At 37.7% G+C, this 115,458-nt stretch overlaps 1 protein-coding gene across 1 annotated transcript; it reads left to right on the top strand.

The window, feature by feature from the left end:
• The first annotated feature begins 41,004 nt into the window (after positions 1 to 41,004).
• Positions 41,005 to 114,616, top strand: LOC128124282 (vomeronasal type-2 receptor 116-like). The gene is made up of 11 exons (XM_052760445.1): positions 41,005 to 41,050; positions 53,193 to 53,320; positions 53,663 to 54,469; positions 55,151 to 55,282; positions 56,554 to 56,677; positions 83,024 to 83,222; positions 106,530 to 106,821; positions 107,176 to 107,982; positions 108,921 to 109,136; positions 109,903 to 110,026; positions 113,691 to 114,616. The coding sequence occupies exons 1-11, from the start codon at positions 41,005 to 41,007 to the stop codon at positions 114,614 to 114,616; spliced, it is 3,801 nt and encodes a 1,266-aa protein (XP_052616405.1).
• The last annotated feature ends 842 nt before the right edge of the window (positions 114,617 to 115,458 follow it).

Raw genomic sequence — 115,458 nt, 5'->3', positions numbered from 1 at the left:
TGCTGTCTTCACAGGTGAGATGATAATTGGAGGGAAACACATGGAATCACACAGCCATATCTCAGGCCTTGGCTGCCTCCCTATAGTATATGTCCAAGATAAAGAGACTTTGGAAGTGGAATCAGTAACTCAGAAAAGATCTAGTGTTGTGTACTTCATAGTGCATTGTGCAAGTAGAGTTTGTAGCTGGAAGTTTCTCTCTTCCTGCCTGGCCCTGCATTTGAGATGAATTTCTCCCACCCATGGTCCTGCAGCTACTTATAAAATAATCACTCAGGCTTATTTTAATCACAATCTTATGGCCTATGGCTTTAGCTTATATTAGCTAGCTCTTTCAACTTAACTCAACCCATTCCTATTAATCCATATGTTGCTGCATGGCTTTGTGGAATTACTTATTCTCTCACATCTTGCTTCTCCTGGCAGGAGCTCACAGCATCTGTCCTGACCCGACTTTTCTTCTCTATCTCACTTGGATTTCCCACCTGTCTCCATTCTGCCCTACCATAGGCCAATGCAGATTTATTTATTAACAAATGGGAGCAACAAATATTCACAGCATACATAAAGACATCCCACAGCACTTCCCCTTTTCTGTCTAATCAAGAAGGAGAATTTTAATTTTAACAGTAAAATTTTATATAACAGAAGTTATTAAGCAAGAGTTACAGTTACAGTATCTAATCTATATTTGGTAAAATAAAAGAAAATATTCTATCATCAATCCTATATTTGTGAATCTAAAGTTTTATATATAATTTATCTTTTATCATAACTAAGGAAAAACTATAATTATAACTATCTAGTCCAACTCCATCAAAGACCTGAGAAAGATATAATAAGTAAACAGGCAGTGCATTGTAAGCAACTTTCAAACTTCTAGAAATGACAGATACATCTGACTGCCTTGTTTTTGCAAAATATAGTGTTTATTTTCCTATGGGTCCTGAATGTCCAGTTTATACAACATACTATCAAGCAATCCAGGCAAGAGCAGTTTTTTTCCCTAATGGCTAACTTTTGCCATAAAGAAAGCAAGCTCCATGTGGAGTTTCTTCAATGCCCATCATCTTCTCCAAAGTAGATTGGTGCTGCCAGGAGCAGACATGTCTCAATGTCCAGAAAATTCTAAGTTCTTAAAACACTTCAAATGCCATATTTTGTAGGTTACCTACCCACTTGAAATATATCTTTGTATATCTAAAAAACTTAACTAACATGACTATAAATTTGAGTATTAGCTGGGTGGTGGTAGAGCATGCTTTAATCCCAGCACTCTGGAGGCAGAGCCAGGTGGATCTCTGTGAGTTTGAGGCTAGCCTGGTCTATAGAGTGAGATCCAGGTCAGGCACCAAAACTATGCATAGAAACCCATCTCAGAAAACCAAAAAACAAATGACTGCTAGTTTGTATTTCTTAACTATATATTCCATTTTTAAATGAGGTGCATAAACATAATACCTTCCACATGAATAAAAATGTATATAAAGTGTTACAAAATTAACTTTAAATTTGTATCAATAAAACATAATCCATAGCAATGTAAAATATTTCAAACAAATTGTTGCTCTTTAAAAGTAGGTTCAATAATCTACCCTTTTATCCTGTCATATCTATATCCCCTTTTCTTTTTAGAAAGAGACGACATTTATAATCAAACACTTTTAAATAAAAATAAACATTTATAAACAAAATTTGGAAATTTGGGCATAGCTTCTAATACTACTTCCTGTTGGTTGGGGCTTCTGGCAATCTTATGGGGATCCTGAGAAAATTAAGAGTTATAGTTAAAATATGGCTGTAGTAGTGTTTAAGGCTTTGTCAACCTTTAAGGGGGTCTTGGTTGATCAAACCATATTAGCCTAGAAGCAATCCACAGGTTCTAATCTTCTGTGGAAACGAAAGCAGAATCTCATTTCCAAAGCAACATATTCCTAGACACAAATTTCAAAGTCAAGATACCTTTAAAATATACATATTGGTTTAACTGAGGAGCCTTTATAATCAAATGTCTCTCTCTCCAGTTAAAAATCCCAAAGACAACACATTCCAGAATGTCTGTGTAATTTCCAACTTTGTGTGGCTTAATTTTTTTATATTACTTTATTCTCCTTTTTAGGGAATTAATTTTATTATTTAAATATATATATATAATATATATATATATTATATATATATATCATACATATTATGATCACCTATACATTTGGACCATTGTTGTAAACTGCAGTTTGACTAGGACCAAAGCAGCAGACTTGGGTGCTGACTCCACTCCTCTTGGCTTCTTAACATGGCAGAGCTTTGTTTACCATCAACTCTAGGAAGCAGTGGGTCTATGCCTCCATCAAGCAGTGTGCAGCCCAGAAACCCCTTTTCTTTGTCTGTACTAGCAAAAGCTAAATCCACCATGCAGTGCACTGCATGGCTTGGAGACATCTCTGTGTACTGTGGTGGGAATCTGCCATGCTGTAGGTCAAGTCTACATGCCCTGAACACACCATACTGTAGCTCAAGCCTCCATGCTGAGGCATCTTTGTATTATGGCTTGCCTGAGAGACACAACTAGGAAGCTGCCCTTTGCTCCATTTTAGAAACCTTCTTTAAACCTTTCTCAGGTTTTCGGTGGAAATTCTTGCTAAAATGTTGGGGATCAAAGGTAGCCAGAAGTTTCTCTGGTCTTGCCAAGCCCTAATGTGGGGATGAATCTATCCTACCCATGGTCCCACAGTCACTTATAAAATAATCATTCAGAGGCTTTTATTAAATACAAACTGTATGGCTTATGGCTTTAGTTCGTATTAGCTAGCTCCTTCAACTTAAATCAACCCATTCCTATTCATCTATGTGTTGCCACATGGCTTTGGGACACTACCTGTTCTCTCACGTGTTGATTCTCTTGGCAGTGGCTCACAGCACCTGCCCTCCCCCTGCTTTTCTTCTCTATCTCTCTTAGATTTCACACCTGGCTCCATTCTGCCCTGCCATAGGCCAATGCAGCTTAATTTGTTAACCAATGGGAGAAACACTTATTCACAGCATACAGAAAGACAACCCACAATGAAAGTTCATAAAGGACATAATGTGTCAAGAGTGTGAGTAAGTGGCGCTATCAATTCGGGAGTGTGGATTGACCCTGTGTGTATGTCAGAATTGTAAAAGAAGGAGAGACACCACTGAGGAATAGGGTTAGTCAGCAAAGATACATGTGGTTCTGGACATTTAACACTGCTGAATTCTGCAAATATTTAATATATTCTATAGTGACAGGACTTATGGAGAAAAGAAAACAGTGGTATAAGGTGATCTCCAAATCTCCTAAATGGATTTAATCTTTCAATTATGAAAAGTATGAATGAGCAGAAAAAAGGAGGATGAATGCAATTAATAATCAATATTTTTTACTGAACCATGATAAAGTATATATTTTGTTGAACTTAGGGCTCATTTGCAAAGTGGTCACTGTGGTTGGTGATAGATATATTACTGAATGTGATTGTAGTGATTAGAATACCAAATTCACATATCCCAAATCTTCCCATTTTACCCTTGTTATATGTAATATTTGCTAATTAAATGTTCTAAATTATACAAAAGAAAAGTGAAACAAAACAAAGTACACTTGGAAACACAATATTATGTTAACAATCTGCTATTTAACTAGCATTTTAAGAATCATGAAATATATTAATATTGATGTTGGTAGTGTGTGGGGGGCGTTTACCCAACCACCCCTACAGTTCCCCAGAGTTTTCTTGAGTGCGAGCAGTTGGAAATATTAGATAGAAGGATTTATTGCAGAGAATATCGCGGAGATAAACAGATAGAAAATAAAGGATAGCCTCGAGAGGGCCTGAAACCTATTCCAATGGGCCCTCACTGTCTCTGCCCCAGGGTTTTTATAGAGAAACCAGGGGGTGGAGCAAAAGACCTCCTCCCCCAGCACAGCCAAGTGCAGACCATCTCAGACACCTGCACTCAGGCCCGAGGTCTAATCATCCTCTATGCGGACCTGATGGGTAAAGCCACGAGGAACCCGAGAACGGGCTCCCACAGGTCCCCCTTTCTTAATATATAAAAAACTATTAATGGCTTACAGCAATCTCCATAGCTGTTACACCTCCCAATATGGGAGTAGAGGATGATATAGATGGCATTTCTCTTTTGAATTAGGTCCAAGGTGACTACAGCAGTCTTAGCTGCCTCAAGCCCTTTCTAAACCAAAAACTCTTAAGGCAACTACAAACTTAAAGAATCCCTTAGCTTCATCATTACCATTAACAGGTTAACATAAATGTTGCTATACATAGTCACAATTCTCTCAATCTTACAACTCAAAGCAAACTCTTAACAGAACCATTTGAATTAGCATATATGGTGCTATATATAGTTAACAATTTTCTCCGTCTTACAACTTTAACTCGATCATTTGAATTTTCTTGCTAACAGAACATAGGAAAAACTTCAATGTATTCACATCAAACTTAAATATTTACTTACTCCACAAAACCAGGGTGCATTAATATCAATAGGTTTCTGCAAACATATTCAATCTCATAACTCCTCCTTTTCTTTATAATTTTTTAAACAAAATCTCAAACTTAGTTAGAGGAACCCAAACTTATACAATTCCTACAAACCCATATTGAAAAGCAATATTTTCAATCTAACCATGAACACTTGGAAAACTTTTAGCAAAACATCCAAAAGCAGTTTCTTAATAAAACTCTTTACACACTTTAAAAGTAGTCTCCTAGTATACCCCATTTGATTTTCTTACTAACAAAAACATGACATTAATCCACTCAAACAACTTTTGAAATTAAACTAAGGAATATTAACTCTCCCCCTTTTCTTTATAATTTAAGCAAAATATCAAGCCTAGTTAGAAAACCAAACTTTTCCATTTAAACAGTTCCATTTGTAACACAAAACCAGTTCTGTAAGTAATTTCATTTTTACATAAACAGTTCCACAAAACAATTCATGAATCACCAATTAATAAAGCATATATGCATACACAAAACTGCATCTTGATTCTAGGTAGAAATAATAAATTTCTTCATTTAAACAGTTCCATTTTTAACCCAATTCCAGAAAACAGTTCCTAGGTCATTGCTATAAGTAAACTCAAAATTGTCCCATTGCAATGAAATCTATTGTTCATTTCATTTCTTAAGTCTTAAAATTCAAATGATAAATTCTGGTACTAGCCTTCCAAATATGAGAAATCCATAACCAAAATCTTTTTGTAGTTTTATCTCATTTTAAGTTCAAAAAGTTCAAACAGGAAATAAATTCTGATATCAGACTTTCACTTCAAAATATGAAAAGACGTTTCTCAACCAAAACTTTTTGCAGTTAACAATTTTTGTTCAAACAAGCATCTCTGAACTTATTCTCAAGCCAGAGACCTTTTTAGGTACAGTAGTATTCTAAACCGCACCGTTTTTGATGTTAGCTCAGGTTTTTCTGTGTTGCATCGATTTTCCACAGATCTCAGCTGCGGATGCCTTGTTGTGCTGGTTCTGGCGTCCGCCATTCTTAGCTTCTTAGCGGCTTTTGGAACTTTTGAAAACCACTCAGACTGCCTGCTTTGCAGTCTGCTGGGACACTAACCTTCTGTGTCTCAGGTTCTTTCACCATATACATTAGGAATAGATTCATATTTAACATTTACACTTTTTAAACTCACATATAACTTTTTTTTGGAAAGCATTTAGACTCACATTCAACATTTACACTTTACAAACTCATAACATTAACATCTACTTATTTATACTCCTTAAAGAAACTGGAGAACTACTTTAGCAAATATATTTCTTATTACTTCTTATGTACTTCTTATCTTATTTCTTATTTAAACTTATATTTAACTAGTATCTTTACTTCTTACAAGCTTATTACTACATGTCTTAAGACTACCTTAGATACTTCTTGCAAGCTTATTTTCTTAAAGGAACTCTATAGATCTATTTTACAAACTTATACAGGGCTACCATTAGCATATATTTAACTTAGCAAACACCTAAAGATTTCTTAACACAGAGATCTAACAAGAGAATTTTTACAAACTCACATATCTTATTTTCATCTTCTTCTACTTCTTACTCTTAATTATTATCACTATCTCTATTAGAAAGATTCTTAACTAGACAGGAAGTATGTACATCATTTCAAAAGTTTAGCGTTTATAGTCAGCTTTGTTATAAAGCACTGGGATTTAATGAGTGTTGTTATAGAATTGTGATAGTTGTTGCTAGGGGATTGTAACCTTCCCAGGATGACGCCACACTCCAAAGTTGCCAGTTCTCTCAGCCGTTCCGGACTGGCAGAGATGCACGGTCAGTGGTAGACAGTTTTTAACTAGAGGCTGTCCCTTCACCCAAATTCATAATAGTTCCTCTAAGTGCTTCAATTCAGACAAATGCTTCAATTTAGACAAATGTTTCTATTACAGCAGTACTTTTGGTTTGTTCTACTGAAAAACCTCACTTCACACTGAGGGTGAAATTACCGTATTTAGCTGCTGTAAAGCTCTTCACCAAATACTGCACAGCTATTAGGTGATATAAAGTATTTTTCTAAAGGAGCTAGTAAAGCCACAAGTGGCACAGCTCCGAACTGTATTTAGTATTTTCACTTCATTGGCTTTAACTCCTGATGTTATTAGCAGCTGTAATATTTAGCATTGATTTCTTATAAGGAACTTTCAGGTGAAGCTTTTTTTTTAAGACAGATTTTTCTGAAGTTTGTTTCCCATCTATAAAGCAGTCATTTCTTTTTGAATGCCTGTTTCTTATCCCCTTAATTAGATTTACAAAGGAATCACTCATTACAGGCTGTTTGTTCAAGACATAAATAATTTTTAATTTCACATAAGTTTCCTTCATATCTAAGACAACATTCAGTGTATAAACTGCTCTCTTGCTTTCTTAAGGATTTTAAAGTGACTTATTTGCTCTTAAAGGTAGCTTTTTGTCATCCAACTACCATAAAAATTTTGCACAGCTATTAGGGTAAATAAGGCATTTTACCAACGGAGCCCCAAACCGTGAAGCACCTAGTTCCATAACCTTTCAATTTTTCCAATGGAACTGACACTTAAACTCTTAGACGATTTTCCTCGTTATTCTTTTAAAAGCTGTGTTTTAAATTTACCATGAACGTATTTTCGAGCTGACAAAAGTTTCAGGGCAATGTCGCCATCTTTAGCGGAAAAACTACCTTTCCCAGAATGCATTTCCCTTATATCAGTCCATAATATTATCAGTCCCTTAAATCAGTCCTTTATATCATTTCCCTTGTATCAGTCATTTCCCATAGTTCTTTTTGGGTCTGAGAGTCAACTTCTAAGTTCTTCTTTACCAGACTTGCTTACAAATTCTTGCCCGGGAAGTTTGAACAAAGTTTTTTGCTTTTTTTTTTTTTTTGGTTTTTCGAGACAGGGTTTCTCTGTGTAGCTTTGTGCCTCTTCCGGAACTCACTTGGTAGCCCAGGCTGGCCTCGAACTCACAGAGATCCGCCTGGCTCTGCCTCCCGAGTGCTGGGATTAAAGGCGTGCGCCACCACCGCCCGGCAAGTTTTTTGCTTTTGCAACGGGAGATTTGAACAAGAATTTTATATTTTCAACTATGGCACATTGAGAGATTCCTATTCTCTCTTCAGCTGGCTTCAACAGGTGTCTCTCCTTCATTTGACACGGGCCCCCAAATCAGAACTGCACCTGCCTCATTATCGGGCATTGAGGCTGGCATTTCTGATAGCAACTTTCCTCGGGGCTTGTGTTTGTCCTAGCCAGTCAGTGAAAAACATTCATTTACGACAGCTTTTCCATAGCTCCTTCAGAAGAGATTTTCTCCCACGGATCTATTCTCATTTTGCTTGTTCCTTCCCCCCCAGATGCAAAGCTTCAGCTATCTGTTTGTGGCTCTGTACCTCTGCTAGCTGCCTTTGGAGGTAGGGGATTTTTTTTTCTCCCCCCGAATCTGCCTCAAATCCTAGCAGCTTTCACAGGTCATGCATTTTCTGGGGAGGAATATGTCCCTTCTCTTTCTTCACAGTCTTTCTCCCTGACAGTGTCCAGTTTGGTCTCAGTTTATCCCCTTTACCCCAGAAACAGTTTCTGACACTACATTGGCGGCTTTCCCTGCTACTGAAGGTAGGGGTTTTTTTGTCCGTTTCTGTTTTCAGGGTCTGTGTGGTTTGCGAACAGACTGAAAATCTAACAAGGGAGGTTTTTGCCATTTCTAAACTCCCATTAGGACAGGTGCTTTGCCTCATCAGGCCTTCACCTGGCCCAGTCCCCCAGTGGGTTGTGTTTGCTTGTCTGGGTGATCAAGGACAGAGCTTATGCCAGAGGCAATCACCCCTTAGGGCTATACTCCCCCTCATCTCATGGGAGTCAGTTGAAACAAAGCTTTTCTCAAAGAGATGCTTTCTCTGACAGAAAAGAAAGCTTTACTCCTGGATAGTTCTGTTCTGCCCTGGCTTGGCTCTTTCCCCAGACAGTGTTCTGACTCAGCAGCACAACTGCTTCAGACACAGTTCAGCTTTACTGTTTTCCCAGAAAGGTCCTTACTTTGATAGAAAAGCTTTTTTCTCAGATCTTTTTTTCAGCTGTAGACCTATCAACTGGGACTTGTAGGAAAGTGGGCAACTGTGCTGTTCCCACTGGCTTTAGCTTTGTTTGTTCATTAGCAATCTTCCCCTGGGTCCTGCACTTTCCTGCCTCAGCTCTGTGCTCCAGGAAGTTTGCAACTGCAGGAGCCCTAGTATCCCCGAAATGCACTCCAACTCAGAGATGCTGGCCAGTAGCCTCTGGGTTTTTGCTCAGAAGCGAGGATACAATGCTAGCAGTTTGCATTGCTTCAGGGGATCTTTGCATTAGGATGATTAGGAGCACATTTTCAAAGACGCTCACTCAAACGAAACCCTTGATGACTCAGCTCTGCTGTAACTGAAAAGCTTGGCTTTTTTGCTTTTCTTAGGTAAAGTTTCCCGCCCTTTTGGGCTCTCTGTTGCTCTTTACCCACACTCTCCCAAGCGTTTCCCTCAGGGTACTCTGACCCACTGTCTTTTACTAGCTTGAAGAGACAGAGCTTAGAAGAGGTTTTTAGGAACTTGTCCCTGCCTCCTGCATTTCAGGGAGGATTTTTAAGGCTTGAAAGAGAACTTAGAGAGGTTTTGCTGTCTTAAGAGGTTTGTTGTTTTCCCTTAGAGCTAATCACAGGTGGTCCCCACACTAATATCTTCAGGTGATTCTAATTTGTCCTTCTGAGAGAGAAAGTTAAAGGCTTTAGTTTTTAAGTTTAAGAGAGCTTTTGAGAAAGATTAAGGCTTTTTAGAGAGATTTTCCCCCAAGTTTTCCAAGAAAAGCTTTATATTTTAAGAGAAAGATTCCCCCCCCCCCAGGAGAAAGACCAACTTTTCCCAAAACTTCCCAACTTTAAACTTTGGCTTTTTACACCCCCATTTTTGCCTCAGGGAGAAATCACTTTCTCCTGCCGCTTGGACTTAGCATTTCAGCTGTCCCCAGGTCAAAAGTTTCCATAGGAAACTTTTTCTTCCCCATAAGCTCAAAGAGCTTTTTTACTACCCGTAAAGCCCAAAGATTTTTTCCCCCAGTTTGCATTCATAGCCCCCAAAGTTAGAAAATTGAAGAGTTTTTCTGTCTAGTTGCCTTACTTATTTTTTCCTACACAATCTTACACTTCTAAGTTTTTCCTACGCTATTTTACTACCCTATGCCTTATACTTATTTTTCACAGATAGAAATTGAGAAAGGGATAGAAGATAGAATATTTTGACAGAAGAGAATTTCGCTGCAGCATCGGACATCCTTCCAGTCCGCTTTCCTTTTCTCTCAAGGATAAAACCCCTGCCTCTCAATATATATAAAAAATATATTTTTTCCATAACACCGGCATGCCTTATCCACTGGCAGGGCTTACTTAGCACTTTCGCCAAAAACTCTGTAATAAAACTATTATTTTCCTTTATCTTTAGTCCCTATTACTTTGTCTTTAGTCCCTGTTCATTTGTCTTTAGTCCCCTCTTTTTTTAGTTCCCCCTTTTTTTTCTTTAGTCCCTTTTTTTTCTTTTTTCTTTAGTCCCTGTTCATGGCGCCATTCTGTGGGGCGTTTACCCAACCACCCCCACAGTTCCCCAGAGTTTTCTTGAGTACGAGCAGCAGGAAATATTAGATAGAAGAATTTATTGCAGAGAATATCGCGGAGATAAGCAGATAGAAAATAAAGGATAGCCTCGAGAGGGCCTGTAACCTATTCCAATGGGTCCTGACTGTCTCTGCCCCAGGGTTTTAAAAGAGACACCAGGGGGTGGAGCAAAAGACCTCCTCCCCCAGCACAGCCAAGTGCAGACCATCTCAGACACCTGCACTCAGGCCCGAAGTCTAATCATCCTCTATGCGGACCTGCTGGGTAAAGCCACGAGGAACCCTAGAACGGGCTCCCACAAGTGTGCATGATGGTTTTGTACTTGTAATAAAAACTAACATTTATTTCTAAGATTAATGTAATTGTTCCCAGAATGACTGTCCATATGCTAATGATAAGATGTCTTCACATAAATTTAAGTAAAACAAAATAAATTGATAAAATGTTTGAATCTCTTTGACAAATGTGCACAGTGTGGGGTCCCTTGGATCATTTTCTCTATAAACATAGGTAAGGAGAGTTAAGAAAATGCTGTTTATCTGATGCCAGCTGTTAACAGTGTGTCCTGCAGTCAATTTTCAAAACTTGAAATCACGTGGAAATTAAAGCACTGTGGTGTAAGAATTTGTAAGTGATGAGTTTGGATATGTATAAGATGGATGTGGAAAACTTTTTGACATCCTAAAATTCATCTCTGAACTGAAAGTGATCCTAAGCAATAGTCTAATAAAGTCTACATTTGAACTCTTCCCAGTTTAGACAATTAACTTTCATTTTTCACACAACAGTTTTGCATATACATCTTGTATATTAAAATTTTCTCCACTCTTGTATTAATAGCCAATTATTTTATACTCTGTTGGTATTCATTAAGATTTTTGTATATGATCTGAAACTGAAGACAGATTATATTTCTCACACTCAATATTTTAAAATGTATTTGTGTTTATTGTCCAAAATACATGGCATGGTTTTTAACAGTTCTGTAACACATTACACCTATATTCCTCACGTTTATCTGGGAAAGGCTATTTGAAACCATGCAGGTTTACAGGTAGTCCTCAAGGTTGAACATGATTCACTATGGGGCAAGTTGCTATCACTTTATAGTATCTGTTAGTTACTGTAAATATTCACCCATGACTTACAGTGACCTGAAAATAGAAGTTTATATTCATGTGTACACATGATGTAAAAAAAGCCCAAAGCCCCAGAGTTGTAGGGTGAAGATTTATGTGTAAGCACAAAGGAAATATTGTAAACTGCATTTGAAGAAGCCATCAAAGCAGCATTCAGGGCACTGTACTGTAACTTTGCACATTTTCTCAATTGCCATTCATCCAGGTTCAAGCCTTTGTCTTAACTCTGCTTTACAAAGGATTGCTGCAGACCATGGAAGCTTTTAAGCTGAAAGTTTTTGTAACTGAATTTGGATGCAAGCTCTTTCTCTACCTTGAAAAAATGGGCAACAGTACATGTATTTGAAGTAGTAGCTTCATAAGTGTTTTCCAGGCCATTACCATCAGCCACAGGGACTCCAGGTGAGCAGAGATTAGAGACAAAACATTCTAGCACAGTAGTTTATTCCTATGCTTCTGTTGAATTCTGAACATCTTCATAAATTATAATCTCCTCCACATGGCTTGAAAATTGGAAGGTAGAAACATAAGTATACAAGACTGTGGGTACTGCTCTGTTTTTCTTGAAAAAAAAAAACTGGCAAAATTGTGCATGCTGTGCTCCTGTCTCTCTTTGATGCTGTATGGGGGGGGGGCCTCATGGTCTGGCTCAGCATATCAACTGTTCTTACCCTGTATAGCCCCAAGCAGAGAATGCAACACACGCCTTCTAACAAAACTTCCCCCAAATCTTCCTGAGTCTAGGGCTATCAAGACCATCCTTCTAAAAGTGAGTACATTTGTTTTCTTTTATATAATTGCTTGTCTCTTTCAACTGTTTCAGGGGATCTTGAATAATACTAGATATCTCCTGGTAAAAACATCCATAGTCATCTCTGGGTGTTTCCGAGCAGTGAGTCCCTATCTGCTCATGGGTCACTATTCTGTAGCATCCAGCCACTCTGTTCCCTAGATGAGAAATTTATCAGAAGCTGATATGATTAAAAACATAAACTGAAGCACCATACATGGTTCTCGATTAATCCCTCATGCCTGAGAATGGTATGTACATTGTGGACAACCATCACAGAAGAATATTGTTGTGAATATATAGACTTTTGTGTTTAACTCATGCATGTGCTTTTACACCTCTTTATATAGGCAAGTGCATAAAAACACTCACTCAGATTCAGTTTACCCTACTTCTTACAATGTGCTTGTCAAGTTTTTGGTAACACATTGTAACTACAAAGAGTAAATAAAAATACATATGTAAAATTTAGAATTCTGAAAAAAATTACTATGATCATGATAAACTAACAAGAACAATTATGTTCAGGTTTTCTTGATATGCTGGGTGACTAGCTTCTTAAATAAAACTTACTTCTTTCTCTGACTCTGTTCTTGTGTCAGTATCTGTACATCTTGAAAGCCACATCCAATTTATTGCTATGAAACATTATTTGACATTGGAAACTGGAAGTGGTCAGGTTTTCTTCCCTCCCTACCTCTGAATGTAAAAGCAAAGAGCCTTTATTTCAAGCTTGAAAGCTTGGTCCCTCTGTCTGTCCCACACAGCGGTGAGAGCAGACTGCCCTGAGCTCAGGTGGCTAAGAGTTTTTATCATGGCAGAGGTTGAGGTGAGGAGATTTCCAGGGTCTAGGCCCCTGATTGGCTGAGAATTGTCTAGGGATATCTGTAAAACAAAAAATAGGTGTGTGTACGCTAGACTTAAGGACATCTGGCCACCTTATCTAGTGGTTGGAATATTTGGGATGTCTGCTGTGGGATGTTCTGTATGGCAAATGTGTTGCTGATTAGTCAATAAATAAAACACTGATTGGCCATTGGCTAGGAAGGAAGTGTAGGTAGGACAAGGAGGAGAATAAAGCTGGGAAGTGGAAGGCTGAGTCAGAGAGACACTGCCAGCCGCCACGATGAGAAACAGCATGTGAAGATGCTGGTAAGCCACGAAGATGCTGGTGGCCTGCTAACTCCTAAGCCACATGATATAAGGAGTAGATGGAACCCCTTACACCCAAATACATTCCTCACATTTCATGATCATAGATACTGTGTGCACTCGGTTTTTATTTTATCATATTGCGAAATCAGTAAGAAAATGAGTTTTTGTGAGGACAAAAATGCCCCCCTCCATGTTTGCAATATTTGTAACATCCAAAATAATAACTGGATGCATTCACCAATTATAAGTTTTAAGTGAATGAATTAACTAAGTGTAATTAATTGTAGCCTAGTTGTGTTACTTGAAGACTCTCATCCTCAATTAACTGCGGTTTGACACTGTATCAACATGTCTTCAACACTGACTTTGCTAGGGACACTGTGCTAAGCATTTTAAGCAGTATGCCTCCTCCTGCTACACCAAACAACTGCACGAGACAAGTGTCATTGTTCTTTTTCATTCCTTAATTATTAAGCTCAGACTTACAAAAGATCAATTACTCAGGTCTTAGAATTCACAAGTGACAAAAACAGAATTATGACTCAATTAAAAACAGAAAAATTAAAACGTTGAAACATCCATTAATACAAACCACCATCATTCTAACTTTTCCTCCCATGACTACTGGTTTTAGCTAACGGTGTCAATGTTTTTAAAATGTACTATAATTTTTACTGTATGGCCGTGGCAAGGTATAGATTTATAGAAATGGATTAATTTAAGCTATAAGAACAGTTAGCAAGAAGCCTGCCACGGCCATACAGTTTGTAACCAATATAAGTCTCTGTGTTTACTTGTTTGGGTCTCAGCGGCTGTGGGACTTGGCAGGTGAGAGAGATTTGTCCTGACTGTAGGCCAGGTAGGAAAACTCTAGGTAGAAATGGCGTCCAACGTGGTGGTAAGAGTTTCCACCTAAAAACTGAGAAAAAAGATTCTAAAACGGAGCTAAAAACAGCTTCTTAATTGTCTCTCTCAAATGAGCAGAAGCTGCCGGTTTGAGCTACTGGCAGGTTCCTAGCATGTGCTTGACCTGTAGTATGGCGGGAATGAGGCCTCTGCAAGTGGCACATTAAGTTGCGTGGTGGATTTAGTCTTTGCTAGTATAAAACAAAAAAAGAAGTTTTTGGGCTACACGCTGCATGGATAAAAGCATAGACCCACGATAGCTCTCAGAGCTGGTGGTAAATGTACCACCATCATGTTGGGAAGCTGAAGTGGGCAGACCCAGCAGCCACAGCTGCTGCAGCTTAAAGCAACAGATTCACAATAAGACAGTTTCAGATGTAACAGTTTACAATGTGTGTAAAATATACGTAGGCTTAAAAGAGACAAAAAAGGTGATATATACAGTTATATAAACAAATACATAGTTTTAAAAAATAAAGACTTTAAAGAAACAGTAAAATTAATATAGAAAATAAGCCACGTAAAGATGAATATTACACAGAGAATCTGGATTGTGTTGTCTTTGGGATTCTTAACTGCAGAGAGATATTTGATTATAAAGGAAACTGAGTTAAACCAATATGCATATTTTAAAGATATCTTTACTTCAAAATTTGGATGTAAGGATATATTGCTTTGGAAAGGAGACTCTGTTTTTGTTCCCACAGAAAGCCAGAGGCTATGGATTTGTTCCAGATTAAGATACATCAGGTTTGACCAGCCAAGACCCCCTGAAAGGTTTCCGATGACACCATGGCCCAGATGATCCAACATCCAGAACGGTTTGAAGGCAACTGGCTCAGACAATACAGCCTCATGGACTATTCCATAATTCTAAAATTTTCTTTGTGTCCTCATAAGATAGAGCACCTCCCTCCAGCAGGAAGTAGTAAGAGAAGCTACGCCCAAATTCCCAAATTATATGTAATTTTACTTTGTTAAGGTTAAAAACCTTCCTTTTTGAAAAAAAAAAAAAAAAGGAAGTGCTGTGGGATGTTCTGTATGGCAAATGTGTTGCTGATTAGTCAATAAATAAAACACTGATTGGCCATTGGCTAGGCAGGAAGTGTAGGCGGGACAAGGAGGAGAATAAAGCTGGGAAGTGGAAGGCTGAGTCAGAGAGACACTGCCAGCCGCCACGATGAGAAACAGCATGTGAAGATGCCGGTAAGCCACGAGCCCCGTGGCAAGGTATAGATTTATAGAAATGGATTAATTTAAGCTATAAGAAGAGTTAGCAAGAAGCCTGCCATGGCCATACAGTTTGTAACCAATATAAGTCTCTGTGTTTACTTGTTTGGGTCTGAGCGGCTGTGGGACTTGGCAGGTGAGAGAGATTTGTCCTGACTGTCGGCCAGGTAGGAAAACTCTAGCTACAGATGTCAGGTGCTTCCTCAACCCTGGGTGGGTCCCTGAGTTGTATCAGCTTAAAGTTTTCCTGGATCTGGGTGTTGGCTGCCAGTGAGCTTTTCACAGAAGCTGTGTCTAGTCCCCTAAGCCTGTCATGACTGCTGTATGGTCAAGCTGTTTTGGGCTCTCCACATTCCCCCATTCACAAGTATCAATGATAGGACTCAGTCACGAGTCCTACCTATCCTAAGAACCATTAGCTTTTTCTAGGTCAGTGACATCTATATCTATTGCCATTTTTAAGGCCCTATAGTTCTTTGAGTACAACCAGATTATGATCTTATATAATACCTCTTTGGTTCTGCGCAAAGAATGTCAAGTGTCTTATCTTATTGCAGGACCATTTCAGTTAATAAATTTACCTATAGACAACTCTGAGCCTATTTTCCTGGTATGTCAAAGGGCATAATAGATGGCAATTTTGCCTCTATGCCAGGTAGTTTCCTTTTAACCCAGCATTTCAGCCTTTTCTGAACAGAAAACATGGGATGACATATTCTCTTCTGGAACTTCTTTGAGCTGGCATTGGGGCACTGTTGTCAGGGCCCCAAAAGGCTAAAAGGCTGTCCAATAGGTCGTTTGTCAGAAACATGTGGCTATCTGACCCAGCTGTAGAGACAGGGAGCAATCACATTGGCTGGGCTGGTCCTTGTCAGCTTTTAGTAAGTCTGGAGCAGTGTAGTTAGCAACTGAAGTTTGGAGCTGTTTGCCAGCCAAGTCAAAATCTATTGAGACAAATTATACTAGGAACAGAGGTTAAAATTTATGAACTTATTTGGAACCCTTAGGCTCACATTTTTAGTAATGGGGAAGAGCAGGAGTCCCAAGGCCAGGAGAGAGAAAAACATCATCCTTAGGTATAGACAAGTGGGAAAAATTTAAGCTGTACCTATCTGGAGTCCTTGTAACCTCTATGAAGTGGATCCAGGTTTTATGACTCTTTTAATCTTCTGAGGCCTACAGGGACTGTCTTACAAAATGACATAATATTTTAGATACATTGGTATTACTAATCTGTACTGACATCCATATCATAGACAAAGCAGGTGATGGTTATCTGCAAAATAACAGAAGTGGACTCACACCTTTGAGTCCCAACAAGAACTACAGATTTGGAGTAAAAGCATGTGTATTTTCCTTCGGTCCAGAGAGCCAGGTATAAATTGGACAGAGAATTTTGGCCTGATGAGAAGCACTTCTAGGTTTATAGATGACAACTGAAATAAATTTAAATGTTGAGCTTGTGACTGAACAATAAGTTGTCCTTGCTCTACCAGCTTATCAGAACTCTATTAAATGTTAAGATCTAAAATGTTATATCATAGAATGGGAGAGCAATCTGAAACATAATTTATAATCTAAATCATTATTTTGAGATCATCAAAGCTTAGAAGATTGTATATCCTCACATCTTTCTTAGGTTCATATTTGAATCTTTATGACTTATTTAAAAATGAGATAATAAACTGGCTATATAGATCTGGTGTCTGATGCTGTCAAGCTGACAAAGTTTTTTATTTTATTTTATTTTATTTTATTTTACAATATAATTTAATTCTACATATCAACCACAGATTCCCTTGTTCTCCCCCTCCCGCTCCCCTCACCTCTCCCCCAGCCCATCCCCCATTCCCATATCCTCCAGGGCAAAAACTCCCCAGAGGATTGAGATCAACCTGGTAGACTCAGTCCAGGCAGATCCAGTCCCCTCCTCCCAGGCTGAGCCAAGCATCCCTGCATAAGCCCTAGGTTTCAAACAGTCAACTCATGCACTGAGCACAGGACCCAATCCCACTGCCTGGATGCCTCCCAAACAGATCAAGCCAAAAAACTGTCTCAACAATTCAGAGGGCCTGATCCAGTTGGGGGGCCCTCAGCCATTGGTTCATAGTTCATGTGTTTCCACTCGTTTGGCTATTTGTCCCTGTGCTTTATCCAACCTTTTTCTCAACAATTCTCCCTCATATAAACCCTCCTCTTTCTCGCTAATTGGACTCCCAGAGCCCTACCCGGGGCCTGGCCGTGGATCTCTGCATTTAGTTCCCTCAGTCATTGGATGGGGTTTCTAGCACGACAATTAGGGTGTTTGGCCATCCCATCACCAGAGTGGGTCAGTTCGGGCTGTCTCTAGACCATTGCCAGCAGTCTATTGTGATGGCATCTTTGTGGATTTCTGTGGGCCTCTGTAGCACTTTGCTTCTTCTTATTCTCATGTGGTCTTCACTTACCATGGTCTCCCATTCCTTATTCTCCCTCTCTGTTTTTGAGCCAGCTGGGATCTCTCGCTCCCCTAAGCTCTCTTTCCCTCAACCCTTGCCCTTCATTACCCCCACTCAAGTCCAGGCTGTTCATGTAGATCTCATCCATTTCTCCGTCACTGGGTGATCCCCGTGTCTTTCTTGGGGTCCTGTTTTCTAGGTAGCCTCCCTGGTGTTGTGAGTAGCAGTCCAGTCATCCTTGTTGCACATCTAGTATCCTCCTATGAGTGAGTACATACCATGTTTGTCTTTCTGAGTCTGGGTTACCTCACTCAGGATGATTTTTTCTAGATCCATCCATTTGCCTCCAAACCCCATGATGTCATTGTTTTTCTCTGCTGAGTAGTACTCCATTGTGTATATGTACCACATTTTATTTATACATTCTTCAGTTGAAGGGCTTCTAGGTTGTTTCCAGGTTCTGGCTATTACAAACAATGCTGATATGAACATAGCTGAACAAGTGTCCTTGTGGTGTGATTGAGCATTCCTTGGGTATATGCCCAAGAGTGGTATAGCTGGATCTTGGGGGAGATTGATTCGCAATTTTCTAAGAAAGCGCCATATTGATTTCCAAAGTGGTTATACAAGCTTGCATTCCCACCAGCAGTGGAGGAGAGTTCCCCTAGCTCCACATCCTCTCCAGCATAAGGTGTCTTTGGTGTTTTTGATCTTAGCCATTCTGACAGGTATAAGGTGGTATCTCAGAGTTGTTTTGATTTGCATTTCCCTGGTGATTAGGGATGTTGAGCAATTCCTTAAATGTCTTTCAGCCATTTGAGTTTCCTCTGTTGAGAATTCTCTGTTTAGTTCTATAGCCCATTTCTTAATTGGACTGTTGGGCATTTTGATGTCTAATTTCTTGAGTTCCTTATATATTCTGGATATCAGTCCTCTGTCAGATGTGAGGTTGTTGAAGATCTTTTCCCATTCTGTAGGCTGTCGCTTTGCCTTGTTGACCATATCCTTTGCTCTACAAAAGCTTCTCAGTTTCAAGAGGCCCCATTGATTGATTGTTTCTCTCAGTGTCTGAGCTACTGGTGTTATATTTAGGAAGTGATCTCCTATGCCAATTCGTTCAAAACTACTTCCTACTTTCTCTTCTAGTAGATTAAGAGTGGCTGGATTTATGTTGAGGTCTTTGATCCACTTGGACTTAAGTTTTGTGCACGGTGACAGATATGGATCTATTTGCAGCCTTCTACACATTGATATCCAGTTATGCCAGCACCATTTGTTGAAGATGCTTTCTTTTTTCCATTGTATACTTTTGGCTTCTTTATTAAAAATCGTATGTTCATAGGTGTATCAGGGTCTTCAATTCAATTCCATTGGTCCACATTTTATGCAGGTACCAAGCTCTTTTTATTACTGTAGCTCTATAGTAGAGCTTGAGGTCAGGGATTGTGATGCCTCCAGAGATTGTTTTATTGTACAGGATTCTTTTGGCTATCCTGGGTTTTTTGTTTTTCCATATGAAATTGAGTATTGTTCTTTCCAGGTCTGTGAAGAATTGTGTTGGTATTTTGATGGGGATTGCATTGAATCTGAAGATTGCTTTTGGTAAGATTGTCATTTTTACTATGTTAATCTTACATATCCATGAACATGGGAGATCTTTCCATTTTCTGACATCTTCTTCAATTTCTTTCTTTGGGGATTAAAGTTCTTTTCATACAGCTCCTTTGCTTGCTTAGTTAAAGTTACCTCAAGGTATTTTATATCATTGTAAAGGGTGATGATTCTCTGAGTTCTTTCTCAGCCTGTTTGTCATTTGTATAAAGGAGGAGTACTGAATTTTTTGAGTTAATCTTGTATCCTGCCACATTACTGAAGGTGTTTATCAGCTGTATGAGTTCCTTGGTCAAATTTTTGGGGTCACTTATGTATACTATCATGTCATCTGCAAATAGTGAAAGCTTGACTTTTTCCTTTCCCATTTTTATGCCCTTGATCTCTTTATAATGTCTTATTGCTCTAGCTAGAACTTCCAGTACTATATTGAATAGGTATGAGGAGAGAGGACAGCCTTGTCTTGTTCCTGTTTTTAGTGGAATCACTTTGAGTTTCTCTCCATTTAATTTGATGTTGGCTGTTGGCTTGCTGTAAATTGCCTTTATTATGTTTAAGTATGTTCCCTGTATTCCTTATCTCTCCAAGGTCTTTATCATGAAGGGGTGTTGGATTTTGTCAAAGGCCTTTTCAGCATCTATTGAGATGAAAATATGTTTTTTTTTCTTTCAGTTTGTTTATATGGTGTATTACATTGACAGACTTTAGTATGTTGTCCCACCCTTGCATCTCTGGGATGAAGCCTACTTGATCATGGTGGATAATTTTTTGGTGTGTTTTTGGAGTCTGTTTGCCAATATTTTATTGAGTATTTTTGAGAGGAGAGTTCATAGCACTAAATGTCTACATGAAAAAAAAGAAGAGATATGTCATACTTCTAACATAACACCACACATGAAATCTGGGGAAAAAAAGAAATCACACCCAAAGTTAGACAGCAAGAAATAACTGAACTCAAGACTTAAATCCAGATATAGAAAGAAAAACAAATATAAATCCCAAAATCAATGAAACAAAAGATGTTTCCTTGACAAAATCAATAAGTTTGAAATACCCTTGTCCAAACTAATTAAATTTGGTGAGAAAAATATCCCAAATTAGCAAAATTAAAAATGAAAAATATGACATAAAAACAGATACCAAGGACATCCAGAGAATCATAAGGACACATTTTAAATACCTCGACTCCACTTAACTTGGAAATTAAAAGACATGGATAATTTTCTCAATGCATACCACTTACCAAAGTTAAATCAAGATCATATAAACAATTTAAACAGATCTGTGACTCCTTGTGTAGTAGAAGTAGTCATTTGAGCTCTTCCAACCAAAAAATAAAAATAAAAAAACAAAAAAAAACCTCAAAACCAAACGGTTTTAGTACAGAATTTCACAGAAGACCTAACACAAATACTCCTCAAATTATTTCACAAAATATAGAGAGGAACATTGTCCAATTCATTGTCCCAACCAAATAAGCACTCAACAAATAATGAGAATTACAGACCATTTCCCTTGTGAACATAAATACAAATTTTATCAATATATCAAAAGAAAAGGATCCAAGTACACATCAAAATGATCATTTACCATGATCAACTATGTTTCATCTTAGAGGTGTAGGGATGCTTCATCAGATGACAATCTGCAAATATAATCCATCATCTAAAGAAATTGAAAGAAAAAAACAACACAAGATCATTTCATTGAAGGCAGAAAAGGCCTTTAACAAAATTCATCACCCCTTTATGATAGAAGTACTGGAGAAATTAGAGATACAAGAGATGCACTGCAGGATACTAAAGGGAGTTTACATCAAGCCCATGTCAATATGAACTTAAATGAAGAGAAAATAATAGTCACTCCATGAAAATCAGGAACAAACAAAGCAACTTTATGTCAAATCAGATATGATATTTTTGCTTCATCTTACTATATTTTAGGTTGTCATGTTTAGTTGTTTTCTCTTAGAAGCCTGTTCATTTCTAATGAGATACAGAAAGGAAGTGAATCCAGTGAGGAGGAGAGTGTAAGGATTCGGCACATTTTTGTTCCTGACGAGAAAGTAAATGCTGTCTCGGGTCTACTGGGTGGACCAACTGCAGTTCGGCCGCAGCCCTTCACATCCCTTGATAAAGAGGATGGTGAACTTGAGCTGATTCATGGATCTCTCTCCATTCTTTGGAGACGCCCAAGATTGTAGTCTGATCCCGGTTTGTTATTTTAATTTTTTATTTCTTTTTTTCCAGCTACAGCCATGGGACAAAGAGGCGGATACATTGGCGGATAAGGGCAGGCACCAGTAAACCTGGCCACATAACAGAGTTGCAGGAACTTCTGCCAGTGAATGGGCAAATAAGAGTTACTTCATCTCCAAGCTTTCTGCTAAAGTTCTAAACCCTTCTCCTTCCCCACTTCTGCGTCTCCATGTGGAACCTTTTCTGTCTGACTTCCGAGGGCAGTGGGCGGGCTCAAATGGGCAGGCTTGAGTGGTTTCTACAACTTGCCCTAACTCACCTTAACTCCACCCAATCATTCTCAAACTGCCTTGAGAAGCAAAGAAGGGTCTGCAAGTGGCTAAGATCCATACAAATAAGTTTACAGTAGTCAGGATGGCTCTTAAGCCAAAAAATCAGCTTATAACCTCAGACAAGTCTTCCAAAAGTTGTCCTTAAGCCATCAATCATCAGGAAAAAAAATTCAGGACATGGAGTAAAATCCGTCTCTTGTTTCCAGACCTCCCCGACTAAAACTTAAGCATCTGGAGTACATGGCTCCTGACCCCATAGACAAAAGAGTCATCTGTGGCATTTAAGGTATTCCAGGGAAGAGATAAAAGCCTGAAAACAAAATTGCCAAGTGCTGGCACTCGCTGACTCCCAAAATCTGTTGGGTCCCTGTTTTAAGTGAGGAAAAGGCCATGGGCTAGAGAATGCCCTGCCAGGCCATCAACAGCCTTGTTAAACGTGCCGCCTAGAAAGACAAAGAGTCAGCTGACTGCCCCCAGGCACCAAGATGCATGGGTACACCAAGCTAAGACCTCCAGCAGACCTAGGCTTGGCTACAGACATGGCAGGGAACCCAGAACACAGCAGGGAAGTGATCTGTTTCTTTCCTTCTGGACACCAGAGCCACTGACTCAGTCCTGGGAGTTTTGGGATGCCACCTCTCCTTTATTGTCAGGTACAGAGGACAGCCTTTACCACCTCACCAGATTTAATTGCACTTTCAGAGTTACTTAATAAAAAAAAAAAATCCACCTAAAATAAGAGCTCATTTGCTTCACTCTAGATCCACTGCCTGTGTTTCTCACATGCATACAGACAGAGCCCTGATTTTTTCCTTGTCCCTAATTCCAAAAAATAAATTCTCATGCACCACAAGCTTTTCTCTTCCCAGTTCCCTGTTCTAACTCACTGTTCAGCTAATGGTACAGGACCACCACAGAACTGGAGTCCAGAGATCATCAAATAAGAAACTGTAAAGGCTAAAAGGTATTTACACCCCCAGACCCAAAAGCATCTGGGCACTACAAAAAGACTTTAATGTAAACATCCATTACTATGAGATGCGTTTGACAATTGATCATCTGTCTCCTAGATGCAGAACTAGTAAAGGAAATAGGTGCTTTAAAATAATCTGTCTCTGATAAAGCTTAACATGTTTCAAATTCCATAGGGACAGGCTGGATCTACCTCAGATAAATGTCAACATAAAATAATAATGATTCTTTTATCTCTCTAAGTTTTTTTCTGTGTCACCAGCATCTTGTCAAACAAAAAGTTCCCAGCCACAGCCAAGAGGGATATATGTCTCCAGAACAAATGGATGACAGACAGCATTCCACAACGCCTGTCTACCTCTACCTTAGGAAACTCTCCTTCTCCATTCCCCCAGAGCCAACCAACATCCAAATTCAGCTGGAAGCAGTTTTTGTGAGGAACGATGCTCTTAGTCCCATCTACCTGCTTTTTTATAATAAGGGAAAGTCTGGGATGTAAGAATTTGGACCTTAATTACATCATCAGCCTTCGATGGCATCCCAGCCTAAAAAGCAGATGGGCCCTCTGTGCATCTCTCTGTCTCTCTCCTTTCTGCTCCTTCCTCCCGTCACCCACCCAAGCCCCCTCTCTTCCTCTCCCCCATCCCCCCTCTCTCTTTCTCTCTTTCCCCCCTTCTCTCCCAGGAAAGCTCTGAAAGGTAACCATAGCTGTGATTCTTTTAATCAGCACGGTCCTCCGTCAGCATGGCCGCCACGGGTGGCAACCAGCCATGAGGAGCAGCACCATGGCATAAACAACAGAGAGGTTGGAAGGAACTGGGAGGATTAGAGTGAGGGGAAATTGTAATATGGATATATTGTATGAGAAACAAATCTAGTTTCCATAAGAGAAAATAATAAAAGAAATTTTGGACTTTGTGTCTATCTCCCAGTGTCATGCTAGAATTTTTTTTCTCTTAAGCAATCACAAGTCTTGTGAATATGTCACAATCACTGTAATGTCATATATACACCTCCCCTGTGGTGTTCAGGAAAAAAATGTTTCTCTCAGTCTGTCCACACACTCTGGATTTTACAATCTTTACAGACCTTCACCAAAGAAGGGGATAAATAGTGGGGATAAATATGTTGTTTTCCTCATCTATGGCTGTGAGCTTCACAGTCTCTTATTGGTCTGCAGCTTGGTCAGTTGTAGGTTTTTGTTTGAATTTCCATCTACTTCAAATGGGAACTTTTCTGGTGAAGACTGAGAGATGCAATAATCCATAGTATAGCAATAATTTACTAGGCCTTGTTTTAATACTGTGTCCATTTGGCAGAATAATAGCATTTTTTTCTAATGTAGAGTCTATGAACTAGCTAGTCATAGAAATTTAGTCATGTTTATATTTCCAGTCATGTGTTCCATACTATGGTAGGAACCTTAGATCCAAACAAAAAATGATTGATTACAAACATAACTTTTGGTCCATTTTCCCCACAGGGCAGTTGTTACTATAGCTATCATGGTTCACAGCTGGGTGAAGGTGATGATTGTGTTTCTTCTATTAGATGTTTCATAGAGTTTCCCAGCACTATGAAATCAAAGCAGAAGAGATGCAGCTTTCAGATGAGTAACATCTTGGTTCTTCTATATTATGTGATTCAGCATGTGGTGTCTTCAACAATGGGGTCTTATCAATAATTACAGAGGATCTAATCATGTAACTTCCTGGTATATATGCTAGATAATGCATGTGAAAAATATATGGTGTTTTATGTTTAGATTATAATGCATTTCTCTAATGCACTATAATTCGGTCCCCAATTCTATCCCGTTTTTCTACAGTTATTTTGGTCTTCTACTTCCTTACAGGTGAATCAGTCTTCATCATATTAGTCTGTGCATCCAAATACATGTGCATAAGGTGCATTTTTAGTAATATCTCAACAGGCATCTAAGACGTTCTTTCTGTTTAAACAGTGCAAAAACCAAAAATGGATGTGTATATAGGTGGCGTGATATGCTGATTGAGATACACAGAATTCCAAGAGGTTGTTCAGGTGGCTTGTGTATTTTTCAGTGGTACTGCATGTTTGTTTGGTGCACATGTTTCGCCTTGTGCATTTACAAATGTATGTACCTACTCATGTCTCTCTCTGTCTCATTCTCTTCCCCCAACTCCCTTTCTCTCCAATTGCTTTTGTTAAATTTTTTACACCTATAAGAATATTCATCATTATCATGACAAAAATATGCCCTAAGTTGTGTATTAAAGTCATGTGCTGCTTTGTCAACTTTTGTATGGTGTAAGTTTCTAATTGGAATTATTTTCATGATGTTACAATTCTTTTGATGGTACATATAAGTACTTGTTAGATATGGGATATGAATAAACATAGGGTTCTTAATTAAGGTAATTAATTTTTAGGCACACAATGGCTTGGATTATGGTCATATACATTGTATTTTTCAAACATTTTATTACATTCATTTTATTTGTTTATTTTTTCCCATACATTCATGTACTGTCTGTCAAGTGTAGGTCAGTGTATCACAATAACAGCAGGTTCTCTTCTACCATGATTTGCATTTTGTGATCAAACTCATCTCTTCAAAATCATCAGAAGTATCTTCACCTGGCTAAGAAAGCTTGGTGACCCATATGGTAAATTTATGTATAGCTGGTGGCTAATATTCTTACCAAAAATGTCAAAGCGTCACTTCTAATAGATATGTAGCAAAGTAGTTTTTCTTATAGTTACTGAAACTGTGATTGACTTGGTATGTCAATGTGGATTACAGAAAAGAATACATTCATTTCTTATGTTAATAGCATCATAAAAACCTCATGGATCACAAGAATATATACTTGAAAATTTGAATTTTAATAGTTTGTCTACTATATCATTGTAGATACAACCTTTTAGTAAGTACTTTTATGTATTAATATAATAAATATTTGCTTTTGGTGGTTATAAAACAATTTACAGCTTGATGTTTCTTCTTTTGATTTTTGACATATTTATATTAAATTTGGAAATGCACACCAACTTTCAGATTTACCAACATTCGTAAGTCTTTTCTTAGTAATATGAATGAAAACTTAAGTATCATTTGATAAATTGTTAATTACTGACCTACATAATCTTTAAGAATGTACATATACTTTTCTGGCATGGATAAAAAGACATAATATTGATCATTCTTTTTCTCTACAGTATATACTTTTTGGTAGAGGAGCTGGAATGGAGGACAAAGTAAGTGGTGGAAAGGAAAAGGGAGTTGAGAGAGAGAATAAATGGAGAGACAACTAAAACTAAGGGGTATTTGGGGGTTATTATGAGTACAGAAACAATACAGTAAAACATATATGTTGGTGATCTAAAGGAAGTTGTCATGTAAAGGGGGGAGTCCTAACTGTACATCTCTTGTCACCAAATGAAGGTTCTAGAACAGGATTGGGTTATATATAATTGAATTCTTGGTCCAAGAGACTCCATGGGAATCCCTAAAACAACCCAGGCTGTTGCCAAAACAAGTTTCCTCTGCTATCCATGATAAAAATGTCTCACTGCTGAGGAAAACACTTATGCAAATTATTGAACATGGACATGTCTAATTGGTGCCTACATAGAACATTCACCCTTACCTTCTAGCATCTTTTGTACAGAAACTTACTCTACATTTTTCCAAAGGAGAAATGTGCTGTGGGATGGTCTGTATGTCAAGTGTGTTGCTGATTGGTCAATAAATAAATTACTGACTGGTCAGTGGCCAGACAGGAAGTATAGGCAGGACAAGGAGGAGAATAATGCTGGGAAGTGGAAGGCTGAGTCAGAGAGACACTGCCAGCTACCACGATGACAAACAGCATGTGAAGATGCCGGTAAGCCACGAGCCATGTGGCAAGTTATAGATTTATAGAAATGGATTAATTTAAGCTATAAGAATAGTTAGCAAGAAGCCTGCCATGGCCATACAGTTTGTAACCAATATAAGTCTCTGTGTTTACTTGGTCGGGCCTGAGCGGCTGTGGGACTGGCAGGTGAGAGAGATTTGTCCTGACTGTGGGCCAGGCAGGAAAATTCTAGCTCCAAATGGTGCCCAACGTGTTGGCAAGAGTTTCCACCTAAAACCTGAGAAAAGATTCTAAAACGGAGCTGAAAACAGCTTCCTAATTGTCTCTCTCAAATGAGCAGCAGCTGCTGGTTTGAGCTACTGGCGGGTTCCTAGCGTGTGCGCTTGACCTCTTGTATGGCGGGAATGAGGCCTCTGCAAGTGGCACATTAAGCTGCATAATGGATTTAGCCTTTGCTAGTATAAAACAAAAAAAGAGGTTTCTGGGCTACACGCTGCTTGGATAAAAGCATAGACCCATGATAGCTCCCACACGTACCACCACCATGTTGGGAAGCTGAGATGGGTGGAGCCAGCAGCCATAGCGCTGTTTCAGTCTTACAAATGCTGCAGTTTAAAGCAATAGATTCACAATAAGACAGATTCAGATGTAATTTTTTACAATGTGTGTAAAATGTACATAGGCTTGAAAGAGACAAAAAAGGTGATATATACAGTTATGTAAACAAATACATAGTTTTAAAAAATAAAGACTTTAAAGAGACAGTAAAATTAATATAAAAAATAAGCCACATGAAGATGAATATTACACAGAGAATCTGGATTGTGTTGTCTTTGGGATTTTTAACTGCAGAAAAACATTTGATTGTAAAAGCTGTTGAGTTAAACCAATATGTATATTTTAAAGATACCTTGACTTCAAAATTTGGATGTAAGGATGTGTTGCTTTGGAAAGGAGACTCTGCTTTTGTTCCCACAGAAAGCCAGAGGCTATGGATTTGTTCCAGATTAAGATACATCAGGTTTGACCAGCCAAGACCCCCTGAAAGGTCTCTGATGACACCATGGTCCAGATGATCCAACATCCAGAATGGTTTGAAGGCAACTGGCTCAGACAATACAGCCTCATGGACTATTCCATAATCCTAAAATTTCTTTGTGTCCCCATAAGATACAGCGCCCCCCTCCAGCAGGAAGTAGTAAGAGAAGCTATGCCCAAATTCCCAAATTATATGTAATTTTACTTTGTTAAGGTTAAAACCTTCCTTTTTGAAAAAAAAAAGAAAGAAAAGGGGAAGTGCTGTGGGATGATCTGTATGTCAAGTGTGTTGTTGATTGGTCAATAAATAAATCACTGATTGGCCAGTGGCTAGGCAGGAAGTATAGGCAGGACAAGGAGGAGAATAAAGCTGGGAAGTGGAAGGCTGAGTCAGAGAGACACTGCCAGCTACCACGATGACAAACAGCATGTGAAGATGCCGGTAAGCCACGAGCCACGTGGCAAGTTATAGAAATGGATTAATTTAAGCTGTAAGAACAGTTAGCAAGAAGCCTGCCATGGCCATACAGTTTGTAACCAATATAAGTCTCTGTGTTTACTTGGTCGGGTCTGAGCGGCTGTGGGACTGGCAGGTGAGAGATTTGTCCTGACTGTGGGTCAGGCAGGAAAACTCTAGATACAGAAATGTATTGAGCAAGTTAGTCACATACCTTTTATTTACAATGGCATATTTCCCAAAAGATATGCTAGGGAAGTGAAGGTACAATGCTTGTGGGAATCACCACCTTTTCAGAGATTTCACTTAAGGCCCACTCCACAATATAAAACCCATACCCAACACTGACTGGGTGACCAAGAGCCTAAGATTATATTGCCCAGGGTCTACAGTAAAAGCAAATAATACTGGCTTAAATAAGGAAAATGTGTTTTGTCATTTATTATATAATATATAATGTTAATTAGATAATACAAAATTAATCATAATATTATATTTTTCTTATACAGTATATAGTATGTCTACATATAATATATCATATTGTATATGATATATTACATATTATGTATCTATATATTAATAGATATGAAGAATATATATATATATATATATATATATATATAGTGATAAAATAGCTCTTAATGATATTCTATTATACTCATAGATCAGGATCTTATCCAACTATCATTAGAGAAGCTTCCTCCTGGAGCAGACTAGAAAAAAATCAAGATGATAATTCTACATTATGCAAAGTGTTAGAGGCATTGTAGTACTCAGTTTTAAATGGAATGTCTCCATCAACTCCCTCCCATCAGAGCTCAGGTAATCACATGAAAGAAGGAGGAAAGAGTGTACGAGCCAGTGCATATTGAGGAGAAAAAATCAGTCTCTAAATATACGTGAACAAAGCTCTTATTATCTCACAATTACTAACCCAGAATACATAGTGCTTGCACAGGTCTGCCCTTTCCTTACATTGTAGCTTCCAGTTTAGTGATTTTATTGGATTTCTGAGTTTGAAAACTAGTGGGTCTCTGATTTATGTACCACCTCTTGGGCAATATTCCTTCTTTTGGTTTGTCTTCTCCAATATTGACGTGACAGTTTTCTTTGATCTCATTTTATTTCATATCATTATGTGTAAATGGATGAATGAGGAGCTGAATGAATGAATGAATGAAACCTTTCCACTAACATAAACCGTTACTGTAACATGAGTCTTAAAAGGTTTTATTAATAAAAACAAACCTGGAGCCAGGTATAGGGGTAAACGCTGAAAGATCAGAGAAACAGAACAAGCCACATCCAACCTCACCTTCCCAATTCCTCAGCTAATCTTGTTTCCTCAGACTGAAAGCCTCTGAGTCCTCAACTGAATGGATCTCAGCTTAACTGCTGCTAAAAACTAAAAGCTTAAAAATGCTCTAGTTCCTGGTCCTCACACCTTGTATACCTTTCTGCTTCCTGCCATCACTTCTTTGAATTAAAGGTGAGTGCCACCATGCCTGACAGTTTCTCTGCCTCCGGAATGCTAGGATTAAATGCATGTACTACCACTGCCTATGTTTAACATAGTGGCTGTTCTGTTATCTGACCCTCAAATAAGTTTATTGGGGTGCACAATATATCAAGGGACAAAATATCAACACACTTAACCACTGAATTCTTTTTATAACCTGTTGGGATGGGGAAGTTCTCTTTTCTCCTATGGAGTGACAGTGTGTAAATCAACCACTGTAGGGTAGCCCTTATGTTCAGGAGATGTTATTAACATGTAATGGAATCCACAGTGTTTGGTATCTGTAATTTTATTTGGTTACAGTTCAGTCGGGTTTTTTTCTTTGTTAGTGTTATATTATTGTGTTATCTTGGTTTGGGGGTATTTTCTTTTACTGAGATTCTCTTTGTTTCTGAGAATGAATTTAATTTGTTGGATAGGGAAGAGAGCATCTGGAAGGACTTGTGGGAGGGGAAGAATATGGACAAAATATATTTGAACTTAAAATTGTTTTACATTATAAAAATATGAAAAAGAATTAAAATAACATGCAGAAATTCATTCCATATCTATCTTCTTTCATCTGTCTATATGTCTCTTTCTCTCTGTCTCTGTTTCTCTGTCTCTCTGTCTCTGTCTCTCTGTCTCTCTGTCTGTCTCTCTCTCTCTCTCTCCATTCATTTGTATCACATCTACCAAAAGATATCAATGACAAGTCCTTCTTTGGCATTACAATGCTGTTTGAATTATCAGGCTAAGTAAACTCACATCTTTCAAGAATATATCTGCAGTTCAAACATTTCATTGCTGCAATGGAATTTTGAAAATCCATTAGTGTGTGGATACAAAGAGCGAGAGAATTGTCTTTCAGGAAAACAATTGCTTGGTATTTGCTTAATCTACTTCTCTCTTATTTATGAGAATTTAAAGGATATGAAGTTTAAGAAAACAAAGAGTACTATTTATTTCTTTGTTTTAGAGAGATTTCAGAGCATCGTGTCAAAGAGCAAATAGTAGTAGGTCTGTTGAGTAGGCAAATGAGAATTTATAACATCCACTACAACACATTTAAAGATGAGGGTATAGAAAATGCAATGTATTAGTCTGAATTCTTTAAAGAAAGAGAACATAGAGAATGAGTACATATATTTGTAGATTTATGGGATTTATGGGATAGGTTTCCATGGTATGTTCCAGGCAGTTCAGCAATGGATATTTCACACTGGAGTGACTGAAAATCCAATAGCTCAGTTCAGGAGACTGGATGTCTCAGCAGTCCAAAGCTGGTGTTGGCATCTTTGAAGGTTCCTGGAGAGATACTTCTTGCCATTCTGTGTTGAAATCATAAAAAATCTGAAACAAATATCTGTTAACTAATTCTAGAGAAGCATTAGAGATTGATGTGGTACATGAATGAGAACATGTCTCTGAAAATTGAAGGGTTTTTTTGTCCTGTGCCCTTTGTCTGGTCTGTTACAAGAAGTTGATGCCCATCTTTACGGCAGGTCTTCCTACTTCCAGTAATCTTATGAAGGACATATGTTACAGGCATTCCTAATAGTTTTTTTATATTATTCAATATGTAATCTAGTAGTAAACAGAGCCTAACCATCAAAAGTCCGTTCTTTATCAGCATGACACACAATCCAATCTCTTTCTGTCATGCTTAATTCTTTATGAAAACAATAACCAGGTCACATGTTCGAACTAATGATACAACAATCTCACAAACAACGTCAAATGCATCATTTTACATTTTAAAATAGATGGTGAGGTCCTTTGAGGAATACTTAGTCTTTTTTCTCATAGCATTACTGACTATGAATATATATATATATATGTATATATATATATAAATTTTATGACCTATGAGAAATAATGAATTTAATCACAAATACTGACATATATGCATGATTTTAAACAAAAGGTGTTCATAACAAAATATATCTTCTGCAACTCTTTGTGTGGTTTTAGCTGGTATTCATAAACTTATTCTTCTCCCATTCATTATCTATTTCCCCCTACAATAACCAAGCACCTAAGAAGGTCTTATTTGTTTTCATGTAGATGTGATGTCCAACATCATTCTGAATGTCATGTGCTCTGTATCATCTTACATGCATTGGTTTTACATTCTCTTTCCCACTGGCATTAATCACAGGACATGGTAACACAGACCAAAGTACTAAAAGATCTGCTGTAATCCAGACATAATCTTCCAGACCTTCATTATAGAAAAACAACTCAAAATTTTCTCAGTAGTGTAGACCAATCACATCTCCTAGCACTGTTAATCCTATAGCAGTCTGCTCACCTAAGGACATTGAAAGTTCAAACTGACCAGGGTGAGATTCAAGGTCCTAGTTTGAAGAAATAATTGTGGTGTCTCCAGGCAGTAGTACTCTAGCACCAAAAAACACATTTCAAGGACAGCAAATTATAAATTCATGGCAGTGATAAGCATTATTTCCTGGATCACTAGAGGTGATATGGAGTGGAAACATTCCAATTTCTAAACCGTAATTCCTTGACCCATAAATGATGGCTAAAAAGGAAAGCATACAATAGACTGGATGCTGATTAAAATCACACACCACCTCCTGGAGAGCACTGTAACAGCCCCTCTATGCAATCACCACATGAATGCTAATCTACTTTGGAGAGGCCATTTCACTAATACCAGCTGGCTTATAAAATAAGGTGGAGACCATATTAAGCCTAGTGGATTCCTTGAATATGGGCCTAAAGTTACAATTCTCTGCCTATGAAGAAAGTTTGTTGGTAAGAAATAATGCTCTGTTGGTGTCCCAGTTCCTCCCCTGAAAAGTCTTGTCTGGTTACAGGAGATGGCTGATTTAGGCTCCATACTCCCTATTGCTAAGAGTATTATATGTGGACACTGTGATTCCTGAGAGTTTCCATTGCTCAAGGTTTCTAGATTATCACAGAAATGCACCAGACTCCAGTTGTCTCTCCCAGTATTCTCCTGCCTGGGACTGATCTAATCCATCTGCATACATGTTACAGTTGTGGGACTACTAACGGTGGGATGAGGGTCTGTCTCTGATTCTGAGATTTTGAGACCCATTATTCCTACTGGTTTGCTTCCTCTATCCTTAAGAGAGGAGGAAATGCCCAGTATTATTGCAACTTTATATACCATGACTGGCTGATACCTATAGGAGGCCCATATGTATCTGAAGAGAAACAGGGGAGGAGTACTGGAAGGGTGTGTTGGAGAAGTGGGAGGATCAGAGGATCTGGAGGAGAAGAGGGAGGGGAAATGATTGGGATTTAAAAACAAAAAGAAATTCACACACACACACACACACACATACATACAAATAAGTAATGTTGTGTAGAATACCATGATGGTGTATAAGGTATTCATTAAGGTACTAGATGTTAGATTTGACATGTGCATTATGTCCAGATAGGCAAATCCATAAAAAGAATAAGTATCTGGTCCATTAAGGTGAAAGTATTTTGCTTTCTTCTCTTTCATTATCCAACTTTTATTAACAACATATTATTTTATCATACAATATGTCCTGATCATAAGTTTCCATCCCTCCACTCATTCCAATTCCACCCAATCTTCCCTCATATTAAGATCCACTTGATATCTTTCTCGCATTAGAAAACAATGAGCTTCTAAGATGTAACAACATAACATAAAGGAAAATACTATAAGCTAACCCAAAAGCCAGCACATCATAGGATCGAAGTGATAAGTCCAAAGAGTGTTGTGCCTAAGTAGCACATCCCTTACAGGACAATACACAGCATCCACATAGCCTGTTTAGTTATCTCAGTTCATCTTTCTGTCTATGTTCTTGATGCACAAATTATATTTTTCTATGGATAAGTGATGGAGGGATTTCCTGTTTTCACTGCCAACTGAAATATTTCAGATGTTTCAGTCTGCCTTCTACTTCACATGACTCAGAAAGAAATGATGGTTATCAATCTTCAGACTAGTGTCTGTGGGTTTTATTCACTCCATTTTTTTTATCTTTTCCACAAGGAGCTTATATACGGGTTGCAGCATCCATTCATTAATGCAACATAATACAAAGTACTTTCACTGAGTTACCTTATGCTGTGAACTAGGAAATAGAGCCCTCCTCATCACAGCTTCATTTGGTTTATTAGATGAAGGATACATTTAGAGGCTTTTAAATTATTATGCTTTATATGGAAAAGAGAAGGATTTCCCATCACCCTCATATTCTCATAACAGGATAAGTAGCTGGTAAACCCACCAGGTATGGATTAGTAAAACTTATTTACCCAATGGTTTACTAAGGATTAACTAGGACAGCAGTTAAGCAGTATCTCAAATCCCAGAATCTGAACAAGAAATTTCATTTCTGAATTAATTAGTTCATTTGGAATGGAATAATTTAGTAGGACATTAATTCTCTCAAAGTGAAAATAAATGGATTGTATTAGGTGTGGACATTACATTGATCTTCATGTTTGGATGTATTATAGAAGGAAAGGAACTCTGATACACAGACCCTAAGCAAGGGAGAATCCACTTGTTTCCTTTGGTTTTGTAAATCATGATGTCTCAATCATTCTGGTGGGTTTCATCCAGCATGGGATTTTGATCCTTTCTCTTCCCCACTACACTTGGAATGTCGTCATCATCTAATATAGCCTGTTTACAACAACCTCAGTTGTTTTCATATGAAAAGTTTCTTGCTTCATTCTTGTGGCCAAATTATCCAAAGAGGAGTTCATCCCTGAGCTCTTACTGCTTGTTGTTTTAGCTGAAATCATGGTGCCTGTGGGTACAGAAGAAAAATCTATAATCATATTTTCCAACTTGTTTTTCATGTGAATATAGGGCCTCAGATGCAGAGCCCAAGGGTAGAAAGAGTTCCAGAATTCTCAGTGGCAGTGGAGGAGGTATAAGAAAGTGCTCAGAGTGTGACAGCTCTCTGGGTTATTGTGACAGCCTCACCCATCAACAAAGTTAGAAGAACATATGGTCACAAACACTTAAGCTAAGTATAAACCTGCTGGACACTGTGAGATCTGGATCCATCAGACTTATGTCTGAGCAGACATGTGTGTTGGTGGGATGTTTTCTTTTGGTTATTATTATCAGGATCTTGTTTAACCACAGTCATGTATATGCCTATAGCTCCTCTGAGTGTTATTTCAGAATCAAAGAAGATTTTCACCATGAAGGAGATGTGGTCATTGGTGTATTTTTTCCTGTTCATACTATTTACACAGGTAACAAAGTTCCACACCCTAATCTGCCGTACTTTTTCACCAACCTCCAAATACAGTAAGTGCTGTAACTCATTTATCCTGTTTCAGATTTCATGTTACATATGACCCATGTAATATATGTATTCAAACCTCTCAACTTCCTATTTTTATGAGGAAAAACCCTTTTCCAATCCAAAATTCCTTATTTAATTGTATATTAGTCTTCTTTTATTTTCTTTTCTCAAAGATAATGCAATAAGGCTACTTGTTTATTAATTATTGTTTCCAAATATGATAATTGTAATCTTGTGATCTTACTTGGCCATGCCTTTACAGCCACGTTTCTCATGTTACATCTTCAGAGCGAAGACGGTTTTATCACAGTTTGACCTGCCTCTTCAGGGCAGTCCAGAATTCTAGATGTACTCCTGTGATAAGAGGTGATGCCCCAAAAGCTTTTCCTACAGTGGGAAGTGATGGTAGAGTCACTAGTTGGCATGTGTTAGATGCCACTGATTTAGGAGTAAGAGTGTCAGAAGTTGGAAATACTTCTTTGTGTTTAAACTTCTCTGCCTTTCTGCAAGGTTCTTTTAATTAAATTAATTATTTGCTAATCTTTTACTCTCAGACATGTTTGCCCATTTACATGTTTGTTCCACACATTTAATAAGTTTTTTTTATTTCATTTTGATGTGTTTGTTCATAAGACACATTGACATGAATGTGGCCATGTAGGGCTGTTTTGTATTAAGTCAGAAATAAAATCAAACTAAGTTTGTGGTAGGGAAATATTTTTGTTACTATAAAAGATTAATATGTGTGTCTCTCCTTTTCTTTTCTCCCTCAAAATCTACCATTGGACAACAACTTGCCTAAATGTTTGCATACAAGTTGGGGTATAAGAAGTGTACATATCTCAGAACTAACATCATTTTGTAGGGCTTCTGATTACATCCTTTATTACAGTTTGAGAGTGTATATATATGTTCAAAGAGGGAATTTGTTATCTTTCGCTGAGCCTCTGTCTCTGTATCTCTTTTCAATTGCATCTGAATTTTTACATGCTTAGAAATACTCATCTTAGTTATCAAGATTACGAAACTAATAAGCGGTGGGCAGGAACTTCACTCCACTACATTGGTTTCTGTGTGTTAAAAATTACTAAATGGATTTCACTTTAAGGCTATGATAACTGTTCAGACAATAAGATATATGAACATTAAAATTTTATACAGATTTTCAGATTAATGTTAGTTATCTTTTCTAGGCAAAATGACATAGTCTATTGAAATGCACATGGTACAGAATTTTCAAAGCATTTTTACCACAAATTTTGTGTGTGTCCATGCACACTCATGCCTCAGGTCTCACATGCAGGTGAGAGATCATCTGTGGAAGGACAACTTGACCTCCCACCATGTGTGTGTTGACATCAAACTCTTCCCATACTCAGTGCTAGGATTTTGCCCTGGGTGAACCATATTTTCTCCCATATGTCAAATCCTGTTATATATAGTGTCTGTTATCCTTCCAAATTAAAATTGGTATTATCTATAGGTATATATGTGATGAAGAACAAATCCCTCCCATTTACTTAAAAATGTGTTTGACTTGATATGTCAAAGTCAATTTCCCCCAAAATACAAACATTTCTTACATTAATAATGTATTATAAATTCATGTATTATATGAACATTATGTTTCACAATTTGGATGTTAAGAGATTTTCTCTTCTACTATAAATATATGCCCTTTTGTGTGACGTTTCACACATTTATCCAAAAGTGGCAGCTTATTCTAAAATATCTTGCACTGGGATGCTTGTTTTAATATTTTATTACTTCATCTATTTTTGAAATTATAATATAATTAGAGCATTTCTCTTTTCCTTCATTACCTCAAACCTTCCCACATACATCTGCTTCCTTTCTTTCAAATTCGTAGGCTGTTTAAAAAATTGTTGTTAACAGTCTGTGTTGACTACCCAACGGAGGCCTTACTGTCTATGAAGAGGGGATGGGGTGAGATGGAAGTAGGTGGGGGAGCAAGAGAAGAGGAGGGAGGTGAAACAGGGGTTGGTATGTAAAAGAAAAAATAATTTTTAATAAAAAATTATATAAAAATGATATAGAAAAGGAAAATAAAATATAAATTTCAAGAGTAATCAAAAAAGTAAAAAATAAAATGTTGTTACATGCATATATGTTTGTATATACTATTCCTAAATACAGACAGTTCAGAATATATAAAGCTACTGTACTGTATATTTTTGAGGGTGACCATTTGATATTTGATATTTGATTGGCTTGCTCTTCCCTGTAGAAGACTATTTCTCTGACTCTTCACATTCCTTATTTGCCTATAGTTCTTTGTTTAGGATTAAGGCCTTTTTATGTTTCTCCCAGACATTTTGGTATATCTGTTATTGTTTTCCTCATTCATATCATATTTAGGCAGTTGTGTCCATGAAACTTTCAGGAGAGGACATTAATTATAAAATGTCAAATATTTTAAACAAATTCCCTAACTTGGACTGACAAAGGTTTATCAACATTGGTTTTGAATAATAGGAATAAATGGTTTTACTATCTTTCAGAGGACAAATAGTTAAGGAAAACAATACAAATACATATAAATATATGTACACTGTTTTTGTCCAGAATTGAAAAAAAGCAATAAAGAGATATAGGTATCAGTTTTCTGGAGCATAACTCATACAGAGAAAGTCACCTGGCACAGTTTTCCCCATGTGTCCTCCTTCTGTGTATTAGCAATGACAATGGCTCTACACCTAACTCAATCATGATTCTGAGCTCTTCCTTCCATTGTCACTTGTTTCTGGCAACCAGGGGACCAAGACACAAGGCATGTATGGAACTGTAAACTCTGTATTCCTATCTGAAAAATAAACTCCAACATCTTTCATTTCTCCAATACAACCAAACACTTAAAGTAGGTATCAGCAAGTAATGGTTAAGATAGGATAAAGTCTGCTGGTCTGCAACAAAACTAACCAGTACCTTCTATGTAACTATCTTCCTCAATTTCAAGTCCAGTTTTGGAGGAGTGCGGTTTGGACCATGACCCACAGTTCCTACCCACAGTGAAAAACACAAGATTCAGGAAGAGGTATAAGGGCAGGAAATGGAAGAGCCTGGGGACCTATGAAACCTTATGATTAATGAGGCCATATTCCAGACATAGTCCATTTATGAGCAGCATCTGTGGCTTCCCGTTTCTTTATCTGGGTGTGGTGGCTCTAAGGTGTTAGCACCTACCCTCACCACCAGAGGAGTGGAGAGAATGACCTTGTATGGCCCTTTCCAGGTTAGTTCCAGTGTACCTTTGGCTGTCCACTTGAGACAGACGATATAATTCTTCTTAAGCTAGGTGAAATTGGTGGTGGACTCAGAGGTTGGCTGGGTATCTCAGATAATTCGGTGAATTGCTTGTGTGGAGAACTGGAGAGACCATAGTGACTTGATAGAAGAATGGTTAGAGAGTTTTGTCAAATGCTTATCTCTGAGCCTGGGAAGCAGGTGGGGAATTCTTCCAAATATAATCTCAAAGCTGGTTAATCCCTCCCTCTATTGGGTGCAGAAAACTGATGCAAAGCAAAGAAAGAAGGCATATCCTTCTTTCTCTGAACTCTAATGAGCATTTTGTTAGTTTCCTTTTATGTTTTGTTCATTCTTTCTACCAGCTCAGAATTCTGAGTTCTAGATGCACAGTGAAGTTTTTACTCTACTGTAGCTGGAGTTTTCTCCAGTCCTTCCTGACCCACAGTCAGGACAAATCTCTCTTACCCACCAGTCCCACAGCCACTCAGACCCAACCAAGTAAACACACAGAGACTTATATTGCTTACAAACTGTATGGCTGCAGCAGGCTTCTTGTTATCTAGTTCTTATATCTTAAATTAACCCATTTCTATAAATCTATACCTTGCCACATGGCTTGTGGCTTACCAATATCTTACATGTTGGTACTCATGGTGGCGGCTGGCAGTGTCTCCTCAGTTAGCCTTCCTGTTCCCAGAATTCTCTTCTCTGTTTGTCCCACCTATATTTCCTGCCTGGCTTCTGGCCAATCAGCATTTTATTTATACAGAGCGATATCTACAGCACTTCCCCTTTTCTTTTTTTTCTTTTCAAAAAGAATGGTTTTAACTTTCACATAGTAAAATTACATATAACAAAACAATTATCAAGCAAGGATCACAGCTACAACATCTAGTCTATTTGTATTTGACAAAATTAAAGAAGATATCCTATCTATCCTATATTTGTGAGTCTAAGGTTTTATATCTAACTTACCTTTTATCATAACTAGGAAAATTATATCTAGTCTTCAACTACATCAAAGACCTCAGAAGGATATAATATTACCTGAGAAATGGGAGGAGAATGTAAGCAACTTTTGAGAGTCTTGCGAGAGTAAACAGAGACAGCTGGCAGACTGGACAGTCATCCAAAGTTCTTTTGTAAAGTTGGGGCATCTGTCTTCAGCCCACAGGACTAGAGTCTCTCAGTCACTTTTCTCTGTGTCCTGTAGAATGTCTGGCAGTTTCCTCTGTGAAGCAGGAACCTGAAGGACCATTTTGCCAAGCAAAGTTCAGTGGTCACCTTCCTATGGGTCCTGCATGTCCAGTTGATCAAGCAGTCCAGGCAAGAACAGTTTCTTGCCCAAATGGTTATATTTGTCAAGGTAAAGATAAACTCCATATGGAGTGTCTTTGATATCCATCCTCCTCTCTAAAGTAAATCAGTGCTGCCAGGAGAAGACATGTCTCATTGTCCAGAAAGTCTAAATTTTTAAAACATTTTAAATGCCATATTCTGTAGGGCTTTGAAGTATTTGAAGACTATGTATCTATCTGAAATATATCCATGTATACCTAGAAAACTTAACATGACTATAAGTTTGACTATCATAGAAGACTAATTGTTCCATTATAATTTAAATGAGTTGTATAAACATAATACCTTAAACAAGAGTAAAAATACACATACAGTAAAATAAAATTAACTTTAAATTTGTATCAATAAACTAAAATCCATAGCAATGTAAAACATTTCAAACAAGTTGCTCTTTAAAAGTAGATTCAATAATCTACCCTTTCATCCTATCATATCTATATCATATCCCCTTTTCTTCTTTAGAAACAGATCGCATTTAATATAATCAACCTGCTTTAAATAAAAATATTTGTTTTTCTCTGTCCCACACCAGAGGGCTCTTCTGATATGGGACATAAGAATCTCTCAACCTTTTCTTTTAGGAATATGCTTGGGTTTAGAGAAGGAGTGAGCCAATTCCATCTTCAAAGCCAGCTTAGTACATTTGGGAATTTGGGCATAGCTTTTCTTACTACTTCCTGCTGGAGGGGGTCACTGTATCTTATGGGGACACAAAGAAATTTTTAGGCTTATAGGGTAGTCTGTGAGGCTGTATTGTCTGAGCCAGTTGCCTTGAAATGGTTCTGGATGCTGGATCATCTGGGCCATGGTGTCACTGGAGACCTTTCAGGGGGTCTTGGCTGGTCAAACCTGATGTATTTTAATCTGGAACAAATACATAACCTCTGGCTTTCTGTGGAAACAAAAGCAGAGCCTCTTTTCCAAAGCAACATATCCTTAGATCCAAATTTTGAAGTCAATGTACCTTTAAAATGTACATATTGATTTAGCTCAACAGTTTTTGCAATCAAATGTTTTTCTGCAGTTAAAAATCCCAAAGACAACACAATCCAGATTCTCTGTGCAATATCCATCTTTACATGGCTTATTTTTTATACTACCTTTATTGTCTCTTTAAAGACTTTATTTTTAAAAACTATCTATTTCTTTATATAACTGTGTATATTTCTTTTTCTCTCTCTAACAAGCATATGTACATTTCTACACACATTGTAAAGCATTTAAAGTCTTGTTCCATCTGAATCTGCCTTATTGTGAATCTATTGTTTTAAACTGCAGCATTTCTAAGACTGAAATGGCTGCTGTGGCTGCTGGCTCCTCAGCATACCAACATGGCGGAGGTACATTTTTACCGCCAGTTCTGGGAGCTATCAACTCTCAGAAACAGTGGGTCTATGCTTCTATCAAAGCATCATGTGGCCCAGAAAACTTTTTTTTGTACTAGCAAAGACTAAATCCACCACACAGCAGCATAATGTGCTGCTTGTAGATGCCTCATTCCCACCATACTGCTGGTCAAACACACATGCCAGGAACCCGCCATAGTAGCTCAAACCCGCAGGCTGCTGCTAACTTGAGAGAGACAACTAGGAAGCTGTTTTAGCCCCATTTTAGAATCTTTTTTTTTCTCAGGTTTTAGGTGGAAACTCTTGCCAACCCATTGGGCACCATTTGTAGCTAGAGTTTTCCTGCCTGGCCCACGGTCAGGACAAACCTCTCTCACCTGCCAGTCCCACAGCTGCTCAGACCCAACCAAGTAAACACACAGAGACTTATATTGCTTATAAACTGTATGGCCACAGCAGGCCTCTTGTTATCTAGTTCTTACATCTTAAATTAACCCATTTCTATAAATCTATACCTTGCCACATGGCTCGTGGCTTACCAGTATCTTACATGTTGGTGCTTATGGCAGCAGCTCTCTCCTCAGTCAGCCCTCCTGTTCCCAGAATTCTCCTCTCTGCTTGTCCCACCTATACTTCCTGCCTGGCTACTGGCCAGTCAGCATTTCATTTATACAGAGAGATATCCACAGAACTCTATGTCTAAAGCAATAGCTATTAATTAAGAGGGTTTGGGGTATGAATACCAGGTATGAATATTGTTGGATGGGTGCTATTGCTAGACAGAAGCCAAATCAGAGCATCTCTTTATACCTTAGCTTTTTAGCTACAATTGGAACAGTTTCAGTCTAGGTGGGGAACACTTCAACCTACTCAAAAATGGCATTTTCAAAAAAAGTTGCAAGTATTTTTATTCTCACAAGCAAGTCAGATCTTGGGGAAGGCAAAGTTTTCAAAGTTTGACAGGGTGCTCTTCTCTCATTTGGATCCTTTACTGGGTAAGTACTCTCTGATTTTGTTTCCCTTCAGCACAAACCTAGTATATGGCTGAGAGAGCCCATGTTAGTATGTCCAGTATAGGTATAGCATTCCTTGGTCTGAACAAGTCAGAAACTTGTGGTACCCAGATGAGTAGCCTGTTGAAGGTTAGTTACCAGTGTCCTGCCAGTTATTTCTGAGAGAATAACCTTTACCTTTGGTATTCTTCATCAACATATAATTCTGTACTGACCATTATTCTTTACCATGGAATCTCAGGTAGTACTGGGCTGTGGTATGTGTCATTCAGAACATCAATAGATCCCAGATATTTTAGTGTCATCAGTCAGACAGTGAGTTTGGCTATGTGCCCATGGAGGACAGCAATTTCTAGGGGAAGCCACATATTCCCTAGGAGGGCCAAGATTTTTTAATGTCCTTTTCCCAGCAGTGAGAAGCCATCTTCTCTATAAATCTCTACACAGTTGACATACGACATACCCATTTGTAAAAGCATACCAACTGATGGTCCATATATATGCTAGTGGACTTTCCTTTTCCCCATATGAGATCCTGGGTGAGAGCAATCAGTTCTTTTCTCCCTGAGATGAGGTTTCTGGTTGGGACATAAATCATTTTATGTAAAATAACTATTGCATCTTCCATGTACCTGGTTTCATCTTTTATTTAGTGACAGAATTATATGAGCATCTGCAGGTCACCATCAGACGCAAACTGGATGCAAATTGGAAACAGGATTAGGGTCTTGTGCTGCACAAAACAGTGATTAAACATTTGGTGATTTTTTTGTTCTTCATTGGAAGACCTCATCTGTGCTTGACACTACAAGTATCAGCTCTTGATGCAGCAAATTCATTAGCATTATGTTATTAAGCTAATAGTAGTCTCTACAGATCTTTCACCAGTGTGTCATCCTGTGACTACAGGTTGCAATCATTTGGACTGATGTGCCACAGAGAATTTCCATGGCCCCAACATTTGGGTAAAACCCACTCTGTTGTTGTGTCATAGAGTGAAAATGAGAAGATTTTGATGCATCTTTAAGTTCTAGGGTTGGAGCCAATTTCAGAGCTATTTTTAAAGCCTTGAACGTCTTTTGTTTAGACTCAGTCAAGATTATGGGCTTAGTTCCTGTGATTTGTGCTTGTGTGTAGAGGAATTTCTGTTTCTATGCACTCTGGTATCAGAGGCTAAAATACCTAGCTTCACCTAGGAATTCTAGAATCTGTCCCTTAGCCTTTGCAGTTGGAATCTGTAGGAGGGCAGCAATCCTGCTGAGACAGTCTCTTTTTCCATCTCTTCAGCTTGTATCCAAGAGAGGTTGCCTTCTACAAAATTTGGCCTATTTTAGACAACATTCTATAGCCCAAGGTTTGTGACTCTTGTAACAGTCTCTCAATGGCCCTTTCATAAACTATTTTCCCACTAAACCTCTGATGGAAAGTCAGAAGTTCAGCATTTAGTGTTTACACAAACATGGTTGCAGAGTTTTTGGAATCCTTTGTGTATCCTGATTGAGGTAAGTTTTTCACTGTAGACCTCTCTCAGGGTTTATGCATTTAAAAGCAAAGATGGGTTGACTCACCTCTTCCAATGTGAGGCTGAATAATACATCATTCAGGACCAAGAAAGTGCACACCTTTTTCTCTGGGGGAATCAGACTCATGAGAATCAGAGGTCCCAGGTTTCTTTACAGGCAGGAGAGGTGTATTCCAGGATGAATATCAGAGCAGCAGAATGTCTGTCTCTTAAGTCACCAGGTAATGTGGGCTTCAACTTTCCCCTTTACTTCCACAGTCATTGGGTATTGTTTAATCTGGAGAGAGGTATCTGAACATGTTAGGTGATCAATTATAGGAACTTGGTGCTGGGCCAGTGCTGTGGTGTTGTTTTCTTCTGACAGAGGGCAAAACAACAAAATTCTGCTGGATATCTGTAAGTCTGTATCTCACCATGAGAGAAAGTGGCTTTCAGTTTATGCAAAATGAGTTATCCCACTCAGTTCCTTGTTGTTAATCACACTTTGAACTACCTCTAGTATCTAGGACCTAATTATACCAAAACAATTATCCACCATGATCAAGTAGGATTCATTCCAGGGATGCAAGGGTGGTTCAACATACGAAAGTCCGTCAATGTAATACACCATATAAACAAACTCAAAGAAAAAAACCATATGATCATCTCACTGGATGCAGAAAAGGCATTTGACAAAATCCAACACCCCTTCATGATAAAGGTATTGGAGCGATCAGGAATACAGGGAACATACCTAAACATAATAAAGGCAATTTACAGCAAGCCAACAGCCAACATCAAATTAAATGGAGAGAAACTCAAAGCAATTCCACTAAAATCAGGAACGAGGCAAGGCTGTCCACTCTCCCCATACTTATTCAATATAGTACTTGAAGTTCTAGCCAGAGCAATAAGACAACATAAGGAGATTAAGGGGATACAAATTGGAAAGGAAGAAGTCAAGCTTTCCCTATTTGCAGATGACATGATAGTATACTTGAGCGACCCCAAAGATTCCACCAAGGAACTGATACAGCTTATAAACACCTTCAGCAACATAGCAGGATACAAGATCAACTCAAAAAAATCAGTAGCCCTCCTATATACAATGGACAAAGAAGCGGAGAAGGAAATCAGAGATACACCACCATTTACTATAGCCACAAATGACATAAAATACCTTGGGGTAACACTAACCAAGCAAGTGAAGGACCTATATGACAAGAACTTTAAGTCCCTGAAAAAAGAAATTGAAGAAGATGTCAGAAAATAGAAAGATCTCCCATGCTCATGGATAGGCAGGACTAACATAGTAAAAATGGCAATCTTACCAAAAGCAATCTACAGATTCAATGCAATCCCCATCAAAATACCAACACAATTCTTCACAGACCTGGAAAGAATAATACTCAACTTCATATGGAAAAACAAAAAACCCAGGATAGCCAAAGGAATCCTGTACAATAACACAACTTCTGGAGGCATCACGATCCTTGACTTCAAGCTCTACTATAGAGCTACAGTAATAAAAACAGCTTGGTACTGGCACAAAAACCGACATGTGGACCAATGGAATCGAATTGAAGACCCTGACATTAATCCGCACACCTATGAACATATGATTTTTGACAAAGAAGCCAAAAGTGCACAATGGAAAAAAGAAAGCATCTTCAACAAATGGTGCTGGCAAAACTGGATATCAACATGTAGAAGGCTGCAAATAGATCCATATCTATCACCGTGCACAAAACTTAAGTCCAAGTGGATCAAGGACCTCAACATAAATCCAGCTACTCTGAACCTGCTAGAAGAGAAAGTAGGAAGTAGTCTTGAACGCATTGGCATAGGAGACTACTTCCTAAATAGAACACCAGTAGCACAGACTCTGAGACAAACAATCAATCAATGGGACCTCTTGAAACTGAGAAGCTTTTGTAGAGCAAAGGATATGGTCAACAAGGCAAAGCGACAGCCTACAGAATGGGAAAAGATCTTCACCAACCCCACATCTGACAGAGGACTGATATCCAGAATATATAAGGAATTCAAGAAATTAGACATCAAAATGCCCAACAGTCCAATTAAGAAATGGGCTATATTGGCCGGGTGGTGGTGGCGCACGCCTTTAATCCCAGCACTCGGGAGGCAGAGCCAGGCGGATCTTTGTGAGTTCGAGGTCAGCCTGGGCTACCAAGTGAGTTCCAGGAAAGGCGCAAAGCTACACAGAGAAACCCTGTCTCGAAAAACCAAAAAAAAAAAAAAAAAAAAAAAAAAAAAAGAAATGGGCTATAGAACTAAACAGAGAATTCTCAACAGAGGAAACTCAAATGGCCGAAAGACATTTAAGGAACTGCTCAACATCCCTAATCATCAGGGAAATGCAAATCAAAACAACTCTGAATTTCCTTAACATTTTTTAATATCTGTTTCCAGCTAGGTGACAAAGGGCAACTTGTTAGGAGCTGTCTTTAATCATTGAAAAAGTACTTAGTAAAAAGTCCAAGCTCCATAGGAGAGACAGTTGCGTGTAGGAAAAGACCCTGGCTGGCCCAGGCTTAGCTGCCCTTGTAGGTGCCTGGTGACCAGTCTGTGTTAGAACATGTTATGTTTTACATACGGATGTATCTAGTAGGAGTTTTGTTAAACCAATCATGCTTGCATTTACCCCTCCTTTTATGCAATTAACCAAATCGACCAAAAATTAGTCACCATGAGATCCTGTATTTGTCTTTTTACTACACGTATGAACTCTCCCGTGAATGAGTACTGTAGTAATCCATTTCAAGGCAGCCTTACTTACAGAAACATTTCAAACTGGTGCAAAAAGAAGAGACTTCTCTCTTTTCCTTTTAAGGCTAAAGACAAGAATGTCATGCTCTACAGGTGCAACTCAATCCTCGATAATAAAACCCAATGTAGATAGAGACATTTTACTCCTTGAAGTAGCTGTGAGTCCTAGCCTATTGCCATTGGATTTTGGAAATGGCTTTAGAAGTTTCCAAGTTGTCCTTGAATTGTCTGACCACGGACATCAACAGCTTTCTCCCTTCTACCATGTAGAATACTGACTGACTTTTCTTCCAGATATAAGGGGGTACTTGCCTGTTTTTCAAAGTGTTTATTTACTGCTGTTACTATTTGATTAGAATGTATTAAATAATTTTAAAAAAAAAGTTATATAAAGTTCTTTGGTCAATGTTAGACAGAGGAAAAATCTGTTCTGACCAAGCTGTGTTGTCTGGCAGAAATCCCCCTGGCAAGAACCATGGGAAGTTTTCTAACTTTATTTCATTTTTTTTAAAGAGAGAATTCTGGTTTTGAGTTTTCAAATTATATGGATCACTGAATAATAAAAAAGACTTAAATCATGAGAGAGAAGTGAGTAGGAATTTCTCTTTTCCTTCAGGCTCAGCTCAGGGGAACTTCCACCTTTTGCAGGAATGCTGAGAGCAAGCTAAAAGTGGAGGGAATGTTCCCCTGGGGGACTACTCCACCCTCACTTTTCATATCCTCATTAGATGTTGGAGGCCATGGATCAGAGGCCTGAATCCTCAGCATGTCCACACAGGGACAAGCCTGGACTCTGAGTAGGCGTCAAATAGCAAAACAAAAAGGAGAAAGTGTTCCTGCTCCTAGTGTGGGAGGGGTGGAACTGTTTGATTGTTTGTTTCCCTGAGGTAACTATCAGAATCAAAAGGATTTTGGTCCCCAACAGTAGAAGGCACAGGTCTTAAGTCAGGGTGGAGGAGGATGTCACACCAGAGAAAGACACAGGTGAATACACGGAAACAAAACTGTTGCAATACATAGAAGGACACACACACACACACACACACACACACACACACTCACACACACACACACACCCAACACACACATACCCTATATGCACACGAGAACAATGAAAACAACATATATTGGCCAGCACACATTTATACACCTGACCAGACAGAAGGAATCCAGTGTCATCTCACAAGATTCCTGGACACTTGGCCAGCAGTCATCTCTGACCTCTCTCCTATGTGTCCAAACAGAAGGCACCTTATTCAGAATTACCTGCAGAGGTGACAGACCAAGAGACTTTCTAATTTGTTTCATTTTGGGGTGAAGGTGCAGATTCCTCAGATTCCTTAGGTAGAAATTGATCAAAGGACATTCTGGATACATGGACCTCTAGCTGAAAACCCCCTATGAGTTCTTTGATCCACGCACTCTTCCTTGCTCTGAAGAGCTCTGAGACACTTAATGTCGCAAGGTCTTGCTCTGATATCTTGGTGGACCCTCCAGAAATGTTGAGGGTACTGACCATAGAACACTGCTTGGACATGAGTTCAAGGCATGAGAAAGTCTTTATTAGCTGGCTTAGAACTATACTAGGTGCTCAGGATCACAGTTGAGCCCTGAAATGTTATCAGGGTAAGATATTAAGCACAAAAGTCATCTTCTGGGTTGATACATTTCAATTAACAAGACAAGTTAGCCAGAAGCAGAACTACTCAAGTCAAAGTAAGTTAGTACATTTAGAGACATTAGGGAAAAATGGACTTTGATAAATTATGTTTTTGTTTTCATTTTGGGCAGGTGGTGCTTTCTACGTGCTGAGTTTTATAGGCTTAACAGCACCTCCATTACTGAATCAGTTGTGCTAAGTTCTGAGGGACTACTAAATTTGGGGCTCCTGTTACAGTAGTTGAACTGTGCAAGTTATTCACTAGGGATGAATTGCAGTAAAGTAGCAGCCTGATATCTCCCTATTCTATGACTCAGTTATATATTGTCTTTAGCAACACCATCTTTCCATCAAGTTCTGAAAGAACAAATACCATACTTATGTAAAAACACTTTATTAATACTTGAAAATTGGGACCGGGTCCTGTGCTCATTGCATGAGTTGGCTGTTTGAAACCTGGGGCCTATGCAGGGTCACTTGGCTCAGCCTGGGAGGAGGGGACTGGACCTGACTGCACTGGGTCTACCAGGTTGATCTCAGTCCTCGGGAGAGGCTTTGCCCTGGAGGAGGTGGGAATACGGGGTGGGCTGAGGGGAAGATGAAGGGGAAGGAGGGGGGAGAACAAGGGAATCCATGGCTGATATATAGAACTGAACTGTATTGCAAAATAAAAATAATGGAAATAATTTAAGAAAAAAAATTTTAATTTAAAATACAAAATAGAGAAAATTCTCATGTATTTATTATATAACACATCTATAATTTTTATTTTATATTGAGTCACTTCAATGTTTAAGTGAACTAATATAATTAAATTTTTTTCAGTGGAAAAGAAAAAAAGAAAATTTTCAAATAATATATCTCGCCCACATTAATCTCTGACTCTTCCAACCAAATCCTTCAAATTCACTCTCTCAGCCCCTCTTCATGTTACTTCTCTTATAATGAAAAGAGTATCTTGCAACATTTGTCCTGACTTCTGTCTCATAACAGTTTTTTGACCTGCCTTCTACGAAGTTTCCTGGTCTTTAAGTTTAGGCATTGTATTGTAAATATATTAATTGTGGGTAGACACCCTGCAGTTGATTAAACAGTATATTATTACAAGTTATGGCATCCTGTAATGATCTGTGTATACCATATAAAAAAGCATCTTTATACAGGGGGAGAGCTAAACTTATTTGTGGATATAAGGTTAAGTTTAGATTACAGTTAAAGAGTATACTAGTTAGAAAACTGACAGTAGTAGGTTCTTCTCTAGAGTCCATGCTTTCTGCTACAGGTAGTTGTCTAAATGTACAAGTACCGTTGCAGGCAAAGCTTCCTTCCTATCCCATCATGCCTTAAGTCCAATTTGGCAACTCTGAGTGATCCAAGGCTCTAAGTGTCATGATTACACCTATCAGAATATCTTACTCTGCTTACTCTTGTTGTCATTCATTGTCCAACAGACAGATAGGATTACTGGTAGCTTTTCCACATTGTGAGGTTGTATGACTCCTTCTGTAACACTGGGAGCCAGTCCTCAGTAGGGAAGCCTCCTGGTAAATACAGATTGATCATTTCACCTACTGTTTGAAGTGTTCAGCAATAAGATCTTATCTACTTTATCAAAAAGGCATGAAAGGCCTGGGAAGCAGTGTATATTTTTGGAGGAAGTCTCTTGGACTCCCCTAAAAATTAAAATTCAAAAACAGGTTTCCATTGCCTGGCAATGTTTTTTAATTATTATTTTATGGTATTCTGATTAAAACTTTTTTTTAATTTCAGGCATTAACAACAAAATAAGGAATATCTCAGAAGGTAAAAATGCTTTAGGTGCAAGTGAGGTTATCTGAGTCCAGATCCACAAAAAAATTCTTGAGTCAACATGTGTAATCTAGGGATCATGAGGAGGAGAGGAGATTTAAACATGAGAAGCCCTGGAAGTATGCAATAAAGATACCCAGACACATGCAAGGGGAAGAGTAGAGCCTCTGTTAAAAGGAAAAGTGAAGCCAGGACTTCTTGTGGAGGTTGTCCTCTGTCTTAGACTCATAACATTAAATTCAACCATTTTCACACACAATGGCACACACACACAAGCACACACATAAATAGTACAAAAGTAATATAAACTCACACAAAGACAATATTGTCAAAGTATCACAACTATTTATAAAGACAAATCACATTAATTCAATGGTATTCTTTGATTAAGATATTATTTTGCTCATGTAGATCTCATCCATTTCTCCATCACTGGGTGATCTGTGCACCCTTCCTAGGGTCCTCCTGAACTAGCTAGCCTCCCTGGAGCTGTGAGTTGCAGTCTGGTTATCCTTTGCTTAATATCTAGTATTTACTTATGAGTGAGTACATATCATATTTGTCCTTCTGAGTCTGGGTTACCTCACTCAGGATGAAATCTTCTATTTCCATCTATTTACCTGAAAACCTCATGATGTCATTGTTTTTCTCTACTGAGTAGTACTCCATTGGGTATATGTACCACATAATGGAGGGCAAGGGACGGGGGATGAGAACTTATAAGAGAGGGAGGTTTGAGCTGGAATGGGAACAGTGTGGGAGAGCAAGGAAAGAGATACCATGATAAATGAAGACTCCATTGGAATAGGGAGAAGCAGAGTGCTAGGGAGATTTCCAGGAATCCACAAGAATGACTCCACCATAGACTACTGGCAATAGTCAAAGGGCGCCTGAGCTGGCATACTCTGGCGATTGGATGGCTGAATACCCTGTCATCATAGAATCCTCATCCAGTGACTGATAGAAGCAGATGCAGAGATCCATAGCCAGGCCCCAGGTGGAGCTCCAGGAGTCCAGTGGATGAGAGAAAGGAGTGATTCCATGAGCAAGGGATATCTAGACCATGACTGGAAAAAGTACAGAGAAAACTAGCAAAACTAGTGGAAACACATGAACTGTGGACTGTAGCTGGAGAGTTCTCTCCAGGTCCCACCAAGTCCTGGCAGTCTGACAGCCCACTTATAAAATAAACACACAGACGCTTATATTATCTACAAATTGTATGGCCATGGCAGGCTTCTTGCTAACTGTTCTTATATCTTAAATTAATCCATTTTTATTAATCTATACCTTGCCATGTGGCTCGTGGCTTACTGGCATCTTCACATGCTGTTTGTCATGACAGTGGCTGGCAGTGTCTCCCTCCTCAGTCTTCCAATTCCCAGAATTCTCTCAATTCTCCTCTCTGTTAGTCCCGCCTATATTTCCTGCCTGGCCACTGGCCAATCAGTGTTTTATTTATTGACCAATCAGAGCAATTTGACATACAGACCATCCCACAGCAGTGGACCAACAGCTTAGGAGCCCCCATGGTACTGGACTAGGTCCTCTGGATAAGAGAGATGGTTATTTAGCTTGAACTGTATAGGGGAATGCCAGGCAGTGGATTGGGACCTGTCCCTAGTGCATGAGCCAGCTATTGGGAACCTAGTGCTCATGGTGAGACAGTTTTCATAGCCTTGGTGCAGTGAGGAGGAGCTTGGACCTTCCTCAACTGAATGTACCAGGCTCTGCTGACTCCCCATGGGAGACCTTGCCTTGTAGGATGTGGGAATGAGGGAGTGGGTTGGGGTGAAGACTGGGAGGTGGGAGGACGAAGGACAGGGGAATCTGTGGTTATGTAAAATGAATAGAAAATCTGTTAATAAAAACATCTGAAAAAAGATATTATTTTGAAGAAGGCATGAGTCTAGTTGAAGAAAGAGAAGAGGGACTCTATGAGCAAAGGGCATCAAGATGATGTTGGAGAAACATATAGAGACAACCAAGTCAATCTAGTACGAACTCATGAAATGTGGACCAATAACTCTGGAGTCTCCATGGTACTGGACTAGGCCCTCTGCATAAGGGAGACAGTTGTGTAGCTTGACCTGCTTAAGCAGCCCCATGGCAGTGGGATCAGGATCCATCCTTGGTACATAGGCAGGCTTTTTTGAGCACAGTGCCTATGGCGGTACACCTTACATAGCCTTGGTGCAGGGGCGGGGTGGCTTGAACCTGCCTCAACTGAATATATCAGGCTCTGCTGATTGCATATGAGAGGACTTGCCTTGGAGGAGATGGGAATGGAGTATAGTTTTGGGGGGAGTGGCTAGAGGGGCAGAAGGAGAGAGGCGAGGGGTGTCTGTGGTTGGTGTGTAAAATGAATAGATAATTTCTCAATAATAAAAACAGAAAAGAAAAATATTATCTTGGAAAGCTGAGAGTCTTAATGGAAGACTCTTTGTTGTCTTCTAAATGTAGGAGCTAAACAACAAAGAACAATGCCGCAGGAGATATTGTATTTTGTACAGAACTTTTTTTTTTTACTTTCATGGCCAGTCATGGGACTGCAAATTATAAGGGTCATAACTACAGAATCATATTTTGTAGATGTAACTAACCGTCTTATTAAATAAGAAACACAGAGCCGATTCAGAGAAGAAAGCCAAGAGGTCAGAGCTAGGAGCCTTACCCTTCCTACTTCAGCTGAGAGCTCTCGGAAAAAGGGGCTGCTTCCTCTGTGTATGTCTTTATATAGTCTAGCTGTTCTGCCTTCTCATTGGTTGTAAACCCAAACACATGACTGCCTCATCACTACCAGGTCCTCTATGGTATTGAGATTAAAGGCGTGTGTCTCCAATGTTGGCTGTATCCTTGAACACACAGAGATCTACCTAGCTCTGTCTACCAAGTGCTGGGATTAAAGGCGTGCACCACCACCGCCACACTCTTGCTATGGCTCTAATAGCTCTGACCCCTGGGCAACTTTATTTATTAATAAACAATTAAAATCACATTTCAGTACAAGTAAAATACCACCACAATATTTTATCCAAACAGGGTAACATAGTGAGTTGAATTCCAGGCATTTAGAGGGAAATTTTAAATGTAGATTTTATATAAATACTGATATTTAAACCACAAAACCATTGTAATAAATCTGTAGCTCTATGTGATCTATAACTTCCTCAGGTATATTTTTATTCAATTGATGCAGGTATAATTTTAAAATATACCACTTGATACTGGCCCTGGTATTTGCCATTGAGGAGATCAACAGGAACCCTCATCTTTTACCCAACATATCTCTGGGATTTGATTTCTATAATGTCCCATACAGTGAGAAAAACATTCTTCTGAATGCCCTTATTTGGCTCACAGGCCTGAGTAGTCCCTACTGTAATTATAACTGTGTAAAGGAGAGAAAGTCAACTGCTGCAATAACAGGACCATCGTGGGCAAAATCTGCTCATATTGGGACACTGCTTCAGCTCTACAAATTTCCACAGGTGAGGAGTTATGTGGGAAAGAGACAGAACTCTATTGTTTCCAAAGGTAAAAACATTTATTTGGATTAGTTAGATATCAATGACAATTGTCCAGACAATTGGAGATGGACCTATATTTCAGTCACATGGAAAGGAAAGAAAGGGAGAAGTTAGAGTAGACAGGAGGATTAATAAAAACAGAGGACAGGGCAGTAATTTGATGAAAAATTCTGTCAGATAAACTTGCCTTTAAAATCAGGATGAATCCATCATTATGCTGACCATTTCCATCTGTTTCTGCAGAACAAGGATTGTGCATAATGCCATTGTTCTTTCTCTTGTTTCCAATTGTTTTCTTTTCAGCTCACTGTTGGTCCTTTTGATCCTATCTTCAGTGACCGAGGTCAGTTTACTTCTCTCTACCAGATGGCCCCCAAAGGCACATCTCTGTCTCTTGCCATGGTCTCTTTGATGCTTCATTTTGGCTGGACCTGGGTTGGTCTGCTTATCCCAGATGATCACAGAGGAACTCAGTTTCTATCAGATATCAGAGAAAATATGGAGAAAAATCAAGTCTGCATAGCTTTTGTTGAAATGATGCAAAGTTCCTGGACTTCATTTCCTGAAAAATACTGGAAAATTCTTGGCATCATCCAGGATTCACTGGCCAATATCATCATCGTCTATGGTGACAATGATTCACTACAAGGTTTAACGCGAAATTTAGGGCAACAGATTTTGACAAGGAAAGTCTGGGTCATGACTTCTCAATGGGACATTACTAATATTGCTGATTATTTCTTGCTAGATTCCTTCCATGGAAGTCTCATTTTTTCACACCACCATGAGCAAGTCATTGAATTTAAAAATTTTATCCAAACAGTTAATCCTTATAAATACCCAGAAGACAGTTACCTTCCTAAATTGTGGTTTTTGTTCTTCAAGTGCTCATTTTCAGAGCTTGATTGTCATCTTTTGGAGAACTGCCAACCAAATGCTTCCTTGGAATTCCTACCTAGACACATTTTTGATATGGCAATGAATGAAGACAGCTACAATACATACAAGGCTGTTTATACTGTGGCCCACAGTTTCCATGAGATGAGTCTTCAGCAAGTACAAATGCAACCATTTGGAAATGGGGAAAGAATCATGTTCTTCCCCTGGCAGGTAATATCCCCTCCATGCATTAGAGCATCAACAATGTGATATTTTGAGAGTTTTCAGAGTCACCAAACTAGGTATCACATATTTCAAAATTTTCCATATATTATATCCACAGGAAAATCTTCATTTGTTATCATATCTTCCAGGTCAGTGCAGATTTTTGTGTGCACGTGGCTGAGGAATAGGGTGCTAGTGGCAAACTGGAAATGATTTTAGGGAATATAAATTTTGGTCACAAATAACCTCACAATCTTCTCATTGTGAAATATTCCATTAGAAAACTAAGAACTCTCTCAGTAAATGAAACAATGACATCCCATTACCACAACGTATCAGTACATAAATGATTTTGTCTAATGACCATTTAGTCATCAGTACCCACATTTTGCTGACTCAACTTAGTGATAAACCCTGTGTGTAAATGGGTATAAATTATTTTAAAGAAATTGAAATTTGTTTCAAACAATACTCACTGATTTCTTTCCTGAGGTTGTTTAGAAGATTTTCTTTTGGTTGACTGTCCTTCACAGGCAGAATAGCATTTCATTAACTTATTTAATCATTGCTCACCCTCATAATATTGTATCCTACACCAGAGATTATGACCAGTGATAGTCATTTTATAATTCATATCTGGTCAACCTCTCACAACCACTTTAAAATATGTTCTTGCATCCCTTTCAGCTTCATCCTTTCTTGAGGAATATCCATGTGGGAGCCAACTTGGCTTTAGAATGGAAACAGGAGTTAGATGATGATAAGTATGATATTCTCAACTTTTGGAACTTTCCAAAGGGTCTTGGACTAAAAGTGAAAGTAGGAATATTTTTGCCCAATGCTCCTCATGGTCAACAGTTGACTTTATCTGAGCAGATGATACAATGGCCAAAAATATATTCAGAGGTGGGTTATGTATTCTCTCAATGCATTAAACTTATCACAGTACCACAAACATATTCCCCAGGAATAACAACTACTGGTTCTGGAGGTACAACTATCCTTTATGGTCAGGAGGAATGCTAGTGTGTTGCATCAATGGAGCGATAGGCAGGAACCTTAAAAAAATGTCTCAGTCCACACACTAGAAGCAGAGGGTGAATACTGGAATTGTGTGAGGCCTAGAAATATTCAATACTCCCACCGTGAAATAATTCTGTCAATAACTCTGCAACTCCTAAAGTACCAGTAACTCTCAAGACAGCACCACCATTGAGAAAATATGTAGTGACATATCTGTGCTTATAATTGCCACTTTTCACACAAACCACTACACAATGTCTCTATTAGAATTCCTGCACTATGTCTGAAACTGGAGTAGTTCATTTGGATTCCATGCTTAAAGATTACAGACCATAAACAGTTATCACTTTTCTTTTATCTACCTCTTAAATGAGAAAATATTATAGTGAGCATGTGTGTATGTTTCTCTCCTGCTCTGCTGCTATAAATAAATACATACCAAATATAACTTAAGAAAATATTTCTTTTGGCTGACAATTTGAGAATGCAGCCCTTATCTTTGGAAATTTGTTGCTCTAGGAGCATGAGGTTCCTGATAACATCATATCCCCAGTCAATAGAAAAAAAAGAAATACCACAGATCACCTTTTTCTCATTGTCATTCATTCTGAGATAACAATCTATGGAATGATGATGCTCACTTTTAGAGTGAACCCTTTAAACTTCTCTTTAAGAATATTCACAGAAATATCCAACAATTTATTTACATGGGAATTATAAGTCCTGTCAAGTTGGCAAGCAAGATTTGCAATCATGGTGGAAATAAATGTTTCACAACACATTAGAAAGTAAGTACAGAGACAGGATCCATGTGGAAGGATCACTTGCCTTTCTAGGTCACAGCTTCTATGACCTACCTGCATCAAAACTGTCCCTACCTCATTATGCTCCAAACTGTTTAATAATGGGATAATCCTCAGACCAATTTTGTGTAGATCACAGATGCTTAAATTCCTTTTCTACTTTATAGGAATAAAACTTGCAAATTAATTATGTGATATTAAATATATTATTGAGACTTTCAATAAACCATGAGAATTTGTTAACTTTGCTCACATTTTTCTCAGCTTCCTTATTCTGTGTGCAGTGAGAGCTGTTGTCCTGGATTCAGGAAAATTTCCCTGGAGGGCAAGGCTGTTTGCTGCTATGATTGCACTCCTTGTGCAGACAATGAGATTTCCAATGAGACAGGTAAGAATAAATCTTACAGAAATGGTTCCACATTTCTACAGGATTCTACATTATCTTAAAAACTGAAAAATATCCAGAGAGAAGTCAGATAAATTTATTTTTTCTATTTAGGATATGAATGTGCATCACCATGTCTTGAAATAGTGCACAGCAGGCATTGAAATTTATAATTGATTTACATTTTATGATTAACTGCAGATATTGTTTGTTGTAGGAAACACTTTTGCTCTGTACTGATCAACATGCTTTTATCTCATGTACCGTAACACATAGTAAAAAGTACCAAAATTGGAAGATTTTCTAACTGTATTTCAATAATGATTATAACTCATCTAAGTGTGGGATAGGTTATTCAATAATAATTCTTCCCAGAAGTCTTTTCATACAGAAGATTAGAAATTTGTATTTGATATCCCCAATATATAATTTTTGACTATACAGCATAACTAAAATTTCAGATTTCCTTAATGAATAGGATTATGTCTATTTTTCTGCTTCAATTTTGAGAAACAGTATATGAAATAGTATCCTCAATGCAGCTTCAACAGTATGTTATGGAGAACTGTACCAAAACCTGAGGGCTGAAATGAAATACAGAATCTCCATTTAGGAGAATAGATCATGAACATATTCATAGCATATTTCATTGGGAACAAAAATGTTTAAAAGCTAGTATTTTCATATCTAATACTAAATTTGTGACCAGAGTGATACCAATTGTGAAATTTTTAAATAATTCCTTGTCTTTGAGAATTTCATGCTATGTATTTGGATCATATTCATATATTTCCTAATCTTCTACTTATCTACCTATCTAACTTCTTTTCTCTGTCCTTTAAATAATTAAGAAAAACTCATTCAATTCAATTTCTGCTTCCCAAATATTCTTTGGTTTAGTCACCCTGGTGGAGTAAGAACTAATTACTAATTAGTATGGACATACTATTTTTTTAAGATAATCCATCTCCTTGTCTATTAAGAAAAAAATTTTTATTCATTTTACATACCAGTCACAGATCCGCCTCTTCCCTCCTCTTGCCCCTTCCTCCTCTCCTCCCCCAAACCCCCCATTCCATTCTACAAGAAGGTAAGGCGAAATTCCATGGGGATGTAGCAGAACCTGGTACATTCAGTAGAGGCAGATCCAAGCCCCTTCCCCTGCCTCAAAGCTGTGTGAGGTGTCCCACCATAGACAGTGGTCTGCAAAAAGCCCACTCATTCATCAGGGATAGATCCTGTTTTTACTGATAGGGACCCCTTAAGCAGATCAAGCTACACAACTGTCTGGCTTATGCAGAGGGCCTAGTCCAGTTTCATGGAGGATCCCTAGGTGTTAGTCTAAATTTCATGTGATCCCACTAGTTTGTTTTGGTTGTCTCTGTAGGTATCACCATCATAATCTTAATGACCCTTGATCATAGAATCCCTCTTCTTACTCTTTGACTGGACTCCTGGATCTCAGACTAGTTTTTGGCTGTGGATCTCTGCATCTGCTTTCATCAGTTACTGGAGAAATGCTCTGTGCTGACAGTTAGGGTATTCACCAATCTGATAGCTGGGATAAGCAAGTTCAGGTAACCTATCCACTATTGCTAATAGTCTAAGCTGGTGTCATCCTTGTGGATTCCTGGGAACTTCCTTAGCACACAATTACTCCTTATTCCCATGATGTCTCCCTCTATCATGGTATCTCTTTCATTATTCTTCCACTCCATCCCTCTTCCAGATTGACCATCACATTCCCTATGCTCTCATCCCCCATCCCCTACCCTCCATTGCCCATTCCTCATCCCCAAATTACTCATGGAGATCTCAATTCTCTTTCCCAGGGAAGACTAACGAGTCTTATAGCAGCTATGAGGTCAAATAGGTTCTCAGTTAAGGGTAGTACTTTTTGTCAGTCTTGCATGTTCAATGATATGTGGTCTTCCCTGAGCTTTCACATGTTATATGCATGCTATCATGCCTAAAATTTGTATATTCAACTGTTGGTGGAGAGTTTTCTCTCTGGGTCCTGTCAAGTCCTGGCAGTCCAACAGCCCACTAATAAAATAAACACACAGACACTTATATTAGTTACAAACTGTATGGCCATGGCAGGCTTCTTGCTAACTGTTCTTACATCTTAAATTAACCCATTTCTATAAGTCTATACCTTGCCACGTGGCTTGTGGCTTACCAGCATCTTCACATGCTGCTTGTCCTGGTGGCGGCTGGCAGTGTCTCTCTGCCTCAGCCTTCCACTTCCCAGAATTCTCTTCTCTGCTTGTCCCACCTATACTTCCTGCCTGGCCACTGTCCAATCAGCCTTTTATTTATACAGAGTGATATCAACAGCATTCAACTGTCCTGTTGTGTCTGTAAGTTTCTAATCCTGTGCAGTAAGTATTTCATGACGTCTGACTTTTAGAATCTTTCTGCAACTTCTTCCATGTATTTCTCAACATGAGATATAATAGATGTACCCTCGAGCTGTTATTTAAAAAATAGTTCTTTGGTGAATATCTATGCACACATGTACACACACATACACACACACACACACACATATATATATAATATATATATATATATTATATATATGAAATAGATATAATATTTAGGAATATATTTTTATTATATATATTATATATATTAAAATGGTTTACTTTCCCATGAAAAATCCTTCATAATTCCTAATTAATAAGTATACATCCAAAAATTGTGTAGCTCAATTATGTCAAATGCTTGAGGTGAGATTATTGATTCAATGTATCCAAAAATGTTATAGTATCTTGAAATAGATATAGTTATCCTATATATAGTAGTTTTTTTACATGTATCAGGTGCCTTTTATTAAAGAATGGAGTTATACCTGTTAGTCATCCATTGAAAGGTAGAACATCAAAATAAAATAAATATCTCCACATAAAAGAGAAGGAAATAATAGAGTCTAAGGCAATAACTTAAAAGTAGGCCCTGACAACAGATGTAACAATGTGTCACAATAGCTAAAAGAAGCAATTTTTCTGAGATATAAAGAGACAGGAGGGATAATGCAGGCAAGGTACATCAAGATCATGATGGGAAGATGTGTAGAGATGACCGACCACATTAGAGGAAGCCCATGAACTGTAGACTAGTGGCTGTGGAGCCCCCATGGGACTGGACTAGGCCCTCTGGATATAGAAGATGGTTGTTTGGCTCAAACTGTTTGGGGGGTACCCAGGCAGGGGTATTGGGATCCATCCCTGGTGCATGGAAAGGCTTTTGGGAATCCGGTGCCTGTGGGGTGATGTCTTGCACAGCCTTGGTGCAGTGGGAAGGGGCTTGGACCTGCCTAAGCTCAGTGTGCCAGGCTCTGCTAACTCCCTATGGGAGACCTTGAATTGGGAGATGTGGGGATATGGGTTGGCTTGGGAGAGAAGGCTGGGGGGTGAGAGGAGGGAGGAGGTGGGATCTGTGAGTGGTATGCAGAGTGAGTAGAAAATTTCTTAATAAAGATAAATGAAAAAAATCAAAGAACTAAAATTTATTGTTCTAATATCTGTAAATCCAAGTTCAATAAATCAATTAAACCGCTAAAAAAAGAAATAAATTTTATTCAACTGAAGTTTATTCAATAATATGTTAACAAAATTCATCAACAAAATAAGATTAAAACTCTGGTGATGAGATTCTTTTTAAAATTAGGAAAAAATGGCAGTGGAAATCTGACATGCATAAATCAATGTTAATATACTTCAAATAAAAGATGAATTTTACAAATTTTCAACAGCAGAATATTATGGGACTGTTTTATTTCATACTCTAAAACTGTTTTGATAGTTCTGACCTTTCCACAAGTGGAATGACAACTGTTCACTAGTGCATTATTATTCAATCCTGTAACAATAGAGTAATGCCTATTTACTAAAGCTTCCACAGAGGAAAGTCAAAATTAGAAAACAGAAAGCATTTTATAATGATAAGAAATTTGAGAACCTATGTTTAAGAAATGAATTTTATGAAAATAATTTCAAATGGCACTCTCCCTCTTTTGCACTATTTAAATTCATAATGTGGATATAACTTATGATGTGGAATCAGACATAGGCTTGTGCATTGTAACTCAGTATTCTAATGACTTCCAAAAGAGATGCACTAATAGCACAAGAGGCAGTGAAGGTATATAAGAGATAAAAAGTGTCTTTAATTTATACCACTATAAAGATAATGGGCTGTATGAGAAGCTACTGGTAATAGATAATTACTAACCAAAAAAGATACATCACTTTTCTTTAAGGTTGTAGATTCTGAAATGTTGTCCATATTCCAGTAGATTCCCCCATCTCCTGTAAATACTAGCATCACTGAATAGACTCACTGTGTATTAAAATGTACAAAGAAGAGATGACAGCACATAAACTTGGAAAGTAAGAGATGGAGAAAGTGAGGAATGGAGCATGACGAAAGAGGGCTGAGTTAGAGCCACACAGTTTATATGTGCATATAAATAATAACTGAAATATCTAATAAGGAAGGTGGGTGATACAAATGTGAAAGTATTCACTATAGAGTATACTTCTTTGTCCCTGAGAAAAGAGAAAGCGATGTAGATAACAGCCCTGTCAACAGGTACAGAAAAATGGGTTGGAATTACAGGGATAGCTTCAGCTTGGACTAAATATCACCTTCATTTCTGACCAGATATGGAAAAGTGCATGAAGTGTCCAGAAACTCATTATGCAAACACAGAGAAGAAACACTGCCTCCAAAAAGCTGTGAGTTTTCTAGACCATAAGGACCCCTTGGGGATGTCTCTCACAACCATAGCTCTGTGCTTCTCTGTACTCACAACTGTGGTTTTTGGACTCTTTGTGAAGCACAGAGACACTCCAATTGTCAAGGCTAATAATAGGACTCTCAGTTACATGTTGCTCATTACACTTACTGTCTGTTTCCTATGTTCTTTGTTCTTTATTGGCCGTCCCAACACCACCACCTGTACCCTGCAGCAAATCATATTTGGAGGTGCTTTTACTGTGGCTCTTGCCACTGTGTTAGCCAAATCTATCACTGTGCTTATTGCCTTCAAGGTTACTTTTCCAAGGAAAAGTGGTGAGGTGGTTAATAATATCAAAGGCCCCAAATTTTATAATCCCCATATGTACTCTGATCTACCTTGTTCTCTGTGCAGTCTGGCTAGGAACATCTCCACCATTCCTTGATCAAGATACTCAAGCTGAACATGGACATATATCATCCATGTTTGCAACAAGGGCTCTGATTTTGCCTTCCATGGTATATTGGGATACCTCTGCTCCTTGGCACTTGGAAGTTATACTGTGGCTTTCTTGTCCCGGAATCTGCCAGACACATTCAATGAAGCCAAGTTCCTGTCATTTAGCATGCTGGTGTTCTTCTGTGTCTGGGTCACATTCCTCCCTGTCTACCACAGCACCAAGGGGAAAGTCATGGTGGCTATGGAAGTCTTCTCTATCTTGGCTTCTAGTGCAGCCCTCCTTGGCTTCATTTTTGTCCCTAAGTGCTATATTATCTTAATAAGGCCAGATAAGAACTCAGTTCATCATATCAGGAAAAGGCCACATTCTAAAAGGAATAACCCTCTCAAAACCTAGTTCAAAACTAAACATAGTTCTTACATTAAATGATGAATTTCAAAGATGAATTCCAGTTGATATCTATTATAAATGTGTGTTACACCATTATAGTATGGGTTTGATTAATTGGGCTATTATGTGTTCAACCAATTGTAATATAGCCTCTTTATACTGGAGCCAATGAAATCATCCATGCCTGAAATCCAGATTATATTTTCATATGAGCAGGACCACAGTATACATCTGGGCTCATCTGAAACTATCTGTGAATATCATGATATTTTGGACTCATGGAGATCTGCATATATCTGCCTCTTTTCTTTTAAGATTAAAGATGGCCGATCACAGCACCCCACCATATTCTTCTCTAATGTATACTGTTAATATTCAAGTTATTGATTTAAATTTCTTAAGAGCTTTATACATATTCTTTTATCCAATTGTGTTATTCCCATGTTTTAAATTTTGAAAGTGGATCCTAGTATATATTTATCTTGTCTTCTGATCATTGTGGTAAAATATGTGGATTAAAATTTTATTTTGTGGGGCTGGAGAGATGGCTCAGAGGTTAAGAGCACCAACTGCTCTTCCAGAGGTCCTGAGTTCAATTCCCAGCAACCACATGGTGGCTCACAACCATCTGTAATGAGATCTGGTGCCCTCTTCTGGCCTGCAGGGATACATGCAGACAGAACACTGTATACATAATAAATAAATAAATCTTAAAAAAAAAATTATTTTGTATTCAACTTTAAATATACCAGATTTGTACAAGAGTATCAGTCTGTTTCTTAATGCCTCAAGGCCCTTTAGTAAATCATCATGCTTTTATTTGGGTTTATGTGATTATACTGAAGAATACAGGATTTTCAAGATGTGAATTTAAACTTTTGTGAATATAATACTTCATCAGTCATTGCATAATATATTGCATGCAGAGTTATAATGTAGACTTAGTAAGAATTTATTACACAATGTCAAAAATCAGTCACTCAGAACCAATAACTAGGTCTACCTACATGGACCCTTTCCTTATTTACACTCTGATGACATATGTCACATTTCCAATGGTTTTAAATCTTGATGATTACCCTCACTTCTCTTTAAATCTAGATATTTACACATCATTTGTCAGAATGCTTCTTCCAGTTCACTACTTTTCCTTGAATGGGTATATATTCTTCATCTAAAATCATGAATAGGTTATAATGTGCAACTTTATTATTACATATTTCTCCAGAATTCATCACCAGTTAATAAAAATACATACAATATATTAATAAAATATTTTGCATTTCCAAATTATTAAATAAAATTAAAATTCTATAAAATTGTTAAACCTTTACTACTGTGAGTTTTATCTTAATTCTTTGCTATTATGTCTATATACTTGGCTAGGATATTTTGCAAAAACAGTTGTTAGCTGAAATAAAACAGAATTCCTAATTGTCAAGAGGGAAATCATGCCTAGTTACAGAAACTAAACCAACTACTAAGAGCAAGTGAAGTCTTGGGTCTAAGAGAAGAAACTGTATCTGCCACTTTACTAAAACAGCATAACGCCTAAACATTCTAAATACTTGTTCCCATACATACAGTTAAGTCTATTCCTCACATCTCTTTGAGGACCTATCATATTCAAAAAGATGCATACAAACATACAAAGTCACCATCAATCAAAATAAATAATTGTGGATCCTAGTTCCATCTGATACATTTATAATAAATACAATTGCCACTTCTAAGATTCAGGTTTCACTGAGTAAGATGGAATAGAAAGAATGTAAGAGTCTGAGGACCAGGGAGTTTGCTGTGAGATTATGTCTCTTAGGAATGTCATACATTGCCCATAAAGACACACAAAGTCTGATCAACATGACTTCCTAATTATGAGCTGATCTAGGATCATAACTTTTAACATCCTGATTTGAAAACGAAAATATCATGGGTCCTCAACGATAAATAACTACAGTGTACAAATTAATGCTGACAGAGGAAGAAAATGTTCAACATGGGGCAGAGCAAACTAAATAATTTGTAAGACAAAATGATATTCACACATAATTTATAATTATATATGTATTTATACATTTATGTGAATCATATATTATATATTATTTCAATTCAATGCATAGGTTATTTGTTATATGTTATATATTATGGATAGTTATTATATATACATCAATATTCCTATAATCTACCCAAATACACACACATATATATATACATATATATATATATGTAATAACAATTATAAAAACAATTTATGAGTTTGAAAGCAAGAAAGAATAGCTATACAGGAGCATTTAGTGAGAGAAAAGAGAATAAAAAAAGATGTAATTTCATTATGATCTCAAAATAATGATTTTCTATTCATTGGCATTTAAAGTTAATATATGCCTTCTATGTTTTTAAAGTTGGTCTTCAGCCTTGCTTACTAAGTAATTATATACTTTCTGAAATTTACATTTATCTTATATTTAAAGAGTTGTCCTCTAATAAAAATTAGGAAATAAATTAATTTATACTTGAAGGACAAAGAATGCATTGAGATATTTCTTCTTACTCTCAGGTTTAATCTAATAGTAAAAACTAAAACAAAATTTTCTGACAATATACACTTTTATGTTTGAGAGACATGGTGAGAATAATAATTTATTGACTTTACTATAGGACAGGTCAGCCTAACTTTCTACTAACATCCTATTGCTTTTCCACAATGAACATCTATAAAAGAAGTACTTTGATTCAAGTCAAAAGTAACTTAAAAAAATACATTTTCTCAAAAAGAAAAGTACCATAAAAGGTTTTATTTATTTTTTTGCTTAAAGTAATTCCTAAGGGAAGCCATAAGCTATATCTACCTCTTCTTCGAAGGTACCATTAAGAACCACAGGCTCAATTCCTCTAAAATCCATGCAGTGGACTCAATGCATCTACCGGGCTTCATTTCAGAATATAGATGAAAAGTTCTTAACACTGTTGTGGGGACTCCAACCCAACTGCCTGCACCTGGAAAGTCTATTTCAGGAGGGATTAGAGCTCTAAGCCACATAGATAAAACCACCTGTCTAATTTTCCTCTATATTCTTTCTCTCCCTCTCTTCCTTCCTCTCTCTCTCTCTCTCTCTCTCTCTCTCTCTCTCTCTCTCTCTCTGTCTTTCTTTCTCTTTCTCTCTCTCTGGCTCTGTGTATGTTTGTGTGTGTTTGTGTGTGTGTGTGTGTGTGTGTGTGTGTGTGTGTGTGTGTGTGTGTGAGAGAGAGAGAGAGAGAGAGAGAGAGAGAGAGAGAGAGAGAGATCATAATGATAAACACACTCAGCTTCAATGATCTTTTGCAAGGGAACTCAGATAAAAGTCCCAAACAGTCAGTTTGCTGACATGGTATTCCTCTTGTCTGAGCTGGTTTTGAGCCTAATTAGAGATGTGTTGGTTACTGCCAAGATATCTCTGTCACTCTAGCACTCATTGCATTACTATGCCATGCAGATCATTCATAAGATCCTCAAATCTATACAAATAACTGCAAACAAATGCATAAAGCTGGGATGATGGGAGGTAGTACTCTCCAGGGAAGTGTATACAATGTATTTGTTTAGAACCAAATGCCTAGTACTGTAAATATGCATGCTTGTAATATTACATGTCTTCAGTATGCTATATTTAGGAATATGTATGCAAATCCAAGTACATATATGCATGTGATAACAATTAATCAAGAAAAACAACTTGAATTTGAAAAAGATCAAAGTGTGATATAAAGGACATTTTAAAGAAAGGCAGAGGGGGGAGAAATACTCTTTTTCATTTTTCTTTCCTTTTTTCTTTCTTTCATTCTTTTTTCTTTATTTTATATCCAGGTTGCTGTTTCACCTTCCTCCTTCCTTGCAATCCCTTCCCTCCACTCGGTCTCTTTTCCCAAACCCAAACACAAACTGACTCTGCCTCCTTTTATGTTCATGAAAGGGCAGATCTCCTATGGATGTCAACAGAATATCGTATATAAGTTTACAATAAATATAAGCACTTCCTCATGCATTAAGGCTGGGCAAGACAACCCAACATGAGGTGTAAGGTCCCAAAAGTCAGTAAAACAGCCTTTTTTAGAGAACTATTCTAATTAACATACTGTTTCAAAAATAAACAATGTCCAAAGGAAGGCAGTTCTTTGAATCAGAGTTTAGTTACTCTAGACAACTGTATAAATGGAATGCTATATTATCCTTTAGTGTTATGCTGGAAATTACACAAGGAGATTGTCTTCCCAAGCAATAGTTTTGCAGGATACCATTCATAGCTATGTTCTGAAGGAAGCAGAACAAAGGAGCATGGCATTAAAGGTTCATTCATTTGTTTCACAGTATTTCCTTTTCTTTAGTTCTTTCTAACTTCACTTTTTGTGAGGGGAAATGGAACTTCTCACAGTGTGGAACTAACAAAATGACTGATGGATGTCTAATATTTGTTAAGAACATTAAAGCTTAGAATCAGAAGTGAGTGAGGGATATGGTGGGAAATCACTGTTATGAGCACAGTGGACTGGAGCAGAGGCAGGCAGAGTGAGCTCGGTTCAACAATAGGCATAAGGAAGTTAATCCTACCAAAGATACTTTATGGAGAAAAAGATAAGCACAATGTGAGTTCCCCTGGAGGTAAACAATTTGTGTATATTGGCATTAGTTACTTCTTTCTTAGTTGAAAGAAATAAGCTGAGATGAAGCACTTAAAGGATATCAATCCTATTTAGTTTAATGGTTATAGAAATTTTGTAATATTTTGGCATGTAAAAGCATAACAACAGTGCTATGGATATCATTCTGTATGCTGTGAATGTGTTGCTCTGATTGGTTAATAAATAAAATGTTGATTGGCCAGTAGCCAGGCAGGAAGTATAGGCAGAACAAAGAAAGAGAAAAATCATGGGAACAGGGAGGCTGAATTAGAAGTCATCAGCCAGACACAGAGGAAGCAAGATGTGAAGGCAGAACTGAGAAAAGGTACCAAGCCAGTGGCTAAACATAAATAAGAATTATGAGTTAGTTTAAATGTAAGAGCTAGTCAGTGGAAGGCCTGAGTTAATGGCCAAGCAATTTGAATTAATATAATCTTCTGAGTGATTATTTTATAAGTGGGCTGCAGGACTGCAGGGGCTTGGAGGAACCTGGAGAGAAAATTTTCAGATACACAGCAATATCTTGCTTATGAGAACTTGTGGTATCAAGTCTTCATGTGGGAGATGATGGAACAAACATTGTAGTTTAGAATCAGAAGTGGAAATTATCTTCAAAGTTTGGTGATAATAATAATTTTAACAAAACATAGTAATAGTAATAATTTGCATTCACTAAAATGTATAAACTCTAAAATGTTCCATCATCTTCAAAATCTCACCACAAATGTGGGATGATGATGACTAAAGTGCAAAAACAACAGCATAGATCAGGACAGACATTAATCTGGAATTTGAGGGATATTTGTGGATCATCTAGTCTCTAGTTGGGTAACCCCACCTTTCCCCATTGTGAGAGAACAAGGTACCTCTATCTCTTACAGTATCCATTCTTATGTACATATTTCTTCAGATTAAGTCTCTCCACATGTAATGTCCTCTTGGTACCCCCTTGAAGGCAATCTGAGTTTACCATACAGTTCCATACAGAGTGACTTTCTATAATTTGGTAAAAGTTTCCTGGGGCTGTTCTCTGTGGCTTCTCTTATGCTTGCCAAATACATCCATAAGGAAAATGCTGCAACATTCTGTTTCTGCTCAAGCTATAGTCTGGCAAACTTCACAACAATTTCTGTGAGTTCTTGGTACTGATCCATAGAAGTATTTCCATGGTTAGGTATTTCCTAGCATGTAACTCTCTGATCATCATTTGGTCCTGCCCCACCCATCTCCAAGGACACTGCATTTTCATATTCTTGAAAAGTCCAAGTGTGGTAGCCCGTCATCAAGAGATGTTTGTGCTCAAACCTATAGAGAACATAAATATTCGATTTGGTGGTGTTGATTTCTGTCACAGTTACAAATGTTTGGCAGAAACTTGGTTTGCAACTTTAAAATTCCTCATTTGCTTTTTAAGTCAATCTCTTTCATATAGTTTATTTTAATTTCTTTTTTCTCTGTTGTTCTAAATCAGGTCAGTGTTCAGCTGGCATTATATGAATACTGTTTTATAATTTCGTATTTCCACTTCTTTTTAATTTAGTGTCACTAATTTTCTCACAATAAGGGCAGAATGTAGTGAAAATTCTTTTATAATGTAACATGATGACCACAGGAATGTCCCTCTGTTGAGGTCTTGGCTGTGAAGGTCTAGAAAACTATGTTCCTCTCACAGATCTTTCATACGTTTGTAAAAAGACACCTCTTTTCCTAGAAAAGACAGTGTGTTTCTTATACCTATACAGATTCACTACGCTTTGGCTTTCCCTAAAATTTGGCCATCTGTACTCTAGATTCATTGCTGATATACAGCATAAATCAAGACCAAGGATAAAACCCAATCACTGTTTTCCTTCAATGTTTGCTCCCCTAATAACTACCAAAAACACTCATTGATTGTGTCAGCCCTGTTCCATTTCTCCCAACATGTCTCCATCTTGTATTCTGAAAATGTGGATAACATCCTACTATTGATGAGGCACCTTTTCTTGTGTATTCTGTTTTGGATTCTACAAAACCAAAACTGCTTCCTTACCATGATCTTCTAGATAATCTATGTGGTTCACAGTCCCTAATAGAAATAGTCACCTTTTTCTTACCACCTCCATCAGGACTGCCAAAAACCTATTCTATTTGGTCCCCTCATGTCCTTCTCTTCCCAGCTCACTCTTCTAAATTATTCATGAACTGATCTCACTGTACTTCTGGAAACCTGATGCTCTTTTCTAATCACTTTCCTAGTCTACACTCTTCATAGTCCTGTGTCATGTCCACAAGTGCTTGTCCTCCAGTGACTGAAGGTTCAGTGGGAGAACCTGACTCAAAACTAATCTGAAAAGCTATGGGCCACTGTTTTTAATCAGGGTATCAAGAGAACATGCCCTGAAATTTAACAAGCTTTTTTGACAAAACTTCGCATTCATTTAAAGACTGAAATAGATCCATATCTCCCACCCTATACAGATACCAATTTGAAATGAGCTAGAGGTTTCACTCAAAACCTGAAAAACTGAAACCTATGGAAGAAAATATAGAGAGTACAATTAAAGTCTTCCTTTACAGATAAAGGAAGAACTCTATGCAATTCAACAGCATGGGAAATTGTTTCAGAATCAACAAATGAGAGAATATGAAATTATTTTCTTCACAACAAAGGAAATTATATTTCAGAGAGAAGACAACCTGCACAATGGGCAAAAAATCATTGCAAACTGTACATAATGCAAGGTTTAATACAAAACATAGGTAAATAGGAAAAGAAAAAATATATGAATACAAAATTGCCAGTCACTGAATAGTCTAAAGAAATGAACAGAGAGTTCTGAAAAAGAAGAAATGCAAAAGTGAATTAACATTGCTTTCTAATTTTCAACATCCTAAGCTATCAGAAAAATCTAAATTAAGACCACACAGAGATTTCATATTACCCAGACACAAATGGGTATAACAAGAAAATAAATGAGAACAAATGGTGAGGCTGAGAGAAATTAGGAATGACTATCTACTCTGTATGTGGTTAGTAACAGGTACAGTCGCTATAGGAATCTGGGTGAAGGATTATATTATATTAAGAATAAAAATACTGAGTCACCAGCTATAGGAATTATGTGCATATACCCAAAAACACTTTAGAAAACTTCAGAAATACTAGTTCATCCACATTCATTGCCAGTCTATTTGCAGTATCAAGGAACTAGAACCTGTCTAGATATCCATCAAAATAAGGGTAGATAAGAAAAATGTAGTGTATAAGTAAAAAAAAAATTTTTAAGTGGAAAAAAAATTCATGAAATTTGCAAAAGGATGAATGGAACTGGAAAGGTGTATTTCTTGAACCTGAAAAGATGTGTTGCATTTATTTAACTATGTAAAATATGTTGCTGTTTTGTGTTACCTTTCTAAGCTACCTGATTAGTCTAATAAGAGACTGAACAACCAATAGTGAGAGAGGAGATATAGTTAGGAATTCTGGGAAGGGAGAGTATGTAGGAGGAGGAATTTAGGTTTGGGGATGGAAGAAGAGAGATGCCAGGGAGACAGACATACAAACATGGAGGAAGCAGGAAAGCAAGACATGAACAATGAAAGAAAAGTTAAAAACTGAAGCAAAATGTAGATGAGTATAAACTGGTTAAATTCAGTTATAAGTGCTAGTTGTACAAGCCAAACCTAAGGCCAAGCATTCCTAATTATTAATAAGTCTCTGTGTCTTTATTTAGGAGCTAATTGGCAGCCCAAAGTAAATTTCAACTACAAATGGCATCTATTGTGGGGCATGAATTCACACATAGGGCCTGAAAAAGAGAGACAGAAAAAGATAAGGATCCTTTAAGAGACACTGCTGTGTAGCAGAGCACTTGAGTGCCCAGCATGCTAAGTAGAAACAGCAATCTAAGTAAAAATAACTGCCATAGTGTGGGCACCAACTTCCTAGAGACAAAGTAGTAAAATGCAACTCTTAGTTAAATGCAGCTCTCAGCCATGTCCACAGGCTTACGATTCACTTCTTACAAAACCAAGGAAGGGGTGGTGTCAACTGCTTGAGCCTCGTGTTGGAGAGTCTGGGTGCTACTTAGCTGTTTAAAGGTTGGCTCACACATTCAGAGTGCCAAAGGTGTACAGAAAAACAGGCCCAGATTTAAAAAAAAAAACTTTAAACAGATGTGCATTGTGCATAGGTGCCTAAGAAAGAAAAGAAAATGGACATAGATAGTCATAGGAAAAAAATAAATACTTTAAACATAATCAAGTAAAGTCTTTAAAGAAAGAGTAAAGTAATGTAAGGAGAATAAGTCATGTAAAGTTTGGAAATTAGGTGAGCTCCCATTGGATCAAGAGGTGAATTACACTTCTCACACCCAGAGTCCAGCCACTAGGACCCAAACCCTGTGACACAGCCAGTTCCTGGGAACCTCCACCTAACTCTGCCCCAGTTGCTGGCCAGCAGGGAAAAATCCTGCAGGAAGCCTTCCCCCATAAAACCCCCCATCAGACCCTGCAATCTACACACCCTGCCCCAATATCCATCTGCCTGAGACCCCAGTAACTTCCTGAGGCAAGGAAATCAAACCACCAGTTCTTATTGGACCAAGAGTAACTTCCTGAGACACAGAATCTGTCAACTCTGACTGGACCAAGAGCCCTGAAAAGACCAAGAGTGGCTCCGTGAGTCACAGAATCAACTAGCTTGGATTGACCCAGAAGGAGATCCATGAGACACAGAATCTGTCTGCTCCAACTAGACCAAGAGCTAAGATAGGACCCAGAGGGGCCCCTGCAACAAAGACACAACAAGCACAGAGTGGACCAACAGCAACATGCTCAGACACAGGTACCTCTTATACCCATTAGAGGAAGAGATGGGCAGACTTCAATGCAAAAATACATACAACAACATAAAGAGCAATACAGCATCACCAGAACCTAGCCTTTCTCCAACATCAAGACCTGAACATCACAATGTAGCAGGAGAAGAAAGTGACTATACAAATATCTTCATGAAGATGCTAGAGGCTTTTCAAGAAAACATGAAAATTTTCCTTAAATAAATGGAGGAAAAGGCAAACAAATATTGGAGGAAAAACTAAATAGAGGAAAAGATGAATAAAATTAAAAATAGAGGAAAAGACGAATAAAAATTGAAAGAAATCAATAAATTCCTTAAAGAAATTGGCAAGAAAACCACGAAAAATCAATTAAACATGAAGGGAAACAGTTCAAGACCTGAAAAGGGAAATAGAAACAATAAAGAAGACACAAACAGAGGGAATGCTGGAAATAGAAAATCTGAGTAAATGAACAGGAAACACAGATGCAAGCATAACCAACAGAATACAAGAGATGGAAGAGAGAATCTCTGGTGTAGAGGATACAATAGAGGAAACAGATTCAACAGTCAAAAAAAAATACCAAAGTCAAAAATGTCATAACACAAAATGTCCAGGAAATCTGGGACAACATGAAAAGGCCAAACCTAAGAATAATAGGGATAACAGAAGGAGAAGAATACCAACTCAAAGGCACAGAAGACCAAGTGATTTATAATGGTAAACCCATCAGAATAACACTCGACTTCTCAATGGATACTTTGAAAACCAGAAGGACCTGGACAGATATAATGCAGACACGAAGAGACCATGTATGCCAGCCTAGACTAATATACCCAGCAAAACTTTCAATCATCATAGATGAAGTGAACAAGATATTCCAAGACAAAACCAGATTTAAGCAATACCTATCCACAAATCCAGTCTTACAGAATGCACTAAAAGGAAAATTCCAACCTAAGAAAGTCAAATACACCCATGGAAACACAGACAATAGATAACTCCACAGCAGTAAATCCCAAAGAAGAGAAATACACACACACTACCACCAAAATATGACAGAAATGAACAATCACTGGTCATTAATATCCCTTAATATCAATGGACTTAATTCACATATAAAAAGACACAGGCTAACAGAATGGATATGAAAGCAGGAACCATCTTTTTGCAGGATCCAGGAAACACACCTCAAATTCAAAGATAGACACTAACTCAGAGTAAAAGGCTGGGAAAAGACTTTCCAATCAGATGGTCTTAAGAAGGAAGCTTGGGTAGCTATCCTAATATCCAGTAAAATAGACTTCAAACTAAAATCAATCAAAAGAGATCAAGAAGGACATTACATACTCATCACAGGAAAGATCCACCAAGATGAAGTTTCAATTCTGAACATTTATGCCCCAAACACATGGGCACCCACATATGTAAAAGAAACATTACTAAAGTTTAAATCACACATAAAACCCCATACATTAATAGTGGGAGACTTCAATACCCCACTCTCACCACTAGATAAATCTGCCAAATCAAAACTTAATTAAGAAATAAAGGGCTTAACTGATGTTATGACTCAAATGGACTTAATTGATATTTACAGAACATTCCACTCTGACAAAAAAGAATATACCTTCTTCTCAGCACCCCATGGAACCTTCTCTAAAATCGACCACATATTCGGTCACAAAGCAAATCTCAACAGATACGAAAATTGGAATAACATCCTGTGTTCTATCAGACCACCATGGTTTAAAGTTAGAATTCAACAACAACAAAAATTACAGAAATCCTACAATCTCATGGAAACTGAATAATGCACAACTGAATCACCAATGGGTCAAGGAGGAAAAAAAGAAAGAAAGTAAAGACTTCATACAGATCAATGAAAATGAATGTACAACATACCCAAACTTATGGGACACAATGAAAGCAGTGCTAGGAAGAAAATTAATTGCACTAAATGCCCACAAAAAGAAGATGGAGAAATCTCATACTAGTGACTTAACAGCACAACTGAAAGCTCTAGAACAAGAAGAAGCAAACTCACCCAGCAGGAATAGATACCAGGAAAAAATCAAATTGAGAGCTGAAATCAATAAAATAGAAACAAAGAGAAAATATAAAGAATCAATGAAACAAAGAGTTGGTTCTTTGAGAAAATCAACAAGACAGATAAGAACATATCCAGACTAACCAAAAGGCAGAGAGAGAGAGAGAGCATCCAAATTAGCAAAATCAGAAATGAAAAGGGAGACTTTACAACTGATGACAAGGAGATTCAGAGAATCATCAGGTCATACTTCAAAAACCTGTACTGCAAAAATTGGAAAATCTAAAAGAAATTGACAATTTTCTGGATAGGTACCACATTCTTAAGTTAAATCAAGACTAGATCAACTATTTAAATAGACAAATTACCATTAAGGAAATAGAAACAGTCATTAAAAGTCTCCCAACCAAACAAAAAAGCCAGGACCAGGTGGTTTCAGTGCAGAATTCTACCAGATCTTCCAAGAAGAGTTAATACCAATACTCTCTAAATTGTTCCACACAATAGAAACAGAAGGAACATTACCAAACTCCTTCTATGAGGCCACAATTACCCTGATTCCTAAACCAAACAAGGATACAACAAAGAAAGAGAACTACAGACCAATCTCCCTCATGAACATTGATGCAAAAATACTCAATAAAATATTGGCAAACAGACTCCAAGAACACATCAAAACAATTATCCACCATGATCAAGTAGGCTTTATCCCAGAGGTGCAGCGTTGGTTCAACATATGAAAGTCTGTCAATGTAATACACCATATAAACAAACTCAAAGGAAAAAAAACACATGATCATCTCACTAGATGCAGAAAAGGTATTTGACAAAATCCAACACCCCTTCATGATAAAGGTCTTGGGGAGATCAGGAATACAGGAAACATACCTAAGCATAATAAAGTGAATTTACAGCAAGCTAACATCAAATTAAATGGAGAGAAAATACAAGTGATTCCACTAAAATCAGGAACAGGACAAATACAAAATACAAATTGGGAAGGAAGAAGTCAAACTTTCACTATTGTAGATGATATGATAGCATACATAAGTGAACCCAAAAATTTGATCAAGGAACTCCTACAACTGATAAACACTTTCAGGAATGTGGCAGGATACATGATTAACTCAATAAAATCAACAAGATAGATGAGAACATGTCCAAATTAACCCAAAAGGAGACAGAGAGCATTCAAATTAACAAAATCAGAAAGGAAAGAGGAGATATAACAACAGACAATGAGGAAATCCAGAGAATCATCAGGTCATACTTCAAAAACCTGTACCCACAAAATTGGAAAATCTGAAAGAAATGGACAATTTTCTGGATAGGTATCCCATAGCAAAGTTAAATCAAGACCAGATAAATTATTTAAATAGACCAATATCCCCTAAGGAAATAGAAACAGTCATTAAAAATCTCCCGACCAAAAAAAGCCCAGGACCAGATGGTTTCAGCACAGAATTCTACCACATTTTCAAAGAAGAGCTAATACTAATTCTCTTCAAATTGTTCCACACAATAGAAGCAGAAGAATCATAACCAAATTCTTTTATGAGGCTATAGGTACCCTGATACCCAAACCACACAAAGCTGCAACAAAGACAGAGAATTACAGACCAATCTCCCTCATGAACATTGGTGCAAAAATACTCAATAAAATACTGGCTAAATGAATCCAGGAACACATCAAAAAATTATGCACCATGACCAAGAGGGCTTCATCACAGGGATGCAAGGATGGTTCAACATACAAAAATCTGTCAATGCAATACATCATATAAACAAACTGAAAGAAAAAAACCACATGATCATCTGATTGGATACTGAAAAAGTCTTTCACAAAATCCAATACCCCTTCATGATAAAGGTTCTAGAGAGATCAGGAATACAAGGAACATACCTAAACATAATAAAGGAAATTTACAGCAAGCCAACAGCCACCATCAAATTAAATGGAGAGAAACTCAAAGCAATTCCACTAAAATCAGGAACAAGACAAGGCTGTCCACTCTCCCCATACTTATGCAATATAGTACTTGAAGTTCGAGCTAGAGCAATAAGACAACAAAAGGAGATCACAGGGATACAAATTGGAAAGGATGAAGTCAAACTTTCATTATTTGCAGATGATATGATAGTATATATAAGTGAGTATATATAAGTGACCCCAAAAATTCTACCAGGGAACTCCTACAGCTGATAAACTCCTTCAGGAATGTGGCAGGATACAAGATTAACTCAAAAAAATCAGTAACTCTCCTATATACAAATGATAAATGGGCTGAGAAAGAAATCAGAGAAACATGACCCTTTTCAATAGTTGAAAATAATATAAAATACCTTGGGGTAACTCTAACTAAACAAGTAAAAGATCTGTATGATAAGAACTTTAGGTCTCTGAAGAAAGAATTTGAAGAAGATATCAGAAAATTGAAAGATCTCCCATGCTCATGGATAGGTAGAATCAACATAGTAAAAATGGCAATCTTACCAAAAGCAATCTACAGATTCAATGCAATCCCCATCAAAATACCAATACAATTCTTCACAGACTTGGAAAAAACAATATTTAATTATATGTAAAAACAAAAAAACCTAGGATACTAAAAGAATCCTGTATAATAAAGCAACCTCTGGAGGCATCATGATCCCTGACCTCAAGCTCTACTAGAGAGCTATAGTAATAAAAACAGCTTGGTACGGACATAAAACCTGACATGTGGAATACTGGAATCAAATTGAAGACATTGACATCAATCTGCACACATATGAACACCTAATTTTTGACAAAAAAGCCAAAATTGTACAATGGAAAAAAGAAAGCATCTTCAACAAATGGTACTGGCATAACTGGATGTCAACATGCAGAAGACTGCAAATAGATCCATATCTGTCACCATGCACAAAAACTCAAGTCCAAGTGGATCAAAGACCTCAACATAAATCCAGATATACTGAACTTGATAGACGAGAAAGAGGAAGTAGTCTGGAATGCAGTAGCACAGAAGACCACTTCCTAAATATTACACCAATAGCACAGACACTGAGAGTGACAATTAATAAATGGGACCACCTGAAACTGAGAAGCTTTTATAGAGCAAAGGACACAGTCATTAGGACAAAACAACAGCCTAGAGAATGGGAAAAGATCTTCACCAAACCCACATCTGACAGAGGGCTGATCTCCAAAATACATAAAGAATTCAAAAAGCTAGACTTCAAAATATTAAACAATCCAATTAAAAAATGGGCTACAGAGCTTAACAGAGAATTCTCAACAAAAGAAACTCAAATGGCCAAAAGCCATTTAAGGAATTGCTCAACATCCTTAGTCATCAGGGAAATGCAAATCAAAACAACTCTGAGATACCATCTTACACCTGTCAGAATGGCTAAGATCAAAAACACTGAAGACAGCTTATGCTGGAGAGGATTTGGAGCAAGGGGAACACTCCATGGGAATGCAAACTTGTACAGCCACCCTGAAAATCAGTATGGTGGTTTCTCAGAAAATTGGGAATAAGTCTTCCTCAAGACCCAGCTATACCACTCTTGGGCATATACCCAAGGAATGCTCAATCTTACCACAAGGGCCATGCTCAACTATTTTCATATCAACATTATTTGTAATAGCAAGAACCTAGAAACAACCTAGATGCCCCTCAACTGAAGAATGGATAAAGAAAATGTGGCACATAAACACAATGGAGTACTTCTCAACAGTAAAAACAATGGTATCATGAAATTTGCAGGCAAATGGATGGAACTAGAAAATATCATTCTGAGTGAGGTAACCCAGACTCAGAAGAACAAGCAAAAAAACTCAAAAGTGGATGCTACATGTGAGGGAAGGGATGGCCAGACTGCAACCCACAACTCCAGAGAGGCTAGCTAACAAGGAAAGACCCTAGGAGGGACACATGGATGACCCTGCGAAGGAGAAGAGGATGAGATCTACATGAGCAGACTGGATGTGGGGGGTGGCAGAGGGCAAGGAGTAGGCGATGAAAATATAGGGAAATTGGAGGGTCGAGCTGAAACATGAACTGAGTGGGAGGGAAGGGAGAAAGACACCGTGATAGATGAGGTCATCATGGGAATAGGAAGAGGCATGGTGCTGTGGAGGCTCTCAGGAATCCACAAGGACTACCCCACCTTGGTCTGCTGGTAGTGGTCTAGGGGGTGGCTGAACTGGTCTACTCTGGTGACTGGTCTAGTAAATAACCTAGCTGTCATCATAGAGCCTTTTTCCAGTGACTGATGGAGACAGATGCAGAGATCCATGGTCAGGCACCAGGCTGAGCTCTGGGAATCCAATTGATGAGAGAGAGGAGGCATTCAGCAGGTGAGGGATGTCAAGATCATGATGGGAGGATGTGCAGATATGACCAACCACACTAGTGGAAGCCCATGAACTGTGGACTGGTGTGTATGGAGCTCCCATGGCATTGGACTAGGCCCTCTGGATATGGAAGATGGTTGTTTGGCTTGAACTGTTTGGGGGGCACCCACACATGGGAATTGGCATCTGTCCCTGGTGCATGAGCAGGCTTCTGGGAATCCTGTGCCTGGGGTGTGATGCTTTGCACAGGTTTGATGCAGTGGGAAGGGGCTTGGACCTGCCTAGGCTCAGTGTGCCGGGCTCTGCTGACTCCCCATGGGAGACCTTGATTTTAGAGATGCATGGATGTAGTTTGGCTTAGGAGAGAGGACTGAGGGTTGGGAGGAGGGAGGAGGGAAAAAAGAATAAACAATTCTCCATAGTTATAAGAAAATTGAAATAATACCCTGGACTCTATCCCATCATCATGAATTAAAGCAATACCAACAGGAAATATACAAACTCATGGAAGCTGAACAACTCACCGATGAAGGAACAGTGGATCAAGACAGCACCCAAGAATGTAAATGAAAACACAGCGTATCGAAACACTAGGACACAATGAAAGCAGTTCTCAGAGGCAAGTTCAAAATACTGAATGCCTACATAAAAATACTGTAGTGATTTCTTATTAATAATTATAATACTTATAACACTTGAAATCTCTAGAGAAACAATACTTGAAAATAGTAGATAAAAAGAAACAAGAGAACTGAAAAATCAGGTAGTGAAAATCAAGGATGAAATCAATGATATAGAAACAAACAGCAACAGCATAAACCAAATGAAGAATTAAAAGAAATGAAAAGTTGTTTCCTCAGAGAAATCAAGAAGATGACAAGGCCTCTTTCTCTGTCTTTTTCTTGTAAGGGTATTGAAAAGAAACAGTCTTTTAAATCAATAACTATAAGAGGCCATCCTTTTGGTAACAGAATAGGCAAAGGAATTCCAGATTGTAGAGAGCCCATTGACTGAATTACTTTGTTAATTGCTCTAAGGTCTGTTACCATTCTCCATTTACCAGAATTCTTTTTAATAACAAATGCAGGAGAATTCCAAGGGCTGGTTGATTCTTCAATATGCTGAGTGTTTAACTGTTCTTCTACCAGCTCTTCTTTTTTTTTTTTTTTTTTTTTTTGGTTTTTCGAGACAGGGCTTCTCTGTGTAGCTTTGCGCCTTTCCTGGAACTCACTTGGTAGCCTAGGCTGGCCTCAAACTCACAGAGTTCCGCCTGGCTCTGCCTCCCGAGTGCTGGGATTAAAGGCGTGCACCACCACCACTTTAACAACAGGCTCTTCTAAAGCCTGTTGTTAAAGGCCATTGCTGAACCCATACAGGCTCATCTTTTAACAATTTTAAAAGTAGAGCTGTTGGTGTATTTAGGAGATCATCAGTTGTTGTGCCCTGTTCTTGTATAATATGGATGGCTGTTGAGCACTCATTAGAATAATATCTTCTAATATTTCTCTCATAAACATGTGCTAGTTTATAATTTGTTTCTGGGGTTGGAGGGATGTTAATCTGAGTATTCCATTGTTGCAACAGGTCTCAACCCCACAGGTTCAGAACTATGGTAGCCATATATGGTTTTAATTTTCCTCTCTGTCCTTCGGGACTTATAAGTTCGAGCCATCTTGCACTCTGTTTCACTTGAGATAATGTCCCAATTCCTAACAGTTGAACATTTACCTCCTGAAGAGGCCAAGTTGGATGACAAAATTCTGGTGCAATTAAGGTAACATCCGCACCTGTGTCTACCAGACCAGACAACAAAACACTAATTATTTTTATTGCTAATTTTGGTCTTTGTTCATTAATAGAAGTTTGCCAAAAAAATTTCTTTATGTTTTCTCCTGAATTTTCTATTCTCTCTGTTTCGTCATCCCAACCAGCATGATTTATTCCAATAGGCATTTGGTTATTTAATTGCTCTGAGTAGGGGTTTAATCTATGACTGCAGGAAAAGTTTGAACTGGATTTGCTCTGGGGGGCCTACCTGAGGCCCCTCTGGGAGTTTCCCGAAGAGTGAGGCAAAATATTACCTTGCCTGTCCCTTGTTGATCTACATTCCTTGGTCCAGTGTTTTCCCTTACCATACCTTCTGCATACTCCAGAAGGAAGGGGCATTCTGTTGCCATTGTTCCTTGAGGAAACATTGTTTCTAGGAATGACCTGTTTACAGTCCCTTTTCAAATGTCCTTGCTTTCCACATCCAAAACATCTAACATTTCTCAAACCTTTTGAAATTGCTTCTCCTACCCACATATCATCATGGTCATGAGCCTCAACATTAACCTTGTCTCTAATCCAATCTTCCAAAGATGCAGATCTTGCCTAATGGCCTGATTATTTTTTTGCATGCTGAATTCACATTCTCAAAGGCCAAAGATTCAATTATTATCTGACTGGCTTCTGAATCTGGGACCATTCTTTGTAATGCTGAAGCCAGTCTTTGTAAAAAATCTGTGAAAGATTTTTTTGGGGCCTTGTATAAACTTTGTAAATGACTCAGTTTTTTTTTCCTGGTTCCTCAACTCTGTCCCATGCATGCAAGGCTGATGTTCGACATAGAATTAGGGTTTGGACATCATATAAACATTGTGTTTGTACTGAAGCATATTGGCCTTCTCCAACAAGCTCATCCTGGAAGACTTGTATTCCTTTAGCCCTCCATTGTTTTTCTATGTTTTTAGCCTCCTCCTTGAACCACTTTTGCCACTGGAGACTTTGACTGGGTTCCAGAACAGCCTGTGCCAGCTCCCTCCAGTCCTGTAGTATAATCCTATTAAAATTTGACCAGGTGTTTAGCATTTGCTTTACATATGGGGAATGCAGGCCATAAGATACTATTGCCTCCTTAAACCTTCATAAATCTAACATTTCAATTGGAGCCCAAATATTTTGTGTATTCACTTGATGAGGTAACTGTTGTACGTTTACCAGATAAATTAAGGGTGATTGTGTGAAAACAGGCTTTCTTTCTGTAACCTTATGATCCAGTTTTGAAACAACTTCACTGTTTATTTCTTTTGTCTGAATTTGAATTTCTCTATAATTCATCTTAACAGGTTTAACAGGTTTTTCTAAAACTTTTATCCTGGCACTTTAATTGACTATCTTTTTAAATAGTAAAATGAGGATAAGAAAGGTAATAAAGTGCATAATTCAATCAATATTAATCTTCTCATATAGTTGTTCCATTGTAAGACTGCCTAAAATTTCAAACAAAGCCCAATTTTCTTCCAATGTACACATAAAACCCATTTTTTTAATGTGGAAAAAAATTCTCTTTTAAATAGTTTCCTTTAAAATATCTCATATCTTAATTGACTTACCAAGTCTGCATAGAACAGTAGAAATCTGAGAGAATTTCAAAACAGCCACCTAGTGTCTGAGGTGTGAATCCAGAGAGATAGAGAGAGAGAGAGAGAGAGAGAGAGAGAGAGAGAGAGAGAGAAAGGGTAGTCACAAGTTCTGGCTAAAAGCTTAAATCCAGCCACATGTTCCCACTAGAGCCGAGTCAAGCCTGGGCTCCAGCTTCCTTAAGCTCCGACCACGTACATTGGCTTTACAGGCAGGGGCCCTGTTCGGCAGGGTAGGCCTGAGTTGTTTGTAGCACCGGCTTTAAGCAAGTAGCTCCAGCTGTGTGTAACCACTTGGGGCTATGGTCAGACTGGCCTGAGACCAAGCCAACCTTGGCCTGAGCTAGGGAGCCAGGCCACGCAGGAGGGAAACCGTACCTGCTGCCAAGCCAAGCCAAGTTATTTTTAACGGATTCTTGTCACGTTGGGTGCCAAATGTAGAAGTAACCAACCATCTTATTAAATAAGAAACACAGAGCAAATACAGAGATAAAAGCCAAGAGGTCAGAGCAATAGCTAAGAGCTAAAAAACTTACCCTTCACTATCGCGGTGGTCCTACCTCTCCAAAAGGGACCTACTTCCTGTGTGTCTGTCTTTATAAAGACTTTCCTTCTACCTTCTCATTGGTTGTAAACCCAACCACATAACTGCCTCGTCACTGCCTGTCTGTACAGACCTCCAGGTCTTCTTTGGTTGGTATTGAGATTAAAGGCATGTGTCTCCAATACTGGATGTATCCTTGAACACACAGAGATCTACCTAGCTCTGCCTATCAAGTGCTGGGATTAAAGGTGTGCACGACCACCGCCCAGCTTCTGTGATGGCTTGCTATTAGCTCTGACCCCAAGGCAATTTTATTTATTAAAATACAAATAAAATCACATTTCAGTACAAATAAAATATCACCATAAGAATCCACTGGTTTCCTTTGGTTTAGGAAATCATGTCTCTATCATTTTGATGGGTTTTATCCAGCATGGGATTGTGGCCCTTTCTCCTTCCCACTCTACTTGGAATGTCATCCCCTGATGTATGCTGTTTACGCCAACCTCAATTGTTTTCATACGAAAAGTTTCTTGTTTCATTCTTGTGGCCAAATTAACCAAAGAGGACTTCATCCCTGAGCCTTTACTGCCTCTTGTTTTAGCTGAAATCATGGTGCCTACGGGTACAGAAGAAAATCTATAAACATATTTTCCAGCTTGTTTTTCACCTGGATACAGGGCCTCAGATGCATAGCCCAGAGGAAGAAAGAGTTCTAGAATTCTCAATGGCAGTGAAGAGGTATAAGAAAGTGCTCAGAGTGTGACAGCTCTCTGGGTTACAGTGACAGCCTCAGCCATCAACAAAGTTAGAAGCGCATATGGTCACAAACACTTGAGCTAAGTATAAACCTGCAGGACACTGTGAGATCTGGATCCATCAGACTTATGTCTGTGCAGACATTTGTGTTAGTAGGATGTTTTATTTTAGTTATTATTATCAGGATCTTGTTTAGTCACAGTTATGTATATGCCTATAGCTCCAGTGAATGTTATTTCAGAATCAAAGAAGATATTCACCATGAAGGAGATGCAGTCATTGGTGTATTTTTTCCAGTTCATTCTTACTACACAGGTAACAAAATTCCACATCCATACCTGCCGTACTTTTTCACTGACATTCACATACAGTAAGTGTTGTTATTCATTTATCCTGTTTCAGATTTCATGTTACAGGTGACCCAGGTGCTATATGTATTCAAACTTCAATACTTCTTATTTATATAAGGAAATCTTTCTGGAATCCAAAATTCTTTACTTAATTTTATGTTACTCTTCATTTATTTTATTTTCTTAAAGAGGATACAGAAAGGTTACTTGTCTGTTTATTGATTATTGTTTCCAAATGATTATTTTAATCTTGTTATCTTACTTGACTATGCCTTTACAGCCACATGTTTCTCATGATAGGTCTTCAGAGGGAAGATGATTTTATCAAAGTTTGACCTGGTTTTTCAGCACAATCAAGAAGTCTGTATGTACTCCTGTGAAAACAGGTGTTCCCACCTCTTTTACTAGAGAGGGATGTGATGATAGAGTCACAAGTGTGCATGTGTTAGATGACACTGATTTAGGAGTAAGGGTGTCAGATTTAAAAGTTGGGAATACTTTGCTGTTGTTAAACATCTCTGCCTCTCTTCATGTTTTTTCTTTAATTAAATTAATTATTTACTAATCTTTACTCTCAGATACATTTTCCCTTTTATGTGTCTATTGATGAAAGCTTTTCTAATAAGTTGTTTATCTCATTTTCTTTCCTTTTTTTACATCTTCATGTGTGTGTTCATGAGACACAATGATATGATTGTGGCTGTTTCACATTAAGTTAGAAATAAAATCAAACTAAGTTTGTGGCAGAAAAATATTTTTGCTAGTACAAAAGTTTAATATGTATATCTTTTCTCCTTTCTTTTCCTTCCTCAAAATCTACCATTGTATGACACCTTTTCCAAATTTTTTCATACAAGTTGGGGTACAAGAAGTGTATATATCAAAAAACTAAAATCATTTTTTAGAGCTTCTGATTATGTCCATTATTACAGCATGAGAGTACATATATGTTTTAAAAGAGGGAATGTGTTCTCTTTCTATGTCTGTCTCTTTGTCTCTTTTCAATGGTTTCTGCATTTTTACATGCCTAGAAATGATCATCTTAATTATCAAGATTACAAAACTTATAGGCTCTGGGCAGGAATTTTGTTCTACTAGGTTGGTTTTTGTGTGACCTAATTTTTTTTTTCCTTTGCAAAGTAACAAGGCAATTTTCTTAAAAAAAAAAGTATAATACTTATCAGAAATAAATTATTGTCAAAACTGACAGAGTATCATGTGAGTCTGGAAGTACCCAAGGACTTTGATTATGATTTGGGATTTTCAAGAGAAGAACTTTTCATGCTAGGAAGAATAGTCTGGGTGAATCTCTATTTTGATTGGCAGGGTTAGATGATGTAAGCATTTGCCCAATGCAACATTAGCACATAATGCACCTAATGTTGATCATGTACACATACAATTATGCATAGTGACCTAAACTACTAACTGGATTTTATTTTAAGGCTATGATAACTGTTCAGATAATATGATAGAGAAATATTAAAAATGCATATCAATTTCCAGATTAATGTAAGTTATCTTTTAGGTGCAACATGTCTTAGTATATTAGACTGCACATGAAACAAATTTTAAAAGCATTTGTTACCACAATTTTTTGTGTGTGTCCATGCACATTTATGCCTCAAGTCTCACATGCAGGGGAGAAACCATTGTGGGAAGGTATCTTCACCTTCTATCGGGTGTGTGTTGGGAACAAACTCAGACCATAATCAGTGCTAGGATTTTGCCCTGATTGAACCATATTTTCCCCTTTGGCAAATCCTGTTGTACATGGTGGCTATTATCCTTCCAAATTAAAACTAGTAGTATCTTTACAAATGTGTGAGATGAAGAATATATCCCTTCCATTTACTTAAAAATTTGGTTGACTTGTTATGTCAAAGTAGATTACACTAACTCTACAAACATTTCTTATATTAATAATGTGATAGAAATTAATGTATCGTATGAATATTATCTTTCACAATGTGGATGTTAAAAGTTTTTCTCTTCTACTATATATTTATGTCCTTTTGTAAGCAGTTTCACACATCAAAAGTCAAAATTAGTTTTTTTGCAGCTTAATCTGAAATACTTTGCATTGGAATGCTTGTTTTAAAATTTTTATTATTTCAGTTATTTTTGAAATTACAATATATTTGGAACATTTCTCTTTTCCTTCCTTACCTCCAAACCTTCTCACATAACTCTGCTTCCTCCCTTTCAAATTCATGGACTGTTTAAAAAATTGTTATTGCACAAACATATGTGTAATAACAATATATTCCTAAATACAATCAGATCAGTCTATATAAATCTACTCCTATGTACATTTTTGAGGATGACCATTTGCTATTGGATATTCAATTGCTTTGCTTTTTCCTGTAGAAGATTATTTCTCTGACTCTTGACATTCCTTAGTTGCCTATAGTTCTTTCTGTAGGATTAAGATGCCATGATGTTTCTCCCAGCCACTTTGGTATGTCTATCATTGTTTTCCTCATTTATATCATGTTTAGGCAGTCATGTTCATGAAACTTTCAGGATAAGACATCAATTATAAAATGTCAAAAATTTTTAACAAATACCCTAACTTTGACTAAGATATATCAACATAGACTTTAAATTATAGGAATAAATGGTTTGTTATCTTATTTAGAACAAATACTTAAGGACAACATTACATACATATAAATATATGTACATTGTATGTTTCTAGAATTGAAAAAAAGAAATAAAAAGGTATAATTATCAATTTCCTGGAGCATAACTCAGAAAAAGTCACATTGCATGTTTTCCCCCATGTTTCCTATTTCTATGTATTAGCAATGAAAATGATTCTACCTATATCTGTGTCATGATTCCAAGCTCCTCCCTCCATTGTCTCCTGTGGCCTCATAATTGGTCACCCTCTTTCCATGAATTGAAGCTTTGTGAACTTTTCTCTTCATATGGGCAGAGTGATCTTTCAATGCTCTCTACATCCTTCTATGAAGGTCTATTTGGACTGGATTCATTTATTTGAAAAGCCCTTCTGTGGTGTGCATTCTGTTGTAGCCACTGTACTTTTTTATCCTCAGTTTGTACATTTCATAAGCACTGCAATTTTATTTGCTAGCTCCCTTTTTTGGAGTGTTTCACATAAAAAATGTGTAATCTACCCTGATATATTACAAAACAGCCAGAAACATACGCATAGGCAGCTAATCAGATACAGACCAAACTACCTGCTGTGAGAATGTTTTTCGTGGTCTCATAGTATTGAGTGCTGATGGCTGTCAGAGTTAGCACTGTGATGATACTTTTAATATTTATCTAAATGTGTCACTTCCAGAAATACATGTGTCTATCTAACACTGCATTTACATTCAGTAATAATTCAGACCATTTTAGATTAATTTTGCATAATGAGATTAAAAAATATTAAATTATCCAAAGTCATTTTTGTATCTAGTGTAACTGAATAAATAAATAATGACATCTCTGATTTCCAGTGAAATTATTAATTCCTACAGAACAGTCTCAGATTTCTATCCAATATGTCTATTTATCTTCTACTGTTATCATCCACTGACAATACTGTACATCATGAATTACTAAAATACATTTCTGAAGAGTTAGAATTTTGTATTTTTATTTCTCACCATTTTTTGCCAATTTCTTAAGGTTTTCACATTAGTAAAAATTCTTAAACATAGACATGTGTGAAATATACTAAAATTCAAAATCAATTTTTAACTAATGCATAATATATAGGATTAAATTTTCTTGTATATAAAGTAAAATATTCATATCACAACATCTATATACTTAGTGTGTCATAAGTTTCCTTGATCTTGAACACAAATGAGTGCTGATTCAGAAAATCCTAATTTCAACTTTTCTTTCTGTTTCTTTCTTTGGGTTCTGGCTTGACCCTAACTTTGCCTCTGTGATATCTTGGACTCCCTTTCTCTTTCACTGAAGCCATTTTCCCTGCTCTATGGCTTCTTTTCTATTTGTGTCTGACCTCCATGTTTGCTAAACTCAAACAGCTTAAGCATGTTTTCTTACTTCCTCCCTCCATAGCTAATATTGTCTAATTCATACCTATCTTAGAGTTTTTTTCATTTTTAAACTCTAATAATACAGTATTCAAGTTGCAGAAAAACACTTTTAGTATCATATATGAAATGCACATAATTTTTGGTATACTGTATAATGTAAAACCTGAGATCCAATATATACTGATCAAATTTGGTGATTAAAGTTTCCATCCCATTATTATTGCTTAATGTTTGGAGGCTTTGAGCTCCTCTGCTCTTTTTTCATGGAAAATATAGCTGGGATGATGAAATATATTGTGCCCATAAGATTACAAACATGTATAACATTCTCAAAAAGTATGCATTATATATGCGTGTATGTGTACATATAAATGTCTACATATATACACACACATTTAACTCTACATTCTGGTTTCCACAATTTTTCTAGGTTTCCACTATTAAGGACTTTTGTGCCCAATTCCCTTCCAGTATATGCAATTCTTTTAATTATCATTTTGATGTGTCTGGCAGCTTTCTTGGTGTTGTTTAAATATTTTTATCAATTAATTAAGAAATTAAATGAAGTGTGTTTTGATTATGCTCATTCCTCCTCTAATTCCTTCAGTATGTACATAACTGTGCCAACCTTTCTATTCACCAAAGTTTGAAATTCCTTCTTTTTTCCCCAAAGAGGCCTGTTTATGTTGTTGAATTACTCATAAAACTGGAGCCTTCTCTAGACTGTGGTAAATGTACTGGAGGTCAAAGCTTTGATAATAACTAACTATAACAAAAACTATCAAATTAAAATTATCCATTGTTCATAGTGATTTTCACACTTAACTCTATTTTCCATGCTTGGTTTTTTTTTCCTACCATGAGTTTTTCCAGATGTGGTGTCACAAAAGCTATGCATTCATATGCACAATTGCTCTGTTATTTCTGGAAAATAATTTTCTTGTAATTATCTGTAACCTTTGTACAATCACAGAGATTTCTGTGGCTGAGTATGATATGTATGCCCCATCTGCACCTGAGCATTATCCAGTGCCTCATTGTCTCCAAAGTGACCACTTAAAAGTCTCTGTTAATTTATGTCTGCCAGGAAAAGCTTCTCTGAGAAGGTTGAATCAATGCTCTGATCTGTAGTTTGACAAATAAATTACTAGGAATCATCTTAATCCTAAGTCCAGTTAGAAGAATAAAACTATTATATTCTTTCCTTGGGCCTAAGACCTCACTAGTCACACTTTCATATTTCAAATTAACATGCTAGGAATGAGTTTCTTCTCATGAAATGGGCCCTAGATCCAAACAGAAAATAACTTGAATACTCATGTACCATTTCTTTTGCTATTACATCAAAGGGCATGTCTCCTTAGGTCAGTTGTTTTTACATCTTGCAGGGATCATAAATAGATGATATTGACTATTTTTTCCTTATGGTATTCACCAGAGAAGACTGCTCAAACATGGTTTAAGGCTGCAGAAAGGAGTTCATATCCAGCCTGAAACTCTATTGGGTGATCTGAATCCCAGTGTAGCATGGAGACTTTATCAGGATGAGCTCTTAAGTACAAAAAAAGTGTTCTGTGTTAACATACATCAGAAAACAAGAATAATTAACCAGAAGTAGAAATACAGAAGCTAAAAGCAAGTTTACTACACTTAGCACTCAGGAGGCAGAGCCAGGCAGATCTCTGTAAGTTCGAGGCCAGCCTGGGCTACCAAGTGAGTTCCAGGAAAGACACAAAGCTAAACAGAGAAACCCTGTCTTGAAAAAAACAAAAAAAAGGAAATGTAGGATATAGATATGCTATGATGATATTATTGAATCTACTTTTAAACAGTAATAACTTGTTTAAAATGTTTTACATTGCTATGGATTTTAGATTATTGATACAAATTTAAGTTAATTTTGTTAAACTACATGTATATTTCTACTCTTGTTTAAGGTATTATGTTATTATTATTATTATTATTATTGTGCAGCTCATTTGAAACTGTAATGTATAATTAAAAAGTACAGATTAATAGTCATCTATAACAATCAAACTTATAGTCATATTAGTTAAATTTCCTAAGTATACATAGATATATTTCAATTAAGTAGGTAATCATCAAATACTTCAAATACCTACAGAATATGGCACTTAAAATGTTTTAAGAACTTAGACTTTCAGGACAGTGAGACAAGTCTGCTCCTGGAAACACTGATTTACTACAAAGAAGATGATGGGCATCAAAGAAACTCCATATGGAGTTTGCTTTCCTTATTGCAAAGGTTAGCCATTTGGACAGGAAACTGTTCTTGCCTGAACTGTCTGACAAAATGTTGCATCGACTAGATATGCAGGACCCATGAAAAAATGACCACTAAATTTTGCCAAAACAAGGCAAAATTGTCCCTCAGTTTCTTGTTTCTAAGAGGAGACTTGCCAGACATTCTTCAGGACACAGGGAAAAGTGACTGAGAAACTCTAGGCCTATATGCTGAAGACTGATACCTCAACATTGCAGAGCACCTTTGGGTGACTGTCCAGGCAGTCAGTTGTCTCTGTCATTCTAGATTTTTGGAAGTTTTTTTTACAATCTCTTGCTGTTTATTTAGGTAATATTATATCCTTCTGGGGTCTTTGATGTAGTTGAAGCCTGGATAGTTATAGGTATAATTTTCCTTAGTTATGATAAAAAATAAATAAGATATGAAACCTTAGACTCACAAATATAGGATAGATAGAATAATTTCTTTAATTTTGTCAAAAACAAGTAGACAAGATATTGTAACTCTAATTCTTGCTTAATAACTGTTTTGCTATATATAATTTTTCTATGTTAAAGTTAAAACCTTCCTTTTTGATTACATAGAAAAGGGGAACTGTTGGGGAATGTCTTTCTGTACTGTGTGAATATATGTTTTTCCCACTGGTTAATAAATAAGCTGCTCTGGCCTATGGCAAGGAGCTTAGAGGCAGGTTGGAAATCCAAGAAGAAACAGGAAAGAGAAAGACAAAGTCTGAGGAGACACCAGTCCACTGCCCAAGGAACAACATGCCAGCAGACCAGTAAAGCCACAAAACATATGGCAAAACATAGATTAATAAAAAATGGGTTAAAGATATAAGAGCTAGCTAGCAAGAGACCTGACATATGCCATACAGTTTTTAAATAATTGTAAACCTCTGAGGGATTATTTTATAAATGGTTGATAGACATCAGGGCCAGGTGAGACCAGAGGAACTCAGGACCTGAGAAAACTTTCAATGACAAGGCTGTGAGACATTCTTGAAACATCTGTTCCTGTACTTACTGAGGAACAAGGTAACCAAAACAAAGTACACTTAAAAGGGTCAACATGATCTGGTGGGCTAGAGAAGTTGGCCACAGATCCAATTACAAGCTCCTTCCCACAATACACTCAGACAATATGGTGACATATACAATAACAAAGTTAGATTAACTGAAGATAACTCTTCCCTACACAGAGACTTATACTTAATGTCAAAGAATGATGTAGAAAGATGATAAAAGTATGAGATATCAAGACCTCTCTTTCTTAGAAAATTTAGCGCATGCAGAGTCACTGTGGTGGCATATGACCAAGGAACAATGTAATGTCAGGGTAAGACTTATAAACAAATTTTATAAAAATATAAATGTGGATATAGTATTATGCCAGAATTTGAATAATAACTGTACCAATTTTGGCCAGACGGGTGTTCCTAGGCACTCAGACCATTATGAGTTATTAATACAACTGTTAGATACATGGCAATATGACCAGGATGGCTTGGAAGTTTTGTTTTGGTCTCAAATCCTTGAAGCAACCAGAGCTACAAGCCTAAGAAGAGGCTGTCATATGCCTCTAGATTCTTAAAAAATGGGTTATAGATTTAATGACTAAGAATGGTAACTCTATTAACGTTATCAAAACTTGAGGGAAAATGATTGGAAATGATAACTGTTCTATCATAGTGTATTAATAATGACTAAAAGATAAGCAGAAGGAAGTGAAACACATTTCTAAAAACAATAATGATACTATGGTCTATGTTTTGGAACATCATGACTGTATCCCTGCTTATTAAATTCTGTGTGAATAAAGAAGCACTCTGGCTGTTAGTCAGTCAGGCTGCAAGATTCCCCCAATTACTATGCCCTGGCTCACTTCCTTTTCTTACCAACTCCTTATATCTTCTGCTGGGACCTGTCCTGCTGGAGATGGCTCCCATCAGAGTAGGACAAGCCATATCAAGATGTGCTTCCTCTCTGTCATCTCTCCTAAGACAAAATTTGTATGTGTCATGTCTGATTGTTCCCGTGGCCACTCTTGCATCCACCTATCTTCAGAACCCTGGCCTCCTCTGGAGCTGGATTCTGACAGAAGTCAGTTTTTCCAAAGCTTCTCAAGTTGTTGGTCTCTTATTTGGATCCCTTTCTGGGTAAGGGCTCTCTGTTTTCAATTTACTTGTACATATGGATGAGAAATCCCATGCTATTGTGTCCAGTATAAGTATTACATGCCTTGGTCTGAACAACTCAAAGTTTATGGTCCCTAAATGAGTAGCATGGTGAAGCATAGTTATCAGAGTCCAGGCAGTTATTTCTGAGAGAATGAACTTTTTTTCCGGTATCCTCCATTAACATATAACTTTGAACTGTCAATGTTTCTTTTTATTATGCCGTCTCAGGTAGAACTGGGTTTTGGTGTGTGTCATCAGAGCATCAATAGGCCCAATTGATCTTAGAGTCATCTGTCAGACAGTGAGTTCAGCTGCCTGGTCATGGAGCAGAGCAAGTTCTACTGAAAGCCACAAAGCCGCTACAAAGGCCAAGATTATTTTATGTCCTTTTTCCAAGCATTGAGAAGCCCTCTTTATCTATAGATCATACAGTTGACATGCCCAGATATAAAATTACACCAACTGATTGTCCATGTATGTGGTAGTGGACTATATTTTCCCCCATTTGATATGCTTGGTGAGATCAGTCAGTACTTCTCCCTAGAATGAGGTACATGGTTGGGGAAAAAATATTTAAAGTAAGTACTGTATCTCCCAAGTACCTGGTTTCATCTTTCATCCAGTGACAATCTTGTATGAGCACCTGCAGGTCATTATCAGGGAAGAGGATAGCTGGATTGATGACAAACTGGACTCAAGTTGGGGCCAGGAGTAGGGTCTTGTACTGGGTCACAGAGTCATTAAACAATTGGTATTATTTTGTTCCTCAGAGGAAGACCTCATCTACAGTTGATGTTATGAATATCAGATTCAGATACACTTAACTCATTTCTTTCTTTTAATAAGCTAGCAGTAGTCTCCACAAATCTTTGACAGGTGGACCATCCTGTGGCTCTAGGGTCAAAACATTTGGACAGATATGACACAGGTAATTTCCATGACCTCGATGTTTGGGGCAAACCCCCTTTGTCTCTTGTGTCATGGACACACAGATGAAAAGGTTTTGAGGCATCTGGAAGCCCCAGGGCTGGGGGTAAATTCAGACCTCTTTTTAAATCCTTGAGTGCCTTTTGTTTCGTCTCATTCAAAATTAAGGTCTTAGTTTCCTTGCTTTGTGATTGTGTATAGAGGCATTCTTATATCCACAAACTCTGCTATCCAGAGACTGACATACTCAGTTACATCTAGGTATTCTAGAACCTGCCTCTTAGTCTTTGGAGTTGGAATCTGAAGGATGGCAGCAATCCTGCTGAGACAGTCTCCATTTCCCTCCCTTGTGCTTGTAGCCAAGAGAGGTAGCATTCTACAATTTGGCCTTTTTTAAATAACATTCTGTAGCCCTAAAGCTACAACTCTTGTAACAGTCCCTCAATGGTCTTTTTATAAATTATTTTGCCAGGAAAATTTCAAAGGAAGGGCAGGAGGTTAGCATTTAATGTCTCCTCAAACAGGGTTGGAGAGTCTTTAAATCCTTGGTGCACCCTGATCCAGTTAAGTTTCCCACTGCAGACCTCCCTCTGGGTCTATCTATTTAAAAACATATAGACTCACCTCTGACAATATGAGGCTGAAAAATACATCTTTCAGGACCAGGGGAGTGTATACCTTTTTCTCTGGAGGAATCAGACTCAGGAAAATCATAGGTCCTAGGATTCTTGACAGGCAGGAGAGGAGTATTCCAGGGTAACTGACAGGACACCAGTGTGCCTGTCTATTCTCACCATTCAATATGGGCTTCAATTTTCCCTTTTGCTTCCAAAGACATTGTGTATTGTTTAATCTGGACAGAGCTAGCTGAAGCAGTTGGTTGAACAATTATAGGAACTTGGTGTTGGGCCAGTCTTGTAGGGTTGGTTTCCTCTGGCAGAAGGCAAGACACCAAAATTATGCTTGATTTCTGTAAGTCTGTATTTCATCATCAGAGAAGGTGGTGGTGACTTTCAGTTTATGCCAAATGTCTTTTCCCACTCAGTTCCTTGTTGTTAAATATAGGTGAAACTACCTCCAGTAACTAGGACCTAAGTATGTCTTAATTTTTTAAATTATGTAACATTTTCCTAATATTTGATGTGAGCTGGGAGACAAAAGGAATCTCTTTAAGAGCTGTCTGTCATCATTGAAAAAGTACCCAGCAAAAGTTATATAACGCTCATTGGTCAATGTTGGACAAAATGGAGAGCCTGGTCTGTCCACGCTATTTTCTGGCAGAAATCCCCCTTATCAGCATCACAGGGGTTTTTCTACCTTTATTTTACTTTTTAGAGAGAATTGTGGGTTTAGAGTTTTTAAATTATATGTATCTTTGGTTAATAAGAAGTCATAAATTATGAAGAGGAATAAGTAGAAATTTCACTTTTCCTTCTGGCTCAGTCCAAGGGAATTTCTCCTTCTGCAGGACTGCATAGAGCAGGCTAAGAGTGGAGGGAATGCTCCCCTAGGAATTCCTTCCTCCATATGTGCATTCTGTCTGTTATTTGATTCCTGCTCAAAGTACATACTGGTCCCAGTTTGGAGATGGCAAGGAGACCTGGGATGGGAAGCCTGAACACTTGCCATCTCCAAACTGGGACCAGTATGTACTTTGAGCAAGAATCAAACCACAAACAAAAAGAGAAAGTGTTCCTGATCCCAGAGTGGAACAGGTAGAGGTGTTTGTTTGTTTTATTGAGGGACCTAGCTGAGATTTGGGTCCTCAACAGCAGGAGGTCCATGTCTTAAGCCAATTTGGGGGATGATGTTACAGAAGAGAAAGCAAAGACTGAATACAGGGAAACAAAACTAACAGAAACACATAGAAACATGGTGATATTTTATTTGTGCTAAAATGTGATTTTATTTGTATGTTAAAAAATAAAGTTGCCTGGGGATCAGAGCTAAGAGCAAGCCATTTATTAGAAGTCTGGCAGTGGTGGCACATGCCCTTAATCCAATCACATGGCAGGCAAAATCTCTGTGTGTTCAAGGACACAGCCAAGCAGTGACCTGAACTTTTAATCTCAGTACAAGCCATAGAGATCTGGAGGTCTATAAAGACAGACAGTGATGAAAAAGTCATGTGGTTGGGTTTAGAACCAATACAAAGACAAAACAAAAAGGCAATAAAAAGACAGGACATAGGAAGAAGGTCTCTCTCTCTCAGGGGAAGGACAGCAGCAAGTGGTAAGATAAGGTGGTCTTAGCTCTTGGCTACTGCTCAATCTCTGGGCTTTTAACTATTTATTTGGCTCTGCATTTCTTATTTAATAAGACCATTTAGAATTACATCTACAGAAACAGAGAGAGAGAGAGAGAGAGAGAGAGAGAGAGAGAGAGAGAGAGAGAGAAGAGATATTCAGTAAAAGCAACCTGTGCTGGCCACCACACATTCATACCCTTGAACAAACAAAGTGATCCAGTGTCATCTCACATGCTTCCTGAACACTGGGTCAGCAGCCATCTCTGACCTCTCTCCTTTGTGTCCAAAGAGAAGGCACCTTAATCTGACTTACCTGCAGGTGTGACAGACCAAGAGTCTTTCTAATTTGTTTCATTTTGGGGTGGAGGTGTCAGATTCCTCAGATTCCATAGGCAGAAATTGTTGGAAGGGTATCCTGGGGACATGGAACTCTAGTTACAAATTCCCTGTGTGTTCCTTGACAACTTCACTTTTCCTTGCTTTGAGGAGCTCTGAGACACCTTATGTCTCATGATCTTGTTGTGACATCTTGGTGGAACCTCAAGAAATGTTGTAGATATTCACCGTAGATCACTGCTTGGACATGAATTTAAGGCAAAGTCTTAATAGAAAAAGTCTCCATTAGCTGGATTACAACTACACTGAATGCTCAGGAATTCAGTCTATCACTAAAACTTTATCAGGGTGAGCTCTTAAGCACAAAAATCAACTTCTGATTTAATGTATTTCAGTTAACCAGACCATTAGCCAGAAGCAGAACTACCAAAGCAAAAAGCATGATAGTACATTTAGAGATATTCTCAGAACAATGGACATTGATGGATTAGGTCTTTGTTTTCACTTTTGACAGGTGGTGCTCTCTACCTGCTGAGTTTTACAGGCTTAATGGGCCCTCCATGATTGAATCAGTTGTGCTAAAGTCTGAGGGCCTACTAAGATCTGGGCTCCTGTTTATTGGTGAAATTATTAAGGCCACTCCAAGTAGTTAAAAGGAGATTTATTTAATGGTGTAACTTACAAATTAAGGGATAGGTATGTCACGGAGTCTGAGGAAGGTGTATCACAGTCTAGCGGTGTTCTCTGGAGCTCTGCTTGGCCCACCTCCACCATCCAGGGTCCCAGACCAGAGAGAGCACTGGCCCATCCAGATCTCGGGTCTCCAGGTGCCTCCCTTGGCCCCGCCTTGTAGGCGTGACAGTTGCCGAAGTCTCAATGGGGGTTGGAACTTCCAGATCAAAGCTGGAATGGCTACCCACTACATCTCCCCCTTTTTGTCTAAATAAGAAAGTTCTAACCTAATACAAGACTATATACAAAGGAATGGTTATCAAATATTGTCCAGGAATAATGAGGGATAATGACCTAGATAAGATAGAACTACAACCAATGCAAACAATATCAAGCAAGAAACATATACTAAAATCCAGAGAAGTATAGAGCATAGGCAAATGGCATGTTACAAAGATCGTTCCAAAAGTTGTTGTATCCTAAAGAACCTGAATCTAATACTTAATATGTTCTATCTACTAAGTTGTAACTATAACTGCTAGTCTTCAATCCCATCAAAGACCTGAGAAGGAATATAATGGTACCTGAGAAATGGTAGATGGATGCAAGCAACTTTCGGGAATCTTGCAAGATTATACCGAGACAGCTGGCAGCGTGGACAGTCACCTAATGTTTCTCAGCATTGTTGGTGCATTCAAATTGGATATAGGCCTAAAGTATCTGACAGACCATTTTCAGAAGCAGGAATTCTGAAAGACCATCTTACCCTGTCTTGGCAGAGTACAGTGGTCGCTTTCCTTGTGTCCCGCTTGTCCAGAAAGGACAGCATTGCATTTGTACTGTCAGCCATCAAGGCAAGGGCAGTTCTTTGCCCAGTAGGCCATTTTGTGCCAAGAAGACAAACTTCCAAATGGAAATGTCTTAGAAGCCCAACATTCTCTCGGGATCAAATTGGTGCAGTCAGGAGCAATTGTGTCCCATGTCAACAGAATTCTAAGTTATTTAAATGCCATATTCTCTAGGTCTATAAAGTGTTTGAAGATTACTTGTCCATCTGACCTATGTATCTGTAAATCTGGATAACATAACTAATGTAACTACAGATATGAAAGCATAGGTGACTGTAAATCTATAAGTCTTATCAACTGAAATAACCTAAGGACTAAGGCTTCATGTAAACAAGGTAAACAGTCTATAAGCAAATGTACGGTAAAGAACGATGACTTCAAAATTGTGACAATACACAAGATATTTATAACAGAGGTAGGAATATATAGTGCGATATGCAACATGACAATATTCTTAAATATATATCAATATACCGAATATCCTAAACAGAAGTAGAACATACATAAAGTATGACACATATAAATTTACATTTGTATCAATATACAAATATTTCAAATAAGAGTAGAAATATATGTACATTATTAACAAATATAGTTCTGTATTTGTATCAATATACAAATTATCTTAAACAGGAATATAAAAATAGTTTACATTTGTATCAACATATAAGAATCCATAACGGTGCAAATTACAGTGCAGATTATCTAAGGCTGCTATTTTACTAAATTTGTTTACTAGTATATACAATAATCTACCATAATATCTTATACCTATCCATTCCATTTCTTCTTTTCCGTTTTTTCTCTTTTTTTCCTCTCTCTCTTTTTTTTTAGAATACTGAGTCTAATATTTTCTTGCACCCCAACCTTATAACCATCATCCATAACCCTGAGAATTATGAAACCTAAGGGAGAAGGGGCGTTGTTTTCTTAGAATTGCTTCCTGCTCTTTAGGGGGTGATGTTATCTCTGTTGGGTACTGTGAGAAAGCTCAGATAGTTATATCTGTTAGACTAACTGTAGGTTCTGCAGCAAGTCTTAGAGTAATGGGTAAGATTGTCTGAAATTCTGGCAAGAAGTGTAGCATGATGATGATTACCATGGCATCATTCTGGATTGGGTAGAGTTGCTGTTGTTGGGGCCCCATCTTCCTTCTGGAGACTTACGAGATTGCTATTGGAAAAACTTATTTGTTATCAAAATGGAAGGTTTGGATTTAAAGAGGATATAGCATGTAAGAAAGGATTCTGAGAAATCAAGAGTAAGTGTGGAGAGAATTATAATCTAGAAGACAATGGTCCCTTTTTATTGGTTTCCTTCTGTCCCACACCAGAGGGCTCTTCTGATATGGGACTGAAGAATCTCTCAAACTTTTTTTTTAGCAATATGCTTAGGTTTAGAGAAGGTGTGAGTCAATTCCATCTCCAAAGCCAGCTTGGCTTATAATTGAATTGGAACCACAACTTTTCTAGATTGATAGAGAGGTAGATGTTAGACAGTGAGATTTTACCGTGTGTAGATTGGTACCAATAGATTCTTTCTTTCTGCTGTAAACATCTGGATATCCAAGACCTTATGATTTTTGGAAGATGGGTATTTCCATTATCCTGGAAAGACAAAAACAGAACTCTACCCCAACCTTTGATTGTTACATTTTTCTTACAACTTGTAGAGATGTCACATTGGTGGATGATCTTTTACTTCTCCTCATCAAGGGGTTTTTCCTGTTTGAATCGAATTTTTATTAATTCTGTTGGTATCCATAACTTTTCTTCTCCTGCAGAAACAAAGGCAAAACCCCTTCCCCAACGTAAAACATATCCAGGTTCCATTCTGAGATCAGCACATCCTTGAAATAAACCGGTTGGTTTAGCTCAGGAGTTTTGTCTGTCATCCAGTGTCTCTCTGCAGCTATTGTTCCTTTCTCATCAGCATTGAGAAAATTCAAGGTTAATAAAGCACTATGCAATCTATTTCTAGGAGTCATTGTTACCTGTTGCTGTTTATTTAGCATATCCTTTAAAGTTTGATTGGATCTTTCTATGACTGCTTGGCCTGTGGGATTGTGTGGTATACCTGTAGCATGCTTTATATTGTAATAAGCAAATAATTGTCTCATTTTATTGGAGACATATGCTGGGTCATTGTCTGTCTTAATTTGTACAGGTATTCCCATGATGGCCATAACTTCTAAAAGGTGTGTAATCACAGAATCAGCCTTTTCAGAACTCATAGGAGTTGCCCATTGAAATCCTGAATAGGTGTCAATGGTATGATGTACATACTTTAATCTTCCAAATTTTTCAAAATGAAACACATCTATCTGCCAAATTTCATTTCTTTGTATACCTTTTGGATTGCTCCCTGCAGGTAATGGAATTTGGTTATAGAAGGAACATGTAGGACATTTTTTTCACAATATACTTGGCCTGTTGCCAAGTGATGGAGAAATCCTTCTTCAAACCTTTGCTATTTACATGGTGCTTCTTATGAAATTCTGAGACTTCTAGCACATTACCTATTAGTAAATGATCAATCTCATCATTACCTTGTGCTAGAGGTCCTGGCAGACCTGTATGGGATCTGATATGTGTTATATATATAGGATTCTCTCTTTTTCTGATGATTTCCTGCAATTGTATGAATAATGAAGTTAATTCTGTATTATCAGGAATAAATCCAGCAGTTTCAATATGTAAAAGAACTCTCTCTGTATATTGAGAGTCAGTGACTATATTGAGGGGTTCTGTGAAGTCCATCAGTACCATAAGAATGGCATACAGTTCTGCCTTTTGTACAGAGCTGTATGGACTTTGTACCACTTTACTTAAGTCTCCTGACTTATATCCCGCTTTCCCTGATTTATTTGCATCAGTATAGAATGTGAGGACTCCAGAACTTGGCTTTTGTCGTACAATGTGAGGAAGGACCCTTCAGTCTTCTTTATTAATTCTATACTCTTGCTTTTGGGATAGTGGTTGTTAATCTCTCCAAAAAAAATTACTGAAGGCTCTCTGCCAGTATTCATTATCTTTCCATAGTGATGAAATTTCCTCATTAGTTAAAGGTACTACAATTTCTGCTGGGTCCATTCCTGTCAACTGGCAAAGTCTTAGTTTACCTTTTTTAATCAAATCAGAGATCTTTTCTATATAAGTCTTTAATTCTTATTTGGTTTACATGGTAGGAATATCCATTCCAATATAATATCTTCCCTCTGCATCAAAATACCTGTGGGGTAATGTCTGGAGGGGAATATGACAAGAATGCATTTAAGTTCTGGATCCACACGATCCACATGTGCTTCTCAAATTGTCTTTTCTACTAGAGCCAATTCCTTCTAAGCTTCGGCTGACATTTCTCTTGGATTATTTAATTCTTTGTCCCCTTCTAGAGTATTAGCCAAATTTTGTAGTCCATCTTTGGGTATTCCCATGATACCCAGTAAGTTGGAAATGCTTCCTAATAACTTTTGAAAATCATTAAGAGTCTTCAATCGATCTCTCCTTAGTTTTACCTTTTGGGGTCTGGTTTTTTGTAGCTCTATCTTATATCCTAAGTAATTAATAGAATCTCCTCTTTGTGTTTTTTCAGGAGCAATTTGCAGTCCCCAGCAAGGCAAAACATTTTTTACTTCTTCAAACATGCTTTCTAATGTATCTAACTTTGGATCAGCTAATAGGATATCATCCATATAGTGATAAATTATGGATTGTGGAAACTTTACAGGAATTATCTGCAATGGTTTCTGCACAAAGTAATGGCACAAAGTAGGGCTTTTTAACATTCCCTGTGGGAGGACCTTCCATTGATATCTCTTGACTGGCTGAGAATTGTTGTAATTAGGTACTGTGAAGGCAAATTTTTCTCTATTATTTTCTTGTAAGGGTATGGTAAAGAGACAGTCTTTTAAGTCAATAACTATTATAGGCCATTCTTTAGGTAGCAGAGAGGGCAAGGGCATCCCAGTCTGTAGGGAGCCCATTGGCTGAATTACTTTATTAATAGCTCTCAGATCTGTCAGCATTCTCTAATTACCAGACTTTTTTTAATAACAAATACAGGAGAATTCCAAGGGCTGGTAGATTCTTCAATGTGTTGAGCAATTAACTGCTCTTGAACCAGCTGTTCTAAAGCTTGTAGCTTCTCTTTTGTCAAAGGCCATTTTCCAACCCAGACAGGTTTATTAGTTAGCCATTTTAAAGGTAAGGCAGTTGGTACTTTTTTTTTTTTTAAAAGATTTATTTATCAATTATGTATACAATGTTCTGCCTGCGTGTACGACTGCAGGCCAGAAGAGGGCACCAGATCTCATTACAGATGGTTGTGAGCCACCATGTGGTTGCTGGGAATTGAACTCAGGACCTCTGGAAGAACAGCCAGTGCTCTTAACCGCTGAGCCATCTCTCCAGCCCGGCAGTTGGTACTTTTGAGAGTTCAACAGCAGTCGTGCTCTGTTTGTGAACAGCCTGAATGTTTGGTGCATGATTTTTATAGCATGTCATGATATTATTCCTAAAAACATGCATTGGTCTGGATTCCTTTTCTGAAAGTGTAGGAATTTTAATCTGGGTATTCCATTGTTGTAACAGATCTTGGCCCCAAATATTTACTGCTACATTTGCTACATATGGCTTCAGCCTTCCTGTCTGTCCTTCTGGCCCTATGCATTCAACCCATCTCGAACTCTCCTTTATCAGAGATAGGGTGCCAATCCCTAAAAGTTGGACATCTACCTCTTGAAGAGGCCAATTCGGATGCCATGATTTTGGTGTAATTAAAGTCACATCTGCACCTGTGTCTACCAGGCCCTCCATAACTAGGCCATTAATTCAAATTCTAAGCTTTGGTCTTTTTTCATTTATGGAAGTCTGCCAAAATATTTGTTTTATAGTGTTCTTTGTAAACTATGATCCACCTATCAGAGCTGTTTTATCATCCATTGCAGTATCGGTTTTTACATTAGGCATTGGTTTATTCAGTTGTAATGGAGAGGAATTTCTTCCACAGTGGCTGGGAATGTTCATACTACATTTGATTTGGGGCCCTGCAAGAGGCCCCCTGAGGCATTTCCTGCCAGTAAAGGGTTGCCTTGTATATCTATTTTTGATCTGCACTCACTGGTCCAATGTCGGCCTTTGCCACGCCTTCTACATAATCCGGGAGGTGGTTGGGTTCTCCTGTTTAGGCTATTCCTAAAAGGAGTATTACTTCTAGGAGTACCCCACGTACAGTTTTTACTTATATGACCTTGTGTACCACATTTAAAACATTTGATAACACAGGGCCTTCTTTCACCTCTGGGATTTGTCTCTCCTCCTATCCAAGCCTCATTACTGTAGTTACGAGACTCAACACCATTAGTATACTGAATCCATTCTTCCAAAGGAGCTGATCTGATCTTTAATGGTGTAAGTATTCTTCTGCATTCTGCATTAGCATTGTCGAATGCCAAGGACTCAGTTAATACTTTTCTTAATTCTTTATCTGATATACCTTTTGTTATAGCTGTGTTCAGCCTTTGTAAAAAATCGGTAAAGGGTTCGTGTGGTCCCTGAAATATCTTTGTGTATACCTCAGTTGGTTTTCCAGGTTCTGGAATTTTTTCCCAAGCATTTAGAGCTGCTGTACAGCATAGGGATATTGTATGTTCATCATAAGTGGCTTGTACATTCCTGTCAGCGAAACATCCCTCACCAAGTACTTGATCTTGGGAGATCACCAAATCTCTGATTTTACCTTGTTGTTCTAAATTTTTTGCCTCTTCTCTCAACCAGCTTTTCCACTGTAGCTGCTGGCTATATTCTAGAACAGCTGAAATTAACTGATGCCGAACATCTGGGATGATTCTATGTGAGGTAGACCACGAATTTAACATCTGTTTTACATATGTGGAGTGTATCCCATATGTAACTACTGCTTCCTTTATATTTTTAAAGTCCCTTGTTGAAATTGGTTGTAATGCATATGTATTGTATGGCTCGGGGTGTGTGTCATCCGCTGGCTTCTCATGGATGATAACAGAATAAGTCATTGTATGAGAGCCATTTGGAGATGTTACAACCTGTATGGTCTTGCCCTTCTGCTTATTAGGTCCCTTTTCATGTTTACTGAGAGTTTCTTCTAAGGCTTGGAAACGAGCACCTAGGGTCTGTTCTAGGGAGTGAACCTCCTCTCTGGCAAGGGACTCCAGATTTCTCATGGAATCATAGAAGTTTTTATGTTCCTCAGAAACACATGATTTCATGGGCCTTATCTTATCAATTAATGACAATCTTTCTTCCTTATATAGTGTCTGGAGAGTTAGTGTTCTGTCCATTAAATATTCACATTTATTATCAATAAGATCAATTTTCGGTACAAGCCTGTTTTGTAAATCCTGATCAACAGATTCTAGAGAAAGAATCTTTTTCTGTACGCTTTCATTGCTATCTCTTAAAGCAGATTCCAGAGAAAGAATCTTTTTCTTTACGCATTCATTGCTATCTCTTAAAGCAGATTCCAGAGAATGAATCTTTTTTGTACGCTTTCATTGCTATCTCTTAAAGCAGATTCCAGAGAGAGAATCTTTTTCTGTAAGCCTTCATTGCTGTCTCTTAAAACCTGTATCAGTCCCAATAATGACTCAGCTTTGTTCTTGTTATTAAACCAGTGTTTGAACACTGTGTGAATTATTACGATGAATGCCAAAATGGTACAGGCCAGATATGCCTTAGGAAGGTCGTATATTTCCAGGAAGATGTCATTCATCATACAGGCAAAAAGGTCGTATATTTCCAGGAAGATGTCATTCATCATACAGGCAAAAAGTTTTTCAAATTCTTGTGAGGTAATGTTGTCAGTCATATTACAAGAATTACTCAAAATTTGTTAGTCAATTTTAAGGTGTAAAATTATCAAGTACTTTTACTTGAAACAATGTGCTTACCTTTCATGGTTTTGGGGGGGTAGTAACACTTTTCAGCCAGCAGGTGGCGTTGGTACAGCTCCAAAGCAGGGCCTGCTGGTGATCTTGGCTGACTGCAGCTTGCTGGATTCAAGATGGCGGGAGCTGGAGCCAGCGCTGGCACTCAGGAAGCAGGGGAGTGCCTCTTTCACTGGTCTCGAAACTGAGGGAACTGAGACCAGACTAGCTGCTCCCTTATTCGGGAATGGAACCGTGTAGGCGTTCCCTGGTTATATGGACCTTTGCAGGTGGGTTTAGGTACCCGCTAGCCGGGGAGGAGGCTGAGGGTGGGAGCCACCTAGGCCTTTGGAATTTGCCCCACGTGAGCGCCAGATATTGGTGAAATTATTAAGGCCACTCCAAGTAGTTAAAAGGAGATTTATTTAATGGCGTAACTTACAAATTAAGGGATAGGTAGGTCGCGGGGTCTGAGAAAGGTGTATCACAGTCCAGCGGTGTTCTCTGGAGCTCTGCTTGGCCCACCTCCACCATCCAGGGTCCCGGACCAGAGAGAGCACTGGCCCATCCAGATTTCGGGTCTCCAGGTGCCTCCTTGGCCCCACCTTGTAGGCATGACAGTTGCCGAAGTCTCAATGGGGGTTGGAACTTCCAGATCAAAGCTGGAATGGCTACCCACTACAACTGTTACACTAATTGAACTGTGAAAGTTATCCACTAGGGTCAAAGACTGCAGTCCAGTACCAGCTTGATAGCTCCATGTTCTATGACTCATCTATATATTATCTTTAGCAATGTCATCTTTCCATAAAGTTCAGAAAGAACAATTATTTTGAAAATAAAATATTTTGAATAAATTATTAATTAATACATGGAGATTTTCAAATAATTTATGTCAGTCACGTTAATTTATGACACTTCCAACCAAATCCATCAAAAATCACTCACTAGAGGCAGGCAGATCTCTGTGAGTTCGAGGCCAGCCTGGGCTACCAAGTGAGTTCCAGGAAAGGCGCAAAGCTACACAGAAAAACCCTGTCTCAAAAAACCAAAAAAAAAAATCACTCACTTAAGCCCTCTTCATGTTGTCTCTCTTAATTTGAAGACAATATCTTGCAACAGTTCTCCTGGTCCTCTGGCTCATAACAGTCTTATAACCTCTCTACTACAAAGTTTCCTGATTTTTAAGTGTAGGGGTTGTGTGGTAAATGTATTAATTGGGGGTAAACACCCTGCAGTTGGTTAAACAGTGTAGGGGTAAAAGTCATTGTATCCTATAATGATCTGTGTCTACCATATAAAGAAGTGTCTTTATACAGGGGGGAGAGCTATATTATCTGTACAAGGTTAAGTTTAGGTTACAGTTAGAGATTATAATAGTTTAGAAAACTGGCAGTAGTAGGTTCTTCTCCAGAGTCCATATGTAGAAGTACAGTGAAAGACATGGCTTCCCTCCTATCCCATCATGCCTTAACTCCATTTCCATAACTGAGAGTTATCCAAGGCTACAAGTGTCATAATTACACTGACCAGAATATTTTGCATTGCTTACTAGTGTTATCACTCATTGACTTTATAGATGGGTAGGACTACTGAGGACTGCTGATGGCTTTTCTTCATTGTGAGCTTGCATGACTTCTGTAACTATGGGAGTTGGTCCTCAGTAAAGAGGTGCAGTGGGTAGCTCTTCCAGCTTTGACCTGAAAGCACTACCCCCATTGAGGCTTCTGATAACTGTCATGACTACAAGGCAGGCCTGAGACAGGAGCCCTTAAGATCCAAGATCCAGATGTGCTGGCTCTCTTGGTTCCTGGATCCTGCATGCTGGAGGTAGACCAAGCAGAATTCTCCAGAGAACACCACTGGACTGCACTTCACCTCTCCCAGACCCGATAATCTATCCCTTTACTTGTAAATTGCTCCCACAAAATAAACCTCCCTTTTAACTATGTGGAGTTGCCTTAATATTTCAACCAACAGGTAGGCTTCCAGGTAAATCCAGGTAGATACTTTTACCTACTGTCTAAAGTGTGTGATATCTTTAGCAATAGGAACTTACCTTCTTTTTCTGGAAGGCACAAAGGGCATGGGCCACAGCCTATACTTTTGGAGGAAGTCTCTTGGATTCTCCTAAAAAATGACAATTCAAAAACAGGTTTTCAATGCCTGGCACTGGATTTTTATTATTATTTTATGATATTCTAAAGAAACCTATTTTTCTAAATTTCAGGCATTGACACTAAAATAAGGAGTATCTCAGACAGTAAAAATGTTTCAGGTGCAAGTGAGATTACCTGAGTTCAGATGCACAGAAAATTCATGAGTGCACCTCTAACTGTACAGAATTGCTTGTGGAGGTTGTCCTCTATCTTGTGATCATATCATTTAAAACATTTCACAGTAGCACACACACACATACAAACAACATAAACAAATGGTACCAAAGCAACATAAACTCACAAAAGATAATGTTATCAAAGAATCACAACTATTTAAAATATGAGTCACAATAATTCAGTGGTATCCTTTGAGGAAGATATTTTCTTGGAAAGCTGTGTGTCTTAGTGGAGGAATATTTGTTTTCCTCTAACTGTAGAAGCTATACAACTAAGAACAATAAAGCAGGAAATATTATACTTTGTAAGATCATTTTCTACATTCATGGGCAAAATTTTAATGTACCAAATACAATAGAAAGAACAGTAAACAGTCACGGGATGACCAATTATAAGGGTCATACTTACATGATCTTATATCATCCTATCAATGTAACACAATCAGTTGAATTCCAATCATTTATTAGATTTTAAATGTGGATTTTATATAAACACTAATATTTGAACTAGAAACTATTGCATTAATCTGCACCTATGTGTGGTTTATAATATCATCAAGTGTACTTTTCTTCAATTTATGCAGGTATAATTTTAAAATATACCAGTTGGTACTGGCCCTGGTATTTGCCATTGAGGAAATCAACAGGAACCCTCATCTTTTACCAAACATAACTCTGGGATTTGATTTTTATAATATCCCATTCAGTGAGAAAAACATTCTTGGCAATGCCCTTATTTGGCTCTCAGGCCTGAGTATTCCCATCTCTAATTATAACTGTGTAAAGGAGAGAAAGTCAGCTGCTGCACTAACAGGACCATCATGGGCAAGATCTACCCATATTGCGACACTGCTTCAGCTCTACAAATTTCCACAGGTGAGGAGTTGTATGGGAAAAAGTGCCAGATCTCCTTTGCTGACATTTCAGAGGCATGTAAAGGTTAGAGGGATACTTGGATTACTTAACTATTAAGGAAAAGTGCCCAGACAATTGAAGACAGATCTAATTTCAGTCCCTTGGGAAAGAAAGAAAGGGGAGGATGCAGGACAGGGGGATTAATAAAAATGGAGGACAAGCCAGAAATTTTCTGAAAAATTCTGTCAGAGAACTTTGCCTTTAAAATCAGGATGAATCCATTCTCATCCTGACCATTGCCATCAGTTCCTGCAGAACAGAGATTGTGATTTATGACATTGTTCTTCCTCTTGTTTCCATTTGTTTCCTCTTCAGCTTACTGTTGGTCCTTTTGATGCTATCTTGAGTGACCAAGATCAGTTTCATTCTCTCTACCAGATGGCCCCCAAAGGCACATCTCTGGCTCTTGCCATGGTCTCTTTGATGCTTCATTTTCGTTGGACCTGGATTGGTCTTATTGTCCCAGATGACCACAGAGGAACTCAATTTCTATCAGATATCAGAGAAAATATGGAGAAAAATCAAGTCTGCATAGCTTTTGTTGAAATGATCCAAAGTACCTGGAATTCATTTCCGTACAAATACTGGAAAAGTTTTATCACAGTCCAGGAATCATTGGCCAATATCATCATCATTTATGGTGACAATGATTCACTGCAAGGTTTAATGAGAAATCTAGGGCAACAGATTTTGACAAGTAAAGTCTGGGTCATGACCTCTCAGTGGGATGTTACTAATATGGCTGATTATTTCTTGCTAGATTCTTTCCATGGAAGTCTCATTTTTTCACACCACCATGAGCAGATTATTGAATTTAAAAATTTTATCCAAACAGTTAATCCTTATAAATACCCAGAAGACAATTACCTTCCTAAATTGTGGTTTTTGTTCTTCAAGTGCCCATTTTCAGAGCTGGATTGTCATCTTTTGGAGAACTGCCAACCCAATGCTTCCCTGGAATTCCTGCCTAGACACATTTTTGACACGGCAATGAACGAAGACAGCTATAATACATACAAGGCTGTTTATACTGTGGCCCACAGTCTCCATGAGATGAGTCTTCAGCAAGTACAAATGCAACCATTTAGAAATGGGCAAAAAATGGTGTTCTTCCCCTGGCAGGTAATATACCTTCCATTGTATTAAAGAATCAACAATGTGATATTTTTGGCATCTTCAGAGGATCCAAATTAGGTATTATGTATTTCAGCACTGTATACATGTATTTATATATATATATATATATATATATATATCACCAAGGAGAATCTTTATTTGTTATTTTATTTTCCAGGTCAGTGTAGATCTATGTGTGCATGTTGCTGAGGAATAGGGTGCTAATGGCAAGGTGGAAATAATTTTACTGAATATAAAGTCTGTGTCACAAATAGCTGCACAACCTTCTCATGTTTATAGATTACATTAGAAAACTAAGAATTCACCAAGTGTCAGTGCCAAATGCCTTTAATCCCAGAACTCGGGAGGCAGAGGCAAGCAGATCTCTATGAGTCTGAGGCCAGTCTGGGCTACAGAGTGAGTTTCAGGAAAGGTGCAAAGCTACACAAAGAAACCCTGTCTCAAAAAAGAAAGAAAGAAAGAGAGAGAGAGAGAGAGAGAGAGAGAGAGAGAGAGAGAGAGAGAGAGAGAAAGCTAAGAATTCTCTTAGTAAGTTAAACAATGACAGGTCACCCCAAGGTATTAGTACATAAATGATTTTTTTACTACCATTTAATCATTAGTACCCACATTTTACTCACTGTACTTTGAGACACACACTAAATGTAAATAAGTACAACTTTGTTTTAAAAATCAAGATTTACTTCAACCAGTACTCACTGATTCCTTTCCTGAGTATGTTTAGAAGATTTTCTTGAGGCTGACTGTCCTTCAGAAGTATAAGGGCATCCTATTAACTTAGGTTACCATTGCTCAGCTGTAGTGAAACCTACATTAATGTTATGTCCTATGCCAGAGATTAGGAACAATGAGGGTAATTCTATAATCCATTTTTGATCAACATCTGTGACCTACTTTAAAATATATTCTTGCTTTACTTTCAGCTTCATACTTTCTTGAAGAATATCCATGTGGGGGCCAACATGGCTTTAAAATGGAAACAGAAGTCAGATGATAAATATGATATTCTCAACTTTTGGAATTTTCCAAAGAGTCTTGGACGAAAAGTGAAAGTAGCAATCTTTTCTCCCAATGCTCCCCAGGGTCAACAGTTGTCTTTGTCTGAACAGATGATAAGATGGCCAGAAAAATATTCAGAGGTTAGTTGTGTATTATCTCAATTAATTATACTTATCATTAAAACAAATATATCCACCAGTATAACAACCCCTTATTTGATATTGAAAAACCCATTAATATATAACTACCAGTAGAGAAAGACAGAAAATAACTACTACAAGACACTGTTTTATCATCCCCTGATAGTTAAAATATAAGATCTTAGCTGTAAATGTCTGTTAATATTCAATCATCCATGTGTTAGATTTTTGTCAGTGTTACACAAATTAAGTACACCTGAGAAGTGGTATGTACAAACCTCATAATATCTCACATACATAATATCTCACATAGTATCTCACAGACAACCATCAATGGAATGGTGACACTCAGTTTTATAGTGAACTATTTAAACTTCCCTTTAAGATTATGCTCAGAAATGCCCAACAATTTGTATTCCATGGTAACTACAAGTCTAGTTAAATTGAAAAGCAAGATTCACAATCATGGTGGAAATAATAGTTTTTCAACACATTAGAAAGTAAGTACAGAGACAAGATCCATCTGAAAGGACCACTTGACCTTCTAGGTCATGTCTTCACTGACCTACCTGCATCAAATTTGTCCCTACCTCAGTAAGCTACAAACTGTCTAACACTATGAGAATTCTCAGACCAACCTTGCATAGGGCACAGATGTTCAAAATAATTTTCTACATTTATAGAAATAAAACCTGCAAGTTAATTGCATGGTATTGAAAAACAATAAGCCCTTAGTATTTGTTAACTTTGCTCCCATTATTCTCAGATTCCTCAGTCTGTGTGCAGTGAGAGCTGTGGGCCTGGATTCAAGAAAGTTTCCCTAGAGGGCAAGGCTGTTTGCTGCTATGATTGCACTCCTTGTGCAGACAATGAGATTTCCAATGAGACAGGTAAGAATAAATCTTACAGAAATGTTTCCACATTTCTACAGGATTCTGCATTATCTTAAAAACTGAAAAATATCTAGAGAGAAGTCAGAGTAATGTATTCCTTCTCTTATTTAGGATATGAAATATGCATCACCATGTCTTGAAATAGTGAAGATAGGCACTGAAATTTATAATTGCTTTATGTTCATAATCAACCAGATTGTTTGCTACAGGAAACACCTTTCCTCTGTAATGATCAATATGCTTTATTTCCCCATGTAATTTAACACATGGTAATAAAGTAACAAACTTTGATGTCTTACTAACTGTATTTCAATAATGATTGGGACTCACCTATGTGTAGGATAGGTTATTGACATAATTCTTCCCAGCAAGCTTTTTCATAAGGAAAAGAAGATTAGAAACTTGTGTTTGGTACCTCAATACATAATTTTTGACTGTACAGCGTAACCAAAATTTCAAGTTTCCTTAGTGAGTATGAGTATGTCTTTTTTTCTGTTCCAACTTTGAGAAAGGGTATATAAAACAATATCCTCAAGGCAGTTTAAATAATCTGTTATGGAGAGCTGTACCAAGACCTAAGAGCTGCAAAGGAATATAGAATCTCCATTTTGAATAAGAGGTCATGAACCTGTTCACAGCATATTACACTGGGAAGAAAAATCTTTAAAGGCTAGTATTACCATATGTAATAATAAATTTGTGACCAGGGTTATATTAAATTTGAAATTTTTAAATACTTTTTATCCTTTGAGAATTTCATACTATGTATTTTGATCATATTAACACCCTCCCAAATCTTCCACTTTTCTTCCTATCTAACGTCTCTCTCTTTAAAAAAAATAAAAAGACTCATTGAATTCAGTTTCTGCTACCCCAATACCCTTTGATACAGGACCCTGTGTGGAGAATGGACTAATTACCAATGGCCAAACTTTTAATGACTGATTGCCACCCTCCCTTCGATGTACTCCCAGAGTTCAGCCTGGTGCTTGACTGTGGATCTCTGCATCTGCTTCCATCAGTTAATGGATGAAGGCTCTATGATGAGAGTCAGGGTATTCACAAATCTGATTACTGGGGTAGGCCAGTTCAGGCATCCTTTCCATTATTGGTTGTAGTCTAATCTAAGGTCATCCTCATTGATTCCTGAGAATTTCCCTAGTGCCTGGTTTCTTCCAAACCTCATAATCTCTCCCTCTATCAAGATATTTTATCCACTGCTCTCCAAGAGGGGTCGTATGAGCAGGAGAGGTCAAGCTCATCATGGGGAAATCTGCAGAGACAACTGAACCAAGTTTGTAGGAACTCACAAACTTTAGACCAATAGCTGTGGAGCCTTCATAGGACTGGACTGGGTCCTCAGCATATGGGAGACAGTTGTGCAACTGGGTCTGTTTTAGGAGCCACTGGCAGTGGGATCTGGATCTATAACTTGTGCATGAGCTGGCTTTCTGAAGCCCATTGCCTCCAGTGGAATGCCTTGCTCAGCCTTGATGCAGTGGGGAGGGACTTGGTCCTGCTTCAACTGAATGTACCAATTTTTGCCGATTCCTCATGGAAGCCTTCCCCCTTTTGGAGGAGGGGATGAGGGGTGGGTTGGGAGGGGGAGGGCTGGAGGAAAGCAGAGGGAGGGATGAATGAGGTATCTGTGGTTAGTATGTAAAATGAATAAAACATTTTTTAAATAAAATAAGGGAAAAATAATCTAGACAATCCCTCACTAAAAAAAGTCAATCAAAAAATTTTAAAAAAATAAAAAAGATTGAGTTTTCCTGTTATATCAGCTATGAGGTCAAATAGCTTCTCAGTTAAGGGTAGGACCCAATGCCAACATTCCATGCATGATGATATTTGGTCTGGCCTAAGCTTTCACACATTGTATGCATAATATCACACCCAGAATTTATATATTCAATTGCCCTCCTGTGTCTGGATTTTATCTTCCCTTGCAGTATTTCATGACCACTGACTTTTACAGTCCTTCTGCATCTTCTTCAATGGATTTCTTACATTGAGATATAATAGACTCTGCCCTCAAACTGTTTATAAGAAACACTCTATACTGAACATCTATGTACACATCACTTATATGTATACATATACATATATATTTTCATATATATATATGTATATATATATTGTAGGAATGGTTCACTTACCCATTCAAAGTCTTTCATAATTCCTAATTAATACATATACATGACAAAATTATGTGGGTCAATTATGTTAGACACTTGAAGCTGAGATTACTGATTTAATATTATACAAAAAGTTTACAGTAGCTTAATAGATATAATATATGCATGTATACATATATGTATATATACATATATAGTAATTTTATTATGTGTATTATGTGCTTTTAGTAAAAGATGGAATTATACATATCAGTCATTCATTACAAAGTAGAAAAGCAAAAGAAAATAAATACCTACACATAAAAGAGAAGGAAGTAACAGAGCTTGACATCATACCTTGAAATTAGGTCCTGAGAACAGTTATATCAATGAGTCACAATACCTCAAGGAAACAATATTTACAAGATATAGATAAATAACTTTTATTCTACTAAATCAAATTAGATTATCTGTTAATAAATTTTATCAACAAAATAAATTTGGAAGTGATGTTTCTTTTAAAAAGCACAGAAAAAATGAAAGTGAAAATCTGGCATGCATAAATCAGTGTTTATATACTTCAAATTCAAGGGGAACTTCATAAATATTCAAGAGCAGAATATTACAGGACTGTTTTATTTCACACCTTAAAACTGTTTCAATAGGTATGGCCTTTCCCCAATTGGAATAAGAACTGTTATTTATGCACTATTCAAGCATTTAACAATGTAGTAATACCTGTTCACTAAAACCTCACAGAGAATTGTCAAAATTTCAAAAACAGAAAATATTTTATAAAGATAAGAAAATTAAGAACTCATGCTGAAGAATACCATTTTATGAAAATAATTTCAAAGTATTCTCTCCCTCTTTTGCAGTATTCATATGTCCAATTCATAATGTGAATATAACTTATGAAATGGTAACAGAAATGAAGTAGGTTTATGTATTGTAACTCAGTATTCTAATGACTTCCAAAAGAGATGCACCAATAGCACAAGAGGCAGTGAAAGTTTATAAGAGAGAGAAGGTGTGAGGTGTATTAGATTTATATCACTATAAGGAAGATGGGTTGTATGAGAATCTAGCAGAAATTGATGAATAATACCAAAAGAGGGACATCACTTTTCTTGAAGGTTATGGACTATGAAATGTTGCTCATATTTAAGTAAGTGCCCCCAACAACATGTATATATTAGCATCATTGAATAGGCTCATTGCATATTAATATCTAAAAAGGAGAAATAGTGAGTACCCTATGTTTTGAGGGAAAAGTGGGAGAAGGTGAGGAGGGAAGCAGGAGGAAAGAGAGCTTAGTTGGATTTACACAAGTTATATATACATATAAATAATAACTGAAATATTTAATAAAGGAGATGGGTGGTATAAAAAAGAAATTATTCACCACAGAGTTTGTATTTCTTTGTACCTGAGAAAAAGTAAAGTAATATAGGTAACAGTCCTGTCCACATGCACAGAGAAATGGCTTAGAAAAAAATGAATGCCTTCAGCTTGGACTAAGGATCACTTTCATTTTTGATCAGATGCAGATCAGTGCATGAGGTGTCCAGAAAGTCATTACGCAAACACAGAGAAGAAACACTGCCTCCAGAAAGCTGTAAGTTTTCTTGACCATATGGACCCCTTGGGGATGGCTCTCACAACCATAGCTCTGTTTTTCTCTATCCTCACAGCTGTGGTTCTTGGACTCTTTGTGAAGCACAGAGACACTCCAATTGTCAAGGCTAATAACAGGACCCTCAGTTACACCTTGCTCATCACACTCACTGTCTGTTTCCTCTGTGCCTTGCTCTTCATTGGCCGTCCCAACATTACCACCTGTATCCTGCAGCAGATCGTATTTGGAGTTGCTTTCACTGTGGCCCTTGCCACTGTTTTGGCCAAAGCTATCACTGTGGTTATTGCTTTCAGGGTCACTTTTCCAAGGAGAATGATGAGGTGGTTAATATCAAAGGGCCTGAACTTTATTATCCCCATATGTACTATGGTCCAACTTGTCCTCTGTGGAATCTGGCTAGGGACTTCTCCTCCATTCCTTGACCAAGATTATCATGCTGAACATGAAAATATCATCATTATGTGCAACAAGGGCTCATCTTTTGCCTTCCATGGAGTCCTGGGATACCTCTGCTCCTTGGCACTTGGAAGTTACACTGTGGCTTTCTTGTCCCGGAATCTGCCTGACACATTCAATGAAGCCAAGTTCCTGTCATTCAGCATGCTGGTGTTCTTCTGTGTCTGGGTCACATTCCTCCCTGTCTACCATAGCACCAAGGGGAAGATTATGGTGGCTATGGAAGTCTTTTCCATCTTGGCTTCTAGTGCTGCCTTATTTGGCTTCATTTTTGCCCCAAAGTGTTATATTATCTTAATAAGTCCAGAGAAGAACTCACTTCATCATGTCAGGAAGAGGCCACATTCTAGAGGGAATACATTTCTCAAAACCTAGTTCAAACCTAAACATACTTCTTATTTTAAGAGATGAATTGCAAAGATGAAGGCCAGTTGATCTCTATTGCAATAGTGTATTATATAATAGTAGTATGGGTTTGAGTCTTTGAGCTGTTCTTTGTTCATCTAATTGTATTAGAGCCTCCTTATACTGGACCAATTGAAATTTTTCATGCTTAAAATCCAGGTTATATTTTGATATGAACAGGATATCATTACATATCTGGCCTTTTCTGAGACCTTCTGCAAAGACCATGATATTGTGAATTAATGGAGATCTTCCTATATCTGTCCCTACTCTTCTGGGATTAAAGATGGCCAGCCCCACACCTGGCTCATAATGAAAATTTATACTCTTCCATAATATAGACAGTTAATATTCATGTTACTGATTTAAATTTTTTCAAGAGTTTCATGCATATTCTCTTTTCCACTTGTATGAACCACTTGTTTTGAATTTACAAAGTGGATCCTTGTAAAATTTCAGCTGGTCATTCAATTCACTGTGGTAAAATATGTAGATTTTACTTTTATTTTATATTCAACTTTTAATATACAATATTTGTACTGAACATCAATCTGTTTCTTAAGACCACAGGGCCTTTCATTAAATTATCATGCTTTCATTTTGGGTTTGTGTGATTATGCTGAATAATACAGGGTTTTCAAAATTTAAACATAATCTTGTATGAACATAATATTATATCAATCATTGATTAATATAATGCATGTAAGTTAAAATGTAGACTCACTAAGAATTTTATTTTATTACTCAATGTCAAATGTTAGTCAATCAGAGCAAGTAACTTAGGGCTAAATATGTGAACCCCTTATTTACAG

Source organism: Peromyscus californicus, unplaced genomic scaffold (genome assembly GCF_007827085.1).
Source record: "Peromyscus californicus insignis strain IS unplaced genomic scaffold, ASM782708v3 Scaffold_4__1_contigs__length_199733344, whole genome shotgun sequence".
NCBI classification, from domain to species: Eukaryota; Metazoa; Chordata; class Mammalia; order Rodentia; family Cricetidae; genus Peromyscus; species Peromyscus californicus.
Note: the sequence above shows the minus strand (reverse complement) of the source record. Positions and strands in the feature narration are given on the sequence as shown.

Excerpts from the sequence above, each read along its gene's own strand:
- LOC128124282 (XM_052760445.1), top strand. The coding sequence starts at position 41,005 with ATGGCTGCTGTGGCTGCTGGCTCCTCAGCATACCAACATGGCGGAG. Across the intron at positions 54,470-55,150 it reads TCATGTTCTTCCCCTGGCAG|CTTCATCCTTTCTTGAGGAA; the intron begins GTAATATCCCCT and ends CATCCCTTTCAG. Across the intron at positions 56,678-83,023 it reads TGAGATTTCCAATGAGACAG|TTATTATTATCAGGATCTTG; the intron begins GTAAGAATAAAT and ends GTTTTATTTTAG.